At 32.3% G+C, this 144179-nt stretch overlaps 9 protein-coding genes, 1 long non-coding RNA gene and 2 other non-coding genes across 16 annotated transcripts in view; 7 read left to right on the top strand and 5 right to left on the bottom strand.

Moving 5' to 3' along the window:
- Nucleotides 1-37524: 37524 nt before the first annotated feature.
- Nucleotides 37525-38730, top strand: LOC120091515 (probable F-box protein At2g36090). The gene has a single exon (XM_039049593.1). The coding sequence runs from the start codon at nucleotides 37547-37549 to the stop codon at nucleotides 38633-38635; it is 1089 nt and encodes a 362-aa protein (XP_038905521.1). The 5' UTR covers nucleotides 37525-37546; the 3' UTR covers nucleotides 38636-38730.
- A 3241-nt stretch (nucleotides 38731-41971) lies between these two features.
- Nucleotides 41972-45918, bottom strand: LOC120090086 (small RNA-binding protein 11, chloroplastic). 2 transcript variants are annotated; one of them, XR_005485416.1, is made up of 5 exons: nucleotides 45606-45918; nucleotides 42852-42920; nucleotides 42658-42764; nucleotides 42279-42591; nucleotides 41972-42162 (listed from the first exon to the last, which is right to left on the bottom strand). XR_005485416.1 is itself a non-coding variant. In XM_039047574.1 (4 exons), the coding sequence occupies exons 1-4, from the start codon at nucleotides 45724-45726 to the stop codon at nucleotides 42484-42486; spliced, it is 405 nt and encodes a 134-aa protein (XP_038903502.1). In that variant the 5' UTR covers nucleotides 45727-45918; the 3' UTR covers nucleotides 42124-42483. The 2 variants fall into 2 exon arrangements, 1 of the variants encoding a protein (XP_038903502.1); XM_039047574.1 differs by having other exon boundaries at nucleotides 42124-42591.
- A 1325-nt stretch (nucleotides 45919-47243) lies between these two features.
- Nucleotides 47244-49151, bottom strand: LOC120091808 (casparian strip membrane protein 2). The gene is made up of 3 exons (XM_039049943.1): nucleotides 48792-49151; nucleotides 47769-47892; nucleotides 47244-47661 (listed from the first exon to the last, which is right to left on the bottom strand). The coding sequence occupies exons 1-3, from the start codon at nucleotides 49055-49057 to the stop codon at nucleotides 47443-47445; spliced, it is 609 nt and encodes a 202-aa protein (XP_038905871.1). The 5' UTR covers nucleotides 49058-49151; the 3' UTR covers nucleotides 47244-47442.
- Nucleotides 49152-50660: 1509 nt separating this feature from the next.
- LOC120089908 (mitochondrial fission protein ELM1-like) lies at nucleotides 50661-55053 on the bottom strand. 3 transcript variants are annotated; one of them, XM_039047346.1, is made up of 11 exons: nucleotides 54788-55053; nucleotides 54317-54473; nucleotides 53289-53355; nucleotides 52726-52822; nucleotides 52413-52562; nucleotides 52180-52306; nucleotides 51877-51989; nucleotides 51742-51805; nucleotides 51551-51644; nucleotides 51342-51450; nucleotides 50661-51228 (listed from the first exon to the last, which is right to left on the bottom strand). In XM_039047346.1, the coding sequence occupies exons 1-11, from the start codon at nucleotides 54968-54970 to the stop codon at nucleotides 51196-51198; spliced, it is 1194 nt and encodes a 397-aa protein (XP_038903274.1). In that variant the 5' UTR covers nucleotides 54971-55053; the 3' UTR covers nucleotides 50661-51195. The 3 variants fall into 3 exon arrangements, with proteins under 3 accessions (XP_038903274.1, XP_038903273.1, XP_038903275.1); XM_039047345.1 differs by having other exon boundaries at nucleotides 50661-51180; XM_039047347.1 differs by having other exon boundaries at nucleotides 50661-51180; nucleotides 54805-55010.
- Nucleotides 55054-60065: 5012 nt separating this feature from the next.
- Nucleotides 60066-63951, top strand: LOC120089988 (peptidyl-prolyl cis-trans isomerase CYP18-2). The gene is made up of 6 exons (XM_039047445.1): nucleotides 60066-60231; nucleotides 60414-60509; nucleotides 60611-60672; nucleotides 60823-60956; nucleotides 61350-61434; nucleotides 63582-63951. The coding sequence occupies exons 1-6, from the start codon at nucleotides 60160-60162 to the stop codon at nucleotides 63625-63627; spliced, it is 495 nt and encodes a 164-aa protein (XP_038903373.1). The 5' UTR covers nucleotides 60066-60159; the 3' UTR covers nucleotides 63628-63951.
- Nucleotides 63952-82516: 18565 nt separating this feature from the next.
- On the top strand, nucleotides 82517-82596 carry TRNAL-UAG. Its single transcript has one exon. It is a non-coding gene; the product is annotated as a tRNA-Leu (tRNA).
- A 150-nt stretch (nucleotides 82597-82746) lies between these two features.
- Nucleotides 82747-84854, top strand: LOC120091194 (protein ABHD11). The gene is made up of 5 exons (XM_039049098.1): nucleotides 82747-82996; nucleotides 83110-83348; nucleotides 83856-83968; nucleotides 84162-84302; nucleotides 84382-84854. Exons 1-5 carry the CDS (start codon nucleotides 82747-82749, stop codon nucleotides 84629-84631), a joined length of 993 nt encoding a protein of 330 aa, XP_038905026.1. The 3' UTR covers nucleotides 84632-84854.
- Nucleotides 84855-87271: 2417 nt separating this feature from the next.
- LOC120090134 (40S ribosomal protein S14-2) lies at nucleotides 87272-90113 on the top strand. The gene is made up of 6 exons (XM_039047653.1): nucleotides 87272-87430; nucleotides 87773-87892; nucleotides 87966-88011; nucleotides 88196-88281; nucleotides 88995-89124; nucleotides 89766-90113. The coding sequence occupies exons 1-6, from the start codon at nucleotides 87428-87430 to the stop codon at nucleotides 89831-89833; spliced, it is 453 nt and encodes a 150-aa protein (XP_038903581.1). The 5' UTR covers nucleotides 87272-87427; the 3' UTR covers nucleotides 89834-90113.
- A 28001-nt stretch (nucleotides 90114-118114) lies between these two features.
- LOC120091298 lies at nucleotides 118115-119750 on the top strand. The gene is made up of 2 exons (XR_005485688.1): nucleotides 118115-118437; nucleotides 119280-119750. It is a non-coding gene; the product is annotated as an uncharacterized LOC120091298 (long non-coding RNA).
- LOC120092281 lies at nucleotides 118601-118699 on the top strand. The gene has a single exon (XR_005485990.1). It is a non-coding gene; the product is annotated as a small nucleolar RNA snoR99 (small nucleolar RNA).
- Nucleotides 119751-121512: 1762 nt separating the features above from the next.
- LOC120090092 (40S ribosomal protein S14-2-like) lies at nucleotides 121513-124039 on the bottom strand. Of its 2 annotated transcripts, none has more exons than XM_039047582.1 (6): nucleotides 123879-124039; nucleotides 123440-123559; nucleotides 123308-123353; nucleotides 122801-122886; nucleotides 122449-122624; nucleotides 121513-121818 (listed from the first exon to the last, which is right to left on the bottom strand). In XM_039047582.1, the coding sequence occupies exons 1-6, from the start codon at nucleotides 123879-123881 to the stop codon at nucleotides 121644-121646; spliced, it is 606 nt and encodes a 201-aa protein (XP_038903510.1). In that variant the 5' UTR covers nucleotides 123882-124039; the 3' UTR covers nucleotides 121513-121643. The 2 variants fall into 2 exon arrangements, with proteins under 2 accessions (XP_038903510.1, XP_038903512.1); XM_039047584.1 differs by having other exon boundaries at nucleotides 122495-122624.
- Nucleotides 124040-139096: 15057 nt separating this feature from the next.
- Nucleotides 139097-144179, bottom strand: part of LOC120092091 (beta-fructofuranosidase, insoluble isoenzyme 1-like) — a 7361-nt gene continuing 2278 nt past the window's right edge. Inside the window, exons 2-7 of the mRNA XM_039050291.1 lie at nucleotides 142316-142324; nucleotides 140735-141591; nucleotides 140465-140623; nucleotides 139867-140105; nucleotides 139625-139718; nucleotides 139097-139523 (exon numbers count right to left, since the gene is read on the bottom strand). Coding sequence (XP_038906219.1) covers nucleotides 139344-139523; nucleotides 139625-139718; nucleotides 139867-140105; nucleotides 140465-140623; nucleotides 140735-141591; nucleotides 142316-142324 — 1538 coding nt within the window. The 3' untranslated portion in view covers nucleotides 139097-139343. The remainder of the gene's footprint in view (nucleotides 139524-139624; nucleotides 139719-139866; nucleotides 140106-140464; nucleotides 140624-140734; nucleotides 141592-142315; nucleotides 142325-144179) is intronic.

Genomic DNA, 144179 nt, shown 5'->3' with positions numbered 1-144179 from the left:
GTTTTTTCTTTTTTTCTTTTTTTTATGTTATTTGTTAAATCTTACCTCTAAGTCAATGAGAAGGCAACTGTTGAAAGAAGGTGATAATATTATATATTATAATGTTTACTTAGCCTGGAGGAAAAAAGTAGGAGTTTGACTATTGACCTTAACTATTTTTGTACTCACTTTACTATTATATATTTAGTATCTTGGAATTGGTATTTGTATTTGAGTTTTAAAAAGTTTTCATCAGTTTCGATGAATCATCGTATAACTGGAAAAAAAAAAAAAAAAAAAAAAAAAAAGATGGTTTGTCACTCGAAATACGGATATTAAATAGAAAGTATTAACAAGTAGTGTAACAACAAAATACTAACAACAAGAGAACAAGTAAAGGCACACATAAGGTGGTAACCCAATTCGACAATAAACTACCTAAGTCTGGGAAGCAGTGTGTCTAGGAAAAATAATCCACTAATATTAAAGAGTTAAGCAATTACAACGTAGTACTTATCTGTAATATACCGACTACTACAGTGACTCACGTAGAGCCCAACTCACAAGTCACTTAGGCTCCCCTAGATGCGAGACTCCCTCTCGATTTTATTTAGGTTCCTCCTACATATGAGAATATTAGTGTCGAACACTTCGACTTCTGCCAGTGAGTGGGACTCCTCTCCACTTGATTATCTTCCTTGTAATTCAATGAACTCCTTTTACTAACGAATCTTAGGTCCTCCCTGAGATGGAGAAATCCTTCTCGAGAATGAAGTCTTAGACTCCCTCCCTAAGATCGAGAATCTCTTCTCTTCAGCGATGCCTTAGATCCCCTCTAAGACAGAAGTTATCTTCAAGTTCTTAAACTTATCAATTGATGAAATTGCACAACCGAATACAGTGAGCAAAGATCAAAACACGATGTTACAAAATTCGGCCACCAAGAACAAAGACACTCCCTCACTATGAACAAATGTTGCAACCCTAAATGAAAGCCATTATTTTCCTCTTAAAAACCGTGACCAATTAAGAAAAGAATTTTTGAAAAATATTTTCCCTTCAGGCAAAATAAGTTACGCCATAAATAAGGAAAATATCGAGCAATATACATCTGTGAGATTTTTTAGAGTTGAAAATAAAAATATTCCACATATAATTTCCAGATTAGGAAAGAAAAATATTCAGCGGGAAATAGTATTGTCTGACACAGATGTTCAGACTTCATTGTGACAACAGCAAAAACTACCAGAAGTTGTCTTAGAAAAAATATAGAGACAACCAACAAAACTCTAATAAGCTCCCCCTTTGGTTGATATTTTTTCTAAGTTGAATAGTCATGGAACAACCAACTATAAGAGTTGTCATAAATAAAGTCTAAAGAATAATAGTAACAACCGATTGTGCATAGGTCTTTACAACAGAAAATAAACAAACTAAATCATTTAGCCAAACAAAACCCAAACAAAAACAATCAACCAAACTACCAAAATCAGAGCCATCAAAACCACAAACCAAAAACAAACCAAGCTACCAAAAACAGAGCTCCCTCCAATGTCTCCCCCATTTTTGCTTTAAAAAAAAAAAAAAAAAATCAATCTAGCCTTTGAGAAGAGAAACCCCTACCAGTCCTGGATAGAACAACCTGCATCACCTACAACACTTCATCAATTCCATACTTACGTTCCTGATGCTTTTGCATAATATTTTTAATATCACAAGACTCATAAGATAACAAATGTAGAATATGGTTGGAAAATGAAGATTCAATTAAATCTTGGGTGGGGCCATCAAGATGTTGAGTCGTGGTTGTGGTGTCAATGTCAGGGACGTGGTGACTTTGTAGGAGATTGGGATGAATAGTGAACAGACCATGAAGAGAACCAATAGATTTTGTAGGGTTAATCAAGTTAGGTTTTTGAGATAATAAAAGGTCATAAATCAACCAAGGATAATATATGGGTAATTGAAGGGCTTTTGACCCAATGTGGGCCTTTATCTGATTAAAAACAAACACACTATAGTTGGACTAAGCTCCAGTCCCAATTTGGTAAATCAAAACAAAAAGAGATATAGAAAGGTCTGACTTAAGAGATTAGGAGCATTAGTTTGAGATTCCAATCTTGTGGAGAAGAGCATATCTCACGCTTAGTGTTACAATTGCACTTTCGAAAGCTTCACTTAGTGATTGTGCGACAGTTGTTCCCGCTCATGAACAAGTCAGCCAATTCGAATTTAGATCGCTGATGATACACCGGGTGCCTCTCGCAACCTAGACCCTCATTTTGGAGAAAACGGTGTCAAAAGGTATTTTTGATGCCCTAGTTTATTGTATTTCTCTCTCTTTTTTTCTCAACATTGTAACATTATATATTTATATGTTTATCTCAATGAAGTGTTAGTCCAAGTGGGAGATTGTTGGGAATGTCTTAAACTCGCAGTTCGTAAATGTTGTTAACATATTCTATTTATCAATAAAAATGTTGTTATAAATTACTATTAATATTGCATTTTTCTATGAAAATCCAATAAACGAATCCATAGTTATTACATGAATACTTTAACTTTATGTAGCGACGTAAAAATGGATCAAGTTGTAGTATGTAGCCAAAATGGTCTATAAGTATAAAGATGAGATTGGGTACCTCATCCTGGTGACACTATTCGATGCGGCCCATTTTTGTATACTGATACAAATGATGTGATCCAAAAATCATTCATGTAGAGACATGTGAGTGGAGGTGCAATGAGTTTTCATAAGACCAGCCCTCGAAATAGTCACTTTTCTTTATAACAACCATTTACTGTTAAAACTATCTATCTCAAACTCAATGACCTTGGGTAACTCGATCTTAATCCTAAGCTAACTATGAACTCATGTTTATTCGGGATCATCCTTTGATCTGCATAGGTGAGAGTAGTCCAACAACACTGCTCAATAAGCTTCCTATTTTGGGGATAAGACATGACAGATAGTTGGGGACATGGCTTTGCAATATGAAATTCACTCCTACCCGATTTAGGGTTAGCAAATGGGTTGTTCTTTTAAGCGTCGATGCCTTGTCTTGAACAACGGGACCCCGCCCTCTCATGGAAGAGAGAGTTATTATTTATAAGTTGGACTATAAATCAATTGTTCAATGGAGGATCAGTGGGAGCTTAAGGAGCAAGATGTATTTACAGGGGTAAAACGGTAATCTTTGACCCAGCTGTAAATACGAACGACTTGGGGATGATTGACTTACCGATTATGGTTAAAATGGACAGAAATATATTTACAGTGAGAAGAGTGCAAATATCGAGCTATAGTAGAATGTCTTGGTAGTTAACGAATAGTAATCAATTCGGTTTAAAGAGTTTGACCAATTAATTACAAGTCGTGAGCTCATGATCTGTATGTCCATAAGGTCCCTCTATTAGCTCATAATTTGGACTAGTAAATTGAGTAATCTTGATAAGATTTAAAATTAGGGTTTAGAATTTGAAATGTTCAAATTCAATTAGGGTTTCTATTTATTGTATTTGATACAATTGAAATATTTAATTTTATCGAAATTAAACGAAATTGGAGAAACGATTAAGTTTAAAATATGATTTAAATATTAATTGTACAATATTAAATTCATTATGATGGAATTGTTTTTTATTAATTTAATATTAGATATTAAATTAACTAAATTAATTAAAGAGTTTAATTAATTAGTTTTATTTAAAAATTAATTCAATTAATTTTATATATTTATATAAAACTAATAATACAAATAAAATAGTTTTTTTTTTTTAAATTAGTTTTAGAAAACTTTTTCAAAAACAAAAACCAAATTTGATAAATTCAAAGTAGAGATTTCCAAATGTTGGAAACCTCTACTATAGTGTAAAACACCTTATTCACTCAAATCCATTTTCTCCATGGATTAGAAGTTGGCCTTCATACAAGCTTTAAATTTGCATGATGAAAGCTCTATAAATTGAAGTGCTAAATTGAATAATTGATTCATGCTTACAAGACTTTCTTGAAGAACTCTGCAGAAATTAATTACCCTCCAAACCATCTTCATATCTTATATACATCCAGCTCAATTTAGTGTTTCCACCATACAATTCTTGCAAGAGAATAATAGAGAAAATATTTGTAGTGGTCTACTTGATGATTGAAGCTCTTTCACGTGGAACTCAGCTGGTATTGAAGAGGATTCTTCAAAAGTATTGTGTTCAACAAACTCTCTTCTGTAAAAGTTACTTTGAAGCATGTTTTAAACTCAAATTAAGTATAATTAGAGTGTTTATTGATTCTATTTTTCTCTGCTGCACGCTATTATACTTTTACAATTGTAATGTTTACAATGTTTAAAAAAAAAAAAAAAAAAAAGAAGAAGAAAGAGAGAAAAATACAATAAACTAGGGCATAAAAAATACCCTTTGACATTCTCCAACTTTCCCTAGATTATGTTGCTTGTAGTCCTAGCCCAACCAGGCGGCCCTCGAACACTTTAGCCGAGAGGGCCTTCGTAAAAGGATCAACAAGGTTGTCTTCTAAGGTTATTTGCGTGACTATCACATCTCCTTGGTGTACAATCTCTCTGATGAGATGGTACTTTCTTTCTATATGTTTTCCACATTTTTTACTTCTAGGTTCCTTGGAATTAGTAACTGCACCACTATTGTCACAATACAGAGTAAGGGGCAGGTGCATATTTGGAACAACTTCCAAATCTGTCAAGAACTTGCGCAGCCACACTGCTTCTTTAGCTGCTTCGCATGCAGCTATATATTCCGCTTCCATTATGGAGTCAGCTATACAATTTTGTTTAATGCTTTTCTACACTATAGCTCCTCCGTTAAGAGTGAAAACTGATCCTGAGGTAGATTTCTTGGAATCTACGTTAGTCTGAAAATCAAAATCAGTGTAACCTATAAGGATCAAATCCTTAGGCTCATACACAAGCGTATAGTTCCTCGTTCTCCTGAGATACTTGAGAATGTTTTTGACATCTGTCCAATGACTGTGGCCTGGGTTAGATTGGAACCTACTGACGATTCCAACTGCAAAGCATATGTCAGGACGTGTACACAATATAACGTACATCAGACTCCCAACTACTGATGCATATGGAATTCTTTTCATTTTCTCAACTTTTTGATGTCTTAGGACACTGTTACTTTAACAGATGAATTCCATGTCTAAAAGGTAACATACCATTTTTGGAATTTTGCATGTTATATCCACTACAAGAAATAACATATACGATAGCTAATGAAAAAAACTACAATAGACTTTTTATAGCCTTTTTCGAAAGTCTTGACAGCCCCTATTATTAAGAGTCTGGGACTTTTTATAGCGTTTTTCTAAAGCGATAATGGATGCTATTATAAAGTATGAAGATATAGCTTACATACGATGCTATAGAAACATTTCATAGCATTTTTTATTAAAACTATAATATGTTTGTATAGCTAAAATAATGTGCTATCTTTAACATATAATAGCCTTTTTCCAACGCTATAATATATTATTTATAGTTGTAATTGTATAATATAATAATGTTATTTAATCCTTTCCAATTATTATAAATATTATAATAACCTTTTAATAGTATTTCATTTTTGCTATATAAATCTTTCTATAGCTTTAACTCATGGTTATAATAGGTAACTTTTTTTCAAAAATAATTTTTTAATTAATTAGATTTTGATAAATTTTAGCTCAAGTACTCAATTTTAATTAAAATATACACACATAATATACTTCATAACATAATAAATACTAATAACTTCTATTCTTAATATATTAACATTACAAAATAAAATATTCAATAATTTTCTAGAATAAAGTTGTGTCTAAATGATACAAGCTAGATAAAGTATTTAGTGACCACACCAACAACATAAGTTAGCCCTCAAAATACAAATTGTTCAAAATTCACTAAATGTTCAAAAATACGTAGCTGAGCTGTCATTGTTGATTCTCTTTTCCTCGGGTAAGGCACGATGTCATTCACCTACATAAATTTATAAAATCTATATCAATGTACGATTTTGTATACACCAACAATAGTGAATATTAAATAAATATAGAAAATCTTTTAATAAATATAGATAAATAAGCTTAGAAAGTAACATACCAATAATCATTTTATCAGATGGTCATGCAACTGTACTATCCAAAGATTCTTGAATGTATGTCATCTCAGATGTAGGCCTCCACAAATATGCGTCGGGTTTGAAAGGTGTATCAGATAAGTGATTTAGTAAGTTAATAAAATTCTTTTCGACTACTCTTGTTGGCTCCTGACAGGATTTTCCTCTTTCAATTACTCGTTTTTAGTTATTTGTAACTCGTTGCAAAACTTGTACATTAACAATACTTCAGGCCCAGTAACAAATAAAGTATCCTGGCAAATGGAATTTTAGCCTGTTTTTCTTTCCATTAATAAACTGGGGTTCGTTCCCCTCGTATCTTATTAAAGAAATAATAATAAATCTAATATCTAGTCATTAGCACATACCAAGAAATTGTCTCAATCCAATGGGTCTTCTCCAATTCATTTAAGGAGAATGTTCTATTTATTGGTGGGTCCAACCGTGGCATGAAAATGAAAAGTTTTATAGGCTAATTCGGTGAGGGCTTTATTATCAGAGTTATGGTATAAACACATCAGAGAGTTTTCTATGATAAGCCTTTATTGGGGGTTGATCATTTTGGTTCTTCTCGTCTGAAAGCCTCTTCATGATGCTCTCTCTTCAAATACTTTGCAAGATATAATATTCAGGATATTTGTCTTAATTGGAATGCTTTTACGTTAGCATCTTAAATTAATTTTGTAGTACGCTTATTTTATTACTTGTTTTTCTTTCTCGTTTCCCCTTATGGGGTTCTTGTACTTTTGAGCGTTAGTCTCTTCTCATTTCATCAATGAAAAGTATCCACTTGTTTCCTGTCAAAAATAAATAAATAATAAAAATAAAAATCAATCACAAGCAAAATCTCTTTTCTCATATATTTAGCTCGGAGGCCTTTTCTTGAATATAGTTTTCAACATTGCATATTGAAAAAATAAAATTTTGAAAAAGAATCCTAAACATATGGATGATCGAACATCGGGCTTGTTGATCTTCTTGAAGTATTAGTGTTTGCACGAGGCTTCTGGATAAACTTATTTCGTGGAGTTTAACTTAAGTTAATGTTGATGTTGATTTGATGTGATGTGGTTCGATCTCTAGTACTTGATCCTTTGATTCTCTCTCAGTTGAATGTGTACGCTTGATGTATAGAAGTGGAACGTGTAGATGTTCTTAAGCTTTGAGTCTTGGAAGAATGTTTGTTCTTCAAATGACTTCAATCTTCAAGTGTGGCCAAAATGCTTCTATTTCAAAGGACTTCAGCCTTCAGGTGTGGTCAGCTCGAAGTTTGGGCGTCTTCTAATTATTGGGAGAATTCTCTCTAGATCCTCTAGAATTGCTGACCTCCATAAATTAAGAGAGTTCCTCTATTTATAGAGTTCTCTAGTGGGTCTCGTGAACTTGGGCTTGGTTGGTCCATGGGTCTGACCTTTATTCCCGATTAGTTGGACTTGGGCTTGATTTGACATTTGGATCAAATTCAGCCCATTTTTTTGGGCTTAGTAGGATTTAACTCAAGTAATAATATCAAATTGGGTCAAATTGGGTCAAATTAATCTTATCTGAATCAACGGTCATGATGAAACCACATGACGTCATCGGAATTTGTCTTCAACTTCAATCTGTGACACATGTCAACTCCTAATTGGTCCCAAATTTGATGATTTGGAATTTTTTCATGAATGACATGACAATTTATGATTGGTCCAAAATTTCTCATTCAATAAACATAATTCAAATTTGATTATATAAATGATATGTATATGTATTTAGATTTAAAAAATAATAAAATACTAAAAACATTGGAAAATAACTATCATATGAATGGATACACCTCCAAAACTAAGTAGCATCTCTCCTTAATTAGTAAAGAAATCAAAACAAAACCCCTTAGTTCTTGACCAAAAAAAAAAAAAATGAAAAGGAAGGTTATTTCCCTAAACGAAGAAAAGAACAAAGAATTATATAATAAAAGGAAACATCCATTCTCTTGTTCAATAACTAAAATTATTATTTATTTTATTAGTTCAATTATATCGAGAAAAGAATCTCTCCTTTACAAAGGAGATGAACAATAAAAGTTAGGAGAGATTCTTTTTCAGAAGTATGGAGGTAAAGGATCTTCCATGAATTTAATAAATATTATACTTTTTTGGTGATGAAGTTTTATTTCAAAAAGGGAAAAAAAAAAGTGATGAAACTCTATAACTGGTAAAAAAATAAATTACCAAAATATTCATCAACTAACCCAAAAATTTTACTTCCTAATTATATTTATATATGGTCTTTAATTTAAAATGTAGAAACTTATAAGATACAGATTAGAAAGAGAAAATCTTAAATTTCTATTATGAGATATATACTTTTTTTTAAGGAAGACAATGACTTCTTGTCCCTCCTTTTTTTTTTTCTCTCTACCTTTGAATCAATAAATTAGAAAGAATCACCAAAAAAAATACTCAAAATTAGCCCCCAAAAAAATGCCTAAATGTAACTATGAAAATCCTCTGATCTTAGTTACAAAATTATACCTTGTACTTGAATTTTGCATTTTTCAACTATAGAAATAGTCATGGCTTGCCACAAATCTTTAGAATAATTATATAAAAAAAAAATGTTAATCAATTGAAAATCTTAAACCAAGTTTATTATTTAATTTGTTCAAACTAAAAATATACTTTTACCGTTAGTTTTGGATGGAAACTGCTAATATCTTGTTTCAAAATATTATTGAACTTTCAAAAATTTTTAATATATAATACCCCTAAACTTTAAAAAGTTAAAAAATACCATTATTATTAGTATATGGATGAAAATCGTTAATACCTCATCTAAAAGATATCTTAAACTTTCAAAAGTTACATTAGTAGTCTTAACCTTTAAAAAGGTTGTAAAATGCTCCTATCGTTGGTATAGTGATAAATTTATTTGACGTTACCTTGAGTTAGAAAAAAACCAATTTTAAAACAAATTATATAGGTAGCCTCGTCTTTTTATATATATAGATACTCTCATTTTCTCCCATTTGTCTAATTCTTACAACAATTTTCTCATCAACCAAATATAAATCAAAACTTTCCGTTGAAGCATAGAATTCCACAAAATCTCACAATTATAGAACCAAAATCTCCGTTTAGAGTCAAATATAAAAAGAACGTATTTAGCAATTAACACACACTCAACTACTAACATACAACCTTATTAAAAACATTTAATTCTAAGGTCAACCGGTGCTCAATTAATCTTTTTTTCTTATTATAATTTATATACTTTAACTGAATGAGAGATTCTTTTATTATTATTGAGATAAGTAAAGGTCAAGCAGTTAACAAGAAGGGGAGAAAAAGAGAAAAAATATAGAAGTGTTCGGACATAGATTGAAGGAGTGGGTGTAGATTTAGAGCATTTTTTTTTTATTTATGTATTTTTTTTTAAGGTAAGGGTACTAATGCAACTTTTGAAAATTTATAGGTATTTTTACAACAAAGTATTGAGATTTATGTTCATATACTAGTTCTTTCTAATTTTTAAGGATAAATTACAAAAGCCTCCCCTAAAGTATGGTGGTAATGGAAATTATACCTTTAAACATTTATTTGTAAAAATTGAGTCCTCAAATTTTTACGTGTGTTAAAATTGGATCCTCAAATTTATAATAGATATAGAAATTGGACCCTCAAATGAAAAAAATTGAACCCTCAAATAAGCTTCAATAATTTGGGGGTCTAATTTCTATATTTATTGTAAGTTTGAGGATCTAATTTTAACACCTGTATAAGTTTAAGAGCACAATTTTTAAAATTAAAAGATTAAGAGTGTGCTTGCAACTATCACCACACTTTAAGGGTGGTTTTGCATTTTGTCCATTTTTAAAACTTTTGAAAACTAGAGCTAATTTTGAAACAAAATACTAATGATTTCCATCCATAACTAACAGGAATTATATTTTTTAATTATTTGTGAAAGTTTAAATATACTTTTGAAACTTTTTAGGGTTTAAGATTATTTCGCACAAAATACAAAATTTAAAGACAATTTTATAATTTAACCTTCTATATATATACACACCGGAAAATAGAGTGAACGAGAAGACATTGCGGACTAAAAAGATATAAGGATAACTTTTGGGGATAGTTTAATAATTTAGGGTTGTTTTGTTAGCGATTCAAATTTTGTTTTATGTTTTCAAATTTATGAGTTTAGCAAATATGTGTTTGGCAGAAAATTCAGATTTTGTTTCTAAAAATTGTTTTCGAATTTGTAAAAAACAACAATATTTTTTTATGTTTTCATTGTATCATATTTTAATTTTAAATTTAAAAATGTAGAAATATATTAAATAAACATAAAAACCTTTGGAAATATAATATCTCATGTTGTAAACTCAATTTATTTTTTTTAAAAAAAAAATAAAATATGTATTATATAATAAATTATAAATTATATAATATTGTAAATATTGTAAAACAAGAGAATAAAGAACAAATTAGGGAGAAGAGAAAGTAGAGAATAAAGGTTCTTTATTCAATTGTATATTTCAAAGGTTTCAATGACCGCTATTTGCAGAGTTTACAAAATATAGAAAGGTAAATATATGACAAAGATAATGGAGAAAATATTTTAAAACAATATATGGAGATATATAATCTATGGACATCTATATTTAATATTCAAATTATAACAAATAATAATTATACAAAAAAAAAATATATAATTTATTTATAAATAAATTAATAATAATTTATTGTGAAGAGGTATTTAACTAATTTTATAATTTATAAATATAGTATCAAATATATTTTAAATAATGGTTTAAATTAGAATTAGCTACCAAATATATGTGTGAAAATATGGTATTTAACAGTGTTGATTGAATTCATTGTTTTCAGATGGTTGTTTTCAGGTTTCCTGGCAAATAGGCCTCCTAAATGACGTAATATATATATAGAAATAATGTCAATGACACGAGAACCGTTGGAATGCTCTGGTTTGAAGGAAAAAAAAGACAAAAGATTATGTCATTACCATAGATAATATTAATTATTAACTAACCACTTTAATATATCCAAGTGAAATTGACGTTTTCCTAAGAAAATTTAAAAATAGACGTAAATATATAATATCAAAATATTGTTTTTTTAACATTAATTAAATAATATGGAACAATTCTTATAAAAAATATAGTATGTATTATAAATATTATGATAATAAATGCTCATTATATACTCATGCTTAATGTCTATTGAATGTGGTATGTCCCATTTTCCAAAGTGTTGTCCATGTGTCTCGAGATTACACCCTATTAGTGTTCATGTAATCTATTTTCTATTGACCAAATTACCTATAATTAATAAATTTAATGTTATTTTTCATATTTAATATCTATTAAATTTTTAATATAAATATGTTCTCATGATAAATCTCACAAAATTAGAATTTGTTGCCTTTGATATTATCAGCAATAATTATTTGTCATGGGTGCTTAATGCCGAAAACCACCTGGATGCTATGAATTTTGGAGAAACTATTAAAAAAGGAAATACGGCATCCAGTCAAGACAAAGCAAAAACTATGATTTTCATTCATCATCATTGTTGGTTGGAACAGTTAAAGGAAAATAAATATGTTTGTCTTGTGTTATGCGTTAATCTCCATGCGTCGACGGTCATGTGTTGGACTAGAAAATATGAAATATGTGTTAAGCTCGTATGCAATGACCTTGCGTTCCTATCATAAGTTTTCTTACTTTCTCGCCAAATGAGAACGCAAGTTTCTCAGGATGATCGGAGGTCGAACACAGAGACTTGTAACTCAATAATGTTTGTGAAGCAATACGTTTGAGGCGATGAATAAAAGTAAAAAGACAGAAGTTAATGGATTATGCGCTACTCCTACTCCTAACTAAATAGATTGAGCAATGGAAGTTTAACTATAAGGATTGGTAAAGATGCAGCACTGTTAACGCATAATAATGTTCATTATGTTAGGTCGCTCGAGTAATCCCAGCTCACTAACGCATCGCACACCTCTTGGTGGCTAGCCACATGCCTATATCTTTATAATGAATGGTTGCGTCGAGTATAAGATCGTGCCTATCTCTAGGAACATGGTTTACTTTGCTTTAGTGTGTTCCACTACTTACCTTCTCGGGAAGTTAGTTGTGGCTAGTCAGCTCATAGACAAGCATTGCGACAGCTCATAGACAAGCGTTGCTTTGGCCTCACACCAAGCGAAGAGGACTAACTCACTATACTCGTGCAACGCACACCTCTCAGTGGGTTGCTATATGCGTCCTATCTCTAGGCTGCACGATTGAGTATGCGACTGTCTTTGATGCTTAACTTAATGATGAGTGTAGATGATGATAAAGAAGAAGATGATGATGAAGATGGTGTTGAAAGAATTAAGATATGCGTTGATTACAAACTGTATTAATTTCTTAAGCCAAAATATAATACAATACAGAGATAAGAGGAGAAATGGAAGGCTAAATGAAAAGAATCTCTTGCTTTTCATCCGAAATGCGTCAAGGCTGCTAGTGGTGCCATGGATGGATGGAGGAGAAGTCTTTCTCGAGCTCTATCTCTGATGAAACTCCTGTCGTCACTCGGAATGGGCTGTGGAGGTCAAGAATTCTTAAAGATTGTCTGCTCATGCTCTCATTTGTGATCACAAAGATCTGCCTTAAGGCAGAAACTCGGATGATTTAAAGTGAAGATCCAAGGTGCTATTTATAGAGCTCAAACACCAACAACATTGATGATTGCGTTCTGACTCACTACTACCTTGGTCGTGGTATGAGCAATGTCAACATCACCTTATCTTGTTGATACTCCCAAGGTATGCGTTCAAGCTTGTTACTCTTGAAGTGTCAACGCATTCCACCCACTTGGCGATCAATCTTCCATTACGATTATCACTTTGTGGACGCAATATTCCATGCGGCAAACTAGTCTTTATGAACCTTTGCATGCGGTTACTTTTGTGGCGGTCTGAGATCGACGCATGCGGTCAATTCCTGCAATATCTGCGAAAATAGACACTTTGATGTGGAATAACACATGATATAGGGTTAGTGAGGATTTTTGGTGCTCGTCGACGCAAGCTCACTTTTTCTCATGAATTTTTGGTATTATTAACGTATATTCTGCTTGTTAGCCCTCGTAATTCTAAACAAAATGCTACAATAGCTTGTATTTCTACAAGCTATCACACCCCCAAACTTGGAATCATGCTTCCTCAAGCATGTCTTATACTTAGGAATTCAAATTTTACCCTCTGGCTTTTCCTTTGCGTTGACTAGCTTTTCAAAATATAAATCACTTGCACCTCTAACCTTGGCAGCAGGCTAGCAGCACTCCCCTCAAAATTAGTTACTTCTTTTAAGAGATCTTTTCTAAGTTTAATTCTGGCAAGCCTCCACTCAAAAACTTTTTACTCAATTCAAGCAACTTTGCTTTTAGCTTTTTACAATGCGTTTGCTTAATACGATTCAAAGCTTTGCGATACATGATTGAATTGGGGCATTAAAACTAGTTACGCTCTTCGTTTTGGCTTGCCCCCACGGGTGTCATACCAGCATCCAACTTCGGTTGCGTGTCATATTCAACTTAACTCTTGTCTTAATTTGGGTTGCGTCAGACAGAGAGTTGTTCTTATGCGTTGATTCTGGCCACCTACTTTCGTTTTGGCTTACCTACACAGGTGTCATGCGAAATATCCAACTACGGGTAAGTGCCTTTCATAACTTTAACTCTTATCAACTTAGGTCTCTCCCTTGCGCTGACAGTGGAGCTTTTATTAAGAGGTTTTTTTTAATTAATCACCGCAATGTTTAGAATGGACGCATTTTCCCGACCACTACCACTCCCAAATTTAGAGATTGGCAGGGTCCTCGCCAAAAAGCTAAAAACAAACTTGTTTAGGAATGCGGTAAAAGATGTTTGAGAAGAGGTTTGCACATAATAAAACTTAAGACTATCAAACCTTGAAGAAGTCACTAAGGTGAGGTGAGCCCTGCGGCATTAGTTAGTGGATATAGTGAATTATAAGTATCGTCATGGATGATAACCTTTCAATGTAAAAGAAAGCAAGTGGTCAAAAGAGAATTTCAGAAGGATAATGCATAAAAGATAACAAGAAAAGAACCTACGAGCAGAATATCAATTGTGTCAATACTTTAGAATTCATGCGGAGGACATAGCCATTCATTGAATGATGGAGAGGACATAACCATGCATTGAATCACGAATCTCGACCAACTGGGAATACACCATTCCATGAAGTGAATACTGTGAATATTAATAATCGTGGTCGAGTCATGATCACGGTCGAGGTCGTGACCATAGCAGAGGAAGAAGTAGCACTTTTGGAATTTTTTGCTATAAAGTATAAATATTTTTAAATATCTTTTTATATTTAAAAAGATCTCTTGTTCAAATCTATATATTGTGTTATTTTAGGGATTTGTTCTTTTGTTTTGTTTATACATTTTAATAAACATATTCCATTTTTTTTTTTTTTCATTTAGTTCAAATGTAAGAGCGGGAAATCAAACCATGGGTATATAATTGATGCGTCTTTTATCCACTGAACTATGCTTGAATTAGCTTTTTGAGTAAAATTTACCAAAGGAAATAGTCTAATGAATTTATTTAAGCAAATAGACTGTCAACTTTTTTATAATATGTGCCATAAATAACCTTTTGAAGTTAGTTTTTAACAAAAAGTGAGACATGAATATTTAAAACTTTGTTAAAGAAAAAAAAATATTTATCAATTTTTACTAGTCTATACTCATTCGGCCTGGTTAAGAGTAATTTTGAAGATACTCTTGATAAATCATATAAAATTTAACCACCAAAATACTCAAAATCAAATCATAGAATTGGTTAAACTTAAGATTAAGAAAATAACACTATTCAAATCTTACATTTTCTTTTCATTTTAAATGTTTTAATCAAAATTTTAAAAGTACTTGTTATTGCGGGTAGACATTAATATCTTGATAATATTGACAAATTGTAATGAAAGTATTAAAAAAAATATCAGCTAAAATTATATAAAAAGTTAAAATTAAAAGGAAAATATAAATTTTTAGATCAATGAAAGTTTTTACATATAGAATGTTAAAATGCAAAATTTTGCTACACTCTAATAATTATTTTGGGTGTTATATCTTTAAAATATTAATTTTGGTTCTTATACTTTTAATGTTTATTCATTTTGGTTCATATACTTTAAAAATATTCGTTTCGATTTCTATATTTTTAATTTATTGGATTCATTTTAGCCTTTGTATTTTCAAAATGTTTATTATGGTCTTTGAATTTTAAAACAAGACTACATTTATTCCTTAAAATGAAATAGAAATAAACATGAAAGGATCAAAATAGTCACTTTTTGAAGGTATAAGGACTAAAATGAACTTTAAAGTATAATCACCAAAATAAATATTTTAAAAGTATAGGAATCAAAATTAAAAATATAGAGACCAAAATTAATCAAAATCTAAAATATAAAGAACAAATTAGTATTATTTAAACTATGTTAAATTATATATATATATATATATATTGGCAGTGTTTTTTGAATCGACTTTATTTGATTTTTAAATGCTTAAAAGTCTTGTTTTTCTTTAGCTTTATTAATTGTAATAATATCAACTAAGATTTAAATTAAATTTGAGACCATAAATCATATCACCAAATGGGTTTAAAATAGAGTTTGTACTAGCCTAGTTGGACTATGTAATAGCATCAAATATTTTAAAATTGTTTAATTGTTTTTATATTGCTCTAAATTCATCAAAATTTTAAATAATAGAGTACCAAATCAATATTCCACCAATTCGGTAAATAATTCAACTATTAGTACATTATATTTCTAAGATGTTGAAGGTTCAAATTTTGATTTCACATATCATTCAATCTTAAAAAGGATGAAAAAAATGGTTCGTTTGATAATGTTTTTATTTCTTGTTCTCATTTTTTAACAAACAAATTTGTTCTGTTTCTATTTCTTGTTTCTTAAATTTATAAAATGTTTATGAAAATGGAATCAAATTTTAATTCCCAATTTAGTTTTTATTTTATGACTTGGTAGAGTGGCAAAGAGGTGCACCTTATCTTCTCTAGGACCATGACCATCATGGTCTCGGGTTTGATTCCCATATCAAAAATTCTTTTTTTTCATTTTTCTTGTTTTAATTTTCTTTCTTTTGGTTATATTTTTTTTTTGTATTTCTTTCTTTCTTTCTTTTATTTTTAATTATTTTTTCCATATTTATATTTTTTAAAAATTTTCAATATTTAGTTTGATATATTATTTTGATTTTCAAATTTCAAATTTTCAATAACTATTTTAGTTATCTTTTTAATTTTTAGTTTTGAAATATGCATGTTTATATATTGTTTTAAATTAAAATTTATTATTTTTAGTACATTGAAAATCGGTTAGAATTTTATAATATATAAATTTTATTTATTAAAACATTCATTTAGGTTCACTTTAATATTTTACATCAACGACATTTACATAATAATATAATTAATTAGAATTTGAGTCAACATTATTTAAGACAAATGAGTGAGAATAATTATTGCGAATCATATTTTAACAACATATAAATGATAGAAACAATTGTATTATAGTTATTAATTTGACATCGGAACTTATGTGTATTTAATATTGTAAATGTTTTATAATTATTTTTTATATTTTAATACATATTATATATTTTTTTTTATTTTTACATAATTAAATTATATTTATACTATAAAATAAGAGAAAATTATGTTAGGAGGAAAATATAAGAAATGAGAAGTAAGAAATAATTATCAAATAAGTTTTTGTTCTCGTTGGAAAAAAAATAAAAATAGTTACTAAACATATTTTTATTTCTAGTTCCTAAAAAATAAGACTAAAAAAGGAATCAACAAACAACAAACACGAAATAAAAAACGAGAAACGAGAAATGAAAATGTGATAAAAAGGATCTGAAGTTTCTTTCTAAATAATAATTAAAAAAAAACATAATTTAATTTTTTTTAAAAAAAGTTGATGAACTATTTAACCCAATATTCAACATTTTAAAAAATGTTGAATATACAATGATAAATATATAATATAATAATTATTTTTTTTTAATAAATGTCTGAGTAATTTGCAAAAACCACTTTTGAAGTATAGTAGTAGTTGCAATTACACCCTCAAACTTTCAATGGTAAAAATTGGGCCCTCAAACTTCTATAAATGTTAAAATTAAACCCTCAAACTTGTAATAGTTTCAGACTCAAATGATAAAAATTAAAACTCAGACTTATATAATTGTTACAACTTTTACAATTACATAAGTTTGAGAGTTCAATTTTAATACTTGAATGAGTTTCAAAATTCAATTCTTATAATTAAAGGATTGAGAATATAACTATAATTGTCATCTAAAGTATTTTTACTATTTATCCTAAACGTTTTAATTTTATACCATCTTCAAGGTTTAATTTTGATTGAATTTGATTATAATTAATTTTGTAAGTAGGATTTCAATTAAGATTATAATAAATAAATAAGTTTGAAAATGGAAGTGAGACTTTTTTTCAAATATTCAAAATGATATGGTTGGTGGAGTAGTCATGAGGCAATCGAAAATGATTGAAACCTAACATTTATGGTATTTAATTAATTATAATATTCAAATAGTTATAAGATATGTTGGACATATAATATTCTCTCAAAAATTGACTAGAAAACTCTATCATTACATTATATTATAATTATTGTTGTTATTATTAAATAATGAATCATACTTGTACTAAAAAATGTGATAAATTTTAGATATTCTTAACAAAATTAGATATGGTCAACTTATTTATTTTTTTTAGAAGAACATAACATTAAAAAACAAGGGAAGGAACAACCAAATTCTTGTCCTGCCCAAAGATCAAGAAGCAACCTCAAGAATGGGCTCGTCTAAAAAAATAAAAATAAGTCTTCACCATATCACCAATTAAGTTATCAAGCAATATGTTTTGAGACCGACGAATGTAATGAAAATATTGAAGTACCACCGAAGAAGCGTGAGATAGTAGGAGAATGTCATTTGGTCTTCTAAGACACCAAGCCTTGACATTAATGGGCTCTATTATTATTATAATATTTATAATACTTCCCCTTAAATGTCCATTATATATATGAAATATGTATTATCAAAACCTTACTAGAAAAAACTCTAGTGAAGGAAAAATAGTACATATTTCATATAATATATACTCCTAAAAGAATACAATATATTTATTCCCCCTCATGAAAACATCACTTAAGATCTCTCAGTCACTGCATTCTAATGTTGTGCATCAATTTCAAAGGTTGCGGTTGGTAATGATTTTGTAAATAAGTCTACTAGGTTATCATTCAAACAAAATTGTTGTACAATAATGTCACCATTTTCTTCAAGATCATGAGTGTAGAAAAGCTTTGGTGAAGTATGTTTTAGTTTATCTTTTTTAATATATCCTCTTTTGATTTGGGATACGCATGTTTTGTTGTCTTCATATAATATCGTTGGAAGATTTTTACTACAAGACAATCCATGTGTTCTACAAATGTGTTAAGTCATTGATCTTAGCTATACACATTCTCAACTAGGCTCATGAATTGCAAGAATTTCAGCATGATTTGAGGAAGTGGTTGTTATGATCTGTTTCACCAATCGCCATGATATAGTAGTTCCTCCACATGTGAACAAATAACCTGTTTGAGATCTAGATTTGTGTGGATCAGATAAATATACATAATTTACATAACCAACTAGATCAAATTTTGATTTATTTGAATAAAACAAACCCATGTCTATCGTTCCTTAGAGATAACGAAGTATATGCTTAATTTTGTTCCATTATCATTTTATTGGAGAAGAACTATATCTTGCTAATAGATTTACTGAAAATGCAATATTTGGTTTTGTATTATTAGCAAGATACATAAGTGCACTAATTGCACTAAGATGTGGTACTTCAGGACCAAGAAGTTCTTCATTATCATCTCGAGGTCGAAATATATCTTTCTTCACGTCTAGTGAACGAACTTCCTTTAGAATGTTCAATGGATGTGTTTTATCCATATAGAACCTTTTCAAAACTTTTCCTGTATAATTTGACTGACAAACAAATATATCATCTGCTAAATGTTCAATTTGCAAGGCAACACAAAATTTTGTTCTTCCGAGATCTTTCATCTCAAATTTTTTTCTAAAGATATTCTATTGCCTTTGAAAGTTCTTCAAGAGTTCTAATTATATTTAAGTCGTCAACATATACAGTTATAATAACGAATCCTTACTATGATTTCTTTATAAAAACATGTGGACATATTGGATTATTTTGATATACTTCTTTCAATAAATATCCACTGAGGCGATTGTACTACATCTTCTTATTGTTTCAATCCATATAATGATCTCAGTAACTTTATTGAATATAATTCCCGGGAATTTGATTTATATGTTTCAAGTACCTTAAATCCTTCAGGGATTCTCATATAAATATCATTATCAAGATATCCATATAAATATATTGTGACTACATCCATAACGTGCACGTTCAAATTTTCATATATAGTCAAACCAATTAAATATCTTAATGTAGTTGCATCCACCACCGGAGAATACGTCTCTTCATAATCAATACCTGGTCTCGGTGAAAAACCTTATGCAACTAGTCTTGCTTTATATCTTATGACCACATTATTTTCATTTCTTTTCCTCACAAATATCCATTTGTATCCCACAGGTTTGACTCCTTCTAATGTTCGGACTACTAGTTCAAAAATCTGAATGTGGGTTTAATTCTGTCTCGATTACTTCTTTCCACTGAAGCCAATCTTTTCTATGTCAACATTTTCAACAAATTTTGGTATGGAATCCTCATTTTCAGATATAATATCAAGAGCAACATTATATGCAAAAATGTTGTCAATAACTACATGTGTTCGATTTCTTCATTTTCTTGTCATGACATAATTTATTGAAATCTCATTATTATCTTTAGGTATTTAACCTTCCTCACTAGTCATGTCAAGAATTTTTTTCATGGATATTTACATCCTCAACCAAGTCTTTTGTACTATTAATTATTTTTCTTTTTCGAGGATTTTTATCTTTGGAACCCACTGGTCTACCATGCTTTTGACATGTTCCGGACTCATTAGTGACAATTTGTTGTGTTGGGACATCGATTTTCGATGGAACATTTACAGCTGGTATATATGACTTAATTACTTTCTTTGCATCTATAAATGCATCTAGTAATTGATTTATTATATTTTGAAAATAAATTATCTTTTGAACTTGAAGTTCACATTGATCTGTACGAAGATCTAAATGAGACAATAACGATGCAATCCATTTAATTTCTTTTTCCAACTTTTTAATGCCTCTCCCAAATGTTGGAAAATTTGTCTCATAGAATGACAATCAGTAAAACATGTAGTAAATACATCACTCTTCAGGGGTTCAAGATATTTAATAATTGATGGGAAATCATATCCAACATATATTCCTAACATCCTTTGAGGATCCATTTTAGTTTGTTGTAGTGTAGCAATTGGAATATATACTGCATATCCAAAAATTCTCATATGGAAAATAGTTGGCCCATGGTCGTAAGCTAATTGTAATGACGAGTACTTATGATAAGCTACTGACCTAATGCATACAAGTGGCGCTACATGCAAAGTAGCAGGTTCCCATACAGATGTAGGAAGCTTAACTCTCATAAGCAATGGTCTAGCAATTAACTGCAAACGTTTTATGAATGATTCTACTAAACCTTTTTGTGTATGAATATGAGCAATAGGATGTTCAACAATTATCCCAATTGACATACAATAATTATCAAAAGCTTGGGATGTAAGTTCATCAGCATTCTCAAGACAAATGGTCTTAATTATATAATTAGGAAATTGTGCTTTTAACTTAATATTTGAGCAAGTAATCTTGCAAATGCAAGATTTCGACTTGATAATAAGCACATATGCGAGCATTTGTTGGATGCATCTGTTAATACAATAAAATATTTAAATGGTGTACTTGGTGGGTTAATAGGTCCACATATATTGCCATGAATTTGTTCTAAAAATGCAGGTGATTCAATCCTCACTTAACTGGTGATGGTCTAATGATTAGTTTGCCTTGAAAGCAAGCATCACATGATAATTCATTGATTGAAGAATCTTCTTACTCTTTAATGGATGCCCATTTGAATTCTCAATAATTCTTCTCATCATTATAGATCCTCGATGACCTAATCTGTCATGCTAAATTGTAAATATGTATAGATTCATGAACTTCAGGTTCATTATTGCATATGTTTCAATTACTCGTATATGAGTATAATATAATCCAAAAGAGAAAGTAGGCAACTCTAATATACGTTTTTCATATGAGACAATAGATATGATATAAAGATACTCCATATCAGTCTTCATATGATAACCATTGCAATGTATATCTTTAAAACTAAGTAGAATTTCTCTTTGATTGACTAGAGAATAATGCATTATCAATTGTGAATTTTGTTCTTCTAGGCAAAATAATATTTGCTTTTCCAAATCCTTCAGTCAGGTTTGCAGAACATGATATCATATTCACTTTTGCTTCTAGTATTGTCAGTTTGGAAAAATATTTTCTACTTATAAGCATTGTATATGTAGTTGCACTGTCTACTAGACATAAATCTTCTTTATTCATTTTTTAGTCACCCAATATATGAAAATGATCTAGGTTTCTTCATTAGAAGAAAATATTTACAATAAGAAAAACAACACTTGGAATGTACGAAATTTAACATCTACTAAGAGAAGGAAAAAAACATGGAGATGAAAAAAAACAACATTAAATCTAGATATTTTCAAAGTCAAAGAAAACACTTGATGTTCCATCAATTCTGCCGATTTTCTCTTCAAGAGATTTTAAGAAGTCCGTCACATCCAAATTGTCAGATAAGATGGGTCAAATATGTCATATCCTGGTATGCAAAATTTGCTTCCACATTTTTCTATTTTTCCTTCAAGGATGCTTGATAGAGATTAACTTGAAGGAACTATTAAACAAGAGTATCCATGAGCGGATGCGGATCTTTCCGATTTCATTATGACAGAATTATCACACATACATTCTAACATACAAATATGCATTGTTGCATTAATTATAGGCATGCTTTAACAAATAAAATACATAAAGATCGAGCAAACGTACCAAATGAAGACAATCTTTGCTCGAACTCAGTCCAGGGGAAGCGAACTCCTCTATGCTCCTTATCATCCAGCAAACAGTCGCCTAACAGCACCACGGTCGTCTACATGAATGGCAGTGCACGAACCAATATCAACCAGGGACGACACCACCACTCGAAGCCCTTAGTATTCTCGGAGTGAGAATCCAAAGGGTGGACTTTGATGAAATTGGTAGAGAGAGAAGGAAAAGACGATCGTGTAGAACGAACAAGCAAGTGGGAGATAGTAGAAGATTATCGTATAGTCGGGTGCTTGTCTTTAGAGAAAGGTACATGATCGTGTAGGTTTTTCTAAGCGGTCGTCTAGAAATGGTAAGCGATTGTTTAGATTTGCTCGGCGCGCTAAACGATCGTATAGAAAAGGTAAGCGGTCGTTTAGTGCGTGGGTGTGCGATCGTTTAGGACGATGGGCGCTATCGCATAGGCTCTTAACGCTAAGCGACCGTAAACTTTTCACACCGTTAGTGAATTTTCGAATCTCTTACAAAAATGAAAACCATTTTCATTTTATTCTTCAATTACAAGAACTGAATTCGATCTTCCCACTTTCGCACGATTTCGGAGAAATTCTCGGCCAATTATCTCATAACCACCTAATTAATTAAATAATGAATATAATCATATTATATTCTTAACCTATAATTTGATATCATATATCTATTATAGTATTTTCTCCTCTACATGATATAAATCATTTTTATATCTAATTTCCTCCAAAATAATGTATCTCGTACATTTAGTCAATCATATCATATATAATTAACCAGTTCAATTATATCATATATAATCAAAACCCCTCTTGTCAATTTGAACATTTCAAATTGACCCAAAAACTGATTCTCAACTTTATCCAAGCTACCAAGGGGACCTTATGAACCTATGGCTCGAAGCTTCAACGGTACGTGAATAGCTAACTAAATTCTTTAGCCACGAGATCCACCATCCGTTAACTGCCAGGCATTCCACTAAAGACCAATAGTTAAACTCTTCTTACCACATATGTCCATCGAATATAACCAATCATGACTACGATGACCCTTCACAGATGCTCGTAAGTATAGTTGAGCCAATTTACGGTTTTGCCCCTGTAGTTACATCTCATTCCTTATGTACCACTAATCTCTTTAATGAATAATACAACATAATCCAACTATGTGTGAACACCTCTCGGGCCAAGAGAATGTGTGTGGCACCACATCGTTCAAGTCCTGGAATCAGCCCTTAAGAGAGTTATCTATCTACTTACCATGTTTCGGGGAAGGAGTGAATTCCATCTTGTGTAACTGAGTTCCCAGCTCCCAAATCGAACGAATCCCCAAAGTGGTAGGTTTGAGTCGATGACCTGGCCATTCGCACTCATGCAAATCAAAGGACTGCCTTCAATGACAGGAGTTCTCAACTCACTTAGGATTGAGGTCATGTTACCTATAGTAATCCTAGTGAAGTGAAGTCTCTGTCATGAACGTTGTTATATAACGAGACGTTAACACTTCGTGGTCAAGTCTTATACAAACTCTTTGTATATGATGCCCCCGTTCACATGTCCCCTACACAAATGATCAATATCAGACCATCTATGACAAGTCACAACACTTGTAATCATTCTACAAAGCAGGCCGCATCTGTAGTGTTACCAGGATAAGGTTTCCCTCCTATATCCATATACTACAGACCACTTTAGTTATCACTTAAGACATGATCCACTTATATGTCACCACATACATGCTTAAGTTACATAATCAGGAATTTTAGGTTTATTGGTTTGTGGTAAAGCAAATAAAACAAATAACTGAGCAAAATCAAGAAGTGAAGTAAAATGTTATATATCATACATCATAAGCGTTCATACAAACTGTTTACAAACTACAGAACACGAGACTATAGGGAATCAACCCCAACACAACTAAGTGTTTTGGCATACGAAAAATACATGACCAATGTCCAGTCATTCTGCATCGAAAGTATTTATTTTCAACACTTTTTGAACTCTTATCTTGTGGAATTTTTCCTTTGTGATCATCATTTTGTGTGGTTCTTTTGAAATTTGAATTATTAAAACAATCACCATGAAAATAATTATTATTTCTTCCTCTGCCACGGTCACGACCTCGACCATGACCACGATTATTAAAATTTACAGTATTCACTTCAGGGAATATTGTTGTTCCAGTTGATCGATATTCATGATTTTTCATCCACGATTATTAAAATTTACAACATTCACTTTAGGGAATGTTGTTGCTCCTAGTTGGCTAAGATTCATATTTTCTTTCATAAATAACTCATTATTTCATTCAGGCACGAGAAGACATCAAATGAGTGCATAATACTTTTAAAATATTTCTCTCGATATTGCTATTGCAGGAGCATATCTGAAATATAGAAAAAATGTCTTCTCTAACATATTGATTTAAAATTTTGGAGCCTCAAGTTTATCCATTTGTGACGAGCTTTAGGAAGAAAAATTATTTTCTGATTATCACATCTGTATGGCATCCAGGTGGATTTTGGCATCAAGCACCCATGACAAATAATTATTACCGTTAATATCAAATGCTACAAATTCTAATTTTATAATATTTTTGATAGTAACACTATTACCAAATATTATATTTATATTAAAAATGTAATATATATCGAATATGTAAAACAACATTTAATTTATTAATTATAACGAAGAGAGAAAAACCGACATACTTTTAGGACCTACCTTTAGCAAGAAAAATGATAGAAACTCGTGTTAACAACGTGTTGTGAATTTGAAGAGATTAAATTAAAAAATATAAAGAATATATAAAATAAATAAATAATAAAAGAATATAAAATAACATGAATATATATAGATATAAAATAAATAACTTAAATAAAGTAAAGAAAATAAAAAAAAATAAGAAAATCATGAAATTTTCTCAAGATTCTCTACTATTTCCCTCTTTTAGATTGTTCACCAATCTTCACTATTCTACAAAGTTCATAAAATGGCCACTATTAATAAGAGAATTGACAAGTAGGAGGTGGAATTAGTTGAACATTAAGGATATGTACTCATACATATGAATTATATGTTCAAAGACACAAGGAATAATACGAGAATGCCATTTGATTTTCTAGGACATCAAATTGACACTAATAAACACCTATTATTATTATAATATTTATAATAAGCTAGACATTATTCTTAATTAATAATATTAAACGGGTCTCAACAACTTTTTTTTTTTTCTTAGTACCATTTAAGGGGGGAAAATGGCCTCCACAACTACATCTTAACTTAGTTTATTAATATTTATAATTTCAAGATAATCTACCACAATGGTTTTAAATTGGCATTATTTAATTAGGTCTAAAAGACTTTTTTTCATCTCTTTCAAAAAATAGTACCCAAAAATAAAATAATAAAATTTGGTTAAGGACTTTTAATAATGGATTAAATCTAATTTGTTTTGATTTAATATGTATTGTTTTAGATTTTTAATTCGTTTTGCAAATTTGAACCTTAAAGTTTTGGAGTCTTCAATGTGATTATTATGATTTGGTGAAACATTTTAAACTCATGCACATCATTCCACAAAATAAATAAAATATAAGTTTTTTTTGTTTGACCAAACTTTATTTTCAAATGTCAAAGAGATAATTTTTTTAACAAGAGAGAATAATTTTTTTCCAAAGAAAGTAGAAATTAAGGGATTTTTTATATTTCTGAGAATCCAAACTAGTTTATATGTACATTGATTAATCTCAAGAGAAGAAATTAAAGATAAAAAATATTGGTTATAACATGAATCATGTCAAAATAGAGACTTAAGAAACTATTTTTATCGATGAAGAAGGACATCGTTATCTCCAAACTTAAAATTTTATCCATTATGTTCAAATACAATTTTTGGTGGAAACAAATTTATAACATTTAAGAATTTTTATGGCGGCGTGAGGCCACATGAGATTAAAACAAAATAGTAAATTGGACATGATTGAATGAATAAACCATTCAAAAATGAATTATCCACGCACTACATGCAATTTTCATGAAGATATTATAATTTTTTTTAATCTTTAATTGGAAAGTAGTTATTTGCACGCTATACGATTATCTTATATAACCCCTACAAGAAAACATCTTTTTCCTGATGCTCAAATTATCGAAACTGGTAAAAAATGCATCGGAATATCAACTCCTAACGACTAAATAGGCGTCAGGAGTTTGGTCGGGATAAATCTCCCGACACGTGTATACACACCGTCGAGAGTTAGGACAACTCCCGATGCCTCTTGTACAACGTCAGGAGTTTATTTACTCCTGACAAATGTATTTATCCGTCGGGAGTTCTCTGATCTCCCGACGATATTACTGTCATCGGGAGTTTAAGAGTTTGATTCACAGTTTATGAAATCAAACTCCCGAAGAGTCATCGGGAAATAATAGAACTCTTGACGCCCTCGTCGAAAAATAGTGCACTATTCAATCTTTTTTTTTTTATTATTTTGATCTGAATAACCTAAAATTTAGAACATTATTAAGCAAATCAAACACATAAAGAAAAAAACGTATTCACATACAAATAAACAAAAACAAAGTTGATAGTATTCTTTATTACAAAAAAGAGAGAAAAAATGGCAAAGATGGTCCACAAAACAAATATGTCTTGACGAATACATAGAAGAAAGTATGACGACATCTCCAAATGACATTTTCAATAACATCTCCAAACAGCATCTCTAAAACAGTAGTTTACCTACAATTATATTAATTAGAGAACATTATTATATATATGAAGTTTAAATGTAAGAAGAACTCTTAACCCCTCATTTGAAAACTAATCTCAACCCACCCCACACAACATTCAAAATTCATAAACTTTCACAAACAAACAAAAACTATAAGATGAATCCTAGAATCCTATAAAATAAAGAAAATCAACACACTTCCAAGTCTACATATTCTCAACCTTAAACCTCCACAAACGCACAAAAATCACAAGTTGAATTCCAAAAGAAAGATAACCAATCTCAACTCATTCCACAAAGCATTTAAAATTTATAAATTTCCAAAAACAAATAAAAAATTCCAAGTTGAACTCCAACAAGTATAACTAATCTCAACCCACCCCACACAACATTCAAATTTCATAAACATCCACAAACACACAAAAACTCTAGAAAATACATCAAAATCCAGTTGACTACCATAACTATAAGATAACCAACAATTCATTATCATAAAGCTACTAGTAAAACATAACTACTTTGCTACCATAACTGTAGTATAGCAATATATTAGCCAACTAGATAATGAAGTAATCATACCTAATTTGATGCTCTTCTCTCTGTGATCGTATCATATCTTCAATCACTTTTTTCATTTCTTCCATTTGTCTTGCATGATCCTCTCTCATTTGTATGCTCATAGAATTATAAGAGACTTATGGATGCTTGTATATGCTCATAGAAATAAGAATATAATTTTAAGAGACTTATGAATGTGTTTCTCAACTACAAATTACAGAAAACAAAATCAAGAGACAGATATGATTGAAGTCTAACTTTTAGACAATTATCACAAGAATTATGAAACTCCTATTAGAGATAGACCATATAACAATCAAACACTATATCATTTTATATATTCTACTGACATAGTATATCGACATCAATTGAAAAACATAATAGCAAGGGAACATATAAACAATCAATATCATAGCTCAACTAATTAAGTCACATATTATTGACCAAAATTTTATATATCAATATCATAACTCAACTAATTAAGTCACATATTATCAACCAAAATTTTAGAGGTTGGAATCATCAACCCACATATGTTGAAAATTTATATATTAAAAAAAAAAAAAAAAAAACAGTTCATACAATGATTCGACAAAATTGTTTGAACCATTTCTTACAAAATTTCTTATAGAAAATTTAATATGGATTTAATTGCATGCAAGTAGAAACTTTTTCTGAAATTTTGTTAACTCATTTAATATCATATCTAGTGAAGTAAAGCAGCATCAATCCATTTTAACATTACAAAATAATAACTAAATAGAAAAAAAAACATAAATTTTAGAGAAATAAGGAAAAGAACAAGGCAAATTAATCTATTAAGAAATTAGAAATTAGAAATTAGACTCAAACTCTTAGATGGTAAAGTTTCCCCAAGCCATATATAGGATTTCCAGATCATCAAACACTTTCAAGACATCCAATACTTTTTTTTTTTCAAAAAATTAAAAATAAAGATTAAAAAATCTAAATCACAATTCACAATTCATAGGTAAACTTCTGAACTTGTTTTTACTAGTTAATTAAGTTTAAGTCCTTTTAATTATGAGTTAAAGATGTGTTTTAACATCGATAGAAAGAGCAAGTTAAGTGTGCATAATGAATAATGCGTCTGAAATGTAAGAGAAGGGATTTTTAAGTTTTCTAACTATATGCGTTCAAGTTATAAACGTGGTTGACGCATAGAGAGTTGGAGAAATCTATTAATGGTCAATCAGAAAAAGGGCAAGAAAATATGTTAAGTGTGGAACACTGAGTTCTCAGGTGAAGTAGAAACAAGTTAACACTCAGTACAACAAATGAGGCGCCACACGGCCAAAGGTCCAAAAAAGGGGGGCGTTATGGCTAAGTACAACGAAGTGGTATGAAATATTTATACAACTAACTTTGTATATCAATGTTGAGGTTAAGCTAACAAGTGATGCGACAGAAGAGCATGTGTTGAAGGGAGAATGCTTAGGTGGCCACAAGACCATGCTATAAAGTTTAAGCTAAGGAATTCATCTTAATTATCGAGTAAGTAAATCAAGTGATAGCCTTGTAAACGTCAATGAAAGAATAAGCATGTCAGGTGGTAATTAATTAAGCAAACTCTTCATGCATGCTCAAATTTAAATAGACTTAGCAACAAAGAAGATTGTTTTGCTAAATTTTTTCTAACGTCTAAGTAAGGAGTGTTTCTGCCATCTGGAGATTTTGAAAGTTAAAGAATTTTCTACTAGCTAAAGAAAAATTAGAGGAATTTCTAATTGATTCCGGAAAAAATAATGCTCAAATTCTAAGGTAAGTAAAAGTCAAGATGTTTTTTAGTAATTTCCTAAAAGGGAGTTTAGTTTTTATGAATGCTGGAATTGAGTTAAGAAATTTGGAAGATTGAATCGGGAAATGATGTTATGGATGAATAAGCAGACAACTGCATATGAAGAACAACAAGCAGCTAACCCAGTAAGGTTATGTTTTGACGCATACAACATAGTCAATCCACAACGAAGGCGCTTTGAGTATGTCGCATAGACTGCGAAGGAATTTCAGTGCTTACCTGAGCACGAGGAAGGATTTTCGATTATCAACCAAGTTATAAGGTAAGATGGCTAAGGATAGTCGGTGCGGTGAAGATAGTTCGATGCATCGAACTTAGTTGTAATGCAATGACTACTAATATGCAGTGAAGTTAAGTTATGCATTAAGCTCAAGAGGGAGCTAAGTATACTGACCAGGGGATCTTTCCTTTTCAGGAAAAACGCAAATAGGATAGACATACAACCCCTTGGATAAGTAGTTTAAGACAGTGAGTGACAAATTTTAATAAATGTTTTTTCCAATGTTAGTTTTATGAATGGTTTTAACGCATAGACATTTTATATGAGGTTGTTATACCATGATTTTCTTCAACGAAAGCCTTAAAATGAATGTTGATCGCATGATCCATGTTTTTGAATGATGAATTTATTTATGAGCTCAGCATGAGTTTTCCAGTAAGCCCATGTCATGTTTTACCGCATGATGAAATTTATCAAGGAAATAACTTAAGTATACTCCATGTTTTTCAAGGCACTATGCATTGATATGAAACCATGAAGTATGATTATTTCAAATATGTATCCTGTATATGTTTCTATATGTTTAAATTTTTTGGTGCCTTGTACAAACCCTACTCCAATATTAGTACCGAAGGTATGGTAAGGTACCCAGATTTCAGTGATGTTAGAAATCTTTGACACCGAATGTATGGTAAGGTGATCAAGACCCAATTCAGCTCTACGTGCACGTATGACTATCCTATCGACATTGATGAGATCGAGCAAAACGTCTCTCTCTCAACTAAGGTTATTAGGGATTGAGCAAAATAACTCTACCGCATGTTTAGGTAGTGAAGTAGCAGAGTTTTCAGGATGACGTTAATAAATTTTATTTTAGGATTTTTACATGATGTGTTTTACGATTTCAACTCCATTTTCAAAACCCTGATTATGATTTATAATTGTTTCCTTGATAATCAAGTTCACGTTATTTATGATTTAAAGTATGTTTAAGATAGTCACTCACTAGCCTTTCCAACTCACTTTTCTTCCCTAGGTAGTGGTCGACGTCCCAAGGCCTAGCAGTTCTGCCAGTAGTCACTTCTCAGACCCACAGAGAGTGGAAATTTAGGTGGCTCATCATGTTTTGTTATTTAGTTGCATGTCCATGTCAGGGAGAAAGGATAGAGTTATGTTGAACAAATGTTGCATATGGGTTTGGTCTATGAAAACTGTTATGTATGTTGATGGTGATATTTCTGATTAACAGTAAAAAAAAAAAAATATGTTTAAAGTTATTGTTGAGACTGTGTGTTAATTTCTAGAGGATTATAAACTACTAATCAGGTGTAACAGGTGCTAAGGATACAAGTTATCAGAAGTGTGTTGGGCATTAGTTGTCATAAGAGGGTTGACAATTGCTGTCTTCAGATCCCTTCTCGTATTAAAAGGGTAATCTGGAGAAGGACGTGTCATCAAAATTCGCTCCATTGTGAATTCATAAAAATCAAAACAAAATTCATAATTCATAAAAATTAAAACATAAATCACAGTTCATAAAAATTTTAAATAAAAATCCACATCTCATCTATGAAAACAGAGAGATTTGACAAATTTAAGAGAAAGAGAGAGATTACCTGAAGAAGGCCTTCGATGGTAGAAGTGTTCAACAGAGCGGAGACGTTCGATAGCGGAAGCATTCGATGGAGCGGAGGCATTCGACAGCGAAAGACTTCAGATCGACGGAGCGGATCAAGGGCAGAGGTAGAAGAGATGAAAGTGAGAAGCGGCATTTCAGATCTGATATATTAAGATTACTAACTCTAATGACATAAAGTAATCGTCGAGAGTTAGACTAACTCTCAACGAGTTAATGTACCGTCTGGAGATGTTTAACTTCAAATTTGATGTGATGTGAAAGTATCTCCCAACGATGAACAGTCCACGTCGGGAGATAAGCCATATTAAACTCAATGCCCATGTGTATTTCCTGACGCCTGACAACGGTCGTTGGGAGTTGTGCACAACTTTTGACGGTTTAATTCACCTGTCGGGAGTTCAGTTATATTTAACCAAAATGCCCGACGATGTGTTAACATCGTCGGGAGTTACTTATATCTCCCAACGGCTATTGTACGTCGTCGGGAAATAATATATCTCTCAACGATTGAACTCTCGATGGTGGTTTTCAGTGTCGGAAGATCGTCTTTTTCTTGTAATGAATGTCTTAGCAAATTCAAAGACAACAGTAAAACAACAGAGAGTAAATCATAGATAAACACATCAAGATGGTAACCCAGTTCGATGATGAACTACCTACGTCTAAGGGGCAGTGTGCCAGGGAAAGATATTCCACTAATATATAAAAGTCAAGTGATTACAACGTTGTACTTATCTGTAAAATAACAACGATTACAGTGACACACATACAACCTGACTTAGCTGATTACCTAGACTACCCCTAGATATGCGATTTCCTCTCTCTGAACTTAGGCTCTCCCTAAGTATGTGAATATTAGTGTTGAAATATTTAGGCTCCCCCTAAGTGTGTAAGACTCCTTCTTACTTAATGATATCTTTCCTTCTACTTGTGAACTTCTTTCACATGAGAACTTAGGTTTTATCTAAGTCTTAAGGACTCCCTTCTCAATGAATGATACCTTAGGTTCCCCTTAAGGCTTGAGAAATCTTTCACACATGCTTTCAAAAAAACAAACAAACAAAATATTTCAATACAAACCACTTATTTCCAAAGAAAAAAAAAAAAGAAAGAAAGAAAGAAAACAAACAAAATATTTCAATACAACATCCAAAAGAATTGCTAAAGAAAAAGCTACCTATTTAAAAACACTTACGCCAAAGATCCCATTATCCACATGCAAAATACAAAATACAAAAAAAAAAAAAAAAAATTAAAGAATTAAAATGGAGTAAAACAAATGGGTCGAGATTATATATTCTATAAAATCAAATGAATTTAATATTTATATTTAAATTCATATTTTTTAAATCAAATTTGGTGGATATCATGCAATCTATGAAATCACATATTCATATACATTGCAGTTAAATTTTAAAAAAAAAAATAGAAAAAAAAAATTGAGTAAACAAATCACATAATCTTCGAATCCATGAGGAAGAAAGTAATAGCTAATGTTTTGAATTCTTTTAAGTTAGTATGCATCCTCATTTGTTTCAATGAAGTTACTAAAATCAATCGACATATTGCCGACCTCTCCTTATATATAAACTCTTTAATCAAATCTCTAAAATAAACACACACACATTTGTAAAGAAACAAACAAATAGAATATTTACATGAATTGCTAAAATCAATGAACATATTGCCTTGATCTCTCCATGTAAATAAATTCTTAAACTCCTAAATCAAATCCCTAAAAAAACACAAACACACACTCTTACAAAAAAAAAACAAACAAATAAAATATTTTAATACAACACACAAAAGGATTGCCAAAAAAAATTACTTGTTTGAAAACGTTCAGGCCAAAGATTCATGCTCCAACAAGGCAATTTTCTTCCTCTGTCCATCATAAGATCCGACAACTTCGTGAAAAATTTTCATTTTCACAAGTGATCTTCTATTCGTCTCATGAAATTAAGATTTTTTTTAGGGAGTGAAATGGGATATTAGAGAGAATTTCTCCATGATTAAATCTTGTTGTCCCAATAGAGGAAGTTATATATATGCGCACATTTGTAGATTATTTTTGCTTTCATGAATGAAGTATCTTGTTGTAGAGGTTCTAAATGGAAAAGGTTTGAGGGTAAAGTAGACATTTTAAAAAATTGAAGGGCAAAGAAGGAAGTTAAAAATTCTTCTCTCTTTATCCATTTTAATATAATATAGATTATTATTAGTATTTATTTTTATTTTTATTTTTTTCGTGTGTTAGTGGTAATGCCACTGACGTGAGTGTGCAGTCCACTCTCGTCCCGACGTCATTTTTTTTTTCTTTTAATCTTTAATCCTTATTCCTTTATTTATCTATTTAAATTCTTGGTAATATATTTTTTTTATTGCTTCCTTACTTTTACATTTTTACCTCGTTTATCTATTTTTTTTTTTTTTTAATTCTATTTCATTTGATTGCTATATTATGTCTCTATCTTACCATCTTTTAATTAATTATAAGAAGCTTTATCGTATACTCAATTTAGTTTGCAGTTCAGATGTGTCAATTCTAAGTCGTTAATTTTTCTAATTCAATATAAATATATATATATATATATATATATAAATCTACTGTTTTTCTTATTGAATATTATAGTGTTAACATCTTTCCCGTACACATATGATTCATAAACTTAACTTTAGTTTTTTTTATATCATTTTTATTACTTTATTTTTTTAAAAGGAAAAAAAAAATTGTATTATTTCAATGTCCAATCACTTCATAAAAATTATTGGTGACAACTTTTTCTTTGGATCTTTTTTCTTTGTTCTACAATTTTTAATCTCTTTTTAAGGACATCGACTACTTCACACTATCTCAATCACGTGGCAATACCTATTTTGCCAATGTGACATAAAAATACCTAAAAGTTCTAAAAAGCATAAAGTTAGTACTTATTTAAAGTCAAAAATGACACTTTTAATCTATAAGATTTTGTTTTTGTTTAAGTTACGGTTTGTTTCTTGAATTTTCAAATTTCAAAATTTTATCATAATGTTTAGTCTCTCAATTTTTATTTTTATTTTTTTTCATTTATCACTTACGAAAAACTAACATGTAAGGCCTTGTATTATTAAAATAAAATTTGCTAATGTTTTAATTATTAAAATTCAATAATTTTTTTATTATCTTTTTTTCACAATCGTTTGCTTCTTTCACCCTCCTCTCCCAACCTTCTCCCTAAGAGGAAAGAAGAAGAAGAAAATAAATTATGGCTGTTACAGTCGTGAGAGGAAGAAGGGCAGAAAAATGATTAATTTTTTTTTTTAATTTTATTTTTTAATAAAATAAATAAATAAATATCTGTCGGTGATTATTAGAAAAATTGGCGAATGGACCAAGAATTCTACCAAATGCAACATAAATAAAACTTTAAGATCAAAAAGTGTTTTTTTCATTTTTCCCTATTCAAAACAATATTCATGATTTTATTTTTTTTAAATATAGTATAAATATGCTTATTTTATTATAATTTATATTCTCTTTGAATTTGGATTAAATTTAAAATACTCATTTAAAAAAAAAATCAATATCTCTAACTTATTTTAAACTTTGTACTTACATGCATTATACTATTTAGGTAAATTAATTAGTATTTATTTCCTCGAGGTCAGAGATGTTGAAATCTCCATTACTTCACATATTGTAAAAATAAGGCTCCATTCTGGAATCATTTGGTTTTCTTGTTTTTTTTTTTCTTTTTGAAATTTAAGTCTATTTTATCCATATTTTTTATAATAATTTCCATCATTTTAAGTATAATAGTTAAATTATTAGTCAAATTCCAAAAACAAAAATAAATTTTTTTAAAACTACTTTTTTAGTTCTCAAAATTTGACTTGACTTTTTAAATCATTAGTAAAAAGTAGATAACAAAGAAATAAATTTGAAAGTAGAAGTAGTATCCATAGGTTTCATTTTCAAAAACAAAATGATTACCAAACGAGACCTAAATAAATGGGAGGATTTTTAAAAATAGAAAAATAAGGATAATTATTTAAATAAAATAGCAAAATTTAATTTTTTTATAGAGACGGATAGAAGTCTATCAATGATAGAATTCTGAAAGACCCTTATAGAAGTGGTATATTTTTGTTTCTATAAATAATTTGAAATTTTTTTTTATATGTGAAAAATTTTCTAAATATAACAAGTAATCACGTATAAAATTTAAAATGATGTTCGAAATTCCGATTAATCTAAAATTTATCATTTTGTTTCAAGAAACTCTTTATGTTAATGAGATGCAAAATGACCCCACATGTTTTTAAATATATATATAAATCTTATGGAATATCAAAATATAATGATTGATGTTCCTAAAAAACGATAAAAATAAGGGATGATACAAATTGATTTTCACATGTCTTATCTCCAATAAAATTCCTTACCTCTAAATCCTCTTTTTCCTATATAATTAAATATAAATGTTTTATGTTCATAATAAAAAGTTAGAAGCTAGATTTGATTTCCAAAACTTAACTCATGTTTGAGATGAAGACTTTAACAAACCATACCGTAAACTTTACATAAAACTTCTACTTTAAAGTTGTTGAGATAGGACTTTATTTTGTCATACTCTTCCATGTTTTTGAGCTTAAAAGGACTTATTTTTAAAATTTCAATAACCGTGGATATCTATGAACTTGAGTTCCTAGACTATACATATATATGGTTTAAATTTTTGTTAATATCTGTCACTTCTATGTGTCCATGAGTTTCAACATCGGCACAATAGATAAATCGACATTTTCCTTATATCACAACTAGAAATGGATAGAAAATAAGAAAAATATTGACAAAATATCATTTATGTGAATCTAATAATAATAACAATAATAAATTTTAAGGGTAATTACAATGGATATGATTTTTAATGATAATAATTCAGTGTATAATAATATTTTAAAAAAATTACAAATATAGCAAATCTATCAATTATGCAGTCTATCATTGATAGACTTCTACTAATAATATGGTCCATCATTGATAAATTATCTAAATTTTGCTATATCTGCAATTTTTTTTGCATTGAACTGTATCTATTAATTAAGGATGGCAAAATTTCTCGCAGGGTCTGATCCCCGTTGGTCCCCGAACCCGATCGGGGCAGAAAATCCTCGATTTGACTGGTGACAAAGGTCAAACCGGAGATATTAAATCGGGTCCTCGATCGGGGACGGAGAGGGGATCCCTGCCCCATCCCTGAACCCAAACTCGATCCCCATCCCCGCTCCGATTTTTTTAATTATTTAATATATATATATAATACTAATAACAATAATAATAATGATTAAACATATTGTTTCAGTTTTTTTTCTTTTTTAATTTAAAATATAATATAATAAATTCAATTTTTATTAATTTATAATTAAAAAAACATGTAATGTTTAGTTTTTATGTAACAATAATACTAATTTCCTATATAAAATCTACCATTTCAATATAAATATTAAATTTAATTAATTTTAAATAATAAAAATAAAAAATAAAAAAACGAAGATTTTTCCGCGGGGATTCCCTACTCCGACTCCGACTTCCCAAAATAGTAAATGGGACGGGATCAAGGATTAAAAATCCCCACGGAGACAAGGACGGGGAGCGCATCCCCGCCCCGACCCGACCCCATTGCCATCCTTACTATTAATAATTTGGGCTTAATTGTTGTATTTGCAATTGGTCCATATTTTTAATTATTTAAAAAGGGTGAAATAATTCTTTGTTAATTTAAATATATTTTTTGTCTCTCGAAAAAATATATTTTAAAAAAAACAATCCATTAATTTTTTAAAAGTATCTATCAACATGAACAACAATATTGATATTATTATAAAATCGAGCTTTTGATATCAATATGTCAAAAATTTTCTCTTTCAAGTTTTATGTCCAAAATTAAAATGTCCAAATCTAACCCTAATTGTCCTTTTTTTTCTCGAAAGACCCTAATTGTCCATTAAATACATAGAAACATGCATAAATGGACACGTGGTGAAATAGACCATGTATTTTTTTTTTAACAATAATAAGAATAAAAATAATAATCAAATTGTAGTTTTTGTCTTTTTTTTTTTTTTTTTTTTTTTGAGAAGGTCCGGAAATTTCTTTTTGTGTATATAAATATCTTTCCCTCGAAAAGATCAAAACCCCCAAAAATTTCAAGAAAATGCAAACTTATACCGTTTGGATTTCAAGTCCGATTCCCTATCGGACCTTTTCCCCGTCGGCGTTCTCCTCCGCCGCCGGTGACGGCGCTACCACATCTATTTCCGACATCCATCCAGATATCCTCCGAACTCACATCTTGACGCGTCTCGACGGCCCGACCCTCGCCGCTGCCGCTTGCACTTCTTCGGAATTTCACCGTCTCACTTCCGAGCCAAGCCTCTGGGCGGATATCTGTCACTCCACCTGGCCGTCAACGGCGACGCAGCGCCTCGACGCTCTGATTTCGGAATTTCCCGACGGTCCTCGGTCTTTCTTCATCGATTCCTTCCCTCGCCTCTCTTATCATTCCGAAACTTCCACCTCTTCTGCTCCGTCGCCGGCAACCTACATCCGTCGTCGCCGACGTCTCCACCTTCCGCCGGAATTGATCTCCGCGGTCGACATCTACTACCGCGGAGAGATGATTTTCAGCAAAGTCGTCGAAACAGAGACCGTTTCCGGATGGTTCCGTTGCTCGCCGTTTCGAATCGATATGCTCGATCCTAAGGATGTAATTCCAACGCCGATTAAATTTCCAATCGGCGGCGGAAATGCTTGCCGGGAGCTAGGGGAGGATTTGACTTTAAGCTGGATCATGATCGACGCTGCTGGACGGCGGGCGATGAATATGTCGAGTTACCGAGCGGTGAGTGTGCAGCGGCACTGGCTGAGCGGGGAGGTGCAGGTGCAATTCGCCACGGTGTTAGGCGGCGAGAGAGGGACGGCGGCGGAGTGGGTGAAGTGCGGGATTGCAGTGACGTGCGGAGGATGGGAGGGAGGGAATTTACAAGTGAGGGAAGTGAATTTGGAGGTGGAGGACATGGATGGAACATTTTTGGATGGGAAGGATAGTTTGGTAATTTTGGAGAGGGCGATGGAGGGTAAAATGGGAAGAAGAGGGAAGAAAATAAAGTTGGAGGAGTTTCTTGAGAAGAAAAATGAGAGGAAAGAAAGGAAGGTGAGAAGAGAAGGGACTTTAGATATGATGTGTTTGGCTTTTGGGTTTTTTGGGTTTGCTACTTTATGTCTTTGGTTTTTCTTTAGATGAAAAACTATAAAATATAATTCAAAAAATAAACAATATTTCTGTTTATGTGATATTTAAGACTATAAAATAAAATATGACGGAAAAAAAAACTTAAATCTCCATCTTCATAATTGTAAAGATATATTTTATGTGATATTTAAGATTATAAAATAAAATAATGTCATCACTAAAGTTTTTGTTTAGTTCAACAAGTGGAAGTTTAAAGATTTAAATGTTTTATCAAATATTTAGTACAATTGCTTGGGGATAGGAAAATTCAAAATACAGATTTCGTGGTCACTAATCCGATGTATGAACTATCCACGCTTTGGCAATGTCATATTCACTTTAGCAGTGAGACCTATCAATTCGTTGGACCAAACAATGAGGGGAGTTCACTAAACACACTCTTATGAATTAATTTATAGATTATATAGATACAATAGTGATTTAACCATAAATAATATTTGATCCTTTTTTACTCTTTATAATTAATATTATTATTTTAGAAGGAGATGTTAAGTGTTACTTGACCTTTAAGAAATGGCATTGTTAAAAATAAAATAAGTAGCTAAATAAATACACGTAGGTCATTGTGCTAATTCGAAGTAAATGTCCAAAATTAGTAGAAGTAATTAATTTTTCAACAAAGTTTCATTAAAATAATGTATAAAGAAAAGAAAAAGGGATGTTGAAATGACCCAGTTCCTTGATAAGACGAGCATTTGGCTTAGTGCCAAACTATCAATTCAATGGTTAAACATGGAAGAAAAAATTTACAAACATAATTTTCCAACCACTTCAAAAGTTTCACTGTGGGGACTTTTATATCTAAAAAAATCAAACCTTTTTTATCTAATAAAATTTTGTCATTAATTTCGTCAATTTATCATTTAAGTTATCAACATCTAAATCTACTTGAAATCTTTCCAAAAAGAAGAAAGAACAAAGAAGAAAAGAATGGGGGAAAATTAACCCAATTTATTTAGGTATCCTTGGGTAATTATTTGGACATCATTTGATAATTGTTTCTTTTTTATTTTAAAAAATTAAATTTATTTCCTCTCTATTTCTTAGATTGATTTGCATTTTTCTTAAGTACAATAGTTGAATTCTTAACTACATTCCAAAAAACAATTTCTGAAAAGCTATTTTTTCTTTAGCTTTTAAATTCTAACTTGATTTTTAAACCATTGGTAAAAAGAAATTTGAAGGTGAAAGGAATATCTATAGACTAAATTTTCAAAAATAAAATAATTACCACATAAGGCCTTGATTTTTATTTTTAATTTTTTAAAATTAAGTATATAAAAACTTCTTACGTCTAAATTTTTTAAATTTGGTATCTAACTAAGACAAATTTTTAAAACTAAAAAAATAGTTTTCAAAAAACTTATTTCTGAAATTTAAAATTTAGCTAAAAATTCAACTTTTACTTGATACAAATTATTATAAGAAATTGAGAGAAAATAAGTTTAATTTTCAAAAAAATCAAATAGTTACTCGTCTTACAATTTTGCTTATATTTCTAAATTTTGTTATCCAATTTAACAAATTCATTATTTCTATGTTATGAAAATATACAAAACTTGATTTTATATTTAAAATAAATATTTTATGAATTAAAACGTTTTTTAAAATGTATAGTAAATAATTAAAATTTTATATTTTATTTCATTTATTGTTAATAAAAAAAATGAAAAGAAAAACATTAGTTACTAACGTCTATACATTAATGTGTTTAATTTTATACTAAGGTATACCTCCATATTAAATTTCTAGATTAGCCACAAGACAATTGTGATGTATTGCATTAATGGTTCAATTTATTTACATTTTTAATTACTTGTAAATAATTTTTAAAAATATTTTATATAAAGCCCCATAAACAACAATTCTAGATCTACTACTCTACGGAGAAGCTTAAGATCTTATAAAACATTTCAAGTGTATGGATACTAAATAAGTGCGACAGAAAAAATTAATAAACTTATTAACAACTTTTTATACATTGAATAAATAGACTCAACTTTAAAGTTCAAAAATAACATTTGTAATGTTGTCTAATTTATATCACAGATAAAGAAAACAGTAAAATTAAATGCGAAGTCAATCCATGCATCCCAAATTCATGTACAACTAGAACATCACATAGTCAGCTTTTCTATACCTGAACTACTATTTACATATTTAATAACAAATATCTACATTTCGTTGTCAAAAAATTGTAAACTATTAAGACCATGACTTCAAACATGTTTCGTCCCAATCTTTTACTAATTATATTGACTTCTATGGCCCCCCACGCTTGTTTCGGCCTCCTTGAACAATTTCTACACAACTTGACCGCTCTACCCTAAACATAACACCCATCTCCAAATTAGAGATTATAAGCACATATATCAATAAAACCATCATGGGTTGACCTATCTACCCTAAACCTAACAACCATCTCCAAATTAGAGATTATAAACACATATATCAATAAAACCATCATGGGTTGACCTAGTTGTAAATTAGAAAGCATGACCCTAATGATGGGCTAAAAAGTCACGAGTTCAATCAATTGTGACCACTCACCTAAAATTTAATATCCTACGAGTTTCCTTTAACGCTCAAATACTATAAGATCAAACGGGTTATCCTATGAAATTAGTTGAGGTGAGTGTAAGCTGACCTGAACACTCATAGATAATCCAAAGAGAAAAACATATATATCGTTATAGTTCAAGCTTACACCCATTGTGTTTTGGTTGACGGGCTCAAAAGGTAAAGCCCTAACTTCATAGTTATCGAAGTTTCCTATGCCTTATACTAGGAAAATTTCTAAGAGTACCATCCTCCTTTAATTCACACTATAGTTGTATCTTTATAAATGCTTTTCTAATGTTGGTGGACTATGTATTATTTAAGAAAGGATGCTGACATATGAAACAATGAATAGAAGAATAGACTCCCTTAGCAATGGAAATTTTCTCCCTTACGCTACCCCAAGCCTATCTCTCACAACATCTGCATGTGATCAATCGCAACTCTCTCGCCTTTCCTCAGTGATTACGTGCAGTAATTAGTGACTCTCTTTTCCTTTCCCTCGAGCTCAAAGATTGTAAACAAAGAAAAATGCCATCTGTTCCTCATGTGAAGTCACATGGATACTTTCCACCTCTCTTAAGGACTAAGCAAAGGAAAATTTCTAGAGATATTATAAGGCTTTAATTCCTATGTTATTCCTAAACTCAGTTTCATAACTTACAAAATCTCTGAACTTTTTCTTCGAGTCTTTGAACTAATGAAAAATTAACTATTATGATTTTCTTCATCCTCATTTGTGCGTTAAGCATCTAACAAATGGATATATTATTGATTACATAGGTTGACTAAGATTAGGAAGGACCAAAATTTTTCCTATTTTGTGAGTTCAAGAACTATAATACATATTTTGAAAGTCTAGGGACCGAACTAAAATAAAGATAAAAAAAATTGAACCTTATTTTTAACCATGAGACTAGTTGCTGCAAAAAGAAAGATTGCATTCACAATATGGCAATCTGCAAAATAAGAAAATATATGGACAAACGTCCGAACGTAAGTTTGGCCATAGTTAATAGGGTACTACTTAACCAATAAGAAGAAAATTTAAAATATTTTAAAGAAAAAAATCAACCTGTTAATCTAATTTGGACGAATTTTAAGTATTCCTGCATGCTGGCCTCTTTTTCCTGAGGCTTTTAACACGTCTCTGGCATGAAGGAAAGTGCTGAAAGAACATGTCTGAATCACACTTTTCATGCACAGCTACAAGGATTGTTCCCTTCCTTTTCAGCTAATTTCTTTTTGAGAAATGACGGAACATAAAATTTTATGAGCAATCATTCATCAGTTTTCTCCTCAGGAGGTCCTCTCGCTATAGGAATTCCGCTACGAAATTTGGATGTTGGTTTTGCATAGTCCACAAAGATAACCCTTCCGTTCAAAGGCTGCAGCAAATAACCATTAGACTTAATTTCTAAGATGTAAAAGTACTGGTCGAGGAAAGTACAGACCTTTCCATTCATCTCTGTCAGTGCTGTATGAGCTTCGTCTTCGGATGCAAAGGTGACAAATCCGAATCCCTTTGACTTATCAGAGACTCTATCCATCACAACTTTAGCTGGAGTTGGAAAATTTGTGTTATACTCCATGAAACTAAATTGTCAAGGTTAGACGTGAAAGCTAAAGTATCTCAAATGGAAGTCACCTTCAACAACCTGACCATACTGAGAAAAAGCTTCTGACAGTCCCTTGTCAGTAGTGTAAAATGAGAGTCCTGTACAAAAATATTCCAGAAAGAGGATCTCAATATGGAATAAGGTATTGTCATATGAATTGACTGATAAAATCAAGAGCAAAAGTCTCAAGACCATTGTCGTCGACAAATGATTCTGTTTTCTTTTCAAGCATAGTAATCAATTCTATTAATCAATGTGACAAGCTTGAGATCAAAGGTTAACAATGAGAGAGGGATAAATATTGGCTGAGTTCCTCAAAATCCACAAGTCCTATTATAGAACAAGTCGATGTGGCAAAAACACACTAAAAGTTTCCTCAAAACACACACACACACACACAATAACAATTATCGCAATTCACAATCAAGGTTAAGCTTAAGAACCCTACACATCCTAGATTTGTAAAGCTAAAGCTGCATATGCACTCTAGGCCTCTATTGGTTTTCTTCTTATGAGAATTTAAGGGAGCTTCCACCTTTATAGCTTTTTCGGGGAATTTATGGTCGACTTTAGTGATCAAGTACAATGAGCAATGGCAAGCAAAGTAGGTCTTTCCAATACAATTGCAGAAAGATTTAGGGAGTTCAGGCTCATGGAAAAAGGAAACAAGCCATGATAGTCTTTGAAGAAATTGTAGCAAACTCAAAAGAGGTATCATTAGTGGGGAAATTTCTATGACACAATAATGTTATTTTGATAAGAAACACATTCTCTGACACAAGAATGTGAATACTCAAGCTTTCAATGAATTATCGAGATAAATTTGCAGATTAGGGGAGAAATCAACGATTGAAACTTCAGGAAAAAAACATGTTCTCTTCCATGTTCAGGATTAAAAAACAAAAGACTCTAACTCTAAGCAAATGGACCGTGGTCCTGCGACAAGTCCACCACTATCTTATTTTTCCCCCAGAAGAACTAATTTCCATTACGACCTTACTTGAACAGAATTTGTTCTATAGGTTGTACAATCGTGTCCTTGAGTTCTAAAAGGAACTAATTTCCATTAAGTTAAATGAAAGAACAAAACCAAGGATCATATAAAAACGCAAGCCCAAACAAAGAGCCAATATTATAAGAAACCTAGAGATAAAATTAATAATATAATAAAAAATATTTTTAAGAATGAAGGTAAAATAAAATTTATAAATCCCAAGATAGAATCATTAAAATGGGCTAAACCCTACTCCTCAAGAACCCTCAACATCCTTAGAACCCCTCTTAGACATCATGAACCAGAAAAATCCATGTTCGCTATCGTAAAATTCCTATTTTACTCTCTTCCAAGAAATGCCTCCTTCTTCAACTCCCTGCACCCAGATTCCCAATGTCCATTAGGTTACCAGATTCTGTAAGGCCAAAGCAGAAGCCAAGATTCACTAGGAAGACGTCAGGGCAGGACCATTCCTGCAAAGCCCACTTCAAGAAGCCCATTCCCCTTCGGAAACCCCATATTAGAACTCATGGACATGGTTGTTCGACCTAAAGAACAGGTAAGGTTGTCGAAAACCTCACTTAAACATAAATTCGAAGTCAAAGAACTTGTTCTCAGGTCAAAAGGGAATACCATTACAGGATGAAAAAATGCACTAACCACATTACCTCAAATTTTTTTATATAACTCTATAATTTGTAGGTGGGCAGCATGCCTAAACATATTTGAACAACCTAAAAAGTATTTCAAGAGAAGGCACTAGAATTAAAGTAATGAAAACTTCCTTCATTTCCAACCTCTCCATGGCTAGGGTCGATAGCTTTAAACTGATCATGGATGCTATGTACAGCAAATGATGAATCAGTTTAGTATAATTGCTAAAGATAAATCTATTAAAAATTTGATAGAGGTAAAGATGGTTTGGAAGTAACCATTCAAGTAAAAGAATTGAAGACATGCCACACTTCACTCTTAGAGGATGATGAAGTTACAATACATTACATTATGCCATGGGCTTGGAGTTTAGGAACTTGCCCATCTTTTAGGCCATTTGTAGTGGAAAAAAGAAACGTGTTGAATGGTGAAGAGGAAGATCTCTCAAAAGTCAGCTTGGTGCTTGCGGACACCAAGACTCCTAATTTAGTTAAAGAAATCTTACTAGAGTCCAGGTTTTCCTAGACCTGTTTTTTTTTTCTTTTCCTGGTGTTTCCCTTGGCGGGAGACGCTGAATGTACAAGTTCTGCTATTTTTTTTTTCCTCGCCATAAGTAAATGCGACCTAAGATCAAGGATGAAACGTTTTACAAATCCTGTATAATCCTGTATAGTCCTTTCATATCTATCCATCATTTTGGTTTTTAACATCAACATTGGCAGAAAGTATGCATATCTATTAGATGTTTATCCTTTACAATACATACAACAGATATCAATTACGAAATGAATATCACTACCAGAAGTTCTCTCCAGAATTTTCCACGATCGTGGTTTCCTCAAGTAAATTAACACAGAAGCTAACATTCAGATAGTCGTACTTTCACTTGTAAGATTAAAACAAAGTTTATACTTCAAAAAACTTAACATACGGTCATAACAGAGACCTTAGTTCAAACATACACAGTTAGCTCAAGTCACAGTAACCGTTGAACAGTTAATCAGCACAGAAAGAAAAATCGCAACAAAACGCAAAAAAGTGTGATTTCAATTTCAAAACGTAGAATGAAACAGTAAGTAGATATAGTGAATCGGAAAATGAACAGAGAAGTAAAGAGGAAGAACGTTGAGCTTACCACCAACAAAAAGCTTCGAAGCTATGCCTCTGAAAGAGACGAGACGAGACGGCAGAGTAAATAGAGAGGGAAGAACACAACGATTGGAAGATATTGCCATCGCTTTTCTGATCGCCTCCATTGTAGTAGTATCAGAGTGGTACTATGCCTTCATCTTCGAGTCGAGAGAGCGGGGGAAAGAACGGCGGCCGGGGTTTGACAGACTGGAGTAGCGATGGCGACCGGTAGTTTTATAAAAGATTCAAAGCACAATTCTGCCGTATTCTGGGCCGAACCCAAATTGTGAAGGCCGAAATTTACTTGGAACCCTAACACGGAATCGGCCATCGTCACGACTTACAAGCTGTCTCTTATACACATCTAGATGTGTATAAGAGACAGTATATATATATATCGATAGATACTGATCTCAATAGAAGTCTAACATCAATCAAAATTAATGAAAGATTAAATATATTAAATTTTACTATTTCATATATATTTTTTTAGTTTTGAAAACCTCCTTTAATCAAATATGCTTAGAGGGAAAAGAGGAAAAAGAAAATAAATTTCTCAGATTTTTAATCAAAATAAGAAATTATTAATAGTTATTGACATTTATTTTTATGTTGTGATAGCAATAACAATTGTTTTTTAAAAAATTATTTGAAAAAAAAAAATAGTGAGAGCATTTTTTTAGAATAGAGATTTTAAATAAAATATCACTTTTAGAACAAATAATTGAAAGTATGTATTTCTTGTAATTGATAAACTAAAAATTATTAAATCGAGCATAATTCGATAATTATTGATTACGTTAATAATCATAAAGCTTGTTAAAATTTTTCTACTTCCAATTATATTAAAAAAAGAAGTCAATAATTAACTTTAGAAATAAAATCTATCATTAATTTGTATATAAATTAAATGCGTATAATTCTACTATATATCACTAATTAATCTCAACTAAATATGCCAATATATAACCAATAAATCTTTATGTTTATTAACTATAATTTTGGTACTCTTATTAAAAGATTGAACCAAAAAAAAAACTATTAACTTTGGAAAAAGAAGTCAATTATAATCATACATGTGTATATATACAGTCACTATATATCAAATTGTGTTTTCTCTTTCTAGATTACATGTTTAGTTATGATGTTTGTAGCAATATGTCAAACTTTCAATTTTGTTTCTAATAACACCCTAAAAATTGAATATTTTATTTGTTAAGTTCATGAAAATTTCAAAAAAAAATAATAATAATAAGTATTCTATTAAATATAAATTTCAAATTTACATCTAAGAATCCTTCATTTTCAATTTTGAGTTTAGTAGACCAATATTTTTTAGAAATATAAATATTTAAATGATTAAATTTGTAATGATGAAAAATCATGAATCAAATCAACACAAATCTCAATATTTAAACATTAAAGATGTAATATATAACTTTCTTATATTATTATTACCACTTAGATATTATTATTATTATTGACAATATATGAGGTAGAAAAATCGAACCACTATCATAATACAAGTTTTTATATGTTAAGTTAATTTGATTTAGGCTATTTTTGTGTTCATTTGAAATTATGATTTAAACGATATTTTTGCAGTATTTTAGATGAATATTCATTTTTAGTATAAATATCATACATTAGGAGTAAACGTATTTAAGCACAAAATTACAGTTTAATATTTAACCAAATTTTCCAAGACCAACCAAACCAAGACACAGAGAGAAATGAGGGGAAAAGCAGGTAAATTACAACCAAAAGGCCTTCAATACGAAATATTTAACAGAAACACAGAGATCGGACCAGTGAACGTCCGCCGGTCCCGCCGGCGGGATTTAGTGAGTGTTTCTGATGGCGAAAGCAGATAACAAGATGAGGAACATCATGAGAACGGCGGCGATGAAAGCGCCGATCACTGCTCCGCTAATTTTCTGGCAGAAATCTTCGAACTGATCGCAGATCGCCAGCCAATTGGTGCTGGTGTTGCCGTCGTGAGCCAGGTACACTATGGCGGCTGCTGCGGCGGCGGCTGACGTGGCCAATGTGAGAACCACCTGCAAATGTACATATTTATATAGTAAACTCATATCAAACTTAATCCATTAAAAGTGGTTATTGAATAATATGTTTATAATGAAATTGAATTTGATCGGAGTTATACGGTGTCGAGAATGAGGAGGAGTAATCGGATTCCGACCGCACCCGGGCGGACGATGCAGACGATGGAGAATGGTAGCGAGAGAACCAGGTAGCCTGCTACAATTCCCATTGCTATGAGGAAGAATCTACATCAAAGTCTCACCTTTAGTACCATTCGACTTTAAAATGTTTTAACATTCAATAAATTCAATTATTTAAGCTCATTTTTTATAATTATTTGATTTTTATTTTTTATTTTTCCAAATTAAGTATATTTTCTCTCTACCTTTTATAATAATTAAAAAATATTAGTACTCAACTTATTTTAAAAACAAAAACAATTTAAAAACTTTTTTTTTCTTTTAATTTTCGAAACTTGATTTGGATGGAAAGGGATATTTATAAACATATCTTTAAAAATTATTGTTTTCAAATATAGAAAAATGAACCAATAATAAAATATCATAGTTATAAATATTTTTAGCAGTATTATCATTTTAAATAATTTCCCGGAATAAAAAACCAAATGATTATCAAACTATCCTTAATTTATAATCTACCCATTAAAAATGGCATAATTACGATGGTTTCAAAGAATTTCCTATACTATTATATCATGTTAAATAAGTATTGATCTTTTTAATGGTCAAATTTCAAATTTACCGTACTTATGACATGAGCTTAATTTCATTTTCGCCCGTCACATATAGTTTTAGAAATTTCAATCAAAGGTGTCTTGATAGTTTAATTAAGCCTGCCTAAAAGTTTATTCCTAAACTATATTTTAAACCACCCAATAACAAGCTAACAATATAATGACCCATCCATCAATAAAAACATAATTTACTATCTCAAAGATGAATGCTTCGATCTTTAATTCTATGAAAAAAAATGAATATATTATAAAATTATAAGTAAACTATCTTGTTACTAAAACTTTCAAATTGTTATTTGTATGATATATAACGAGATAAAATTAAATTATAGAGATTAAATTAAAATTTTCTTAGCCAAATTCTACTTGTACTATATAATCAATACTCACTGAAAAGTGGGGAGATCATCATAGCTAGCTTCAAACTGGAAGAACTGAGTGAAGAAAGGGAGAGTTTCATCACTTGTTCCCATGGACGCCGCCGCCCCCAAGGCGGCGCCCAAAGCGCCAAGCCTTAGGACGAAGTCAAAGATGGCGAGCCCCCGCTTCACCCCTCCGCCGGCTTGTCGGGGAGCAGTGGAAACAACCGCTTTCTTTTTGCTGCTGCCAGCGGTCGGGGGCACGTCAATGACGGTTGAATCGCCGGAGTTCTTCATATTGTGAGCTGGGAAATTAAAGAGGGAAAGAATTTGTTTAATTAGATGGTTTTGTGTAATGGTGAGAAATGGAAGCTTGGGAACAGGCCTTTAAATGGAGGAAGATATGAAGAGGTTGGTTGAAAAAAAAGTGTAATTATTTTTAAGGAATTAATTATGTACTGAGAAATATAATGGAGCAAACTGAAAGAAACTTGGGGGAGTTGTTGCAAATTAGAAGGTTCTTTATTTGTTTGACTTAAAATTAAAGTGCTTTTTCTTTTTCCTTTTACCATAATAGAGCAGGTGGATTATGGAGATATATGGTTGCATGCATGGCCAGGCTGAAAATTTCTAAGGGTTAGTTAATATTATTGGAACATCAAAATTTCGAGGAAAAATTATAGATAATGTTTAATTAAGCTCAATTATGTTTAAACTTTATATTCCTTCAGTATAAGGAGACTTTTTAATTACTTTTTTATTAAAATAGGCTAATCCACAAAATTTAGATAGAGGGTACAAATTTCATCATTATTTAACTAAATCTATATGTCTCTGATTTGATGAAATCGAAAGTTTAATTTATGTTGAAACTTAATTAATACAAGACATGACAAGTTAGGAGACAAAAACTCAACAAAACATATGAGGGTAGGAGAGATTTTCGAACTTCTTGGTCGATGGTATATATCTTAATTAATTCACACCAATAATGATATTGTTTTAAAGGGAAAACCCCTTTAAATCTTAGTCGTCACGGTCAGTCTAATGATCAAGACACAGAAAATTGATCATTAATATTAATTTAGTTGGTAATTCAAACAATTCAATGGATTTTTTTAAAATTTGTTTGGGAAAAAAACCATAGCATAAGGGAAGAGAGACAGAGAGATGTGACCTATTATACAATAGAACACCTAATTAAAGTTTGTTATGACACCAAATTTTTATAAAGTATAATACTGGTTTGACCAAAATTTAAAAGAATGCATGTAACACCACTTATGGTTGCTTACTATAATAAAATGAAAAGAATATCACCAATCAAATAATCAATAAAGAGCTTTAACTAAGTCCTTAAAATCTATTTAATCAATCAACTAAACCACCATAGTTTTTCTCTTATCCAGCCATGCTAGAACCAACCAACTCACATGGAAGTTCATTTGCATTTTAAAAAAATGGAAAAGCAATTCATATTTCTTTTCTTCATGCAAAGTAGTTGATGAAGCCACTAATCCTACTTGATTTGAATATAAACCACGTTTGGTAGGTTTTTAAATTTACAAAGTCGTCTTTAATCAATCAACTGAACCACCATTTTGATGAATATCACAAGGAATTATATTATCTTAAATAGATGGTCACCATAGATTAAACTCATTCTCGTTAAGTCCTTTAACTAGATAACCATTTTACTAGTGATGAAAACGAGTGAGGACAAGTTTGCATTTATACTCAGTTTGGATTGGTTTGGACAGCTGTAAAAACCATTCCTTAAACCCCTTACATTTAACCACACACCAATGGTTGAAAGTTTAGCGATGAGAATAAAAGAAATATGAAAATTATTCATGAAATAAAATAAGACTAAAATCTATAATTTTAATGCCAAATAAAGGATAAAAAGTTTAAATATCATATATTTAATCTTGGAAAACAGACTAAATCTTATATCTAATGAGCTCATTAAGTTACAATGATGACAAAGATGTTAAGCTAGTTCTAGAACTAGGGTACATTGCTTATTAGAATGGGCAAGCTATGAACAATAACCCACTCCATATAAATTTCAGTAACCATAGATCCAGGACAAAACAATTGCTAGATTATCCTGTAAACAACTTTGTAGCTGTGTTTATTCAGATGCTCCAGGGACAAATTGGAAGGGGGAAATGTTACTCGTCCTCAACACAAGAAACCGGATAAGGGGGTCAGCAACCAAATGAATGAATGCATGAAAAACTGCCTGGAGATGGGAAAAAATCCAGGCAGGTGTGGGAAACTCTTGTTAGGAATAGGCCTTGGTTTCATATAGTCGATGTATGAATTCTCCACCCGCGTGTAGCGAGTATAGAATTTACCCAATTTGCAGCCTCTGTAGTGTCGTTGAGAGGAGAGTAGCTCCAACTTTCCGATATCTGTTAAGCGAGAGATCAATCTATCAGGAAGGGCTTCTTCAGGTATACCTATTGGGCGGGGGGGGTGGGGATGGGGATTCAGTTACAGATAGTTGAAGTTGTATGAAGGCTGAAGTTTAATGCATGAATCCTGAAAACATAAGAAAGATGACTAGACTTACATCTTCTTTACCAGTGAACGGCCTGACCACTCCTCGTTCGGTAAGAGATTTTTGGAAGTCTGCAAACTTCCACATGCATCGGTCAGCTCCAATCACATAAACGGGTTTCCTTTTGGTATTACAAAAACATCAGATAAACAAGAAGTTCAATTTGAATGGTGTTCTGAACCATATTAGTTCCAAGAATGCAACTTGTACTTTAAACATACCCAGTACTGCAAGCCTCACTCAACATACTTACTGAGTCGGCTGTTATTACAAAAGCATCAGCCCATGCTAGATGCCCGAGATGCGGATTTGGTCCTATGTAACACCATATGAATAAAAATCTTAGGCAAGCTTCTATGATATACATTATTATCATATATATGTTTTCTGAAAAACAATGCAAGTGAGGTACCTTCACCATCCCATATGTAGACTTTAGGATGGGTACTGAATTTTTCAACCAAGAGATTGGATACCTAACATCAAACCAGGATGATTATTAAATCCAAAATAAATAATATTCAAGTGATCAGATATCAATGGGCACCTTCTCCGGGGTTCGACGTGAAAATGAGATCCTAACACTTCCACAGCTCCAAAGAATGTTTTGCAGCATAGTAGCTAACTGCTTTGCAAGATCGATGCCATAGCGACAATTGCCTGTATAGATCATATAGATGCATGGCAGTGCCAATCTATCAAAAGTAGGGTAGGTGAGAATAGTATCAATACAAGAACAACTTAGATTTGGAAGGAAATCACACAATAAAAAGAGATTCCCAGCAAGATTTGTGCATTACAATGGTCAATATCAATTTCACGTTTTCCAAAACCAGAAGTAAATACTTACTTGATGGACCTCCAATATTAACCACAAGGAGTGGTTTTGGAAGAGAAGCCAATTCTTTATGCCATGTAGAGGCTGCACTCCTAAGTGCAGCAAAATCAGCCTGATGAAGAGCTCCTACAGTAAGAACCTGTGGATCAAGGTTCCAAATGATGAACAAATGGAACAATCAATAGTCCTCGTTGCTTTTCAGTGGTCTATGGCATCAAGAAAATATGCAGAGCGAAGATACTTGCCACATTTTTTCCAGGAGGTTCACAAGGAGTAATCCACTGGCGAAGCAACCAAGGAATCTGTTGTCGTGCATGAGGAGTCAAAGGGTAATAATCATGACGAGGAGCAATAACCAAATCAAATCTATCTAACCGGGACCTCGGGTGTTGAATCTGAATCAAACATTTCAGTAGAGCCAGCTGTTAGGAAATCTTAAACGCCTGATTAATGATAAATATATATATATAAACCCAAAAAGATTAAGACTCCAGATAAAAATAAAAACTCAGACAACAACTTTAGTCCACGATGATTATATAGAGAAAAGGGTTTCACCTGGACAACAAAAACATTTTCTGGAGCAAACCTTTTAATCGAGCTAGCAACCGAAATTGTATCTCTGCCAGATGCAATTACGAGCAATGGGCCATCCCTAACAATGAAAAATTATAGAGTAGGACATGAAGTGAAGTAATTAGATGACAGCCCTGCATATGATCAGGAATTAGATCTGAAATTTTGAAGTTTCCTCACAAAAAATTTAAGAAAACCCACCACCAGACACAAGTATACAGTCATACAGATTACAGCATGACTACATCATAACTATTACAATATTAACTCTCTCTTCTTAGCTTGAGCTAATCAATAACATTCAATTGAATAAAACCTACCTACCGGGGATATATCCCATAGTTGTCAAATTATATATATGACATAGGAGTCAAATCTTTATTTGAGGAACGGTAGTCATAACCTCAAGAGTTGGACATGGTGGTAAAGACATTGAATTTACAATAGGTAAAGGGTTCAAAACCTCTAGAGGCCATCTACATGGAATGTATGATATCCAACAAATTTCCTAGCAAGCCATTTCGAAAAAAACATAAATAACATACATATCAAATGTTTCACGTGCCACTTTTGCAATCTGCTTTGCATCAGCTTCTAAAACATGTGATAAGCCTGCAAATACCAATTCCATTTGGATTACCTTTCAGAATCTGAAGTGCATTAACGAAAGGACCAAGTTCAAATGATTGCTATAGTTTCTTGTAATAAAAAACGAATTTGTTCACATATATCTTACATTGACCTACAGGACCCCTGAGACATTAGTCGACTACTTACAAGTTGAAAGGATAATTACTCTAGACCAGTTTGATAATATTTGGTTTTTGGTTTTTGGTTTTTTAAAATTAAGCTTAAAAACACTACATCTACATATGGGTTTTTTTTTTTAATTTTCTTTTTAAGAGTGTTTTCAAAATTTAAGTTCATGTATGAAAACTAAGGCCTATCTGGTAACTATTTCTTTTTTAGTTTTTTGTTTTTGAAAATTAAGTTTTTTTCAAATATCGGGCAGCTGAATCTTATAGCTTGAGCTATTCTCCTTAAGCGCAATATCTTACGATGGTTTGAATCTTTACTCAAAAAATTGAATTATTAGCCAAATTTTAAAACAGAAACAAGTTTTTTTAAAAAACTACTCTTTTTTAGCTTCCAAGATTTGGCTTGATTTTTGAAAATATTGATAAAAAGTAGAAAACAAAGTAAGAGATTTAGAGGTGAAGGGCTATTAACATGCTTAATTTTCAAACGTTAAAAACCAAACACAAAATGATTACCGCCTAAAGAAATAGCTTTCAAAAACTTGAGAATTTGACAATGGATTCAAATGTTTTTTTTTTAGGAAAGATGACCGTTGTAAAAAATTGTGAGAAAACAAGCAGAAATTTTAAAAACCAAAATCCAAATGGTTACCCATAGAGCCTCCAATAACTACACATACTTACATGGAGACTAACTATGGTACTAACCCTGATATCAGCTTCACTTTCGAAGAACCACTTTTATGAGCAGTTCACTTCATAACCAACTCTCAACATAATCTCAAAGTGAATTGTAAAGAATTAGCAAGTATTACCAGTTTTCTTGGCCAGCAGAGGCATTCCATTCTTCCCTTCAACTTTTCTGCTAGAATCACCAAAAATTTGCTTGATAAACAAGTCCAGTTTCTTGTGGACAGAAACTGGGAGCCAGTGAAGCCACTCATTGATCCCTCCCCTTGGCCTCATGACCCGCTGTACAGCAAAAATAGATCAATTACAGTCAATGAATCGTTTAAATAAGCTAAGTTATACACAAGCTTGCACAAAAAATCAAACCCAACTTTTGATATGCATTCGTCAATGTGTGTCCCACACAATCTCCATCAGAAATCTCAGATAGTGAAAGTAGTACAAAAAATAGAGTAACAAGAATAAATATAACAAACAACAAGACCCCATAGAACTCTGAAATTGATTGAATTAACTGGGCTGTTTGCGATCGAACTTGATTTGAGTAATGGGTGACCACCAAAAAAAAAAAATTTGGAAAACAACAATATACTCACGTAAAGAGCATGCCGACCTGAAAGGCCGAGGGCTCGGACCAAACCAAGACACTGATTCTCCGCGCCGGGGAAGCCATTCCCGATCACGACGGCCCTCCTGATGGCGCAGTAGATCCCGCCGTCGAAAATCTCCGGCACGCCGGATGACCCATTCGGAGGTTCTGGAAGTCTGATCGGTCTCATCTACAATCTAATGTCCTTTACACTTGAAAAAGTTTTGCAGTTTGCAATACAAATGATAAAATTTGAAGGTTTACAATATTAGTAAAGTTTCCACTTTCAAATTTGGACTATGCTTTCAATGCTTTGTTTTAATTTAGCCCCTGTAAAGTTTTATTTTCGTTGTTTTTAAATAAGAGAAAATCAATAATTTATTTATAAATATAGTAAAATTTCATTATCCTAAATCATAATAGATGTACCAATATCTATCAGTATATCTTTCATCTTACACTAATGACAATAAATTTTATTATATTTGTAAATATTTTCTTCAGATTTACTATTTAAAACAATTGTCTCTTTTATTTGAACCTCTAGATTAGGATTTATTATTATTTTTATTATTATTACTACTACTAAATAAGATAGGAAATAGTAAAAAAAAAAAAACATATAAAACAAACTTCTAAAATAAAATATTTGAAAAAAAAATAATTATGAAATTATCTATATAGGATGTGTACTCTAGCGAGAAAATATATAATTTAAAAAAAAAAAGAGAGAGAGAGAGAGAGAGAGAGAACATATAATTTATGTTAAAACTTTATCATATACATCACTTTTTGATAAATGATTTATTTTCCTTTCTCTTGTCCAAAATGCTCTCTTTTCCTTTTCCTTATTGAAAAGAGTTTCTCATTCTCTTATAAATTTTACACTCTGTATATTTCAGGTGGCAAATCAAAAATATTTTTCTCCCTCTATTACCCATTTTTTTCCCCTCTACGGCAACAACAGGTTTAATTTCAATCATTTACCATCTTCTACATAATAGCATAATTTTTTGCCAATTGTTTTAATGGCTTATTCTAGTGGTATCTCCCTTGCCAAATATTTGGATTATGGTGAATCCCCGCGAGAATGAATGATGTGTTTTGGAATAAGGGTTTAATTTTAAAAGTAATTTGAAGAAATTAAAGTATTTGACAATCATTCCAAATAACTTTTCAAGTATGTTTTGATCCCTTTTTATCAAAAGTGTGTGAATAAAAATAGGTTTTTTGAAAAAACACTTTTTTATTAAGTCAATTCAAATGTCTTTGAAATCTGAACTAAAATCATGAAACTCCTTAGAAGAAAATTTAAAATCCATATTTTTCATTGATTATAATATTAAAAAAAAACAAAAAAAAACAATAATTTTGAGCCCATCAGCACTATCGCCATTGTTGCAAATCAAGTTTTCATTTAAATACCGTTTTATGGAACTGCATAAATTTGTTATATTCTTTGTGTTTTTGTCTATTATTCTGAGCCTTAATATGTTGATTTCGCTTAGTTTATTCTTCTGCTTTAAAATAAATAAATAAATAAAATCTTCTAAAATTTTTTTTCCTTTTGGCTTCAATTTTATTTCCTGTTCTTATCGACTTTTGTTCACAATTAAAATCCCCTCAATTTCATTGATTTAAAATATTAGTCATCATCCTAATTGAAATTGACCGATAAAAAATACATAATTGTTGATTTGAACATGCAAAAAAATGTTAAAACTATCGTTTTGGCCTCGATATTGGTCTTGATCAAGATGACACTTATATAAATCATTCAAACAATTGACAAGAAACGATGTTTTTTATAAAAGGTTGAATACTTTGAGTGATCTTTCCAATCGTTACATATATATGTGTATGTTGAATTGTTTTTTTCCCCAAAAATAATGAATTTTACTTCTTTTTTTTTATATACGTTCTTAATATTTTTTCAAAAAATATTGTTGATTCCCATTATGGTTAAGGTACGCTACACCTACAATAACAAAATAGTTGACAAGGATGTCTACGAAACAGCTTTGATTATTTGCGACATGAAGAGTAGAAGCATGAAACCATTTGAATCTTTGGAGCCGATATATGGTTTCGAAAATCAATTTCCAAGTTTAACTTCTACTCCCATAGTCAATGAACAACCTCCTCCAATCAACAACGAAGCTCCACCTAACAACAACAATGAAAATGTGATGGTGGTGGTTGGTGGAGCTCGGGATAGAATTCCACCGGTGGCAGTGATCGAAAACATAATTGGAGAGTACAGTCAACCGTTTGTGAAGCAATTAACGAAAAGCGACCTAAAAGATGATTTAGGGCAATTGACACTTCAAAAGGAATTTGTGAATTGTCACTTGGTTCCGATGTTGAATGATGATGAGGACTTGATTCAGGGAATTGATGTTATAGTTTATGATAGTCAAGGGAGACAATACAACATGACGTTCAAGGTTTGGTCTTCTAAACTTTATGTGCTTACTAAAAGTTGGAAGGCGTTTTACAAGACCAATAATTTGACAGAAGCTGGTGAATATGTCAGTGTTTGGATGTTCCGACATATTGACAATCACAAGCTTTGTTTTGCTATTGTTGGAGGAAGGCCTGAAGGGCATTAAGCTTCATGTGCAATAAGTCTCCATTTTTTTCTTTAATATTTATTATTACTCGACAATACACGGATTTTTTTTTTTTTTTTTAATGTATATGCAGCGAAAAATGATATGTTATCTTTTCGAGTTATGTCATTTCATATGAAGGGTGCCAACTATGTTGATTAAAAACATGAATTATATAATAACTAAAAAATAATCATAGCATTGAGAAAAACTTTAAGATGTACTTGATCCAATACATGAGAAGTGTCCTTAATTTCTCTAAAATAAATAGAATATACAGTTGTTCATACTCTACCATGTAAAATAATGTTTCATATCTTACCATTTTATTTATTCTTTCATTTATCAATATTCATAATTGTATTTAACTAAGTACATAAAATGTGCTCACTAATAGTTCTTAATTAATAGTGAGAATGGTTTTTACAATTTAAGAAATATTCTTTTTAATTAAAAAAATTTAAAATATTATTTTATTATTAAGTAACTTATATAAGGATAATGCATTCTTTTAATATTTCAAAGATTCAATTATGATTTTAAAATGTCATTACTCTTTTTTTTTAAAGATCATGTTTTTTGTTGATGTGGGTATGTGTGTGTAGAGTTTTTAGCCCTTTTTTTTTTATTTTATTAGTCTTCTTTTCTTTTTTCACATGTGTTAGCACATTTTTTTTTCTAACATTAAACTTTATAGTATTATTTTAAAATTATGTATGATTATTAATAATTATAAATTATCAGAAAGTAATAATTATACACTTTTAATACATGTAGGTATTAAATAGTTTTAGATGTGGAGAACTAAAAAATGACTGGTAAGTAAATTGATTATTAAATTTAATTAAACTATTGGTGAAAATTGGAATGACAGAGATTTAAGGATGATTTGTTTTTAAGATGAATTTATTTTCAATATAGTTATATTAAATCAAAATTATGATTTGTGTCTAATATAACTTTTTTAAAAATAAATTTAGTTCTCACGAAATTGAAGACCGTTAAAATTTGAAATGTTACGATACCAAAATAAAAATACAGAAAAGACAATGAATGAGACAGATAAGAATGGGTTGGGAAAAAAAACTTTATATAATTTAACTGTATTTCTATATCTTTTTATAATAAATATTTACTATTAAAAGTCTCTTTTTTTTATTAAAAAAAAAAAAAAAAAGTGAGATATGGTCTTTCGAGATAGAGAAAGGTGGGATCTTGAAAATATTATTAAGAGAGAGAAATGCAAATGAAAAAGAAACGAATATAATAAATGAAAATATAATAAAATAGATAATTAAATTTAAAATGTATCGGCAATTAAATACAAAAAGGAAGCACCATTCATTCTATCAATATTGTTTTTCCAAAACAAAACAAATCTCCTCTAAGTCATCTATCGTAGGTAACATAAGCTTCAATTTTACAAAAATAAAACAAATCTCCAATTTGAAAATATATTTTTTAAGTAATGCGTGTCTTTCACCACTATTTCTCTTGACGATCTTATTGATCTAATAATAATGATTGTTTATTAATTCTTGAAATTGAAGATTTCATAACTACTTTTGCTCGAATTATGATTTACCTATCTTTTATCCGTGACTCGTGAATACGTAAAAAAACAAAGGAAAATATATAAGCATGGAGGAAAGAATATGAGAAGATTACTTATACTAAGAATTTAGAGAGAGAGGGATTTCATGGGTTGGGAGAGAGTAAATATTTATTGAGATTGAGAAGGAAAGTATGAATATAAATGAGTGCGAGAGATAAATTTGAGGAATGTAAATGAGTGATGGAAATGTAGTTAATGAGATAAGTAATTAGGGAGAAAATAATTAGCCAAAACTTTGAATGATAAGATATTTTACTAATGTTACGTTTGGAACTTTGGGATTTTGAGGGATTTATAATGAATTTTGTTGTTTCTTACCATATAATCAATCTTCAATTTCAAATATGTTTGGAAAACCTCAAACTACAATGATCACGATTTAGAGATAAATTACTCATTAACCTCATTGCGCTCTAATAACTTCCAATCAACAAATCATAATTAAAAATCTATATTAGTAAATATTTAGGTCCTGTTTGATAACCATCTTGTTTTTTTGAAAATTAAGTCTATTTCATCCACATTTTTTAGAATAATTTGCATATTTTTTAAGTACAATAATCGAATTCTTAGTCAAATTAAAAAAACAAAACAACTTTTTGAAAACTATTTTTTTAATTATCAAAATTTGGCTTGGTTTTTTAAGCCATTGGTGAAAAATACATAATAACGGAAGAAATTTGGAGGTGAAAGTAGTGTACATAAGCTTAATTTTAAAAAATAAAAATAAAAAACAAAATGGTTACCAAACACGATTTTAACATTTTTTTTAGTTACCATCTATCTATATAATTTAAAATACGTCCACTCTCAAATTTTACATTAATTTACAATTGAAATACCACCAATCGATGATCTCACTCTCAAATGGTAGATTTATCTTTGGAAGTTTAATGAGGTAACTTGATAATCTAAAGATGGCTCTAAGATATGTTTTGTGATTATCGAACGGTAGTGGAGAGGATTTGGTTCTGTTTCGGGATCGGACTTTTAAATGGGCCCGATCCATTCCGAGCCCAATAAAGCAAAAAGCCCTTTTGGCTCCATCTCTTTCTTCCAATTCCTCTGAAGCTCGAAGTGCTACTCGCATTTCTGAAAAACGCATAATCCTTCCCTCGCGCGAAAGTATCTGCGATTTCTCTGTGAACGACGATGTGGGCAAGCGCCGAAGGAGGGCCGCCGGAGGTAACTCTGGAGACTTCCATGGGTTCTTTCACCGTCGAGGTACTCGTTCTCTTCTTCTTTCCTCAATCCTTCTGCGTCTTTGTTTGTTTCGTTTAACTTCTTCCCCCCCGTTAAGTTTGAATTGAGCTCTACTTCCTCTAGTTGCTTGTTTGTAGAATTCGATTTTTCTTTTGTGCGTAACTGAACTCATAATATCTTGTGTTGTTGATGTTTAATTATAGCTTTACTTCAAACACGCACCGAGAACATGTAGAAACTTCATTGAGCTTTCTCGGCGAGGTTATTATGACAATGTCAAGTTTCACCGGATTATTAAGGTTTGTCTCTCTTTCTTTAGTGGTGGTTGTTTAGCTGCAGGTTGATCTTCTGAAGGCGTAAGCAGTCTTTTACTCCATGGGGTTTTGGTGATTCCGTGTAGGATTTTATAGTTCAAGGTGGGGATCCCACAGGAACTGGACGGGGTGGGGAATCTATTTATGGGTATGTGTTTTCATTTTCTATCAATAGTTTTAGTTTTAAGAAATTGTTCTTCTCTTGCTGGAGTTGAATTCTGAGGTCCTTGAATATTCGTTGCAATGTATTTATTAATTGGGTTTCTTTCTTTTTTCTTTTTGACACGATGTGTTTCAGCAAGAAGTTTGAGGATGAAATAAAACCAGAGTTGAAGCACACTGGAGCTGGTATTCTATCAATGGCAAACGCTGGTCCTGATACAAACGGAAGCCAATTCTTTATCACTCTTGCTCCTTGCCCATCTTTAGATGGTAAGCAATTTTCTAGCAATTATTGCACTATTTTTAAAGTTACGTCGATCAAATATTTTGCATACCAAGAGGCAACGATTTAAAGTTGATTGCTTCAATCGAATAAAAAAGAAAGTAAACTGTATGGATCTCTTTTTTGTATTAGAGATTCTACATCAACTTGGTAGAAATGTTGTCTCAGGGAGAATCAATCAATTGAGCGTGCATTTACTCCCAACTAATTTGATAACTCTAGTTGATTTTGGGCTCATGTGCTTGACGAATGGCTATAATGAAAATTTTGTTTTATGGCTGCTCTTCAATGAGTGCCGAATTGAAGATGTTTGAACTCCTAAAATTGAATTGTCACATTTGTCTTTGAAAGTTTGTTGACCCATTCGTCTTCATGTCCAGGGAAGCACTCCATCTTTGGAAGAGTTTGTAGGGGAATGGAAATAATCAAAAGGCTTGGCAGTGTACAAACTGATAACAATGACAGGTATGATGCCTTCTCCTTTGCTCTATTTCCATCTCTTTGGAACTTTGATTAAAGGCAACTGGATTCCTGTTGTCTCTAGTCTAGATCAGTAGAGCTCATTAATACATTATCACTGAGTAATTTGATATTGCAATACAGAAGAGAAACATCTTTTTTAAATTTAAAACAAGTCCCACTCTAACAAAAGCTAAAAGGATTTGAACAACGGAAATTAGAGACCATGTTGCTTTTAAAACAAAAAAAAGTTGGAACTGATAAAATGACTCCAATTAGGGCAGTGTACAAAGTACAAACTGTTAAAAAGATGACCTAGTTATTATTATTATTATTATTTTTTAAATAGAGAACATGCGTTTGGTCCTTGAAAGAACTATTGCACTAAGCTTTCCATTTCCAATTAGGGGAAGGGCTAGTGTAAGTAAACTACTTTTGAATTTTGTTTACTGGATCTGTTCTGCTCTGCTGAATGCCTGAGCGAACTCCAAAGACCGCACAGAAAGAACGCAAATGTTCAGCAATTAACTTCTTAAAATAGTAATAAATAGAGAGAAACTGTGGATTGAAGAGATTGGAAGGTGAGTAGAGAGAGAGTTATGAGTATCGTACCCCGAGGGTCCAAAGTCCATTTTGTCTCAAACAAGGTATTCAATGATACAATTCAAAGCAAATATGAAAGTAGAGGCATTCTTTGAGCTCTTCATTCTATACCCGTCTAATGTTTAAGAAATGTTTTGGTATTTTCTACTCAACAATCCTTCCTTGATGGTCATCTTTATCAAGTTCTAGATCTGGAGCCTCCCACCCATCTGTTTTCCTGAAAAAGGGAACTCGAGAGACATAGTGCACTTTCAATTAATATTTAATAGAACTAATCCACCCGAGTACATGCAGAAACTAAAAATCCATTCACCATTGGGGCTTCTTTCTACCCTACCAACTTTTATGTCTTTGAGGGGCCAACCATTTTGATGCATCTCATGCTTGTGGACGATGATCGCTGCCTTAGAACTCTGAGTTCATGAACAAATATCCAACTCCACTTGGAGATAAGTTAGTTTGTGAGGTTTTAGGTTATTGAGTTCGAAATCTCCCTGCTGTGTAGGACAAGAAGGTTTACTCCAACTAACTATGTGATGAAGTGGAGATCATTCGATAGTTAAATCCCTAGGGACATTAGCCAGAAGGGACTATTCCAAACCCAATTTGCCATCCTATGGGATCATTAACGTATTTTATTGTTTCAACAGCTTGCTCAAAATTCTCTCAATTACAGGTATCTATAAATCACTAGGAATAAGTTTTCTCCTCAAGGCATCCCAGGATAATTAGGGGCCAACTCCTCAGAATACATCTGATTCTAATAACTTGCTTCTAGAGAATAATCTCTTCAATATCAATGGCAGATGAAAAACTTATTAGAAAGGTTGATTTTTATACTCAAAATGCTATAGACTTGCTTAGATTAATGAATTTTTCTTGCTTTGGATCTATTATTGTCGCTCCAAAGAAATGCCTCTATTGGTACCTCTGAATTTATAATTTATCACAATGTTGATGAATTAATGAATTTTTCTTCACTGATACAGCCTGTTGGTTTTTGAATTGTGGTATCATCTTTGATTTTTCTGTCATGCTATTGTGTCGATGAGCTGATGGATCATCTTTGAATTTTATCTCGAATCTTTTAAAATATTCAATCTATTTTCTATCAAGTCGATATTGTCATTAAACCTTTATAAAAAAAAATGGTGTGAATTTAAAAAATGATACTAAGAGGCTACTTCGTCCCGTTAAAGTATTTCCAACTCAATTAGTATAATATACTTAATACAGGAAGATGTAATTTTAGAAGGAATAATAGTTTAATTGATCTAAAAAAAGAAAATGAAATCTAGTTAAAAAAAACCAAACAAAAAGGAACAACCAATAATTTATGGAAGTCATTTTTTTTTTTTCCGAAAACACTGGAAGGAAGACTATGCCAATTACTATCTCACTTTGGCATGGAAGATAGTTATCTCAACATGTTTTGTGAAACAGTACCAATCGTCCAAGCGAGCTCAAATCACATTTTTCTAGTATTGTGAGGTCATATCATTAGCAGAAGCGAGTTGAGGCTAATCCAATTGTTTTTGGTTTTGATACAGACCCATCCATGATGTGAAAATACTACGGGCATCAGTTAAAGACTAAAGCTTTTCGGTTATTATTTTTTGACAAACTCGTATCGTTGTATTGGCACCATATGCAGCAATAGAAGCCATGTATGTGTTTCATAACAGAAGGAAGCATAGGAAAAATTTCCATGTTAGTTGGTTGAAGAAAGAGAAGGGGAAAAGGACCTTCCAATCTCATCAAATGGTATTATTCTAAACTCATAACTTAGCATTTGGCTGACATTTTATAACAAGTATGAGATTGAAGGTCTTCCAATTTAGCATTTGACTGACATTTTATAACAAGTATGAGATTGAAGGTCTTCCAATTTCTAATGTCTCAGATCCATTTTTGTTTTCACCATTCAGACTTAAGCGTGAATGAACGATGCTTTATTTAGATTTCTCATTACGAATTTACGAGAAATCTTCTGAATTTGGAATTGGAACAGATTTTTGGTTAGGTTGGTTTTGTTCAATTTCTAGTATTTGGCTCGCACTATGGAGGCCGGGTTTAAAACTAATAATTATAATTGTTATTGTTGTTTTGTTGGATAATTATTTTAAAAGGTAAAACTGCTAAAAAGATTTTCAAGTATAGTGAAATGTCACTATCTATCAGTGATATACATTGATAGAATTTTATTATTGCCTTCGATAGATGTCTAGATGATAAAATTTTACTATATTTGTAAATAAGTTACCTCATTTTTCTTTATTTGAAAACATCCCTATCAAACATAAAATTTAGAATCCAAACAAATATTTTTAAAAAATTAGACTGGTTTTTTTGTAAGAAAAAAATTGAAGGACGATTAAAAACAAACATGTAATAGGGGATTCAATTTATAGGATTGAGAGTCGAGAGTTTGCATGTTCTTCTCTCTCGTCCTACAAATGAAATTAGACAAACGTAATTGAAGATTTTCATTCTTAAAGATGCAGATGATATATGATAAATGCTTTTTTAATAATAATATAAAGTATGAAACAAATTAAATATTTACATAATATATGGATTTAAACTATAGGGTGTAAAAGTAATTAGTCTGTTGTGAAATTGAAGAGTACAATATGAATATGAACATGGAAAAAAAATATATAATATAATATAAAATATAAAAATAACTAAAATTATATAATTGGATAATGAATAATTTAATAGAATTTGAAGTGGTTTTCTTAACGATATTTATAGGCAAAGTGGCAAGTAGGATGTGGACATCCAAGCATGAAAAACTATCACATGAACAATATGAAGGGTGATACATGGCTTTTGGGATACTAAGGAATGAGCATCTATTTATTATTATAATATTTATAATACTTTCCTTAGATGTCTATATATATATGAAATCTGTCTCGTTGAAACCTTATTAAAAAAAACTTAATGGGGAAAAAACCCTAGTGAAAGGAAAAAAAATATATATGTTTCATATAATATATACTCCTACAAGAATACAATATATTTACCCTACCTCATGAAAACATCACTAAAGATCTCTAAGTTGTCACATTCTAATGTTGTACATCAATTTTTCAAAAGTTGCAGTTGGCAATGTCTTTGTAAATAAGTCTGTTAGGTTATCATTCGTACGAATTTGTTGTACAGTGATGCCGTTATTTTCTTCAAGATCGTGAATGTAGAAAAGCTTCGGTCAAATATGTTTTGTTTTATCTTCTTCAATAGGGTTTTTATTAGAAGACAAGCCACATGTGTTCACGAATGTACTGAGTCATTGATCTTAGTCATACACGTTCTCGACTAGCCATATGAATTGCAAAGGAAGTGGATGTATGGTCTGTTTCACCGTTCGCCATAATATAGTAGTTCCTCCACATGTGAACAGATAACCTGTTTGAGATTTAGCTTTGTGTGGATCAGATAAATTTCCAAAATCTGTATAAGTATAACTAACTAGATTAAAATTTGATTTATTTGAATAAAACAAATTCATACCGATTGTTTCTCTGAGGTAATGGAGTATATGTTTAATTTTGTTCTAATGTCTTTTTGTTATAAAAGAATTATATCTTGCTAATAAATCTACTAAAAATGCAATATATGGTCTTGTATTATTAGCAAGATACATAAGTGCACCAATTGCACTAAGATATGATACTTCAGGACCAAGAAGTTTTTCATTATCTTCTCAAGGTCGACATATATCATTTTTTTATATCCAATGAACAGACTTCCATTGAAATATTTAATGAATGTGCCTCCATATAAAATCTTTTCAAAATTTTCTCGTATAAGTTGACTGATGAATCCATCTGCTAAATGTTCAATTTGTAAACCAAGACAAAATTTTGTTTTTCTGAGATCTTTCATTTCAAATTCTTTCTTAAGATATTCAATTGCCCTTAAAAGCTCTTCAAGAATTCTAATTATATTCAAGTTATCAACATATATAGTTATAATATCAAATCTTTATTGTGATTTATTTATAAAAACACAGGACATATTGGATTACTTTGATATCAATCTTTCGATAAATATCCATTCAGGTGATTGTACCGCATCCGTCCTGATTGTTTCAATCCATATAATGACTTCTGTAACTTTATTGAATACCATTCTCGTAAATTTGATGTATATGTTTCAGGTACTTTAAATCCTTTTGGAATCCTCATATAAATATCATTATCAAGAGATCTATATAAATATGCTATGACTACATCCATAAGATGAATATCCAGAATTTTATACACAGTCAAGCCAATTAAATATCTTAATATAATTGCATCCACCACCGGAGAATACGTCTCCTCAAAATCAATACTAGGTCTTTGTAAAAATCCTTTGCAACTAGTTTTGTTTTATATCTTGTGACCTCATTATTTTAATTTTTTTTCCTCACAAATACCTATTTGTATCCCACAAGTTTAACATCTTCTGGTGTTTGAACTACTGGTCCAAAAACCTGACGTTGAAAGTGAGTTTAATTCTGCCTCGATTGCTTTTTACCATTGAAGTCAATTTTTCTATGTCGACATTCTTCAACAGATTTTGGTTCAAAATCCTCATTTTCAGATATAATATCAAGAGCAACATTATACGCAAAAATGTTGTCAATAATTACATAAGTTTGATTCCATTTTTTTCTGTCATGACATAGTTTATTGAAATCTCATTATTATCTTAAGTATTTCATCTTCCTCACTAGCCATGTCAAGGATTTATTTATTGGTATTTACATCCTCAACCAAGTCTTTTTCACTATTAATTATTTTTCGTTTTCGATGATTTTATCTTTGAAACCCACTGGTTTACCATGCTTCTGGCGTGTTCCAGACTCATTAGTGACAACTTGTTGTGTTGGGATATCATTTTTTTATAGAACTTTTACAGTTCGTATATGTGACTTAGTTACTTTTTTTGCATCTATAAGTACATTTGGGCATTCCATGTAATTTCTTTTTTCAATTTCTTAATTCCTCCCCTAATATTGGAAAATTTGTATCATTAAAATGAAAATCAGCAAATCGTGCAGTAAATACATCATTCGTCAAGGGTTCAAGATATTTAATAATTGACAGGAAATCATATCCAACATATATTCTTAACCTTCTTTAATGACCCATCTTAGTGTATTGTGGTGGAGCAATTGGAACATATACTGCACACCAAACAATTCTCATATGGGAAATATTTATCTCATTACCATAACCTAATTGTAATGGCGAGTACTTATGATAAGCTATTGGTTTAATGCGTATAAGTGACGCTGCTTGCAAAATAACATATGCCCCTACAGATGAAGGAAACTTAGCTCTTATAAGTAATGGTCTTACAATTAATTGCAAACGTTTTTTAAATGATTCTGCTAAACTATTTTGTGTATGAACATGAGCTAGGATGTTAAACATTTATCCAAATTGACATACAATAATTATCAAAATTCAAAAGCTTGGGATGTAAATTCACCAGTATTACCAAGACAGATTATCTTAATGGTATAATAAAAAAATTGTGCTTTTAAATTAATTATTTGAGCAAGTAATCTTGCAAGTGCAAGATTTTAACTTGATAATAAACACATATGTGACCATCTATTGGATGCATCTATTAATATTGTAAAATATTTAAATGATCCACATATATCACCATGAATTCATTCTAGAAATGCAGGTGATTCAATCCCCACTTTAGCTGGTGATGATCTAATTATCAACTTTCCTTGAGAGCAAGCATTGCATGATAATTCATTAGATTGAAGAATCATTTGGTTTTCCAATGGGTGTCCATTTGAATTCTCAATAATTCTCCTCATCATTATAGATCCTGGATGACCCAATCAGTCATGCCAAATTGTAAATATGAATGGATTCATGAACTTCATGTCCATTGTTACATATACTCATAATGCAATCCAAAAGATAAAGCAGACAACTCTTTCAATATATGTTTTTCATTTGAGACAGTGGATATGATATATACATATTCCACATTATTCTTACTACCAGTCTCAATATGATAACCACTGCAACGTATATCTTTAAAACTTAGAAGATTTCTCTTTGATTGACAGAGCACAATGTATTTTCAATTGTAAATTTTATATCTCTAGGCAAAATAAAATTTACTTTTCTAAAACCTTCGATCAAGTTTGTAGAACCTTATATTATATTTACTTTTACTTTCAGCATTATCAATTTGAAAAAAAATATTTTTTATTTGTAAATATTGTGTGTGTAGTTGCACTGTCTACCAGACATAGATCTTCTTTGCTCATTTTTTAAACACCCAACATATGAAAATGATCCATGTTTCTTCGTTAAAATTACAACAAGAAAAACAACACTTAAAATATACAAAAGTTACTTAAAAAAACATGAAGATAGATAAAAGAAAACAATAACATTAAGTCTAGATATTCTCAAAATCAAAAGATACATTTGATGTTCCATCAACTGCATCAATCTTTTCTTCAAGAGATTTAAAAGCGTCTGCCACATCCAAATTTTTCATATGGGATGGGTCAAATATATCATTATCCTGATATGCAAAATTTGCTTCCAGATTTTTCCCCTTTTTTCCTTCAGGGAGGCTTGATAGAGGTCAACTAAGTATTTTGAGGTACGACAGGTACGTGACCAATGCCCAGTCATTCCACATCGAAAGCATTTATTTCAACACTTTTTTATTTCTTATCTTGTGGAGCTTTTCCTTTGTGATCATCATTTTGTGTGGTTCTTTTGAAATTTGAATGATTAAAACGACCACTACAGAAATGTCTTCTCTAACATATTAGCATTAATAATTTTTTCTCCACAAAACAACAATTTTGAACTGATTTTAAATAACGCGGAATTGTAATCACCTACTGATTTAAAATCTTGTACCCTCAAATGCATCTACGCATAACAAGTTTTAGGAAGGATAACTGTCTTTTCATGATCATACCTTTCTTTCAAAAATTTGTACAAGATACGAGGATCTTTTATTGTCAGATACTCTATTTTTAATCCCTCGTGGAGATGATGACGAAGCAAAATCATAGCTTTTGCTTTGTCCTGACTGAATGTCGTATTTCCTTCTTTAATTGTTTCTTCCAAGTTCATAGCATCCAGGTGAATTTCGACAAGAGCACCCATGAAAAATAATTATTGTCATTAATGTCAAGGGTTGTGAATTCGAATTTTGTAAGATTTGTCATGGCAACACTATCACAAAATATTGTATTTATATTAGAAATTTAATAGATATTGAATATGTAAAATAACATTAGATTTATTAATTATAACGAATAGAGAAAAACCAACATACCTTAGGACCTACTTTTAGCGGAGAAAACAACCAGAGCACGTGTTGATAACGTATTGTGAAATTGAGGAGTACAATGAGAACATAAATATGGAGAAAATATAATATAAAATATTAAAGAAAATAACTAAAATTATAAAATTGGATAATAGAAAATTTAGTGAAATTTGAAGTGGATTTCTTTCCAATGGATGTGTAATCTTAAGATCCGCCAAATGCCACTATGCAATGTGGCAAGTATGATGTGGACTTACATAGACACCAAACATGAATAATTACAAGACACGTGAAGAATATGAAGGGTGACATATAGCTTTTGGGACACTAAGTGATGAACATCTATTTATTATTATAATATTCATAATATAGTGAAATTTCTTAATCAATTTTCATTCCAAACAATTTCACGATTTTAATTTATACTCATGCTAATAAGATTATTTTATAACAATTTTTTCAGTGCACTATTGTTATTTAATAAATCATCTGAGGACCCGATTTTATGGAAATATTGATCTTGATGGAAATTTCGAGAAACTTTACGAAAATTGATGGAAATTATTATAAGTAGTTCATAAAACTTTATTGTGACTTACTTAAATAATAATTGACAATTTTTAATCGTTATTTCTTTAAAGTAAGACAACATCTAGATGTATATTGTAATTGAAAGAACCTAAAGGTCCACAGCGGAAGCGGAGATCGTCCCAAATTTTATTTTCACAAAATAATAAATTACAGTACATACAATTAAGCATTAATGAAGAATTTACAGCATGCAATAAAATTAGAGGAATAAAATGGTTTAAGAATATGTTTACCCTTGAAGAATCGTTCTTCACGAACAATAACAAACACATCACTGAGGATATCACCACAAGAATTTCCTTTGTATTCTCTATAGGGGATGAGAATATCAGAAGGTGTGGACTCTGTGTTCTTTCGAAAGAGTGAGAGAAAATTTAACTTTTCTGTGAGTTCTTGTGGGGATCCAGAGAGCATGTAATCTTCCCCTGTGAAGATGATAAAGATGATGAAGACCACACAAAAGAAAAATCACCCACACTACATGATAACTTGTAGAAATACAAGTTATTATATCTTTCATTTAAAAGAATGGGAAAAATGTATGAAATTACAACACTTGTACCAAAGAATTTATATAAAAATCGAAGTATGTGATCATACAATTTCAACATCTGAAATATTTGAATTACAGGCTGATATTGTTATGCTTATGCAGAAAACTCACTAATGCGACCAAACGAACACATGATCGCATGAACCAAGCACCCACTGATGCGATCAAGCAAAAGTTATCGGATAAAAACATACAATCACATAACCAACTATGACGATAAAGCATGACATAGGCAGTAGGAGTCAAATCACAGATTAAGTTGGTGGCTGACAAGAGAACTTCGTTGAAGATTCAATGAACTTCTGACGCGTTGTAGGTGGCACTTCAAGGTATGGAATTTAATGCGCCCCATTAGTACAATCATGACTAAGAGAAAAGAAAGGCATCCTCAGATGTTTATTGTTGGGATTGGTGTCCTAATTCTCCTGGTGGTCTCTTAGTTTGTATACTTTTTGTACACATTGTTATTGATAAAATAAATGTTATTTTATATGCATTTACTCAAATCCAATAAACTAAGATATGTGGTTATTTCATGTAACTTAAACATGTATGTGAGACATACAAGTGGATCATGCCTTAAGTAATAACCTAAATAATTTGTACTAAATGGATAAAGGAGGGATACCTTATCCTTATGACACTACAGATACACCCACTTTGTAGATGTTACAAGTGTTGTAAAGTGCTACAAATGGTCTGATCCTGACCATTCACGTGGAGACCTGTGAGCGAGGGTATCATATACAAAGAGTCTGTATAAGACCGGACCACGAGATGTTTAGTCTCTTTATATAACACCATTGATAATTGAGATTTACATTTCACTAAAATGACTATAAGTGACATGACCTTAATCCTGAGTGAGTTGGGAACTCCTGCCTATGAGGGTGGTCCTTTGATTTGTATAGGTGAGAGTGGCCAAATCGCCAACTCAACAAGCCTACCATTTTGAGGATTCGTCTGATTGGGGAGTTGGGAACTCAGCTACACAAGACAGAATTCACTCATTCCCAGAAGCAGGGGTAAGTAGATAAGTTACTCCCTTAAGGGCTGATTCCGGGTCTTGAACATAGTGGCTATATTTTTTCTTTGGAAGAGAGGATTCAGTCATAGTAGGACTATGACTTATTGTTCATTAGAGGAATCAGTGGTACTTAAAGAGATAGATGTAACTACATGTGGTCAAGCTGTACTTACTAGCGATTTTTGAAGGGTTATCGCACTGTTGATTGGTCATATAGACAAAGAAATATATCTATAATGCGAAGAGTGCAGTTGTCGATCTTTAGTGGAGTGATCAACGGTTAACGGATGGTGCATCTCATGATTAAAGAGTTTAATCATTCATTCACGTACTGTTGGAGTTTCAAGCTACAGGCCCATAAGGTCCCATTGGTAGCTCAATGGATCTAAGTTGAGAATCAGTTTTCGGGTTAGTTTGAAGTGTTCAAATTAACAAGAGAGAATTTGATTATATATGATATAGTTAAATTGGTTCAATTATATGTGATATAATTGATTTGATGTATTAGATACATTAATTAGATGAATTGATATAAATATGATTTATATTAAATAAAGGAGGAAATAATTATGATTTAAATGTTACATATAATGTGATATTAAAACTATAGGTTAAAAATATAATATGATAAGTTAGTTATTTTATTTAGTTATAATAAAAACAATTATGAGATAATTGTTTAGTTGGTTATTTATTTTCTCCATTAACCGTGCAAGTAGGAGGTTAACTTCAGTCTTAATAACTAAAGAATAAAATGAAAAGAGTTTTCAATTTTATGGACGATTGCTTCATTTAGTGAATTGCTAATTGCACTCACGAGAGAGACTATACGATAGCCCTCACGAGAGTCTAAACGATCGAGCGAGAGACTAAACGATCGAGCGAGATTTGCTAGACGATTGGCTGGACGATTGCTCACAAGAGTGAGATATTACTAGACGATTGGATAGACGATTCTCATGAGAGTGAGAGATTACTAAACGACCAAGTACTCTCAGTCTATGTGATAGACAAGACCTTTCTTCCACTTACTTGACCGTGTAGTTTGATCGTTTTCTTCCTCCTTTCCTCTACCAAATTCACATAGAGCCCACATCTCCTGGATTCTCACTCTGAGAATACCAAGGATTATTGAATGTTAGTGTCGAGGGGTTTCCGTTTGAGGATCAGACAATTCGTGATTATGACTAGAACGAGAGGTTGCTAGACAATTGCTCATGAGAGCGAGAGATTGCTAGTCAATTGCAACGAGAGTGAAATTGTGCTGGACAACGAGAGCGAGATTTTTCCAGATTGCTTTTCGTTTTCTTTGTGTCTGGCCAGTATAGATCAAGGGATTCATGAAGAAGAGTTCTTCAAAGGTAAGTTCCTTGATTCATTTTGTGTTTAGTTAAGAAAGCATGTTGTAATTTTCTTGAAGATGCATAACTGTTCTTGTATGTTTGTGAATGCGTTTATTTTTTCACAATGGGCTTGGAAAGATCTTGCTTCCACTCACTGGTTCTCTTAATTAAGAGTTCTTTCACCTATAAATACCCATGCAATTGTTGTGTAGGATCTACATAGAGACGAGAGAAATTCCGAGAAGAAAACTCTACTAAAAACTCTTCCCATTCAGCTATAGAAATACCTTAGTGAGAACTTAGGATTCTTGTAGAAGAAGAAGAGAGGTACCATTGTTCAATAATCTGAGTGAAACAGTCGCCAATAGAATTGGAGGGAGCAAAACATTGCATACCATGACTTGATTCGCTATCCTTTTCTTTCTCTTAAAGTGTATTTGTATTGTAATTTTGACTTTGACAAATTCAAACGTTACAATATGAATATATATTCATTTCATCTTTTGTTTATCTTACCTGTCACCATTATGCATAGCTAAATTGTCTAATGGGTTGAGAAGCATATAGCTAACACTACTAAGCAACAAGAGAAATATACGATTAACTTGTTTTATGTATGCTTATATGCATTACTTGAATAAAATGAAAGATTGTTACAAGTAAATTTAATCTGCGTTTGAAAGAATTTAGATTTGGAACTCATAAAACAAGAGGAGATGTTCTTTAGAAAAAAGTATACCTTCTGCACATTGCACTCATCGGATGCATCCTAAAGATAAGATAATGGGTCGGATACACTGAGAAGTGATGATCATAACATTGAGTGCATCGCTTTAACGCATAATTCATTTAGTTGCTTAGGAAGTGTTAATGAAAATTCTTCTCAACCCTATCATCGCATATTTATCACCAACAACCATAATCCACACTACTTCACTTGGGCATAATTTTCATTGCATAGATTTTAGAATTAGAATAACATCTCCAATCAACCTTTTGTTTGAACATTTCAATATGCATTAAGATCATCTTTTAGTTTCACCGCACGCTTACAAGCAATCCCTCAGTTCGACTCTAGACTTACTAGGACTCTGGTTGAATTTGCACTTGGGTTCTACCAAATAAAACAAAGCATTATAACCTCATAGATCCTACTCATTTCATCGCATGTTACGAACACATCACTACACATCTTCCACCAGAGAGAAGAGAAAGGGAGTTACAACTCATAGATCCTACTCATTATATTCCACCATAGAGAAAAGAAATGTTTTAGACTTACCAAATAAAACAAAGCATTATAACCTCATAGATCCTACTCATTTCATCGCATGTTACGAACACATCACTACACATCTTCCACTAGAGAGAAAAGAAAGGGAGTTACAACTCTTTCCCAAAATATTTTTTTAAAAAACCATTTAATAAATAATAAATTATTTTTTATATTGTATGGTATATAAACTATATGTTATATCTAATATGACTTAAAACCTATAGTTTTGATATTGTATCAAATACAATATAACATTAAGATATTAATTCTCTCAATAATACATGGTATTTAATATAAATCCAATTCATATTAAATTTAATTATATGAATCTCGTCCATATAATTAGTGTTTTAATTATAACGACCCCACCTTTCGAGTACTCTGACAAAGGCCGACTAAATACACATTTAAAACCCATATATTTTGTTAAAAAAAATCATTAAAACAATAACGATAGTTTTTCCAAAATAAACTAAAAAAAAAAGTGATAAATAAATAAAAATTTTATTCGGGATCCCCTAAAAAATAATATTCATAAAGAAAATATTTAAAACGTTAAAATTTGCTGTCTCACATTAAATTCTAGTTTCAAAACATTCAAATGATAAAAACATAGACTGAACGGAAGCGATTTCTCTTGTCCCTATATGGCTCTGTCACGGGTCTTGTCTGTCACTCGCCAACCTGTTCCTGTCATTCCCTGAAAAACATAAAGGAATAAAAGATGAGTATAACAATACCCAGTAAGTGATCTCATTACCAGGATTAGCCTGTGCATTCACATACAGTGGATGCTTGTGGTTAGTAGAACTTTCATGATGAAGCTATTCCTGAATGGTTAACTAAGGGGATAACCTGATTCGCCTTAACTTGCATGTCTAGTGGCCTAGTGGCACACTGTCAATCATGGGAAAAGAAACATAAACGTGTACCTGTCGGTTCATGCATGTCTAGTGGCCTCAAGGCACACCGAAAAACATGGAAAAAATAATATGAACATGAACTTGTCGATACATGCATGTCTAGCGGTTCAAAGGCTCACCGTCAAACATGAAATTGGACTTATCGGTCCCCAGTAAATATACATGCATCGAGATGAGATGGTATATCGTCCCACTAGTCTAATCATGCATCATATACAAATATTTCATGGGTAGTTCCACAACTCATATCATGACATAACACGCAGTCTCAAATGTGCTCAAACTCCAAAAAAATATACATACACAATAAGGTATTACAACTTCCAAGTCTAGCTTCTAGATCTCAATAAGTAACTTGATAAACCCAAATTATGGTGCCTGAGACGGAAATACCGGTAATAGATTCACTTACCATAAATTAAGTCAATGACAGTTATCTCGACAACCAACTCCAACAATTTACTTGAACTAAAGCCAATGAAAGGACCGAACGATCATAAATCCTGCTAGAAAGCACACCACTGATCTCCAAACTTCGAATAGTAAATGTTCAAAAACTCGTTTCTCTTGTTGGAAAGTGACCAGAAATGCTCCCAAACTTCAATCTAAAAGCGAAACGTAAATGATATCAATCAATTTGGGCCAAAAGCTAATGGATGGTCAAGAACCTCCAAGACTTCTAAAACTTACCCAAAATATCAATTTCGGTAATAATGGTATAAGTGGCAGTGGCAACCATAGATAGGCAACAAGTGTTGCTATCAGACGGCATAAATTGTTTAAGCCAGCGGCTGGTAGTGGGGGTCTTGCATGAGAAGGGTTTGCAAGAGTGAGGGAGAAAGGGAATGGCTAGTTTTATAGATTTTATTTAGCAGCGATTACGAACAAACCAGAGCTTCAAACAACAATCCAACCGTTCAAAATGAAACTCTATATGTCTAAAATAGACTGACCAAATTTGAGCACGATTCAACGGTTCAAAATTTAGCAATTGACAATTTTGTGGAAGCTGTCGCTGAAAAACCGAATTGCTTTCTCCCCGATTTTTTTTTTTTTTTTTTTTTGCCTATTTTCACTCTCATTTAATTTCGAAAAATCTCAATTCTTTTATTTTTTTCAAAATTTGAAAAGATAAATAAAATATTTTATCACAATATCTCCAAAAATCTCCAAAGATTCTATTAAATTAATAAACCAATTAACTTTTCAAATTATCTTAGTTTAGGCTTCAAAAACCAAAATTAAATGAAATAAGATCAATTTGATACAAATTAAATCTTTCTAAATATTTAAATCAATTCAAAACCACATGAAATTAATTATTATTATTATTATTTTTAAGTTGACCCTAAAATCTAAAATCGAAGGAAAGCAAAATTCAATATTTTCAAGATAATATGTTCGAATATCTAATCAATTAAATTTAATTTAACTAGTTTTTCAATTATTTCAATTTAATCCCAATTTTCCAAATGAAAGGGAAATTTAAACTCAATAATTTTAGAAAATTAACTTAAATTTTTCTGAAATTCGGATGTTACATTAATCATACCCAAGTATTTGATTTTTCTTAAATAAATTTTATATTATAATGTATCAAATACATTATATTAATTTAAATTCATTGTATCACATATAATTAATTCTCTCAATTAATTCGAACGATTCAAATTAATCCAAAATTAATTCTCAATAATCCATGTTTAGCTACTAAGGGAACCTTATGGACTTGTAGATTGAAGCTCCATTAGTACTTGAATAATCAATTAAACTTTTTTTTAATTATATTATTTAACATCCATTTCTTATCAAATGACCAACAACTTCACTCATCGCACTATAGATATACTTCTGTGTCCATTAGATATAACCAGTCAATAGTGTGACGACTCTTCACAATTTGTTCGTAAGTACAGCTGGGCTAAAATTACCGTTTTTCCCTGTTGTTACATCTAACTCCTTAGCTGCCATGGATTCCTCTAATGAACATTAGGGAATTTATCTACTTATCTTAACATTAGGGAATGAGTGAATTCCGTCTTATGTAACTATCTTCCCAACTTTCCAATCAGAAGAATCCCCAAAATAGTAGGCTTATTGAATCGGCGATTTGGCCACTCTCAGCCATACAAATTAAAGGATCGCTTTCATAGGCAGAAGTTCACAACTCACTCAGAATTCAGATAATGTCACATACGGTCATCCTGGTGAAATGTAAGTCTCTATTATTAATGGTGTATATAATGGGACTATTCAATTCGTGATTCGGTCTTATACAAACTCTTTTGTATAGAATACCCCCGTGCACATCTCTCTACACGAATGATCAGGGTTTGATTATTTATAACACTTTACAACAATCGTAACATCTACAAAACAGGTCATATTCATAGTATCACCAGGATAAGGTACCCCACCTTATCCATATATTACAAACCATTTAGGTTATTACTTAAACACGATCCACGTGTATGTCTCTACATACATGTTTAAGCTACGAAAGATAACATTGGATGTTAGTTTATTGGTTTGTGGGTTAATGTTAATAAATGTCGAATAAATATCTCATATTTTATTAAATAAATAAATTTGTCTGTACACTACAATTACAAACTACAGTACCCACGAGATTTAGGGCATCAACCCCAACAGTAAATATCTGTATAATTGTTGATGAGGGAGCACAAGATTAAAAATGAACTTTTTGGCCATATATTTTTATAAACGTCTTTTAGTGTTTGTGTTTTTTTTTTTTTTTTTTTAAATAGTTTTACCCTTTTTCATTTATTTATATTCAATTTGTATATATATTTCTCTATCTACGAAACTCTCTTAATGATGGAGAGGGAAAATTTATTTATTATGGAGAGAGAAAATATATTTAATATAATTTTTTTTTCTATTTTCACTCTTAGAGAAAAAAATGCATTTGATGAAATTTTATTTTTTATTTACATTGGTTTTTACGTATCAACTTATTGATTTTTTTTTTTTACGGATTCATGGTTATTTTAAATATACCTTACAATATTTTGTTAGGTATTTGAAAATATTCTAACCAATATATGAAATATTATAGTTTATAAATTATAAATTGACTCAATGTTTGACATAAATCAGAATACAAACCAATATATGAAATATATCATGGTATATAAATCTTCACAAATTTTAGTTATATCACAGTATATATCATATACCATTTAGATAGTTCGAAATCACAACAATCATAATTTATACATGTCATAATATATGAAGTCTAAATAAAAAAAAAAACTCTCGTTTATATCAAATAAATGAATACATATATTGTAGCATATATCAAATTTCCTATGAAAGTTGTTTTTTATTTTATTTTATTTTATTAAATACATATATATTACAGTACATATAAAAAAAAGAAAAAAAATAAAATTAAGAGTTGAATCAGGTCTGTCATTCGTTCGCTTTGAGTCTGCCACCGTCGTTCGTTCGGTTCGCGTCCGCCACACGTTGATTTTCCCCATGTCGTTTCGTGTCGTCCCATGCTCGCTCCGTTGTCGGACTGTCGTACATCATCTATCTCCCGTCTAAACTCACAATGCCAGAAGGAGAAAAGAGAGGGTGAGGAAGAAATGGTTTTGAAACATATGAAGAGAGAAGAAATACTATATCATGGAGAAGTAATAGTATAACTTATATATATATATATATATATAAAAAGTAGGTGAAAGCTAAATTGCAAATAACTACTGATTTTCTATCCTATCGGAATTTCGAGACTTCAATCCAGAAATTTCACCATGGTTGGAGTTAAATTAACTTTAATCTTATTTTTATTGTAAATATATATTTTAGAATAAATTGAGTAGATAATTAAAATCTCTAACCTCAATCGATAACATATTTTAAAAAAAAAAAACAAAAACAAAAATAGTTATTACAAATGTTTATGTATTAAATTCTCAAGAAACTATAGAGAGAAAAAGAAAACAGTAAACGGAAACAAAAACATAGGTAGTTCCGATCACAGGCAGCGACTCATAATTTGAGCTAAAATTTCAGAGTTCATCCATTTCATTCCTCACAACTAAGAAGGGAAAAAACTGATCGATCAGAGGATGAAGAAGAAGAAGAAGGGTTCCCCTTTTCCAGTTTTACACAAAAAGAAGAAAATGGAGGAAAGAAGAAGATCATCGGAATTCAAACTTCAAAATTCAACCAAACCCATTTTCAATCAACAAAACCTGTTTTATGCCAAACGACGTTTCTAACTCGACGAAGATCTCTTCCTTTCAGAGTCCTTCCTGCCCCTTACAGCACCGAAAACGTCGTGTTCGGCGACACGCCGGAGCCTCTCCCCACTATCTCATGTGGCGGCAACATTTCATCCTCCCTCCTAACGATCTCCTCATTATTCCTCTGTTTCCTCATCGCTTCCGGCACGTTAATCGGAGCCGATTGCTGAAACTTCCTACAAGGCACAGATTGAGAATAATCTCTATTACTCTGAACCGACCTCAGAATCGATCGCATCGACGACGATGATGAGGGTTTAGTAATCGAAATCTCTCGAGTCAGAATCGTTCCGATTCTTTGTTTTCGATCATAATCGGCGTAATCGGTTAAGGCGGCTAGGATGCTGGAGTTTGGAGGATGGATGAAATTGGAGGCACAATCATTGCTGGAGATTATTTTGGAGCGGAAGGGGGAGTTGTTGGATGATGAGGCGAAATGGGCGGTCCAGAAGAGCTCGGATTTGTCGAACTCGTCGGAGTCGGAGACAGGGGAGGAAGGATGCGACGGAGGGGAAGAGAAGAAGTGGAGGAAGAAGAGGAGTGGCGGAGAAGAGAGGAGGACGAAGAGTCCATTTGGAATTGAAAGATGTGTGTGATGCGGCGGAGAGAGGGTGAAATGGGGAATTAAAGAAATTAAAAAAAAAAAAAAAAAGGAGAAATTGGGAAAATTCCACCGAAAGTTTGTCACTGTCGGCGTCCTTGATGTATCTTTCTGTCGTACTCCATCTACATATGTCAACCTCCCTTTGTAACCTTTGTCGATTTGGAAAGCTTCTGCATCTATCTTCGTACATGTACAATTAAATATTGTGATATTTTTATTTTATTAAAAAATAAATTTTTTTCTATTTTTTTTTTTTGTGGTAGAAAAGTAGGGAGCACAAATGATAATTACAGATTAGGTTATACCAAATCATTGTTCTTTAAAAAAATAAAATAAATTAAAATACTATTTAAATATCTGTACGTGAAGGTTGTTCAATTTCAGTTATTATATTTTTAATAAACCTTAAATTTTAAGGAGATATAATATTTATTTTCTAAAATTAAAAGTATCATATTTAATTTTTACTAATTAAAAAAAACTAAATCATCATTTTGATCAACATACTTTATACTTTAGTTAATAAATTTTAGTTTTTATACTTTTGATTCAATTTTAATCTTTCTATTTTCAATAAATCTTAAATTTAGTCCACCAAATATATTTTGAGGATATATATATATAAATATCCTATTAAAGTTTAAAATATAAAAAATATATGTCTAAATTAGGGGTAAAGACCTTTTATAAACCTATTTTACAAAATTAATGGGTCAAAATGGCTCCATTGAAACTTTAGGAACTAAATGCATAAGAGACTAAAAATTTATTTTCTCCTAATTTTTATTGAAATTGATTAAATAATAAAAACAATAATTTTTGTTGTAAGAAATAAAATATATGAATATGATATCAAAATTTATAGCAAAAATATTGTAGATAATGTAAAGAGTCTTTTTAAAAAACCAACAATAAATTAGCATTGAGGACTAAACTTAAGATTTATTGAAAGTACATGAACTAAAATTGTACAATTGAAATTATATGGATTAATATTAACCAAACTTCAAAGTATAGAGATCAAAATAGTATTTTAACCTAAAAAAATACTGTTTTAATACAGTACTTTAAAATTTGTTTGATTTTAATCTCTATACTTTCAATTGTTGAACTTCAATCACTTCTAATAAATCTACAATTTAGGTTGTGTTTGGTTTAACTGAAAATAAGTAATTTTGAAAGAAATCGAAGTGCTTAAAAAATACTAAAAAAATTTTTTGAAGTATATTTTGCCTATTTTTTTTTATCAAAAGAGTTTAGATAAAAATGATATTTTTGAAAGATATTTTTTCTCTAGTAAATCCAAATTGTCCATTTTGAAAGTTTTATTTATTTATTCTTTAACATAAAATAATTTAATAACAATAATATTTTTATATGAGAAATTATAATATGTTTTTCAAAATTGATGGTAAAAATGTTATTTTTTAAAATTTAGTAGTGGAATTAAATTTATAATTTATTAAAAATATATGAACTCAAATTTAACCAATTTTAATTATAGGGATCATCTTGATATTTTAACATTTTTTTTAGTAAAACATACATGCAGTGGAAGTTGAACATTTGATCTCAAATAAAGTAGACATGTCAACTAACTGTTCATTTGGTATCCTATTTGATTTTAGTAGGTTTTTAAACTTTTATTTTCGTGATTGATATTCTTCATCTTGAAAATGTCTAATAAGGTTTTTTTTAGACATATTCAACATTTCTTTAAAATTAATTAATATATTTAGACACAAAATTAAATATTTAATAGTCTATTAATATTTTAAAATTTAGATGTTCATTAGACACCAAATAAAAAATTTAATGGATTCATCTATAGTCTTGATTTACATATTATAAGTATGTCAATAAATTAATATGTATCTTAAATGTCATTTCTATCTCACATGACATGTAGTAAGTATGAAATTAATAGTATATCGAGAAACATTTTTTGTTGAAATATGTGAGAGTGGTTAATATTGCACATTACTCAAATTCATTTAATTTAATGGTAATTGACATACACTATTTTTTTTTAAAGATTGAAAGTTTAATTTTCCATTCTTACAGTTGTGTTATTATTATAAAATAATTAAAGTTAGTTTTATTTCATGTTCGAACTCATGACTTTTATTGAAACTTAAAAGTTAACCATTGATTAGATATTAACTCAACTTGTTTAGGTATATTCTCTCGAATTCAAGAGATAATGGCTCCCATCTTCACACTCTTGTTGATCTAAAAAATAAAAATCTAACCCCAAAGTGTTCGAGTCCCACAAATTTATAATTCTTATTTATTAAGTTGGATGAAAATTTGATGAAACTCTAAGATTAATTAAAGATATTGGTGTGACTCATCAAATATTAAATCTTCAAAATGAAATTATTACAACTTATTGATCTTATCCAGATAGCTTCACCACTCAAAAGCAATGTGCTAACAAAAGTTCGAAGACTTTGGCTAAAATAATGTTTGTTTTATTAAAAAAAAAAAAATGTTTTCAAAATAGACGAGAAAATAGTAAATATAATAATAAATAATTTTTAGTTTTAACGTCGTCAACAATTCGACAGTTTGGCCGAGTGGTCTAAGGCGCCAGATTTAGGCTCTGGTCCGAAAGGGCGTGGGTTCAAATCCCACAGCTGTCACGTTTTTTCACTCTTTCTCCCCCCCCCCAAATCTAACCATACGTCGTCGTATCAATGCTTTGTTCCTTTAATTCTCCATAATTCCCTTCCACTAAATTAATAATTCACACAGAAAAGTTTTTTTCCTTCTTATTCTTCTTCCGGTTGAAAATGGCCGGAATTTTCAGAAACAAATCCGGCATCCGCCTCCTCTCTCGGATCCTTAACTCGCCGGATTTATCTTATAATGGCCGCTCGTGGAGATCTCTACAAACTCTCGCCTACGAAGAGGTTCGAACTTCACCCGACCGACCTTACGATTCAACTGCTTTCATTCTTCACGGTCTCTTGGGATCGGGAAGAAATTGGAGGTCCTTCTCTCGGAATCTTCTCTCAAGGCTTTCTAATTCCTCTTCTGCCGGTATGTATTTTTTTTAAGTATCTTTAATCTCGGGGTATACTAGGATTATTCTAGGAATTCTCGACTATTATTAGATGTATGAGTGTTTGGTTGTGTTGATTGTGGTTCAATAGAATGGAGAGTGGTGCTTGTGGATTTAAGGAACCATGGGAGATCAGCTGAAATGGGAGGTCTTGATCTTCCTCATGATATGGTGAATGCTGCCAAGGATTTAGCGAAATTAATCGAGTCTCAAGACTGGGCGTGGCCGGATGTTGTGATGGGTCATTCCATGGGTGGGAAGGTCGCGCTTCAATTTTTGCAGAGCTGTAATCATGGTGATTATGGAGATTCGGCTTCATTGCCCAAGCAGGTTTGCTTAACCATCTCGTGTTCAACGCTAAATTTTTGCATTGGAAAAAACCTGTATAGAATAATCTACTAATGGACTATTTGTTTTACATATATTCATGATTCTCAACACTTTAAGAAGGTCATGAATTTTTGTGATTCATTGAGAAATAGGGCTTGCTATTAAGATTTGTTCGTGTTTTGATTGAGGCATTCTCAGAATATAATGATAGAGCACGTTGTTGATTATAAACTGACTTTACTTTGTGGATATCAAAGAACTACATCCATTTTGTTGATTTTCTGTGGAATTAGAATATTTCTTTGTCACTGGCAAAATATGTAATGATTATATGTCCTATTGTGTATATATATATATACATGGATATTCTTAGCTTGATTTTAGCATCTGATGTTTGAATTGGCTGTGAGCATACTATTTCATATTATTACGAGTTGGGGAAATTTTACTCTGCCCACATTAAAAGGAATCATTTGCCTTTGTTCATATTTCCTTGATGCAGAGCAGCTGTGGGTGCTTGATTCAGTCCCTGGAAATGTGAACCCCGAAAATAGTGACGGAGAAGTCGAGAAAGTTCTGAAAACATTGCAGAGTTTACCTTTGTTGGTACCGTCGAGGAAGTAAAACTTACTTATCCCTTTCTTGTGTAGTTAGTTTTCCCTTGAGCTTAACATTGAATTACTAGCTGCTCATTGTAACATGCTCTTGGATTTCTTTTGATTTTGCTCCAGTGACATGTTATTGTTTCTTTCAAATGTTCTTGCTCATGTAGTTAAATGGTAAGGTTTTCTTTTTTTTTTTTTGGGTGACCAGGTGGCTTGTTAATCATATGATGGAACTTGGTTTCTCGAAGTCATTATCAGAATGGATAGGCAGTAATCTGAAGAAATCTAGGGAGCATGAAACATGGACTTTCAATCTCGAAGGTGCTGTACAGATGTTCAATTCTTTCAGGTACCTATTGAATCCAATCCCAAGCCACTTCTTTTAAAAAGGTAAGTGAGCGTTGATTTGTGAACTAAACTTTCTATAGGGAAACATCATATTGGTCTCTTCTGGAGCATCCTCCAAAAGACACGGAGATTGCAATCGTTCGGGCAGCAAATAGCGATCGCTGGAGCCATGATGTTGTTCAGCAACTTGAAAGCCTCTCCAGCAAGGGATTAGAGGAATCTAAAGGACAGGTTTCTGTTCACGTTCTTCCAAATTCAGGCCACTGGGTTCATGTGGATAATCCAAAGGGACTCCTTGACATAGTTACTCCAAGAATTTCATCCCTTTGAGTCGACTTCTTTTTGAGTCATTAGTTTTCTGCTATCAAATAAACCAAATATTTATTTAGATCATGAATTGTACCCCAAAAAATTTAACATCAAATTCTGATGACCATTTACGACGTTGATAAGTCGTCTGAAAGCTTGTAACCCGAAAATCGATGCGGGAAACTTGGTTTCATGTTTCAGTTTTAAGTTTATGTAGTTTCAATTTGATGTATATGTTGCTTCAGCTTTTTTTGTTGTCCTTTTCATTTACCTGTTTTTCTCTATGTTGCAAGATAAGGCCACTTTGAGCTTCTATGTCTTGAGCTTATAGTTCAATCATATTTAGGTAGTTTTTTAAGCTTAACGAAGGTAGTCTTTTTAGAATTCAACCCTTAAATCTTTGAAGTTGAACTATTTTCTAGTTGGCTCGATCTCTAAGCCAAAAGAAACTTACTTGCATGTAGTATTAAGTAATACACACTTAACAAAACTATCAGTTTTATCTTTAATCAAATCTAACTTGTCTTTTCTATGAGGATGTTCCTTGTATTAATCACTGTTCTTCATGATCAACCTCTTTATTAAGGTGTACGATGCATGATTCTAGATGATGAGCATGCACCCTCTTTATTGCTGTTAGTTTTTAGTTCATGTTCAGTCGAGATGTAGCTTAGTTTTACACGTCGACCTACGTAACACTCACTCTCCTCACTCGAGACAAGGATCTCTTAGGCTCACCCCAGACAAGGATCTCTGAGCATGCACCATCTTCGTTTATGGCTTCCTTCGAGAGTATAAAAGCAAATAATATCTTTATAGCTTCAGATTTATTGACTCCAACATACTAACTCAACTCGCGGGATGTTTAAGTAAGGAATATATTAAATCTTTGAGTAGAGATTATAACTTCGCCTTGCTCTATTGTGCACATCTCTAAGCCATGATGGCCACCTCTCATAAGAATAGTTGATATGCTCAGTATGATAGTAAACTATAAGTATGTGACTATCATATATTACGTCCATTTTCACTAAGCTCTTTTTGTCATACACATCCTTTATTGGACATTAGGACAACCCATGGTGATTAATACATTCATGAATTATAAAATAATGTTGAATATGTCAAGGACCTACCGAAGGTTCAAATACTAATAAATACTAAATAAAAGGTCAGAAACTTGCTATATATGCTTTTTAAGGATCGTTTGATTCGTGCTAGTTTAAAATTTCCATCTTATGAGTATCTAGATTATCATGTTTGGAGTGTGGTATTCATAAAATAGCATAGTATCTAAAGTTATTGAACATCCTAAAATCTCTCCTTTTGAGCTATTTTGATTCCCATCGAAAAGATAATTTTGAGATTACATTTTTTTAGGCATTAATAGCTACTTTTAGATCTTCATGTCTCATTAGTCGTCACTTTTTGCTTTTTCTTTCCTAAAGAAAAGCGCCCATACGTGATAGTTGATACTCTTACTCTTCTAAGTATTTTCACATTTCTTTCTCTCGCTCTTTTACTCTTTTTGGTTTCTTTTTCTATCTTTTGTATTTTTTTCTTTTGTGTTTGTATTAATAAAGTGTCAACTTGAACATAATTCAACTTATTTATATCTATCTTTGAATAGAGATTATAACTTCGATTTTTCTTATTGTGCCCATCCTTTAACCATGGTGACCACCTCTCTTATAAATAGTCAAGAGGTGCTCAAGTAACTCGTTGGTAGGTAACCACCATGACTCGAATCCATTATCTCTAAGCCTTTAAAAAAAATATTTATTTACATGACCCTTTTAGAGCATTAAGTTAGGCGATTAATATGGTCATGAATTTTTAAAAATGACAAATAGGCCTAGACAAAATTGTTAGTTAAGGGGCTTGTTAGAAAATTTTTAAACTGACATCTATTTAACATAAAATTCAAAAATTCAAAAATTATCATAAACTTTTTCAAACTGACACAAATTAAATGTAAACTTAAGAAATAAGGTAAAACCTTCTATTGAGATTGTAATTTAACAAAACAAAAGGACTTCATAATTTTTAGAAATTAAACTAAAATAATTTAGAAAATTGATTAAAACATCCTTCTCAAGGCTCAACATGATTTTTGTTTCAGTTTTTTAAAACTTGAAAATTTTGGTCTTTTGCTTACTTCATCATCAAGCAATTTTACAAATCTTTATTTCTTCTTCCGATGCAATCAACTTCGATGAGACCACACACTAGTTTCGACGAGTCTACACGAGTAGCTCCGACCGTCATCGTCTTCTTCTTCTTCTCTCCCTCTATTTAATTTGCGTTACAAAGAGAGACTGCCCACCAGAGTGAGACCAAAAAATGAGAGTAACAAAGTGAGACCTTAAGAGAATGGGAGAGATGCGAGTGACCTGTTAAAGGAAAGGGAACGAGAGAATGATAATAACGATCCAGAAAACCCATTTTACGTGTGCGAAGTTCCTTTTTGATAATTTCATCCGAATTTAACGTAATTAAAACGTCAAAAAACCTCATTTTCAAAAAGCTGGACAAATTTTATTTTTTCACCAAAATTTGGGTAGCCCAAAATAATTATCCTTACAAAAAAAAAAAAACTAAAATAATTAAAAGAGAAGATTTGGGGCAAATTCATAATTCAAGGAAACTCGGAGGACGATCAGGTTATTTCACCTTGGCCCTCATTCTGAAAACCCTAAATATAAAATACAACATCTTCTTCCACCGGAAGCTTTAGACCGTAGAAGGTTGAAGGTTCAGACAAAGTTTCGAAAACCCTAATCTTCACCTGCAGATTCTAGTTTATTACTCTTCACCATGGTATTTAATCATTTTCATCATCTTCTTTTTCTTTTCTATTATGATTACCGTATTCAATCACTGAGAATATAGTTTCAGTTACCGGCAGATTATAATGGCTAGATTCTAAGAAAATGTAGGAAGTCTTATGAAAAATTTTGTGGTTATCAATCTACTCGAAGTATAGTATCTGTTTGTATAGTCCCTGGAAAGAAGTGCCACGAATTTTCATACCTCTGTTTAATTTTCTCTCGTTGCCATTGTTCTTCCTTCAAATTTGTATTTCAAACACAAAATTTGAGGTAGCATTACACTTTGAAGGTTAGCTGATGGTTTACTCCCTTTGTGATGTGTATTATGTAGTCGAGAAGGAAGACAAGAGAGCCTAAGGAGGAAACTGTCACCCTTGGCCCTGCTGTTCGTGAAGGAGAGCATGTCTTTGGTGTCGCCCACATTTTTGCTTCGTTTAATGACACTTTTATTGTGAGTCATTTCACTGGATTCTTCATGTTGTTTTTTTTGTGTAATACTGATTGTTCTGTGCTTGAAACTGCAGCATGTGACTGATTTGTCTGGTCGGGAAACACTTGTCCGCATAACTGGTACGAAATCAATTCCACTCAATGTTAAAATTGATTGTGGCATTGCTTTTGGCTGCGTCTTGTGGTCACAGGCATGGTTTTTGGTCGATCATGGCTCCTGAATTTCATAATTGACCGTCATCGTGAATTTACTATTTTCCATCTTGTGTTGTTGTACTTGAAGTAATATCTTTTCTTTGTTCAGGTGGTATGAAGGTGAAAGCTGATAGAGATGAATCATCCCCTTATGCTGCCATGCTTGCTGCACAGGACGTTTCTCAAAGATGCAAGGTTTGGTCACTAATTGGATTTTATGTTTCTTTTGATCTGAATTTTCTCAGTCTAAATGGTGAAAACTGCTCTGTAAATGGCAAGAGTAATGCATTTGTATGAATTGGCTTGCTTGATTCAAATCTCAAACTTTGTTGGTTAGAAGTATACACTCTGTGCTAGTTGAATTATGTTCTAAGAAGCATGGACACTTTAATTTGGCTAGCGTGTCGGACAGGGACACTCCGACACTTGTTGGATACGTATCGAACACTTGTCAGTGTAATAGATATGTTAGACACTTTTGGTACAAAGCCAAAATAGGACCAACTTCTGGTAGACATGTGTCAAACTCTTCTTACATATACTGAGTCAACACATTTATGACAAAAGTAATAAAATTTGAGAGCGAAATACATTGAATTAATTGTTTTAAGCATAGAAATAAATAAACACATTAACTTTATTTTTTTTTTCTTGTATAAAAATGATATATATATTACGAAATATATATTTTAATAAAGGTGTCCTTGGTGTGTTCGTGTCCTAAATTAAAAAAAAATGGGCTGTCGCTGTGTCATTGTCGTGTCGTATCCGTGTCTTGTATCTGTATCTGTGCTTCCTTCATGAAGATTGGCTTGCTTTTGAGATAACTGGCTCTGTACTATTGTGGTTATTCTTCTGTGAAACAACATTCTTTGATGATCTCCCTGACTGCTGAGTTTTCTTTGCAGGAACTTGGCATTACTGCTTTGCATATAAAGCTCCGGGCTACCGGTGGAAACAAAACCAAAACTCCTGGGCCTGGTGCTCAATCGGCTCTAAGGGCCCTTGCTCGTTCAGGCATGCGAATTGGCCGTATAGGTACATCATATTTATACTTTCTTCACTTGTGGCCATTAGTTCTTGTATAAAACTGAAACATTTCATTCACCTAAAAATGAAATATAAATGAGAGAACTCCTCAAAAGCCAATAATGGAACTGTAGGAAAAACTTCTCCAATGACATATCATTGATTGCTAGTTGCTACAGTATTAGGCATCTAATGTATACGATAGTGCGTATTGGAGGCGTAATTCTCCTGAACGTATTCCCATTACATACTACTTCTGGCTTTTATGATTCCGTATGATTATGCATAGAATTCAAGTGGTGTATGAACGTCACCCGATTTTGAAGTTGGATATATTATACTCTCTAGGGAACAAATCTTTCAATGCTCATCATGTTCCATACATAATTCCATGGAGTTTTGAAGTTCATTATCTTTCGAACTAAGGATGTGTTTGGGCGTGAATATGAAATTATTAATATAATTTTTGTCATTTTCAAAATCACTCTTAAACATATGTTTAATCATTTAAACCATTTTGGATAATATTGAAGTGGATTTTAAAAGTATAAAATTAAATATGCAATTAATTTTCGGTGATTAAAGTATGTTTAAAAGTGATTTTAGCATTTGAGATTGTTGTGTTGATGCAATTTATTCCATCTTTCCAGAGGATGTAACTCCGATTCCCACAGACAGTACTCGTAGAAAGGGTGGCAGGAGAGGAAGAAGGTTATGATTCCGAGCCTCCTTCCAAATTGTCGAGCTCTTACCATGGATGTGGTGGCGGTTGAATACCGTAATAGGTTTTGGAGGAAAATTCGCTCTTTCTTATCTGCTAAATTGTGAGAACCTTGATGTTCTGGTTATTTGTTTCTCTACCAACATTTTTGCCATTTTTGATTTCATGGAATACCGTCAAAGACTACGAGTATAGTTCAGTTTTTGCTGCCTTTTAATTAATCTGATGACATCAATATGATGACTCGTTCGCATAAACATGCCGTACTCACTTTCAATTTCCTGATCTTGTTCTCTCCAGTTTGTCATTTCATCATTATTTGTGACTGACTGCAAATTGATATCGTTAAATTGTAAGTATGTGATAAGTAGGATCAAGAAGCTAAAATCGTGTTCTGTTGTTTTTATTAGGTTGGATATGATACTAGTCCTGTCCTGCCCACCTTTTCTATTTTTGAACTTACCATTTGAAATCTTTCAACTATAGTAGCTTTCATTTGTTTTGTTTTGCTATTGTTTTTTATTTTAACTTCTCAATCTTTTAATTTAATCCTCCAAGTTCGAATAAAATTTACATTCAGTTCTATATATGATTACTTTGATATGATAATATGGAGAATTTTGGTTTGAAGTTTGAAGTTGATGGTTTGAAATTGAGATTTTATTTTTATTTCTCATTTTTTCTGACTAAAATTTTGGCATGACACTTTGTTCTCGAATTTACTTAAATTGTAGTCACTAATTTATATTAAAAGATTTGTATAAAGGCTGTTTTAAAATTTTATAATTGAGATTAAATTTGTCACCTTTTTAATTATAAGCACTAAAATGGATATTTCAATAGTACAAAGTCTAAAATAAGCAAAAAGAAGTACGAGGTTCGAAAAGAGTATTTCATCTAAAATAAAACTAATAAAATCAAAACTTGATGTAGTTAGTAACTTATAACCTATAAGTTATAACATCTTTTCAATATTTTTTTTAAAGAAGTATTTTAAGATCATGGTATTAAATTATCATCATATTTCTAACGATATGAGAGATGAATGGATATTTGTATTATATTGTAGAAAAGATTTACAAAACACAAAAAAAATATGCATTAATATAAATCATAGATAGTTTAACTTGTATAAAAATTATAAAATGTTTATTTATTAATTTAAATTTGTATTTTTATAAATTTTTTTAAAAATATCTAATCTTATTATTTGTAGATCACATAATTTTAATTTTGAATTAGTTGATAAAGCGATTTTCTATAAGAAACCTCAAAAGTCATTGAATTTAGATTTTGGTCTTTACTATGTTGGTGGTTGACATTTTACCTTACATTCATTTTTTCAACCCATGTCAAATGTGATTTCACTCTTAAAGAGATTTCATGCTTAAGAGTTAAGAGAATCTTAAGAGCAAGGGCAAAAAAATACATATTTCAAAAGTTTAGTGACTAAAATAGATGTTTTTGAAAATTAAGAATCAAAATAGAACAAGATTCAAATTTCAGAGACAAAGATAGGATTTAAACCTAAAACAAACTAATATATTAATCATTATCTCATAAATTTTATGGTTTGATCTCCCGTCACTAAAATTGTTTAACTAAAAAAAAGGAGTATACTCGAATCCTGTCTAGTTATAATTAAATAAAAAAATTTGTGAACTTAAAAAGTAGAACATGGATACCAATAAAATATAATATTAAAATAAATATAATATAATATAATAATAAAATAAAAATAAATATTAAAATAAATTAAACATAATATATAAGTAAACAAAATAAAGTAAATTAGCATAATATAAAATAAAAAATTTCTCTAAATTCTCCACTTTCTCTAATATTTATGGAATTTACCCAATGTGTGTCTTCCAAAACCATCAAATACCACCATTTATAGGCAATTTGGCAGAGGTGAATTACATGGACACTAATAATGTTTAATATTGAGACACATGGACAACATTTTGGAAAATGGGGGCATGACACATAGTCAAATGGACACTAAGCATGAGCATCTATTAATTATCATAATATTTATAATACGTCCCCTTAGTTGCCCATTACGTAAATGAAATATGCCTTGTTAAAATAATACTCGAAAAAAATCCAATGGGAAAAGAAAATCATAGTGAAGAGAAAAAAGTACATAGTTCATATAATTTATACTCCTAAAAAGAATATAGTATATTTGCTCCTTCACATGGAAACATCACTTGAGATCTATAAGTCGCCGCATTCCAATATTGTGCACAAATTTTTCAAAGGTTACGATTGGTAATGATTTTGTAAATAAGTTTGCTAGGTTATCATTCGAACAAAGATGTCACCATTTTCTTCAAGATCACGAGTGTAGAAACGCTTTGGTGAAATATGTTTTGTTCTATCTTCTTTAATATATCTTTCTTTAATTTGGGACATGCATGCTGTGTTGTCTTCGTATAATATCATTGGAAGATTTTTACTAGAAGACAAACCACATGTTAACGAATACTAGTGTGACTCGATAGTTAACGAATACTGATTACTTTGGTCTAAAGAGTTTTAGCCATTACTCTTAATCGTTGGAGCTCATGATCTGTAGGTTCATAAGGCCCTCTACTAGCTCATAAAACATGAACACCTTGAATTATTTTAGGATACTGATTCTTGAAATCTTTACTATCGTAATGGGTTGGTACAATCTTTCAGAAAAGCAATTAAACGATGAACAACTTTATTAAACGATAAGAGTCAAACAAGACTAAACAGTCGCTTATAGTAGTTACTCGATCACTTACCAATTTGCTAAATGATCGTTTACAAGTTCTACACGATTGCTCAGTATTACTAAACGATCACTTACAAAATACCCCGCGATCGCTCACAAACTTCTACACGATCGCTTACCAAACTATTACACGATCGCTTACCAGTTTCTATACGGTCGCCTACCAATTGCTATACGATCGCCTTCCAAATGCTACAAGATTGCTGAGCTCTACTACACGATCGCCTAGTGGAAGTAGACGATGAGCGACACACTGCGATGACTTCTCCACGACAGTGTCTTTCGAACTCTTACTCTCGAGAGCTCCTCTTCCTCACTCTTGATATTCAGAATTCCTTCTCCTTTCTTTCTGTTTCCTTCTTCTTTTAAAACTCCACTTCTCCCAATGGAATTGGAAGTCATCCTTAACCGATTCAACCACCTCTCCTCTATTCTTTCTTTCTTGATATTGCCACATAATTGGAGTCCTATCAAATTAATAAATTGAGTGAATTTGGAATGATATCAATTTGAATTGTTCAAATTGAATTTTAATTTGACAATGTTGAAATTGAAACTAGGGTTTGAATTTGAATAGGTTCAAATTCGAATTAGTGTTTGTATAATTATATATGATATAATTAACATTTAGTTTATTGAAATTAAAGAAAATTGGAGAGTTTATAATATTTAAATATCGATTTAAATATTAATTACATGAATATGATTCATGTTTAAAATTAGTTGTGTAATTAATTTAATATTTGATATTAAATTAATTAATTAATTAAATATGTTTAATTAATTATAAATTCAAATGAATTCCAATTTCAATTCAATTTGAGAAATTGGATTTTTATTTAATTAAATTATGGATTTATTAAATCATGTTTTAATTAATTTAGAATTAATTAAAAGAAATTGAAAATTTAAGAATTTTGAAAAAATTGGAGAAAGTAGGTTTTTTCCACTTTCACCTCCATGCATGAGGTGTTCTTCATGCAAAATCACACATCAATTTTCACTTGAATCTGATCAAGCTGCTGGCATTCATGGCTAATGAAGTGCTTACATGTTGAAGAGTGATAAAACACTCAGAATTGAAGTGGAAGAGGTAGTGCTTTGAGCTGAAGAAAGCATTTCTGCACTCATCTTCTTTTTCCTCTCAAACCTAGAAAAATAACTTCACAATTTCACTCAAGTTCGAGTTTCACCACTCAAATTCTAGGTTGAGAATAGTAGAGAAGATCTCTTGGTGGTTTACGGTTGATTTGGAGCTGAACTGGGAGTGAAGAGCACTTGGAATTGGAAGAATTCATCAAAGGTATGAAATTTGAAACCCAACTTTTGATTTTCTGAAATAGCATGCTTTAGAACTCAAATTAATTAGAGTGCTTATTGATTCTGTTTGCTTCCGTTGCACGCTTGTTTATTCCATCATATGCTTAAGATCTAACTTGTATGGGTTAGATAACTAACCTGCATCTTCACAACCAACTAGATCATAATTAGATTTATAAGAATAAAATAAATCAATGTAAACTAATTCTCAAATAGAACATACCATATGGTTAACTCTAGTCCAATATCCTTCTTTTAAAGAAATATCATATATATGTAACAAAATTAATGAAAAATAGTACAAAGTGCAATGTATAAACTAGTAAAGCTATATAAGTGCATTTATTTTTCAAAATTTATGGTTCTTCATGACCTAATATTTTTCATCATCTTTATGAGATCAGATGATATATCCTTTTCGCACTGAGTGAATGAACTGCTATAGAAGTATTCAATGATGTATATAATCCACAAAAGATCTTTTATGTACAAATTGATGCAATTCCATTTGCTCTATGCTTTATTTGCAAACTAAGGTAAAATATATCACTTCAATTTCTTTCTTCAGAAATTTTATTGTCTTTGAAATCTCTTGAGGAGTTTCTGCTCAAATCATCAACATATAGTAAATCTCAGGTTATGATTTCTTTATAAAAACATGTGGACATATTGAGCTATTTTGATATCCTTCTTTTAACAAATATCCACTCATGCGATTGTACCACATTCTTCCTGATTGTTTCAATCCATATAATGATCTCTGTAACTTTATTGAATACAATTCCTGGGAATTTGATTTATATGTTTCAGGTTCCTTAAATCCTTTTGGGATTTTCATATAAATATCATTATCAAGAGATCCATACAAATATGTTGTGACTATATCCATAAGATGCATGTCCAAATTTTCATACATAGTCAGACCAATTAAGTATCTTAATATAATTGCATCCACCACTGGAGAATACATCTTCTCATAATCAATACTAGGTCTTTGCAAGAAACTTTGTGCAACTAATCTTGCTTTTTATCTTGTGACCACATTATTTTTATTTCTTTTTCTCACAAATACCCATTTGTATCCCACAGGTTTGACACCTTCTGGTGTTTGGACTATTGGTCCAAAAACCTGACGTTTTGAAAGTGATTTAATTCTACCTCGATTGCTTCTTTCCGCTGAAGCCAATCTTTTCTATGTCGATATTTTTCAACAGATTTTGTTTTAGAATCCTTATTTTCATATATATAATGGGCATATAAGGGAGAGCATTATAAATATTATAATAACGGATGCCTATTAGACATTCATGCTTAGTGTTCATTGACCATGTGTCATGCCTTCATTTCAAAGTGTTATCCATATGTCTCAACATTACACATTATTAGTGTTCATGTAATCCACCTCATACTTGCCAAATTGTCTATAAATAGTGGCACTTTCTTGCTTTATTCAACTATCTATCATAGACAACAAAAGCATAAATTTATTAGGAATACCTGCACCCGTAGCTCCCATCATCACACCTATCTTATAGATTTTTTTTTCCTGATTGAGCATTTCGGGTGAGTTTTCCCCAATTCACACATGATCGTTATTCTCATTTCTGAAGGATCCTAGATGAGGAGATCCTTGAGCGGAAGTGGATTGTCCCAAATCCCATTTTTACAAAAGTCATAGTTTTACAAGGATAGAAAATAATCATGCATTTAACAACAAATAATTACAGCATGCTAATAACGAAATTGCAGAAAATTAAAATGGGTTAGAAAACCCTTATCTTTTGAAGAACGTTTCTTCAATAGGAAACCTCGATCTCCAACCGGACACTACCACACACGCAATCTTGATATTCTCGAACCCAGGAAGAGTGGGCTTTGACTATTTTTGAAAGGGAAGGGAGATTGAGAGGAGAGAAAAAAAATGGTTTTTCACATAACTCTTCTGTGTGTTGAATCTCATATATATATATATATTTGCAAGAAGAAGAAGAATAATCAGGAATAATCCTCCCACTTAGATGTAGAGAGAATTAAGGGGAGGGAAGTTATTTCCCTCCTTTTAATTTAAAATAAAATAAAATAATATTAATAAATTAAAATATTATATATATATATATATATAATAACTAATTTATTATACATACATAACTATATGTTATATTATATATAACATATAACCTCTAGTTTCAATTCTCTCTCACAAATGGCTTTTAATATAAATCACATTTACATTAAATTCAACTATATGAATTTAATTCATATAATTAATATTTGGCTCATATTCAAATATTTATTTCCTCTCATAAATACTTAATATAATGTGTCAAATACATTATAGTAGTTAGTATCATATAAAATTAAATTAACTTAACTATATCACATATAATTAATTCTCTCAATTAATTTGAAAAATTTAAATTACTCCAAAAAATTATTCTCATTTATTCTCTTTTGAGCTACCGGGGGACCTCATGGACCTGTAGCTTGAAGCTCCAACGGCACGTGAATAATTAATTAAACTCTTTAATTAAATTATTCACTATCCATTAATGGATGGGCACTCTATGAAAGACCTATAGTTGCACCCTTCGCACTACATATATACTTCTATGTCCATTGGATATAACCAATCAACAGTACGATGACCATTCACAAATTGTTCGTAAGTACAACTGGATCAAAATCACCAATTTGCCCCTCTAGTTATATCTAACTCCTTAAGTACCATTGATCTCTCTAATGAACAATAAATCATAGTCCAACTATGACCAAACCCCTCTCGGGCCAGGTGTGGTGCCACATTGTTCAAGCCTTAGAATCAGCCCTTAAGGGAGCAATTTATCTACTTGACTCAACATTGGGAAGGAGTGAATTCCTTCTTGTGTAGTTGTGTTTCCAACTCCCCAATCAGACGAATCCCCAAAATGATAGGCTTATTGAGTTAGCGATTTGGCCAGTCTCACCCATACAAATCAAAGGACCGCCCTCATAGGCAGGAGTTTACAACTCATTCAGGATTCAGATCATGTTACCTATGACCATCCTAGCGAAATGTTAGTCTCTATTATGAATGAAGTTAGATAATGAGACTAAACATTTCGTGGTCCAGTCTTATACACACTCCTTTGTATAGAATATCCCCGCTCACATGTCTCCACATGAATGATTATGATCAGATTATTTGTAGCAATTTACAACAATGTAACATCTACAAAGTGGGCCATACTCGTAGTGTCACCAGGATAAGATATCCAACCTTATCCATCTACTACATACCATTTAGGTTATCACTTAAACACGATCCACCCGTATGTCTCTTCATACATATTTAAGCTACAAAATAACCTTGGATATTAGTTTATTAGTTTGTTGTTAATGCAACTAATCTTGAAATAAAACATCACATATTTTATTATATATAAATAAAATGTATGTACATTATAAGTACAAACTATGAGATCTTAAGAGATTTAGGGCATCAACCCCAACAATTTCATCTTCGAGCCCATATTTTTAGGACAGGATAAAGACTTTGCGCCTATTGGCTTTTTGGCCCTTAATCTCAAACTAATTAATTAATTAATGTTTTGATAATAACAAACTCAATTTTTAATTACTGAAAATTTTAGTGTTTTAATATGTCCATAGCGTCGAGCTCGGAACAACGATTCCAACATCTCTTGAATCACTCAAATCAGAGCTAAAACGAAGACGATATGACCGAAACAAGTCTATAGAGAAAATACCGTAGTGGATGAAGTGGCATAACCAAATCATTTGTATGTAGACATGTGGCAGCATATTGGTTGAATGGTGGATAATTAAGAGATTAACATATGATTGACTTTTGATCTTTGGATTGATTTAAAAAGAATGAATTTAAAAAGAAAATGAATTAAAAAGAAAATGAATTTAATATTATTTTATATCTGTGTCTAACGGCTTGTTTTTGACACATGGTATGTTTTTTTTGATTAATTTAAAAAAGAAAATGAATTTCAAAAGAAAAAGGAATTTAATATTATATTTTATTTGTATCTAACGACTAGTTTAGTTTAAAATCTTCACTATTAATTTTTCTTTTCCAAAATCCAATGGTCCAAATTAATTGTGGTTTCTAAAAAAATTTTCATCTCTATATAAACCATCTTCCTCTCCAAATTTTGTACGAACAAATTTTACATTTCATAATCCTCAAAAACTCAAAAGTTTCCATTGTTGTTCTCTCTAAGCTCCCAATTTTTTTGTTTTCATCCTTATATTGAAGAGAGTTTATTGTTATTGTGAGGATAAATTTGTTGAGTGCTTAAACTTATAAATCACTCTAGTGAGATTTGTATTGTGTTCTTAAAAAATTCCAACATTTGTAACGGTTTGATCCTAAACCGTGGAAAGGATTGGGTTTGCTCTTGAACCCATAAAGGAGTGGTGGTGTAACGGTTGGGCTCTAATCCATGGAAAGAGTCAGAAAGATTTATTCAAATTTCCAAGAGGCACTTAGGAAGTGGAGTAGGTCGAGTTCGACTGAACCACTATAAATTACGGTGTCTTCTTCTCTAACTCTTTCATTTTTATTTTTGCAATTAATTTAAGCAATTTATTGTATGTTTTAGTTTGTTCTTATTTATTTGCTAAAATTTGATAGAATTAAATTATCACACTTTTGTCATCTTATTTGTTGCATAAATTGAATTTTTCTTATTTTATAAAAAAAGTGTATTAATTAGTTTAATTGGGTTAATTAAAAAAAAAGGTTTAATTAAACTCTATTCACCCACTCTCTAGGGTCGCCATATCGTTCCAACAATTGGTATCAGAGGGCGGGTTGCTCTTCTTGAAATATTTATTTCTTGATAAACTTAATTGTTTTTGAGCTATGACAACTTTAGGTTTTATCCCTTTTACCGATAGTCAATCTATTACAAAGCCTAATTTCTTTAATGGTACTAATTATAGTTATTGGAAAATAGAATGAGATTTTTCTTGCTTTATATTGATTATGATTTATAGGATATTGTTGAGAAAGGTTTTAAAATTCCAACAAAAGATGTTGAGGTGTTAGTACTATAAAAACCTAAGGAAGAATGGTCAATAAATGAAAAGAAAGCATGTTCTTTAAATGTCAAAACTATTAATTACTTATTTTGTGTCTTGAATGAAGTTGAGTTAAAATAAAGTGTTTATTTGCAAACCGCTAAAGAGATATGAGATAAATTGAAATTACTCATGAAGGAACTAGTCAAGTAAAAGAAACAAAGATTGACATATTAGTTCATCAATATGAAATGTTTAAAATTGATGAAAATGAAGTTATTTCTGATATATTTATTAGATTTACTAACATTGTCAATGCTTTAGAAGGACTTGGGAAAAAGTACTCAAATCTTGAGAATTATAAGAAACTATTGTGGTCTTTGCCTAAACAATGGGAGCCTAAAGTCATCGCCATTCAAGAGGCAAAGGATCTCAAGTCTCTCTCACATTGATGAACTCATGGGCTCGTTATTGACGCATGAGATAAAGATCAAGAAAAACATGGAGGATGAGAAGAAAAAGAAAAGAAAAGAGTATAGCTTTAAATACCATATCTTTAGAAGTTGACTCCAAAGATGAAGATGACCTTGATGAAGATGATGTTGCTTATCTTTCACGTAAGTATAAGAACTTCATCAAGAGAAAGAAGCAATTCAAGAAGCATCTCTCCAACCAAAAAGAGTCAAAAGGTGAAAAGAGCAAAAAGGATGAGGTAATATGCTATGAATGCAAGAAGTCGGATCATATTAGAACTGATTGCCCTCTTCTCAAATCATCCAAGAATCCAAGAAGAAAGCAATGAAAACTACTTGGGATGATAGCGATGAAAGGCGAAAGTGGGAGTGATAATGAAGAAGTGGCCAATTTTTGCTTCATGGCTCATAGTGACAAAGAGATGAACAAAATGATGAGAATAACTCTTAGAACTTCTTTCTTATAAATGAATTGTTTGAAGACTTTGAAAATATGCAAAATGATTTAGAAAAACTTAGTTTAAGTATGTTGTGCTTAAAAAGAAATACAATGTTTTATCTAGTAAAAATAAATCTTTACTTTAAGAAATTGCTTGCTTAAAAGAGAATGAGCATGATGCTATGCATATTGATGAAATGAACATCCTCTGTGGCAAACATGCTTTTGATTGTGATGAGAAAAATGTCTTGCTTGACAAAGTTAAATTTCTTGATCATGATAGTTGTGAAAAAGATAATTTGATTAAATTACTCAAAGAAAAAGAATTTAGTGCTTTGCAAGAAACCTGATAAGGCTAAAAGAATCTATTAAAAAGTTGACAATAAGTGCTCAAAGATTAGACAAGATAATTGAAAGTAGGTAAGCCTTTTGGTGATAAAAGAGGTTTAGGCTATATTGATGAATGTTCTACTCCTTCAAGTTCTAAAACTATCTTTGTTAAAGCATCTCATAATATGCCTAAGCTTAAATAGCCTAAGGTTTTGCTAAGCAATGTTAATATAATTTTGTGCCTATATGTCATTATTGTGTGTTGAAGGCCATATTAGACCTAAGTGTTTTTAAATTGAAATATGCTCATACTACTTCTCCAAGAAGAAATTTTCTCAAAGGGCAAAGTTTCACAATGCTCCAAGGAATAATTTTTCCAAGAAAAGTAGAGTGCATAAATTTGTTGTAAGAGATAAATTTTTCATAATGTTGTTTTGTTTCTCGTGTGGAAAGTTTGGACATACAACTTAATTCTTGTTACTTGTCTAAATCTAATGCCTTAAATGTCTATGCAAAAATGAAATGGATTCCCTAGTTTATCAATGCTAACCATCTAGGACCCAAACAAATGTGGTACCAAAGAATCAAACTTGAACATTTGTGTTTGTAAGTTTGTTTGAAAGCCTCTAAGAAAAACAAGTGGTACTTGGATAGTGGTTGCTCGAGGCACATGACGGGAGACCATCCAAGTTTGTCTCTCTCTCCAAAAAGGATGAGGTCTTGTAACATTTGTGACAACAAGAAAGGTAAAATAATTGGTAAAGGTAGTAAGAGAATGAATCTTCTATTTTAATTGAAAATGTACTTTTGGTTGATGGTTTGAAGCATGATTTACTTAGTATTAGTCAATTGTGTGATAAAGGCTTTTAGAGTTGTGTTTGATAAAAAGAATTGCATCATTGAAAATGCAGTGATAGAAAAGTTATATTTGATGGAAATAGAGATGAAAATGTTATACTATTGATTTGAATGATTGTCCTATTAATGATAAATATTTATCGGCTTTGTATAATGATTCTTGGTTATGCATAGAAGTCTAGGACATGCTAGCATGCACTTAATTTCAAATATTTCCAAGAATTCTTTGGTTAGAGTCTTATCAAATTTAAATTTTGAAAAAGACAAAGTTTGTGATGCTTATCAAATGGGTAAGCAAATTAAGTCCTCTTTCAAATCTAAAAATGTGATCTCTCAAACTAAGTCCTATTCAAATCTAAAAATGTGATATCTACAACTAGACCCCTTCAACTATTACACATAGACTTTTTGGCCTTCTAGAATTGCTAATTTTGGAGGAAACTATTATGCCTTTGTGATAGTTGATGATTTTTTTCAAGATTTACTTGGGTTTTGATGCTAAAACATAAGGATGATGCTTTGAAAAGCTTTTTCTAGTTTTGCAAAAAGAGTTCAAAATGAAAAAAGTTTTTTGATTTCTAAGATTAGGAGTGATCATGGAGGAGAATTTGATAGCAATGCTTTTGAAACTTTTTGTGAAGAAAATAGTTTTTCTCATAATTTCTCCGCTCCAAGAAACTCCTCCACAAAACGGTGTAGTTGAAAAAGGAAATGTAACTCTTTTGCAAGAATTTGCTAGATCAATGTTGCCATGAGTATGGTTTACCTATATACTTTTGGGCAGAAGCGGTTAACACCGCTTGTTATGTTTTAAATAGAGTTTTAATTAGACTTTCTTTGGATAAAAATCCTTATGAACTTTGACATAACAAAATTCCAAATAATTGGGTATTTCAAAGTTTTTTATCGCAAATGTTTTATTTTGAATAACAAAGAAAAACTTGGAAAATTTGATTCTAAGACGGATGTTGGTATTTTCCTTGGCCATTCTCTACTAGTAAAACTTATAGAGTTTTCAATAAAAGAACTTTAGTAAATTGAGGAATCTATGCATGTAGTATTTGATGAATCTTGCAATGTTATTTCTAATGAGCCTATTTATAGTGATGTTTTAGAAGAAAATTTTGGAGATTTACTTGTTAGTGACAAAGGCAAGGAAATTGTTTAAGTAAGCAAGAGGTGAGCTTAATTGAAAAGAACGAAGTTGGTTTTCTTCATCCATACCTAACGAGTGGAGGTATGCTCCTTCCCATCCCAAAGAATTAATTTTTTTGGTGATCCTGAACAAGGTGTGAAAACTCGTCCTCTCTTAATATGTTTAATAATCTTGCTTTTGTTTCTCAAATTGACAAAAAAAGTTTTAAGATGCTGAAAATGATGAATTTTAGATTTTAGCTATGCAAGAAGAATTAAATCAGTTGAAAAGGAATAAAGTTTGGGAGTTAGTCCTAGGCCCTCTCATCATGCTTCTATAATTGGAACTAAATGGGTCTTTAGAAAATAAAATGGATGAAATGGAAATATCATTAAAAATAAAGCTAGACTTGTAGCTCAAGGTTATTGTCAAGAGGAAGGAATAGATTATGGAGAACTTTTGCACCCGTTGCTAGATTAAAAGAATATTAGAATGTTGCTTGCTTTTGCTTCTTATAAGAATTTCATTTTGTATTAAATGGATGTGAAAAGTGCATTTTTAAATGGTTATATCATGGAGGAAGTTTATGTTGAACAACCTCCGGGGTTTGAAAGTTTTGATTTTTCTAATCAGTCTATAAGTTGAAAAAGACTCTTTATGGCTTAAAACAAGCTCCAAGAGCTTGGTATGATAGACTTAGTAATTTTTGTTTGAGAATGGATTTAAAATGGGTAAAATTGATACTATTCTTTTTTATTAAGACTAAAGAAATGTATATGCTTTTAGTACAAATATATGAGGATGATATTATTTTTGGTTCTTACTTAATCATCTTTGTGTGAAGAATTTTCTAAGTGTAATGCATAGTGAATTTGAGATGAGTATGAAGGGGAGAACTTAGCTTCTTCCTTGGACTCCAATCAAACAACTCAAGGATGATATTTTCATAAGTCAAGAAAATACACGAGGATTTGCTCAAAAGGTTCAAATTCAATGAAGGTAAATTGCAAAAACTCCTATGAGTACATCCACTAAGCTTGACAAAGGAATGAAAAAGGTAAGTGTGTGGATATAAAAACTTATAGAGGTATAATTAGATCTTTACTTTATTTAACTGCTAGTAGACCCGATATTATGTTTAGTGTATGCTTTGTGTGCTAGATTTCAATCTTGTCCTAAGGAATCACATTTACATGCCGTTAAAAGAATTTTTAAATATTTGCTTGGTACTATATTGATTTAGGCTTATGGTATCCTAGAAATGTTGAATTTAATTTGGTAGGATATTCCGATGCGGATTTTGCGAGTAGTTTACTTGACCGTAAGAGTACTAGTGGGACTTGTCAATTTCTTGGTAGTTCCTTAGTTTCTTGGTTTAGTAAAAAATAAATTCGGTTGCCTTATCCACTATCGAAGCAGAATAATATTGCGTTGTTAGTTGTTGTGCTCAAATTCTTTGGGTGAAACAAACTCTTTGTGATTTTGGATTAAAGTTTGATAACGTGCCTATATTTTGTGATAATACTAGTGCTATTAATTTGACTAAAAATTCTATACATCATTCTAGGACTAAGCATATTGATATTAGGCATCACTTTATTAGAGAGCATGTGCAAAATAATAATATTGCTCTTGAATTTTTAGGCTCTAATAATCAATTTGCGGATATTTTTACCAAGCCTTTGAATGAAGAAAACTTTTACAAAAATAGGCTTGAGCTCGGTATTATTCGTTGTGATGTCTCTTGATTTTATAATTTTTACTTGTTAAATCTTTTAGAAGGCATTTTGATAGGGGAGATATGAAAAGCATGTGTTAATATTCTTAGGGGGAGTTGTGCTAAATTTATGTTCATGTTTTTAAGGGAAACATTTATGTAGTTCTAATTTTTTTTTTAATTATTCTTTTTGATGATTCCAAAGGGGGAGAAGTGTAAGAAAAATATGCTATAAATTTGTTATGATTTTGATTGTATTACTTAGGGGAAGAATTTGTTTTTTTGAGTGAATTTCAAGAATGATCTTTATGGTGATATGTTGAATTTTATTATGTGCTACATATGGTTTACATGTATTTCAAGCTATTTTTCTTGAATGATTTGTCATCATAAAAAAAGGGAGATTGTTGGCCTTTTGGCCCTTAATCTCAAATTAATTAATTTTAATTAATTAATTAATCAATATTTTGATGATAACAAACTCAATTTTTAATTACTGAAAATTTTAGTGTTTTAATATGTCCATAGCGTCGAGCTCGGAACAACAATTCCAACACCTCTTGAATCACTCAAATCGGAGCTAAAACGAAGACGATATGACCGAAACAAATCTATAGAGAAAATACCATGGTGGATGATGTGACATAACCAGACCATTTGCATGTAGACATGTGGTAGCATATTGGTTGAATGGTGGATCATTAAGAGATTAACATATGATGGACTTTTGATATTTGGATTGATTTAAAAAGAAAATGAATTAAAAGGAAAATAAATTTAATATTATTTTATGTAACGGCTAGTTTTTGACACATGGTTTTTTTTATTAATTTTAAAAAGAAAATAAATTTAATATTATATTTTGTTTGTATTTAACCACTAGTTTAGTTTAAAATCTCCACCATTGATTTTTCTTTTCCAAAATCCAATGGTCCAAATTAATTATGGTTTCTAAAAATTTTTTCATCTCTATATAAACCATCTTCCTCTCCAAATTTTGTATGAACAAATTTTACATTTCATAATCCTTCAAAACTCAAAAGTTTCCATTGTTGCTCTCTCCAAGCTCCCAATTTTTTTCTTTTCATCTTATTCTTGAGAGAGTGTTATTGTATTGTGAGGATAAATTTGTTGAGTGCTTAAACTTGTAAATCTACTCTAGTAGAGTTGTATTGTGTTCTTAAAAAATTCCAAACATTTGTAACAGTTTGATCCTAAACTGTGGAAAGGATCGGGTTTGCTCTTGAACCCGTAAAAGGAGTGGTGGTATAACGGTTGGGCTGTAATCCATGGAAAGAGTCGGAAAGATTTTATTCAAATTCCCAAGAGGCGCTTGGGAAGTGGAGTAGGTCGAGTTCGACCGAACACTATAAAAATTATGGTATCTTCTTCTTCTTTAACTCTTTCATTTTTATTTTTGCAATTGATTTAAGCAATTTATTGTATGTTTTAATTTGTTCTTATTTATTTGCTAAAATTTGATAGAATTAAATTATCACATTTTTTGTCATCTTATTTGTTGCATAAATTGAATTTTTCTTATTATTTATAAAAAGTGTATTAATTAGTTTAATTGGGTTAATTTAAAAAAAAAAGTGTAATTAAACCCTATTCACCCCCTCTAGGGTTGCCAAATCGATCCAACAGCGCTGAAAAGTTTTTAGAACTTTTGGTTGAGCTCGAGCTTAGTGGAATTCTAATGTGCATAATGTTGGGTGAAGGGCCCATGGACTGTCTTGGAGGTATGATTTTTGTCACCAAGGAATGAAATATCCAATTTGTGGAAAAAGAGGACTTGGATTGCAGGTCTTTTTTTGTAAAGCTAGTTATACTATTATTATGATGCTCTTTTTGATGTGATGGAAGTATTGACCAGTAATTGTAATATGCCTATTCTGATGAAGTGCAAATTTCCTATTTATAGTGATAAGAAAAGGGGCACACAAGGCTTCCCTTGTAGTCTTTGGTATGGATACCGAGTCACAAGTGGAAGAAACTCATTGATAATGGAAACGAAAGTAAAGATTTTAGAATTACTAAGAAACTAGTAGATTTACAATGTGAAGCACCCTTTAGGGTGGGGGTGTGAAGGAACAACTCAGTAGGGTTTTGTCTTGTTTAGGCATTTGGTGCTTGAAAGGTTCTAGAATATACTCTAAAAGGTTATCTAATACATTCGACTAAAGGGAGAGGATCAAAATGGGAGCTTGATAAGTAAGTGCCTTACTCAATGCCTTTCTTCTTATCTGTAGCCCAGAGTTCATGCTATTTTAGCTGAGTAGCTCTAATCCTGCTATCTAGCTTTGTACCTGGAAGTAGTATCTCAAGCAGAGTTTTCTTTTTCTCTTTTTTTAATATTCTAATGAATCTTTTTGAATGAAAGTCAAGTAGGAACTCTTACAGATGTTGTAGCTCTTTGTTGAGATTGATGTCCTAATTCTCCCGGAATCTCGTAGTTTATAAACTTTGTACACATTGTTATTGATAAAATAAGAGTTATTTTATTTGCATTTACTCGTATCAAATAAACAAGGATATGTGGTTATTTTATGTAAACTTAAGCATGTATATAAGATATACAAGTGAAGGAAATCAGACATGAGGATTTCCATGAGCAGCGAAATGATCGTTCTAAATTCCATTTGAAATTGATCACTAACAATTACAATACAAAAAATGGAAACTAACAGGTCATGCACAGTATGAAATTACAGTATGCTTACAGATAAGATTAAGGGATAAAGTATACGTATCTTTGAAGACTTATTCTTCAAACTCCCTCGATCATGAATGCTCGTTCAGTCTACAAGATAGCAATACATGAATACTCGAACACAACAACCGCAACATAACACGATCAACAGCAACCACCACACGAACAATGCGAACACACAACGAACGACCTCTAAAACCTCAAACTCAATCGAGTTGAGTGAGGACACCACCTCAAAAGTTACATTGGTTTTCTCGATGTGAGAATCCAAAAGTGTGGGCTCTGTATGGACTTGGTTAAAGGAAGAGACTGGAAGAACAACAATCGTGTAGACGATTGAGCAAGTGGGAGATGAAAAGTGTCTCTCGTATAGACGAATTCTCAATCATGTAGAAGAAGGCAATCTATCGTATAGATAATGGCCTACGATTGTTTAACTACGACCAGCTGAGTGAACTATTATATAGTAACACCCCACGATCGTTTAATCTTTCAATCAGCTATCGTTTAGTGAAACAATTTCACTTGATAGTCTTTTCGTGAGTTTCTTGCCGAATTGAGTAACTCTCCTAAATTTAGGAAAATATTTTTTCTTTTATCTCACGGTTACCATAAAAACCATCAATAACCTTCCACTCAATTGGTTATTAGAGAAAAAGAGATGATTATCCATAATTAATATTATTATAAATATATATGATAACCAACTTACTATATTATATTTATAACCTATAGTTTTAATATTTCATCTCATGAAACATATAAACCATAGCTCTTTTTCTATTTTATGGCACTTAATGTAAATCATATTTACATTAAAATCCTCCACTTGATGTATCTCATACATCACACCGATTATATCGTATATAATCAATTTCCTTTTGTCAATTTGAACATTTCAAATCAACACCAAAAACTGATTCTCAACTTGAATCTATTGCGCTACCAAGAGAACCTTATGGACTTATAGTTTGAAGCTCCAACGGTACATGAATAACTGACTAAACTCTTTAGTCACGGGATCCACTATCTAGTAACTGTTGGACACTCCATTAAAGACCGACAGCTGCACTCTCCTTACTACAGATATATTTTATGTCCATATCAACCAATCAACAATGTGATAACCCTTCACAGATCGCTCGTGAGTACAGCTGGGACAATATACCGTTTTGCCTCTATAGTTATATCTAACTCCTTAAGTACCACTGATTTCTCTAATGAACATAAGTCATAGTCCTACTCTGACCGAGTCTTCTCTTCCAAAGAGAAGCTGTGACCACTATGTTCAAGATCTGGAATCAGCCCTTAATAGAGCAATCTATCTACTTACCCCTGCTTCGAGGAAGGAGTGAATTTCATCTTGTGTAACTGAGTTCTCAGCTCTCAAATAAGACAAATCCCCAAAAAGGTAGGCTTGTTAAGTTGGCAATCTGGCCACTCTCACTTATATTAATCAAAGGATCGCTCTCAAAGGCAGGAGTTCCCAAAACACTCAGGATTAAATTCATGTCACCCTTGGTCGTTTAGGTGTGATTTAAGTCTCAAGTATCAATGACATTATATAAAGAGACTATTCATCTCGTGGTCCGGTCTTATACAAATTCTTTGTATAGGACACCCTCGCTCACATGTCTCCACATGAATGGTTAGGATCAATCATTTGTAGTAGTTCACAATGCTTGTGAGCCTCTACAAAGCGGGTTGTATCCGTAGTGACACAAGGATCAGGTAACCCTCTTTAATCTTTATACTACAGACCTTTTTAGGTTATCACTTAAGGCATGATCCACCTTGATATTGACCTACCCAAACACCATATTTTAGAGGGACACTCTTAGGGTGCCACGAGGCCAATGGTAGATCTCACGGTCTAGACTATATGAAAGAAACTTGAAAGGTTTAAATGAAACATCATATGCCTCAAGTACCTCCCACTGAATGTTCTACCTAGGGGTTCATTAACCTAGACAATCTGTCTACTGATTTTAGTTTAAGTCGTCTTTTAAGTCCACTCATGAACAACTTTTGTCTATGAAATGAACAAGTTTAAGTAGTCACAGTGAAACACTTTAATAGACTGTCCTTAACTTGCATGCTTTCATCAAATCTATCTAATACACCTTTCCAGGTAGGTTTTCTGGTAGAGGTGTTATGTTTCCCGTCAACTTAAATACCCCAGCCTAGACAGAACCCACCTTAGACAAAAGGTCCCTTATAGATAGATTTGCTACACTTTAATCTTTTATTAGTCAATTTAATCCTATTAAACTGATTAAAAGATTAAAGCCTAAGGGTTACTAATCATATTAGAACCGTGATCTTAGGTCTATCTCATCCAAGTTTTAAACATTTTAAAACCATGAATTAAACCTAAGTGAGCATGCATGTCTTTCTTATTGCTTTTAATTCTAGTTTCTTTTTAACTATTAAAAAGAAATAACTAAAACACATTGCACATAACAAGGTATTTATAACGCTTATAAAGTAATCTATGTATCATGCTTCATGCAATGTCCGACCATTACTATTCATAACTTTTATATACAAGTAATAACCAAGCAAACATGCTTTCCATACACCCTTATACTATAACAATTATAATATAAAGATGATGCATGCCATTGCTTTTTATGCATGTATAAATATAACTTTTATATTATATGATGCATGAGCATGCTCTTACATAATTTAAATCATGCTTCTCTAGATTATAACATTTATAATAAAGAGATGATGCATGACCAATGCATAACCTAAGGTGGGATTTTCTATATGTACATACCATATGACATATAAATAAACATACATCTCATGTATTAAACCAAAGATTAATGGACCGAGATGAACCTTTACAAAAATCGAAATGAAAAATTCTATCTATTACATTTTTTTCATCGAGCAAACCGGTTCACAGACGAACCGGGTCTTAAACCGCTTGACGAAGCTCCATCGTTTAGTAAATGCCTTAGTTAAATTATCGCTTAGCCCACACTAGACGATAGTGCGAAAATGTTAAACGATTGCTTAGATGATAACGAGGCTGCGAAGTCTGATCGTCTAAGCAATCACTTAACGCGGCGAAAGGTAAATGATTTACCATGCAATACTCTGCGATCATATAGTCGAAAATTAAGCGATGAGGCTTACTGAACTATAAGATCGTCTAGTTTGCGCGCACGTTAAACGACAACCGAGCATCTGATACTCAGCGATCGCTTACCCATTGTTTACATGAACCGACCAATGCTTGGTCGTCTTCTTCCTCGAAGAACAGCAACCTTTGCTCCGAAATTCTTCACAAACGACTCAAAACTCAAACTAACTTTAAATTATAGACTCGATAGTAATTAATTATGCCAAAAAACGCAGGGGTCTTACAATTAACTGAAAATGTAAAAGAATTATTCAAATCGAGGTTTCATCCTAGAAAACTCCATTAATCTCCACATCCGCGAACGAATTAATAATTAAAACGAAGACAGACATGCCACACCCACCGAGAATGTATATGCAATTCTTTGCATCAATGAAATTGAAATATCAGAAACCTGGCTCTAATACCAATTGAAGGAACTCTTATACAAGAGTGCCTATGAGCACAAACGGATATTTTTGATTTCATTGTGACAAAATTTCCACACATACATTCTAACAAACAGATATGCATTGTAAACACTAATTACTGGCATGCTTTAAAAGATAAATACAAGAGATCGAGAAAACGTACCAGTTGAAGACTTTCTTCAATCGAACTCGGTCCAACGTGATCGAACTCCTCTCGTTCTTACTCGTCTAGCAAGCAACCGCCTAGCAGCACCACGGTCGTTTACACGATCAGTAGCGCACGAACAAAAAGCATCCGGGGATGACACCACCATTCGAAGCCATCAGTATTCTCGGAGTGAGAATCCAAAGGGTGGACTTTGATGGAATTGGTAGAGGGGAGGAGGAAAAGTGATTGTGTACTACGAACAAGCAAGTGGAAGAAAGGATAAGACTATCGTATAGTCGGGTGTGCTTGATCATTTAGAGCGGGGTACACGATCGTGTAGTAAATGTTAAGCAATCGTCTATCAAAATGTAAGTGATCGTTTAGTTACGCTTGGCGTGCTAAACGATTGTCTAACAAACATAAGCGATCGTTTAAGAAATCGACAGCGATCATTTAGGAAGGTGGGCGCTATCGTATAGGCTCTCAATGCTAAATGATCGAAGGCTTTCACACTGTGAACGAATTTTCGGATCTATGCAAAAATGAAAACTATTTTCATTTTATTCTCCAGTTACAAGAACTGAATCAAACTTCCCACTTTTGCACGAATTTTGGAGAAAAACTCGACAAATTATCTCATAACTGCCCAATTATTAAAATAATGAATATAATCATATTATATTCTTAACCTATAGTTTAATATCATATATCAACTTTAGTGTTTTCTCCTCTAATTTATATAAATCATATTTATATCCGATTTTCTCCAAAATAATGTATCTCATACATTTAGTCAATCATATCATATATAATTAACCAGTTCAATTATATCATACATAATCAAACTCCCTCTTGTCAATTTGAACATATCAAACTGACCCAAAAACTGATTCTCAACTTTTATCCAAGCTACCAAGGGGACCTTATGGATCTATGGCTCGAAGCTCCAACGGTACGTGAATAGCTGACTAAACTCTTTAGCCACGAGATCCACCATCCGTTAACTGCTAGACATTCCACTAAAGATCGACAGTTGAACTCTTCTTACAATAGATATATTTCTATGTCTATCGGATATAACCAATCATGAGTACAATAACCCCTCATATATGCTCGTAAGTATAGCTGGGCCAAATTACCGTTTTGCCCCTATTATTACATCTCACTCCTTAAGTACCATTGATCCCTTTAATGAACAATACAACATAGTCCAACTACGTGTGATTCACACCTCTCGGGCCAAGAGAAGGTGTGTGACGTTACATCGTTCAAGTCCTGGAATCAACCCTTAAGGGAGTTATCTATCTACATGCCCCTGCTTGAGGGAAGGAGTGAATTCTATCTAGTGTAGCTGAGTTCTCAGCTCTCAAATCAGACGAATCCCCAAAGTAGTAGGTTTAAGTCGGCGGCCTGGCCACTCTCACCCATACAAATCAAAGGACCGCCTTCAATGGGAGGAGTTCCCAACTCACTCAGGATTGAGGTCATGTCACCTATGGTCATCCTAGTGAAGTGAAGTCTCTATCATAAACAGTGTTATATAACGAGACGTTAACACTTTGTGGTCAGGTCTTATACAAACTTTTTGTATAGGACGCCTCCGCTCGTATGTGCCCTACACAAATGATCAGGATTAGATCATCTGTGACAAGTCATAACACTTGTAACTATTCCACAAGGTGGGCCGCATCCGTAGCGTTATCAGGATAAGGTTTCCCTCCTTTATCCATATACTACAGACCATTTTGGTTATCTCTTAAGACATGATTCACTTGTATGTCACCACATACATGTTTAAGTTACATAAAGTTAACCAAGGATTTTAGTTTATTGATTTGTGGTAAAGCAAATAAAACATTCAAATGAGCAAAATCAATAAGTGAAGTAAATATCATATATTATACATCACAAGCATTCGTACAAACTGTTTACAAACTACAGGATACGAGACTTTAAGGCATCAACCTCAACAGAAACATATGCAACAATGAACTTGAAGTTCATGATTCCAGACATATTTATAATTTGGCATGATAGATTAGGTCATCCAAGAATTATAATGATGAGGAGAATTACTGAGAATTCAAATGGATACCTATTGAAGAGCCAAAAGATTCTTCAATCTAATGAATTATTATGTGATGGTTGCTCTCAAGGAAAATTGATAATTAGACCATCACTAGCTAAGGTGGGGATTGAGTCATTTTCATTTTTAGAACGAATTCATGGTGATATATGTGGACATATTAACCCACCAAATGGACCATTTAGATATTTTGTGGTATTAATAGACGCATCCAACAGATGGTCACACGTGTGTGCTTATTATTAGGTCGAGATCTTGCATTTGCAAGGTTACTTGCTCAAATAATTAAGTTAAGAGCACAATTTCCTGATTATACAATTAAGACCATTCATCTTGATAATGCTGGAAAATTTAAATCTCAAGCTTTTATAATTATTGTATGTCAATTGGGATAAGTGTTGAACATTCTGTAGCTCATGTTCATACATAAATTGGTGGTTTCAAACCCCGGTTCAAACAGGAGAAGTACGCCCGAATAGCATTTCCTGCTACAGTTTGAGCGGATAGGGATAGAGAAAGAGGAAAAAAACGTAGCATAATTATTCATAAAACATTTATAGTTAATTGCTAGACCATTGCTTATGAGGACATACTATTTTGCATGCAACGTCACTTGTACGCATTAGACCACTAGCTTATCATAAGTACTTACCATTACAATTAGCTTATGGCTTTGAGCCAAATATACTCTACCACAATGCACTAAGATGGGTTCTTAAAGAAGGTTGGGAATATATATTGGATATGATTCCCCATCAATTATCAAATATCTTGAACCCTTGACGAGTGATGTATTTACTGCATGATTTGCTGATTATCATTTAATGAGACAAATTTTCCAACATTAGAGAAGTTAGAAAAAGAAATTACATGGAATGCATTGTTATTATCTCATTTAAATCCCCGTACAGATCAATGTGAACTTGAAGTTCAAAAGATAATTCATTTACAAAATATAGCACATCAGTTACCAGATGCATTTATAGATGTAAAGAAAGTAACTAAGTCACATATACTCTTTGCAAATGTTCCATTGAATATTGATATCCTAGACACAACAAGTTATCATTAATTAGTCTGGAACACGCCTGAAGTGTGATAGACCATTCAATTTCAAAGATAAAAATCATCAAAAAAAATAATCAATAAATGACTTAGCTAAAAATATGGATGTTCTAGAAGAAATCCTAGATATGGGTACTCATAACAATATTGAAGTAAATGAGGATAATAATGAGATCTCAATAAATTATGGAACCATATAAGTTGACAACATTTTTGTATACAATGTTACTCACAATATTATTTATGAAAGTGAGTATGAAAAATATCGACATAGAAAGGATTGACTTATGTGGAAAGAAACGATCCAATATAAATAAACTCATATTTCAAATCATGTGGCCTAGTAGTCTAGACATCAGAGAATGTCAAACATGTGGGATACAAGTGGAGTATTTGTAAAACAAATAGAGTGAAGTCACAAAATATAAAGCGAGACAGATCGCATAATAATTCTTGCATTAGACTAGTATTAATTATGAGAAAACATATTCTTTAATGGTCGATATACAATACCATGAGCTATTCAATTTATCTGATTGTGTATGAAAAGTTTAATATACATCTTATAGATGCAATCATACCACATGTATATGAATATCTTAATAATGATATTTATTTATGAAAATTCTTGAAGAATTAAAGGTATCATAATCTTATAATTCAAATATTAGAGAACCATATATATAATAGAGATTCTTATAAAATATTCTTGTTGGGATTGGTGTCCTAATTCTCCCGGAGTCTCGTTGTTTTGTAAAGATACACATTGTTTAATGAATAAAATAACTGTTATTTAATTATGACATTTACTCATATCCAATAAACAAAGATCATTGGTTATCTTATGTGAACTTAAGCATGTATATGTGATATACAAGTGGATCATGCCTTAAGTGATAACCTAAATAGGTTTGTAGTATAAGGATTAAGGTGGGATACCTGATCCTGGTATCCCACCTTAATCCTAGTGACATTACAGATACGACCCGCTTGTAAAGGTTTGTAAGTGTTGTAAAGTACTACAGATGGTAGATCTTTACCATTCATGTGGAGACATGCAAGCGAGGGTGTCTTATATAAAGAGTTTATATAAGACCTGAACCACGAGATGACTAGACTCTATATATAACGTCGTTGAAACTAGAGACTTACATCTCACCTAAACGACCATAGGTGACACGACCTCAATCCTGAGTGTTTTGGGAACTCCTGCCTTTGAAGGCGGTCTTTTGATTAGTATGGATGAGAGTGGCCAGATGAATAGCTACCCAGGGGACTTAATGGACCTATGGCTCGAAGCTCCAACGGTCCATGAATAGTTGACTAAACTCTTTAGCCACGAGATCCATCATCTGTTAACTGTCAGATATTCCACTAAAAACCGACAGCTGAACTCTTCTTACCACAAATATATTTCTGTGTCCATCGGATAAAACCAATCATGAGTACAATGACCCTTCACAGATGCTCATAAGTACAGTTGAGTCAAATTACCATTTTGCCCCTGTAGTTACATCTCACTTCTTAAGTACCATTGATTCCTCTAATGAACAATACAACATAGTCCAACTATGTGTGAACACCTCTCGGGCTAAGAGAAGGTGTGTGGTGCCACATCGTTCAAACCTCGGAATCAGCCCTTAAGGGAGCTATCTATTTACTTACCCTTGCCTTGGGAAAGGAGTGAATTCTATCTTGTGTAGCTGAGTTCCCAGCTCTTAAATCAGACGAATCCCCAAAATGGTAGGTTTGAATCGACGACCTGCACTCGTACCTATACAGATCAAAAGAACGCCCTCAATGGCAGGAGTTCCCAACTCATTCAGGATTGAGGTAATGTTACCTATGGTCATCCTAGTGAAGTGAAGTCTTTGTCGTGAACGGTGTTATATAACGAGACGTTAACACTTCATGGTCATGTCTTATACAAACTCTTTGTATAGGACACCCCCGCTTGCATGTCCCCAGCACGAATGATCAGGATCAGACCATATGTGACAAGTCACAACATTTGTGACCATTCCATAAAGCGGGCCGCATCCGTAGCATTACTAGGATAAGGTTTTCCTCTTATATCCATATACTACAGACCATTTTGGTTATCACTCAAGACATGATCCACTTGTATGTCACCACATCCATGCTTTAGTTACATACAGATAACTAGAGATTTTAAGTTTATTGGTTTGTGGTAAAGAAAATAAAACATGCAACTGAGCAAAAAACAAGACGTGAAGTAAATATCATATATTATACAACACAAGCGTTCGTACAAACTGTTTACAAACTACAGGACACGAGACTTTAGGGCATCAACCCGAACAATTAGTGGTTCATGGTAACTGTGAGATAAAAGGAAAATTGTTTTCCTAATTTTAGTAAGTTTTTTCGTAAAAAATTATTTTGAGATTTCTCTCTCGCAAAAAGAAATACACGGAAGCTTGTCAAGTAAATACAGATTTACTGAGCGACAGCTTGAGCGAAGTAAACGATCGTGTAGTGTTTTGTAGACGACAGACACTGAGCTAAACGATGAGCTAAACGATTGCTTAGCTTTAGCTATACGATTGGTCATCGACCTATGCGATAGGTTTCTGTCTTCTCCCACTTTCTCAATCGTGTACACGATTGTTCATTCCTCCTTCTTCTTCCTTAATCCAAGTCCGAACAGAGCCCCCATATGGATCCTCACACCGAGGCGATCGCTGAGGACGAGTGTGAAGTGTTCGTACAGTGTTGCGGTCGTGTTGTTCGAGCGTTCGAGGTTGCTGTATTCGAGCGTTCGTGAACAAGGAGTGTGGAGACGAGTCTACAAATGTTTGTAGCTTTCGCCTTGTTCATTTGTAGTTATCATGCTAGTTATCATGTTGTAATTTCTATATTAATTGTATAACCTCATGTTTCTGTTTCGACTGTATTTTGTAATGTGCATTCATTATTGTAATTTGGAATGATCTATTTTTCGCTGCTCATGGAAATCTCAGATTCAATTTCCATCACTTGACGAATGTAATATAATCATCTTATTCAATATTTGTTGGTGTGAGGGTACAAAATAACCCTATTTATCCATATCCTTTTATAAAGAAATCATAACTTGAGATTTACTATATGTTGATGATTTGAGCAGAAACTCTTGAAGAGATTTCAAAGACAATAGAATTTCTGAAGAAAGAAATTGAGATGATAAATTTTTCCTTAACTTGCAAATAAAGTATACAGCAAGTGGAATTGCATCAATTTATATATTTAAAGATCTTTTGTGGATTATGTACATAATTGAATACTCCTATGGTGGTTTATTCATTCAATATGAAAATGATATATCATCTGATCTCAGAAAGATGATGAAGAATGTTCGGTCTTGAAGAACCATAAATTTTTAGAAATAAGTGCACTTATATAGCTTGACTAGTTTATACACTGCAGTTTATAATATTTTTCAGTAATTTTATTACATATATATGATATTTATCCAAAATAAGAATATTGAAGTAGAGTTAAACATATGGTACGTTTTGTTTGAGAATTATTTTACATTGATTTATTTTATTTTAACAAATCTAATTATGATATAGTTGGTTGTGAAGATGTATGTTAGTTATCTAACCCATACAAGGTAGATCATAAACAGGTTACTTAGTACATGGAGAAGAATTTTTATATCATAAGTGAAACTGACCATAACGGCTACTTTCTTAAATCATGCTGAAATTCTTACAGTTTACGAGGCTAGTTGAGAATGTGTCTGACTAAGATCAATGACTCAGCACATTCGTGAAACATGTGGTTTGTTTTCTAGTAAAAATCTTCCAATAATATTATACGAAGACAACACATCATGCATATTTCAAATCAAAGGAGAATATATTAAAGGGGATAGAACAAAACATATTCTACCAAATCTTTTCTCCAATCATGATTTTGAAGAAAACGGTGACATCACTGTTTAATAAATCTATTCGAAAGATAACCTAGCAGACTTATTTACAAAATCATTATCAACCATAACCTTTGAGAAATTGGTGCACAATATTGGAATGTGGCGACTCAGAGATCTCATGTGATGTTTTCATGAGGGGAGTAAATATACTATATTCTTTTTAAGAGTATTAGATTATATGAAATATGTATTATTTTTCTTTCACTAGGATTTTTTATTAGTAAGGTTTTAACAAGGCATATTTCATATATATAACGAGGGGGAGTATTATAAATATTATGAAAATAAATGCCCATTAGATGCAGTGTTCATTAACCATGTGTCATGTCCCATTTTCAAAAGTGTTGTCAACGTGTCTCAACATTACACATTATTATTGTTCATGTAATCTATCTCTTACTTGTCAAATTGGCTATAAATACTGACATTTTGTTGGTTTTGGAAGACTAACATTGGGCAAAATCTATGGACATTGGAGAAAATAGAGATTTTAGAGAAATTTTTATTTCATATTTTGTTAATTTATTTTATTTATATATTATATTTATTTTATTTTAATATTATATTTTATTGGTATTTGGTTTTGTGCTCTTCTTCGCACCAAAAACCAAACTCTTTTTCTAAAATAAATAAAGAAATAAATAAAGGGTCGAATTAGACGGTAAAGATCCGAAAATTTCCCTTTCGTCAAAATGAAACCCTAAAAAATGAAATCCTATAAATTGAAAGCGAAGATCGACAGAAATTGTACAGACATATTCCTTCAAACCCTAATGAAGATTTCAATCTCGAAGCCGAGAGTTTTAACATCATCGACAATGTCTAAGCTGAAATTCAATCCAAGACGAGGAAGGTTTCCTTTAATTTTTTATTCTGGGGGTTGGAAATTGGAATAGAAATGTTTGCGATTAACAGGAATTCCATCGGAGTCCGAAACCTCTGATTTTCACTGGAAAGCAGCTGGAAGATGGCCGAACACTTTTGAATGTTTCCATTCAAAGAGGTTCGACTTTCATCCTTCGTTGATGTGCTCTCTCATTTTGAACCATAGGTTTTATTCTAAGGTTTTGAACGAATCTGTTTTATTTCTCTGGGTTATCGTTGTTTTAGAGTGCAACTCTTCATCTTGTAAAGGGTACAATCTCGCATCATCTTCTGTTGTTAATGTGCAGAAGAAGATATGTTTGTTCCCAATACTGATTTCCATTCGACTTTGTCAGCTGAAATTATTTACTTGCAGTTGATTTTCAATGAATGGAACATCATATTTTCATCAAACAAATTCTGTATTCTGTTGAAATGGGACTATAGTTGAACCCTATTTGCAATTAAATGCAACATAGAGCATCGAGTTCCCTACAGTGATTCCTCCTAAGCTTTTACTTGCTGTCAACTGATATATCTTTTGCAGTTGATATTTCTTGGTACATTACTGAAACTCAAGTTGTTATTACGTGTTCTTTATTCTCCTTTTCCATTATGTCCAAAGTAGTTTTCTGTAATTTAGTTGGTTTTTATGATGACATTGAATTTTGTCTGCCTGCTTTGCGGTTAATTGTTTTGCTTGTTTCTTTTGTGGGACTTTAAATTTTGTTTATCTCTTTGAGATTGGAACTTAATGGGTTTCAAACCCTATGAATTTGAGGAAGTTAAGGTGTGATCACAGCAATCGAGTTCCTTAATATATAGTTCCTTTGTAATTTAACCCTTCCCTTAAGACCAGCCAGCCTATGCAATTACTTTTTGTCATTTGTCTTATGGGATTTCTCGTTATGTTTGTTCTAGTTGTAGCTCACTTTCTAGCACTATCAATTTTTATCAATTTTTTTTTTTTTTTTGCTTCAGGTTGAAAATGGGCGCTCGTTGATGCGCTGAATTTACCTTTTGATGACTGCTCGTTGAGATCTTTGAAATCTCTGGCTTACCAAGAGGCTCGAACTTCACTGGGCCGATCTTTTCATTCTCCATGGTCTCCTGGGATTGGGAAGAAATTGAAGGTCCTTCACTCGGAATCTTCTTTCACGGCTTTCATTCCTCTTGAGGAATTTTCGATAGGGGGAGACATTTGGTCTCCTTTTTTAGGCTTAAGTTTGGGTTCCCTAACCTCCCCTTTCTCATTGGAGGTAATTAGATATATGTAGTTTTAAGTATTATTTACATACATATCTCATCAAGTACATCAACATTCGCATTTAAAGTAGTAAGTTTTGTATGTCGACTAAAAGCACAGGAATCGTCCTCATATCTACCCTAAACAAAGCACACGACCTTGACAAAACGTAATATTACAAGAATTAAGGTGTTTTTGTTGGAAAATTGTGTCTAAGTGGGTAACTTTTGTTTGTCGAACTGTCTACTACGTACAAATACACAACCTCATGCTGATGAAATAGTATGGCAATAATAATCCATTGCATAAGTTTACATCAACTTTCAAAATAGAAAGTTCAATGTACAATTTCCATTACAAAAACTTTATCCGTCACAACAATTCAAAATACTGTTCATTTAAGTTCATACATCACCCTTTTTTAGCTAATCTGAATTATACACGCCCAATTCACTAGTAGTATAGTGACGAATGGGATTAGAATTAGATTATTCAATTTTGAATTTTGAAATATAAGGACAAATTTGAAACAAATTTTGAACCTTAGAAGCCGAAAGTGTATTTTTTTTTTTTTTTGAAAAGGTCAAATAACTTACCGGCCTCATTTTTAGTTCAATGTCAATAATCTCGTTTTACTTCTTCAATTGAACTTGTGTTTTTTTTTTTCTCTTTTGGAATAAAATAAAATAGAACTACAAAATTAAGTCATTGGACACCGAACTACGAAACTACTCTGGGTAATAGATTAAATATGGAGAAAGACCAAACTGATTTTCCTCCATAGCTTTATGAGCCAAATAGTGAGCCAAGACATATTTTGACCTCAACGGGAGTGAATAAAGGAGATCTTGCGAAGACATTTCGACCTCGATGGGAGTTGATAAAGGAGATCTCCCCATAGTTTTAAAGCCAAGTACTTGAGATCTAATCCACCACAAAAATCACTTAATGTGAAATTAATTGATTGGTTACTAACCAGATTCACCACCTTCAAATAGTCAATTTTTACAACCACCTTGTCATTGACAATATCAAAGACATTAGACAACGATGTGGAGGAATCCATCCTTGGTCCATTGAGTGACGACTCCCCAATTGATGCTTTCCACTTGGAGAGCCATTCGAGCACCTCAAAATTGTCAAATGTCGATCAACAACACAAATAGAGTCAATATCGATATCAACCCAAAAAACTTGAAAAATGAGCTTGACCATGTATATTTTGGTTTTAGGCAATTGCCGAATCACGTTTTAAAAAAATTAATTTAAGCTAAAAAAGTACCTACGCTTTGACGAACCATGTTAATTTTGACCCGTTCATGATTATACTTATAATTAGTTGGAAAACAGCATAGGTAAACTTCAAAACATTGATAACTTCTAAACCCTAAACAAGTAAAACTGTTTATTATTAATATTTCATTCATATTTTTTCATTGATCACCTCTTCATATCAATATTCTTTTTTTAGAACACTCAAATCCACAAATATGTTGATGGTAGCAAAAATGATAGTTTTCTTTTTGGTTGATCATATATGTGTTTTACTAGTCAAGTATGCTCAGATTGATACCCAAGCAAGTACATAGTACATCTCTAATTCGTTCAACACATTAGGGTCTGATTTAAACATATTGGATATTTCAAGAAAATACTTTTGAGAAGTCCAAAATATTTACAAAACTAGACTATAATTTCAACTATCTAGCAATCTATGTTCAATACTTTAAAATATTTTTAAATTTATACAAATAACAGGAAAACATTAAAATAAGCACATTTTCAAATGTTATTTTATTACAAAATAATGAAATTGGATTGATTACCAAGATAAAAGTGATCTTTCAAACCATACAAAAAATTCAGTTAAGTATATTCAACCAATGGTGACAATAATTATTTTTTCCGTAAGTACATACAATCAACACATGATCCCATCCAGTTAATAGACTTATAGGCTATATGCAATGAGTCCCACACATCAATATTAATCATTAATTAATTGTAAAATGCAGCCAAAAAAAAGTATCATGCTCTATTGACTTGAATAATTTAAATCAAAACGAAAACAATCTTGATAAATACCAGAAACCAAAACATCAGACTGTCAGAATTAACAGATGAGAATATGCTATCTTCCCTAAAACTATTGAACTCAACAGTCGAGTGGTGAAAAGCACACGACGATTTTGAAGATGGCTATGAATCACAGTCTTCTTCCTCTCCTGCCACCCTTTCTTCGAGTGCTGTCGGTAGGGATCGGAGTTACATCCTCTGATGAGACAACAAATTAGGTTAATAAAACAATTTCGGATTGAAAGGGCAACTGTGGTAGAAAAGTCAACAAACTCGGAGCATACAAAAATTACTTTGCTAAAAGAACTCAGAGATACCATGTTTCTAATCACAAAAGTGATTGCATCCATTTCGTAACCACTCTCACAAACATGCTCTTGACAGAAAAAATACGAGTCCTAATAAAAATTGACTATAAGAAAACAGTTTGGAATTGTTAAATCACTTGTCATTTTCAAAATCATTCCAAAAATGATTTCAATAATTCAGAATCAATTTTAATAGTATGAAAATTGCATATAAAAGTGTAAAATTAAATATTCAATTGATTTTAAGTGATGAAACGTGTATTTCAGAGTAATTTTGAACATGACAAAAATGATATTAACCATTTCAAAATACTCCCAAATATGTACCTAGAATGCCTAATGTGTTATTTATAATGAATATGGGCAGAGCTCAAGCAAATGTTAACCATCACACAGTAGCTTCAACTTCATAAGAGAACATTTATACATCATATTACTACAACTCTATGCGCAACCAGAACAATAGCAACTGCACTTCAGTTACAATGAAATGCTAAATGGAGAAGCTTTGGTTTCTTACTGAAAATCTAGCCATTCTTGTAAATACTGAAAGTAAGAATATGTACCCATACGACCAATCCTCATTCCCGAACGTGCAAGGGCCCTAAGAGCTGATTGAGCACCAGGTCCAGGAGTTTTGGTTTTATTTCCACCAGTAGCCCGAAGCTTTATATGTAAAGCAGTGATGCCAAGTTCCTGTTAGACGCTACTAGCACTTAGAGAGATGAAAGATAATCCCATGGAAGTAAAGAGCACAAAAATGCAAGTGAATCAATACAAATGCTCAACTCTCAACATTCATAAAGCAGTTTTCACATTTAGATCAATTACATTTGAATGAAGAGAAACATAAAGCTGATTAGAGAGCAAACCTTGCATCTCTGAGAAACATCCTGTGCAGCAAGCATGGCAGCATAAGGCGACGATTCATCTCTATCAGCTTTCACCTTCATACCACCTAAACAAAGAAGAGATATATCATTGGTTCCGACAACCCAGAAGACAGAGAAGACCAAATACAGGGAAATTATCAACCGTTAGGATACGTCCTAACTAGAATTAAGATGTGGAATATATTGAAATATAAAAGATAACTACAAGATATAACAAGTGTAAAGGCACTTGGAAACTCCCCTCTTGAGTATGCTAACCTAAACTCTAGATCACTCAACAATTGCTTGTCTTCCCTCACTAACCCTCCTTCTACTTATAACAAGATACACTAACTCACTCACTATCTAATTACCCTTATGCTCCTTACTGGTATCATACTAATATCTCTAACTAAATACCTCACATCAATCAGTGGATCCACTCAAAAAATAAACCAAAAGCAATGCCAGAATCAAATCTTACAGTGACATGAAGAGATTACATACCAGTGATGCGAACAAGTGTTTCCCGACCAGACAGATCGGTCACATGCTGCAAATCAAGCATAGAACAAGCAATCAATTACACAAAAAAATCAAATAAGAACTTTAATAAAGAATCTAACGAAGATTACTCACAATGAAAGTGTCGTTAAACGAAGCAAAAATGTGAGCAACACCAAAGACATGCTCGCCTTCACGAACAGCAGGGCCAAGAGTGACAGTTTCCTCCTTAGGCTCTCTAGTCTTCCTTCTCGACTACAGATTACACATCACAAAGGGCGTAAACTTCCAATTTTGTGTTTAGAAGGCAAACTTGACGGAACATCGATTGAAATGCAGCCAAAATGAACGCCTCGATTTTGTTACACAAAACAAATTAAACAGAGGCATAAAATTCTCCGCTCTCCTTTCGTAGGCTAGTATAAACAGATAACATATCTCGAATCGATTGCTAATGACAAATTTTTTCATAAGATTTCCTACATTTTCTTTGAATCTAGTAATTATAATCCGATCGAAACTAAAATTTGCATGAACTGAATACAGGAATTGGAATGGAAAAATGATGAAATACCATGATGGTGAAGAGTAAATGGCAGGACTTCGCAAATGAAATTAGGGCTTGAGAGACTTGGCTTGAACCTTCAACCTGCTACCGCCCCACCTGGAAGATAATACTTTTATTTTATAGTTAGGGTTTTCAGAATGGGGGCGGAGGGAAAATAATTTTGATTCCCAACCCTCTAAATCTGCACAAATTATGAATTTGCCCTAAGCCCTCCCCCAAGGTAGGAATGGCAATAGGCCGGGTGGACAGGGATGCATTCCCCATTCCGTCTTCATGGTATTATTGTTACATAAGCCTCGTGGTTATTATTATTTCTAGTATAATTAAAGGTAGGAAGATTCGAACCACAAACTTCGGAGCTTCTAACATACTCGTATGTCAATTGAGCTATGTTCAGTTTGGCGTCTCATAGTTAGTTGATTAATGAAAAGATGACGTGACGAAAACATTACTTATTAATATATATATATATAAACAAACTAAATCATTTCGAATGTGAACAAAGATGATTACAAAAGATGTTTTTTTTTTTCTCGAATGAATAGTGATCGCAATAACCTTTATATAGAGAGCATATTGTACAAAAATAACAAACAGATTATACAACTGAATACCATAAAGATAAAACTAAAAATGATCAGTTGGAATAATTTTTCTTATCAATTTTTATTTTATTTTATTATTTTCCCGATCTATGCAAGTAGGAGGGTTCTTGTGTTTGCGATCTGTGTTCTTGCTAGCGAGTTTTAATCAATGAATTCGGTGGATTCAAGTCCAAAAAAATTTAATTAATCAATTTTGTTAATAATTAATAGATCCAATTTATCGGTGGTTCTTGATCTTAATTATTGATAATTGTGTGAATTAAATCCAGTTTTTAAATTAATAAGTTTGTGAATTGAATCTAAACTTTGATTGATGATTCAAGTTTAGATTAGATTGATAATATTGTCAATTTAAGTTTAAATTTGATTAATCCTATTGTGGATTCAACTTTAATTCATCATGTTGTGGATTCAAGTTTAATCGATCATGTTGTGGATTCAAGTCTAATCGATCATGTTGTGAATCTACGTTTGAGTTTGTTGATGTATATATATTTTTTATGATATTCACATGATTATTAGGGGTGGCCATTCAAACCGCAAAAACCGAATCGTTTCTAAAAATCGAACCGAACCGAACCAAAACTCAGTGAAATCGAAAAATGTGGTTCGGTCCGGTTTGAAGAAATTTTGAAACCGAATTAATTCAGTTCGGTTTGGTTTCAATTTCAAAAACAACCAAATCGTTTTTAACTAATATATTTATTTATTTATTTATATATTTAAAAAAAAGAGTAAAACTCAATTTTAAACTGAGTTGAACCGAACCAAACCATTTTTAATTAGAAAAAATATATAACATAGATATTTTAAGAATACTAAAATCGAATTTAAAACTGAACCAAACCACATATATGTGGTTCGACTTGAACCAATCAATCGATTCAGTCGGTTTCGCATATTAGAAATTTTGGTTCGATCTGGTTTGACCATCAAACTGAACCGTTTCAATGTATGCAGTTATTGAGTGAAATTTAGTAAATTCTAATTGGTGTTCTTTTTCTATTACTTTTGTACAATAATATAAGTATTATTGTGGCTTGTATTTTAGATTGAATTGACCAAATAATATGCTACCAAAGTAGCATCTGCTATCCATACTAGTTTAATTCTAAGATATAAGAAGTGCATGTTCATTAATTTATGTGGATAATTGTTGACCTAAAGGAAGATAATTATTTGGTCAAATTGTTGGTATGCATGTGGTAATGAGTATGCGACAATTATAAGGATTGCTCATGTGAAAAATAGTCAGTAAAAAAAGGCTTTTTTTTTTTTTACCGAGTTTATTATCAATACTTTCATTACTACGTTGAGAGTATCATTTACCGTTGATGTTTTTACCTAGAGACTACATCAGTGTTGTGTTAGGTATCTTGTTAAAGGGGCTCACTATATATGTGAAATTATTTTGTCATATTTTAATTGTGAGTATATGCTTTATTGTTTATTGTCTTAGTTGTTTTACTTAAATATCTGGAAATCTGAGTTCAATCCCTAAGTTGAATGGATCAAACTTCAAGGTTTGGAAGGAAAGCCTAGAGATACTTCTCGGGTGTATGGATCTAGATCTTGCATTAAAGACCGATAAACCTATTTCTGCTGAGGAACAATTGAATATGACTAATAATATGAAGTGGAAACTGTTAAATCGCATGTATCTAATGACCCTTGGACACTCTATTCCGGAGTCATTTCGAGGTTCTATCACGAAGCACTTAAGTTTGTAGATCCATGTACAATATTTGAGGTTGAAGTAGAGGATGGGCAATACTTTAAGTACGTCTTCGTGGCACTTGGTCCGTGTATCAAAGGTTTTTTTAACTGCATCCGCTCAGTAATCGTTGTTGATGGGACCCATTTGCATGACAAATACAAAGGTGTGTTGTTAATAACAACATGTATCAATGACAATAATAAAAAATATCTTATCCCTTTCAGTATTGTGAATGGTGAGAACAATGCATCATGGACTTGGTTCATGACTCATTTGAAGGCTTCGATATGAGACATTCTGAATTTAGTGATTATATCAGATCATCACATCTCAATTGCAAGGGCTGTTTCAAGTATATTCCCTGATCCATTTCATGCCCTATATATATATCATATTCGAAACAATTTGATTGGAAAATTTCTAGCGGTGAAAGCTTATAGAATGTCTGAGTTTTAGATGTATTGGGCTAAGCTCCATAAATATCCTAGTGTGATGGCCTATTTTGAGGAAATTGGATTACAACAGTAAGCAAAGGTTTATCAAGTCTATTGTAAGTATGACAAGATGACGAAAAATATAGTAGAACAATGGAGTATTGAAAGATGCATAAGACCTATCAATCAAGAAGTTATTGGAACATATCCGTGAGTGACTATAAGGTTGGTTCTATGTTCGACGCACACATGCAATGGCATGCACATACATTATAACTGATTACGCAATGAGTATTCTTAAGGAATCGGAATTGATGTCGTATCATGTTTCTCCAATGGACATGCATATAATTAATGTGGACGATGGATATTTGGGGGGCTTGGTTGATCTTTGTTCACGGAAATATACTTGTATGGAGTTTAATTGCATCGAGATCCTGTGCTCCCATGCAATATCTGTAGTGACCCTGAGAAAAATTAATGTTCAAACATTATGTGCAAAATTGTTTACAGTTGAGTGTGTGCTTACTGCTTACACCGAAGCAATCTTCTCAGTTGAACATAGACAAGAATAGAGTCTAAGACCAAAATTTGAAGACTTTGAAATTTTACTACCACGAAAGGTATCAATTGTCGATCGACGTCAAACCATTAGGATACCTTCTACTGGAGAGGAGCCATGTCAAATACATAGGTGTATACGATATAGTCAGAGAGATCATAACAAAACAACGTGCAGACAAACATTAATAACACCTAACACTAGCCCATCTAGGCTCAACGATATGTAATTTGTATGCGATTGATTTGTTATAAATGGACGATCGTTTAGTTATTCATGGGCAATCGATTAGTTATTTATATACAATCGCTTAGTTATTTATGGGAAATCGCTTGGTTATTTATGGGCGATCGCTTAGTTATTATGTGCGATCGTTTACTTCGATCTATGCAATAACTTAGTTATTTCTATGCGATCACTTTATTATTTGTATGCGATTGCTTTGTTATTTGTATGCGTTATTGTAGTTATTATGTATGATCGTTTACTCAGATATATGTGATCGTTTAGTTAATTTTGGGTGATTGCTTAGTTATTTATTTGCTTAGTTAAATGTATAGTGCAATTTGAATTCTATTACCATAAATATTTATTTGCTCACACCTGGGCAACATACCGTCTTCTATACAATGCCATATTAGCTTGTGTTAAGCTAGCCCTATCAACACCACTTACACAATATTCTATAAATTTAGCAAAAAAAAAAATGCCATAATCTACAGACCTGCACTCTTGAAGGATCACCTTCGATCTCTTCACTTCCCATTGCCCGTACTTGAACCTTCTATATTGAATGTCAAATTGGACAGAAATCAACATCGAAGGTATTGCTCTGGCCACGAGCTGAACATAACCATCAACTATGTCGCTACCGATGTAGTTCGGCATGGAGTCAAATACAAAGATTGTGCACCTCTCAGATCGATGGCAAGTATAAGTCAGTGTTGTTTGATATTGATTGGCCCAAATACGAAGTCAACATCCGTCCACGTTGGCTTATATTTTTCATATTGTCCAAGCACGTAGTCAGTGAAGAAGTGAGAGTCTGTCCAAAATCTCATGTGTGCTTCATGATCCAACTAGCCTGCCACTTTGTCATCCTCCATTTCAAGACCTTTCTAACAAGATCTTAGAAGCAATTCCCTTTGGCTATATCAAAGCACCCTGGGAAAGGCAAGATGTAAATACATGATTGAGTGAGGAGTAATTTCAATAAATATGTGAAATTTCCTTACCGTGAAGGTTAAAGCAACCACCGTGAATCGGTACTTGCACAAGTCAAGTTTTGAGTGCAACTTCTAATGCACGTGCATCAATAGGAGATCTATAGTCTTGTCCAACAAAGAAAAATATAATTATAAATATTGTAAATTCTAATGATCATGTAGAATTATCTTAGAGATCGTGCATAATTTCCTGAATTAATAGAAATACTCACATCTTCAAGCACCTATGTGTTCTGCTCGAGTGTTTTGAAGAAATTCTTGGTCCTAAAGGTATATACTACCATCCGCTCCTAATTTTGGTTTTAGGATGACTTCCATTTTTTGTATGCATTCCACATAACATCTGGGACTGGGAAGCATAGGTCGTAGGAACTAACGGTCCTTATAGGGAAGTCAGGTACAGGGACCATTGGGTTGGGATTGATAACACCAATGGTCGGCTTTAATCCTACTACAGGTGGTTGAGCTTCTTGAGATTGGGGCTGAGAAGATTTTGAAGGTGAATAAGGTGGTTGAAGATTACTTGTATGAGGGTGTTGAGGATCACTAGAAAGAGAATCTCCCTTTTTCCCCCTTTTCACATCCTCAGGTGTGAACTTGGTTGGTTTTTCTTTTTCCAATGCTTGCGATCGTTTTTATCCTACATTTAAATTATAGATCAGTGACAATACAATGTTAAGATAACTGATTCATACAATAGCCTTACCTTGACTTTAGTGGCATCCTTTTGAGTTAAAGTCCTCATAAATTGGGCTGAATCCGTATCGAAATGACCCCTAAGATGGAAAGCTTGTGGGGAGTTCATGTATTTCATCAGTGGTCTGATGAACTGGCTGTTCATTGACATGTTCATGTGCACTGGTCTGAGGGAGATCTTCTCCATGTTCTTTGTGGGTATTATTACCGTCATCATTATTATCATCACGAGAAATTCCCTCATTATTGTCCCACTCATCATGATGAGTTCTTATATTATTACTATCTTGAACAAATCAAACGAAAATCCAAACAATCATTTAATAATCTTTAAGACTATTATTAGAAAATCCAAGTGATCATTTAAGACTATCTAAACGACCGTCTATATTTTCTAAACGATCATTTAAGGATATGTAAACGGTCGCTTAGAAAATATAAGCAATCGTTTAGATTATCTAAATGATCATTTAAGAATATGTAAACGATCGTTTAGAAAATGTAAGCGATCGTTTAGATTATCTAAATGATCGTCTATATTTTCTAAATGATCATTTAAGAATATGTAATCGGTAGCTTAGAAAATGTAAGCGATCGTTTAGATTATCTAAACGATCGTTTAATAATCCTAAAAAATCATCTATATTTTCTAAATAATCATGTAAGAATATGTAAACAATCATTTAGAAAATATAAGCGATCATTTAGATTAACTAAACGACTATTTGATAATCCTAAACGATTGTCTATATTTTCTAAACGATCATTTAAGAATATGTAAACGATCGCTTAGAAAATATAAGCGATTGTTTATATTATCTTAACGATTGTTTGATAATATTAAACGATCGTCTATATTTTCTAAACGATCATTTAAGATTATCTAAATGATCGTTTAGAAAATATAAGTGATCGTTTAGACATATTTTTTTAAACGATCATTTAGATTATCTAAACAATCTTATAAGACTATGTAAACGATCGTTACCATTTGAGAATGTCTAAACGACTGTACAGAAATACATACCTCATTCAGACGATGGACTATCATCTTTATTTCGTTTAGTTGTTGGCCCATCAGATGATGTTGGACAATAAATACATCTCCCATCTGACGGACCATGGCAATCAAGTTCGCCAAATCTTTGCGAACTTCTTTAATTTCCTCCCTAAGGACCTTGTAGGATTTGGAATGACGATGTCTTGAGGACTTCTGCTGCCTCTTACCTTTCAAAGAGTTAACTAAACCGGCATACGTGGTTTCGGCTCTATATGCTGCACATTTACAGGTTGATCTGCATGGGGTTCATGCTCTTCGTGCCCCCCTAGTGGACTCGTGAGTATCGATGGAGTGTTCAACCCCTTCGATCCTTCTTTGTCTAACAACATTAACCATATTAAGTCCTTCCAGTCGGTCCTCCTTGTACCTTATCTTCTTTGTGTTAGGTATAAGTCTTGACACAATAAGAGTGTACATAAACAACTAAGCAAGTAAAAATATATGAAACTATAAATAAATGAGCAAGTCAGAAGTGATCGGTTACTTACTTTTTTTTTGTTGGAAAACATTATTTCTCAATGATTGGTAAGATAGAGCACGGGAATAAGTCCATCTAAGAATTCTAAAAATTGTAACCTTGCTGACTTTGGTGGCTATGAACTTACTTGATGTAGATAAAATTTTGTAAGCCCAAACCTATGATATGGGAATTTTGTTACACGTACATAACACACATGTTCAATGCATATTAAAGTGAATTAGAAACAAAAATACATACTTAGAATGCAAGTACGAATCTCTTTATACAGTAATATGAGGCACGAAGATCATTTTTTGCTTTCTTTGAATCATATGTCTCATTCTTCCCACACATGATAGTCTTCATGCTATTCAATGTATATTTATAAAAGAGAGAAAGCCAATTGTAATATACAAAGACTTCAAGATCATCGACAATCCCAAATATATTCACATAGAATTGGGTTTTCTTGTCTTTTCCAATCATCACCATTTCGATGAATAGTGCCAATGCAACCTTGACATCAACTTCATCATTATTAAAATTGAACTTCTCGAATGTGATCTATACATACTTACAAGAACTATCCTTTTCATTTGGGTCCTTCTGTCCAATAATGAGTTCTCGCAGCCTTTCACCGCTTGTTTCGCTTTATACTATTTTCCCTGTTTGCCACAACCCAGTTATCAGGTTAAAATTGTCTTGGGAGAATGTTACCTTCTTCCCTAGAATTTTGAATGATATAAAGTCTGGCTTCGCATCCGCTACCTCTCTTAACAGAAAGTGGTGCAAAAGTTATCTATTAAAAACAAGATCTATATCCAACAGGGGACCAAAGGCAGTTTTCCTACACAATCTCATCTATTCTTTTGTCAACTTATTCTTAATCACAGAGGCACTTTTATGGATTTGACAAGAGACTGTAACAGGAAAATATTTCTAAGTAGGGATGTCCATCTTATCAATCTGATATCGTTGTACACTGCAACAATTAGTAAATAATCGCATGACAAAAATTAAATGATTGCATAACAGATATCTCAACGATCGCATAACATATATCTCAACAATCGCATAACAATTAGCTAAACGATCGCATAATAGATAGCTAAATGATTATACAATATAAACCTAAACGATCACACAATAAATATCTAAACGATCTTGTAACAAGTAGCTAAATGATCACATAACAAATAGTTAAATGATCGCATAACATATAGCTAAACGGTCGCACGATATAAACTTAAACAATCACACAATAAATATCTAAACGATCGCGTAACAGTTAGCTAAATGATCACATAACAGATAGCTAAACGATCGCACGATATAAACCTAAACGATCAAACAATAAATATCTAAACGATCGTGTAACAGTTAGCTAAACGATCGCTCACACGATATAAACCTAAACGATCGCACGATATAAACCTAAACGATCACACAATATATATCTAAACGATCACTTAGTATTCTCTATTTGATCGCATAGTAATCTCTATCCGTCACTTAATATCTAAACACTTGCTTAGTATTCTCTATCCGATCGCTTAGTATTCTCTCAACGATCGATTACGAACAAATACATGATTAAACCGTAAAAGATAGTCAAACCTCGAATATCAACATGTATTCTTCAAGGAGAAGAGTCTCATACCTTTCAGATCCCGAAAAAGGTGGCAAGTGCGTAGAAACGACTAGCGAGAAACTTGCAAGGAGTGCTCGACTGAAGTTTGGAGAGAAAATGAGAACAAATTTGAGAGAAAATTCTTCGAAGAGAAATGATTTGAGAAGGAAATGAAGGAAATGAGGGACTTACCATTGTAAAATATTCGTAGAGGCGCGCGGATACCAAACAGTCTGAATGCTTTTTTAAAATTGGGGGTAATTTTGGAATTTCGCATGGACAAAAGTCAGTGGTAGAAAAGTTTTTAAGAAGAGGTCATTGGTAGAAAAGTTTTTGGTTTTTAGATCATTTTGTGAAATTTTCCTTGTAGAAGGGGAAGAAGAAAGAGAATGGGGAGCAATGGAGAGACGAAGAGGGTTGGGGAAGGAAAAGCGAAAGAGGGATAGAAAAAAAGGAACTTAAGGTTTGGAGTTGTTTTTATTTGGCATTTTCTAACTGATAATTGAGAAAGGAGGGAAACAAAATTTGAGAGGGGAATGAAAATGGCGAAAGGAGGGAAACCAAAAAATAGTCACTCTTCAATGACTATTAATTTTAGTCATGAATTGGTGACACAAAAAAATTGTTATCATAGTCCAAAAATCCAAAATTTTCCCTCTTTTCCCGTCAAAATCATGCCCTTTTCATTTTCGCACATTTAATGACTGTTATTTATAGTCATAAATTCGTGACACAAAAAAAAGTGTCATAAATTTTGGAAAATCAAAAGAAACTTCGTTTTTCTCGCCAAAAAACGTCTGTTTTAAGCTTTAGTGACTCTTTTTTCTCTACTATCCATTGCTACTATTTATGTGTCATAAAATGTCCATTTTGTTGCAGCAATATGATATTTAATAAGTTAGTTAATTAATTGGATTTGATTAATTAAACTAGTTATATTTAATTAATTTTAATTAATACATATATTATTAAGTTTGATTTAATTAGTATATCTATTTATTGTTTATTGATTAAAAGACTAACTCCTTTTTGCAAAGAATTTACTATGGTTAGTCGACGTAGGCGTGATAGAGGAGGTGTAGGGCATAGGGGTGATAGTGGGTCACCGGGTACGGCGCCCTTGAAGAGCAGAGTAGTTTATGGGTCGTTTGTAAAGCATGTTGATGATTGTAATCAGTTTGATGTTTTATGTGATAAGGGGGAGACTCGTTGGCATTGGCACTAGTGCAGGCAGATCCTGATCTGTTGCTTGTTATGGATGGGATGTTCAGAAGTTTGGACAAAGGCCCACTAGGAAGTGGTAGGTATGATCTCTTGCAAGATTCATGATTTGGTATTCCTGGAATGTTAGGGGGTTGAATGACCCTGTGAAGTGTAGGGTGGTGGCAGACTTTCTGACTTCCTCTTCTGTTACTTTATGTTGTTTGCTTGAGACGAGGGTTCGTCGTGAGAATTTTGGTATGATGATGGGTAGGTTTGGTGATGCCTGGAGTTATGTGTGTAGCTATAGTGTGCAGGGAGTTGGGAGGATTTGGGTGATGTGGCGGAAGAGTGTCTATGATTTTTTCATTGATGTTAGTGAGGATTAATTCATTTCTAGAACCTTAGTGGATATTGTATTCAGTGCTAAGGTACATATTGGTGCTATGTATGCCTCTAATCACGTGAGCGAGAGGAGAAACTTGTGGTCTCAGTTGATTGATGTGTGTGCCTCGTGGCAGCTTCCTGGAGTTGTTTTGAGGGATTTTAATGATATTCGTAGTAGTTCGGAGGATTTTGGTGGTTTCCCTAACTTGAGGGAGATGGAGGAGTTTGATGAGATGTTATTGGAGGCAGATCTGGTTGAGTTTGGTGTGATAAGTAACTGGTTTACCTGGACTAGTAAACTTCAGAAGAATGGTATCTTGCGCCACTTAGATCGATGCTTGTCCAATGAGGTGTGGAAGGTAGCTTATCCGTATTCGGAGGTTAAAGTTGGTCAGTGGGGGATTTCTGATCATAGCCCTCTTCTGATTTCTACAGGGGAGACGAGGAGTAGGTCGCCTCCTACATTTCGTTATTTTTCTTACTGGGTGGAGGCAAGGGGTTTTCTTGATACTATCAGGTCAATGTGGAGAAGGTCTGAGGATGTATCTCCTATGGTTAGTTTTGTGCGAAATTTAAAGGCAGTGAAGTGGGTTTTTCGTGCATCGTTTGATAGGCGTATCTCTGTGTTAGCTGATGAGGTGCGGGCAGCTAGGCAGGTTATGGAAGTTTCTCAGGCTGCGGTAGAAAGGAATCCTGATTCAGAGTCGGTGTGTGCGGAGGCGGCTTGGGCCACTAAGGTGTTTTGGTCAGTGGTGAGATTGGAGGAGGTGTCTCTCCGGCAGAAGGCCAGGGTCAGGTGGCTGGAGTTAAGTGACATGAACACAAACTTTTTTTCATCACTGTGTTCGTTCTCGTCGTAGCTGCAGTGGTTTATTTACAGTCTTGGATGATGGGGGGACTCGTCAGACGGTGCATGATAGGGTGGCAGGGGTGGTGGTAGAGTTCTTTCGGGGTTGCTTAGAGGCTCAGCATGTGGGGTATAGGGATCTTACTGCCCGAGTTGAGGATATTGTGCAATTCAGCTGGCCCGAGGAAGGGGTGGAGGAACTTGGTCGACCAGTGAGTCAGGAGAAGATTCAGAAGGCTTTATTCTCGATGAAGTTTGGGAAGGCTCCTGAGCCTGATGGGTTTTCGATGGATTTTTACAGATCTGCTTGGAGTGTGGTTGGGGATGATTTCTGTGACGTTGTGCTGAATTTTTTTAAGACATGTTACCTACCTGGTGGAGTTAATTCTACTACTATTACTCTCATCCCTAAGAGACGGGGAGCTGAACGTATAGAGGAGTTTCGTCCTATTTCATGTTGTAATGTTGTGTAGAAGTGTATCTCGAGGATCTTAGCTGAGAGATTGCAATTGTGGTTGCCTGATTTCATTAGTGGTAATCAATCTGCTTTTTTTCCGTGTAGGTCGATTTTCAATAACGTTTTATTGTGTCAGGAGCTTGTGGGGAGCTATAAGAAGGGCAGAGGGAAGCTGTGTTGAGTGTTAAAGGTAACATTTAGAAGGCTAACGATTCGGTGAATTGGGATTTTCTGTTTGGGGTGTTGTTGGCTATAGGTACACCTCTTCAGTTTGTTAGTTGGGTGAGGACTTGTGTTACTTCGCCTAAGTTCTCTGTGATGATTAATGGTTCCCTTGAAGGATTTTTTCCTAGTAGGAAGGGGTTGAAGCAGGGGGATCCGTTGTCTCTTTTTTTTGTTTGTGATGGTGATGGAGGTCTTGTCTAGGTTGTTGAATAAACCTCCTGTGTGGTTTAGGTTCCATGATCGGTGTGAGCGCTTAGGCTTAACTCATTTGGTTTTTGCAGACGATTTGATGATTTTTTATGCAGCTGAGAGAGATTCTTTGGAGTTTGTGAGGTAGGTATTGATAGAGTTTGCAGAGCTGTCTGGGTTAGTTGCAAATGTTGGGAAGAGTTCCATGTTTGTTACAGGTGTGAAGTCTGAGGAGGCAGAGGAACTAGCTGCGTATATGGGTGTCTCTCTTGGTTCGTTGCTTGTTAGGTATCTGGGTTTACCTTTATTGGCGAGTCGGGTGAGGGCTATGGATTGTGCACCTTTGATACAGAGGATTACAGCTCGTATTAGAAGTTGGGCAGCAAGGTCCCTCTCATTTGTTGGGAGGTTGCAGCTTGTTAGGTCTATTTTACAGTTCTTTCAGGTTTTTTGGTGTAGCATATTCGTGTTGCCTGCGTGTGTAACTCATGAGGTTGATCGTCTGTTACGTAGTTATTTATGGAAGGGTAGTGTGGTGAGTCGGGGTGGTGCACGAGTGGCGTAGGATGAGGTGTGCTTGCCGTTAGGAGGGGGGTTGGGTGTGAAGCATGTGGCCTCTTGGAATCAGGCTACTATTATAAAGCTGCTTTGGCTTCTCTTAATTAAATCGGGGTCACTATGGATGGCTTGGGCAGAGGCATATGTTTTGCTATGGGTGCGTCGTTGTGGGCTGTTCGGAGTGAGATTGGAGGTCTTGTGTGCGGGCTATCTTATGAAGTAGAGATAGATTCAAGCATCTGGTTCGTTTGAATGATTGGCGATGGACGGTATTGTTTTGTTTGGTGGGATTCTTGGCTGCCGGGGGCGCAATTTTGGATTCATACGGGTCTACGGTATTCATGATGCAAGGAGTAGTTTGGAAGTACGGTTTTCAGAGTTCTTGGATGGTAAGAAGGTTGGAGGTGGCCTACAGTGTCTTGGGAGCTGCCTTAAGATCTGGGCGGCCTTTATCCAGGCAGTGGGCCTAGGGTGAGGGGAGAGGATTATTGGGTTTGGTATCGAATTCTAGTGGTCGGTTTTTTATCGCTAATGCTTGGGAGAGTATACGTCATCGTCGTCCTAGGGTGTCTTGGGCGTGCGTATTTTGTGGGCGGCGGTGGTATTCCGCGTCACTCCTTCTGTACGTGGTTAGCAATGAGGGACAGGTTGGGTACGCGGGATTAGTTGAGGAGTTGGAGTGTGTTGTCAGATGGGGGTGTCTTCTGTGTGGTGGAGGTGTTGGGAGTCGGGGGATCATTTATTTTTTTAGCATGGGTTTGGGAGAGAAGGTGTGCCGTCTAAGGTGTTGTGTCAGTTGGGTTCGATGCATCGAGTGGTTGGTTGGGATGTAGATTTTGAGTTGGTTGTGCGAGTGGGTCAGGTGAGGGATGTGCGTAGTAAGTTGTTTCGTGTTTTTTGGTGTGCGTCCATATACTACATCTGGCAGGAGCGTAATTGGCGGCTGCATGGAGGTCGACCGAGGTCAGTTTCTACTCTGGTTCACCTTATGGTCTCTATGGTTCGTGCTCATGCTACTTCTTAGCGGGTTGACCTTCTTGGTCTTATCTAGTGTGTGTACGGATGTTTTTTCCTTGTGAACTTCACGTTGTTCTCTGTTTTGCTGTAGTCCCTAGTTTGTGGGGTTTTGGGTTATTTTCTCTGCCTTTCTTCCTTGTGGTTTGCGAGTTTGCGTCTGGTTTTGTTCTGGTCTTATCCTGTTGACTTTGTTTTGGTTTTGTTGGCCTATCTTTGCTTGTACTTTGTTGCTTTGATGCCTTGACCCCGGGCTGTGGGATTTTCCTTGTTGTTGTATAATAATATCACATATTCTAAAAAAAAAAAAGTAGTGGTAACTCCCTTCACATTGTTTGAAAACTTCTCTGATAGAGTTATACATTTTGTATAATTGATAGAATAATCCAACTCACAAGCTCTCTCCAAAAATAAAAAAAGATAAAAAAAAAAAACTTTGCCAAAAAGAAAAAGTAATACAAAGATTTTTTTTTTTGTGTGTTTTCTCCCCGTCTTTTCACAAAGGATCCCACAATCCCCTTGTTCCAAGAGAATAGTAGAAAAGGTCTTTGGTCGTGTTTCTGTCTTGCTTGTGACACCAAGTTTTTCATTCAGATTTTTCGTGTTGTTGATCAACAAGTTTGGGAGATGACCTTGGAGAAATAATACTACAAAGGTATAGTTCTTCTTTCTATTTAATCTTTTAGAAAAGGATGCTTAGTCTAGATGTTTTCTGTTTCCATTATGTATTTTTTTTGTAACAATAATTGAGTAAAAAGCAATTAAACGCTTCCGGGGATTCAATCTCTTCACACACAAACCTCAACAAACAAAACATGTACCTTAGCAACCTTCCCACCTACTATAATAATCGTGCCATCGCCCCACTCTCTATTGCATCCCAAGCACTATCACACGACAAATCTAACCACAGGGTGGTGGACAGACCCACACAACCCTCGTCACCACCCTTCCACTCATCACAAGACATTATTTATTAATTGATTATGATTACGAGTCAAAATATAATAATTAAAAACCTTTGCAAAAAAAAAAAAGAAAAAAGAAAAAGAAAAAGAAAAAAAAGAAAAGAATAAAATAAAACTAGTATCAATTTAAACCTTAAAATTTCATAAGTGAATTAGTTTTAGACCATTTGTTAGTGATTTTGTAACTAGTTTCATTCTTTCATAATTTTAAAATTAGTGTAATATCATCTTAATATTATTATTCTTACCCCAATATTTCACAAAAGCGAAAACAATTTAAGGCTAAATTATAGAAAATAATTCTTAACTTTGTATTTTCTTTTTTTAAAAAATACCTCATCTCTTCCTCTAATCTTTCTACCCCACCCACTTCTCGCCAATGTATCTCTCTTTCAATTGGTTGAACTGAAGAACTCCAAAAAATATCCATAATCCCAACCCAATCATGTTTTTATTATAAGGGGGAGATGTTCTCTTTGGGTTAAAAAAAATCAATTTTTTATATATGTGTGCGTATAACATTTAGTTGATAATTTATTAAAGGGTTATGAGAGGAAATTCTTATTTTGCCCTTACAATTTTCCATAATTCTTATTTTATCCTTCATCAAATAGTTCACTATGTTTGAAGGGATCACATCTTGTCTTTAAAATTTCATAAAATATTATTTTGTCTTTCCCTTCAAATAGTTCACTATTTAGGTTAAACAAGGTAAAAAACTATTTGATACCAGAAGCCAAAAGTAATCTCTATTGTGGTTAGGACTTAAATTCAAATGTTGTAACTCGTGGTTGAGGAATTATGAATTTGTGTAACCTACTAATTAATTATTACATTTATAGTATTGATATATTAACTATAATCTTTAAAACTTTTTAGTAGAATTTTATATTAAACCATGTCTTCTAAAGAATTTACATCCTATGAAGACATTTTATCAATACCGCAATCATCATTTCCCATTATGTTATGCTATAAAACGATCAAGCTAAAATAAATAACTAATCAAGTACAACAAGAGGGCTAAATCTCAACCCAAAAGGTCAAGATCAACTCTTATTCAGAAGCATTAAGACACGGGAGAGAAGGTGAAAGCGCCCATCTCCCAATACAACCTAAATTAAACCAAATTAACCTACCTCACTACCTCCACTTTCCCTGCTAATTTAAAACCACAAGGGAGAAAAAGAAAAAAAAAAGGCAAAACAAACATTCTAAGTTCTAATTTCTAAAGACTTAGTTCACCCTAGCACTTCTCATACTCCAAGCTCTTAGATAATCTACCGTGATAGCCTCTGTTCCATTGTTGAACACATGCAAATGGGCATCCCCAAACACCGCCTTTGTTGGATATACCCTTGAAGTTATGCATGTTTTTCCTCCCCCTCCAAAGCTCTCTACCACTGAGTGATCAATCTGTACAAATAATCATCGCATAGATAAAATAATCACTAATATATAGTTTTAGATTTATAAACATTGGGAGGAAGAGACATTAGACTATGATTTCAGCATACCAAAGTTCTTAATGGGAGCTTTTTACTCGATAAATTGATGTCGACAAAGCCCGCAAATGATGGCTTGTATAATCCATCTTCCTTCAAAGAAGAGCTACACCACCAAAAGAGAGGAGAGAAGGCTATAATAAGTTAACCAAATGACTGAGGCATATTCACTTGCAACTTAACATCAAACAGATTTGAAACAGTGAAAAAGAATTGAATGATAGAGGTTTATTTGATATAAGAGTGTTTTGGACCTTCTTGCATCAGAACACAGAAGAACCACGTGCTTGTGATGGGACTTGAAAATCCTGAAGAATACAGGAGTGAATTCCTCGAGGTTTTCTGAAGCCAGAGTCAGAAGCCCAAACGGCCCAACTCCACCTTGGGCCTTTGAGCCCAGTTGATCACACACGGCTTGTGCATCCACCCAGCTTGGATCAAATGGCTCCGCTTTATCTAGACTTGAAAAGCTGAAGACAACTTCAACATCAGCCTGTACAAAAGTAAAAATCAATAAGTAGAATTATACGTGGGAGTTCATGCTAAAAGCATTTTCAATCCAAAATTATCGTATATGAGAATAACCTAAAAGTGCTAATGTAAAAACAAGTGTTTGGATGAAAAGCTTGACATGTACTTTATGTGTGCTGAAGCACAAATCTATAACAGCCCGTTTTGTTAGTATTTCCGAAATCAAAGGTTTGTGAGAAAACAAATGTAATTTTTAAAACAAAAAAAACCAAATGATTAGATCATATTTTACCAAATCACTTAGAAAAGTCCAGACACACACCCACTAAATCACAACCTCTTCCAAGAAAATCAACAGCAGTAAAATGTGGTGTCACAGACCTGGGCTGCAGTAATTCCTTTAACCTCAACATGGTGTCCCTTCAACAGCTTCTGATGTCTCAACACAACTTCCTTCCCTCTCAGCTTATTCAGCTCTTCAACTGGCCACTGCAAAAGTTGCCTCCGGTTTGGATCCAACCATATCCTCCTAGGAATTAACTGCAAAAAGAGGAAAAGAAAAAAAGGGTCATTCACAAAGACCCATGTACGAAAGTGCTCTGTAACAAAACAGAACAAAACAGAACAAAGCACATTCCATAAAAAACATACCTGAATTCCAGCCCATCCTTTAGAAACATCATCCTGAGCACTATCAGACTCATTAGCCCAGCCCCACAAAACCCTCCTCTTCTTCATCGAATCATAGAACGACTTCGAAGCATAGAAATTTCCGTAGTCATATCTCAGCCCACTCCACCCATCCGCCGATGTGTTATCCGGTACATACCTATCCTTCTCCGGATAATACTTCCCCACCGTATAATACTCATATCTAGTAAGATCCAAACTCACCTTCAACACATGTTTAACCCAATTCCCAGTCACCGACGGGTCCAATCCACGTCTGCCCGAGAGCGGAACCGGGTAAAAATCAGGGCACTCCCACATACCTGTATTTGGAGCAGAATGTAAAGGGTGTTTCGCCTTCGTCCATTTCACAAAATCCCTACTTCTATACAAATACGCCATTCCCCTCTTTTTCCTCTTGCTGCCGATGATGGTCTTCCAGTGGCCATTGTCGCTCAGCCACGCCGTCGTCGGGTCACGGAAGGCGCTGGCGTTGACTCCCGAGTCCGGGTCGACGATCGGGTTGTCATCCGGTTTGATCCACTCGGTTAGATAGGGGTCGGAGAGGTTAGCCGGAACGGCGTAGTTTTGAACCTGGCGGTTTTGAGGGTCGATTCCGGTGTATAAGATGACGGGCTTGTTACCGGGGAGGATGGTGGCGGAGCCGGACCAGCAGCCATTGATGTCGAAGGGCTTTGAAGGGTAAAGAGCGGGCTTCAATGGCTTCCAATTGATTAGGTCTCTGGAAATTGAGTGAGCCCAAACTATATTCCCCCAAACTGCGCCTTTGGGGTTGTATTGATAAAACAAATGGTAAATTCCCTTGAATAACATTGGGCCTGTTGCATTGTTCAAAACAAAGTTGGTCAAGATAGTAATTAACCAGATCTATTATTCAGTTTTGTTTCATTGAAGCAATTAAACAGATACTTTGTCAAATGTTTTGTGAATATTTCGTGCCTTTTGTTTACAATTTTCATTTTAAAATGATACCTATGTCTGAAATCATATTTAAGTAAAATATTTAAAATTAGTTATGTCGTCGAATTTTTTGGCTTAAATGATAAATTTTAGTCATACGCCCCCCTTTTTATATAAATTGAATTCTTTTCTCATAAAATTTGGCCTATACTAACACTATAAACATTGAATTTAAAATGATATTTTTATTAAAATAAATATAACTTAATTGAACTATAATATTTATTATCGAGTAAGAGACTTATGTTTGAATCCAAACAACGTGTATATTTATTATGGACAAACTTGATCTTTTTTCTTCTCCCCATTTTCTACTTTTTCAAAATATTTTTAAAAAACATGTTGGTTTTCTCAATATTTTATTTTAATATATTCTTAACCATTTTTTCAAGAAAGCAGTTATGTTTTAATATTTAAACATGTTTAAGAAAATTAGGGAAAATTTAACATTAATACAAACAAGCTTCTTAGAAAATTAAAAATAAAATAAAATCATTATGAAATAAAGAGTCTAAATAACATAAACAAATCAAGATGCTTACTCAAGAAATTAATAAAAGTTCACTAAAAAAAATGGCTTACCATTTGGATCTGCATTTGGTTTTGTTGTGGACAGGATTGAGCACCACCAAAAGGTAACACAATAAGATTAAAAAAAAAATCTAGTTAGGAATCTTTGTTAGGAAACAAACACAAAATAGCAAAAATATTTCACTATTTTTCATATAAATCTATAGCATGATAAACATCTAAATTAGGCAATGTCAAACTATAGATATATGTTTAAAAATATTTCTAATACTCTTTAATGTTTAGGCTAAAAAAAGAATAATACTTTCCTACTCACCAATCACATTCACACAATTATTATTCTTTTTTCTTTTTCCTTTTGTTGGCCTTATTGTTTTGATTATGGTTTTTATTTGGTAATCGAAATGTTATCTTTTATTTTAATTTATATTTAATCCATAAACTTCTAAAGCTTACACTTCTCAATCTCAAATTATAATTATACTCATGATTTCATTAATTTTCTATCACTATTAAAACCAATTGAAAATTTTACATCATAATTTTTTTTCAAAAAAATTAATTAATTAATTAAAAGTTAACACAAATGGTCAAAACAAACATTACGCTAACTATTTATGAGTATAAATGTAAATTTTAAAATCTAGAGATCAAATAAAAATGATTCTTTTCAAATAAAAGAAAATGAGTTAACTTAGTTAATTTATAAGTATGTGATGGATGTTTATCGCGGTTTATTACAGATAAATAGTGATATTTTGTTATATTCAAAAATATTTTCAACTATTTTATCATTTAAAATCGAAATAAAAACTAGACTTAAAATTTAAGGATAAAAATCTAATACTTTGAAATCTAACACTTACTCAAAACTATATTTTTCTCAAAAATTAAACCCGTTCCTACGAAAGAGACTTAGGTGTATTTCGGAGAGTACTTATTTTCGTGTATTCCATCGAATCGTTTTATCATAATATAACACATGATAAGCTATTCTTATTTATTTTTTAAAATATTTTAATTATTTTTTGTGTAAATGATAGGAGGAAAAACCATTTTGAGATGCATACAAGTATTATCCCATTACTGTATTAACCATTCCATTAATATCCACGAGTTTAATCATATGTTAATGAAGATTGCTATAACAAAAATAGCATTTGTTTTATTTGGAAGCCCACGTGGCCCCAATACACAAAATGGCGTTCTAGTACAATGCAAGCACTAACATTAACATACCAAAATCTCTATTTTTAAATTTTTTAAAAACTAAGACTAATATATATATATATATATATATATATATATATTATAGGGCAGTATTTTTAGTGTAAGAGAATTGCCAAATTAACTAAGACCCACCAAAATTTTTCTACAAACAGGAAGGAGAAATCTCACACTTTCTTATGAATGGCACAACCAAATTTTGTCATTATATATATATGATTATTATACAAATAAAGAAAAAGTTCAAAAGCTAACTCCCAACATGTATAAGAGATTCCACACCACTTATTTAATTCCATTTTTTTAAATAATATTTTCCACTGACCAAATTAATGTAATAGGAAAAAAAAAAGGATGGCCAAAACATATAATAATATATACTTTACTTCTAATGATATATGCCTTTGCGCATGTGAATCTTTATTTAACTTTAGACTTATACCTACACTATTGACATTATATAATATTATGCCAATCTTAATACAATAAATGAATTTGAAGTTTTGAATCTTCCACGTTAAAAGAAGCAATAATATATGCCTATCAACCTATACTCTCATAGATTGTATATATTTCTTAATTTTTTTTTTAACTTGTACGTCAAATTTTTCCAAATCTTATAATTGGCCCATAAAGATTTTGAACCACGTCCTATCATACTAACACGAATTTGGTATCACATAAGGAA

Source organism: Benincasa hispida, chromosome 11 (assembly GCF_009727055.1).
Source record: "Benincasa hispida cultivar B227 chromosome 11, ASM972705v1, whole genome shotgun sequence".
In the NCBI taxonomy this organism is placed as follows: Eukaryota; Viridiplantae; Streptophyta; class Magnoliopsida; order Cucurbitales; family Cucurbitaceae; genus Benincasa; species Benincasa hispida.
This window is presented reverse-complemented; position numbering and strand designations above follow the sequence as displayed.

Excerpts from the sequence above, each read along its gene's own strand:
- LOC120090086 (XM_039047574.1), bottom strand. The coding sequence starts at position 45,726 with ATGGAGGCGATCAGAAAAGCGATGGCAATATCTTCCAATCGTTGTGTT. Across the intron at positions 42,921-45,605 it reads TTCGAAGCTTTTTGTTGGTG|GACTCTCATTTTACACTACT; the intron begins GTAAGCTCAACG and ends ATTTTTGTACAG. Across the intron at positions 42,592-42,657 it reads TGACAGAGATGAATGGAAAG|CCTTTGAACGGAAGGGTTAT; the intron begins GTCTGTACTTTC and ends TATTTGCTGCAG.
- LOC120089988 (XM_039047445.1), top strand. The coding sequence starts at position 60,160 with ATGTGGGCAAGCGCCGAAGGAGGGCCGCCGGAGGTAACTCTGGAGACT. Across the intron at positions 60,232-60,413 it reads TGGGTTCTTTCACCGTCGAG|CTTTACTTCAAACACGCACC; the intron begins GTACTCGTTCTC and ends GTTTAATTATAG. Across the intron at positions 60,510-60,610 it reads AGTTTCACCGGATTATTAAG|GATTTTATAGTTCAAGGTGG; the intron begins GTTTGTCTCTCT and ends GATTCCGTGTAG.
- LOC120089908 (XM_039047345.1), bottom strand. The coding sequence starts at position 54,970 with ATGAGACCGATCAGACTTCCAGAACCTCCGAATGGGTCATCCGGCGTG. Across the intron at positions 52,563-52,725 it reads AAAATGTTTTTGTTGTCCAG|ATTCAACACCCGAGGTCCCG; the intron begins GTGAAACCCTTT and ends TGTTTGATTCAG. Across the intron at positions 51,451-51,550 it reads AGTGAGGCTTGCAGTACTGG|GAAACCCGTTTATGTGATTG; the intron begins GTATGTTTAAAG and ends TAATACCAAAAG.
- LOC120091808 (XM_039049943.1), bottom strand. The coding sequence starts at position 49,057 with ATGAAGAACTCCGGCGATTCAACCGTCATTGACGTGCCCCCGACCGCT. Across the intron at positions 47,893-48,791 it reads GATGATCTCCCCACTTTTCA|ATTCTTCCTCATAGCAATGG; the intron begins GTGAGTATTGAT and ends ACTTTGATGTAG. Across the intron at positions 47,662-47,768 it reads TCCTCCTCATTCTCGACACC|GTGGTTCTCACATTGGCCAC; the intron begins GTATAACTCCGA and ends GTACATTTGCAG.
- LOC120091194 (XM_039049098.1), top strand. The coding sequence starts at position 82,747 with ATGGCCGGAATTTTCAGAAACAAATCCGGCATCCGCCTCCTCTCTCGG. Across the intron at positions 83,969-84,161 it reads TTGTTGGTACCGTCGAGGAA|GTGGCTTGTTAATCATATGA; the intron begins GTAAAACTTACT and ends TTGGGTGACCAG. Across the intron at positions 84,303-84,381 it reads CAGATGTTCAATTCTTTCAG|GGAAACATCATATTGGTCTC; the intron begins GTACCTATTGAA and ends AACTTTCTATAG.
- LOC120090134 (XM_039047653.1), top strand. Across the intron at positions 87,893-87,965 it reads CGTTTAATGACACTTTTATT|CATGTGACTGATTTGTCTGG; the intron begins GTGAGTCATTTC and ends TTGAAACTGCAG. Across the intron at positions 88,012-88,195 it reads AACACTTGTCCGCATAACTG|GTGGTATGAAGGTGAAAGCT; the intron begins GTACGAAATCAA and ends TTCTTTGTTCAG.
- LOC120091515 (XM_039049593.1), top strand. The coding sequence starts at position 37,547 with ATGCAAACTTATACCGTTTGGATTTCAAGTCCGATTCCCTATCGGACC.
- LOC120090092 (XM_039047582.1), bottom strand. Across the intron at positions 123,354-123,439 it reads CGTTTAACGACACTTTCATT|CATGTGACCGATCTGTCTGG; the intron begins GTGAGTAATCTT and ends CTTGATTTGCAG. Across the intron at positions 121,819-122,448 it reads CAAGAATGGCTAGATTTTCA|AGGATGTAACTCCGATCCCT; the intron begins GTAAGAAACCAA and ends TTGTCTCATCAG.